Source organism: Panicum virgatum, chromosome 1N, assembly GCF_016808335.1.
Source record: "Panicum virgatum strain AP13 chromosome 1N, P.virgatum_v5, whole genome shotgun sequence".
NCBI classification, from domain to species: domain Eukaryota; kingdom Viridiplantae; phylum Streptophyta; class Magnoliopsida; order Poales; family Poaceae; genus Panicum; species Panicum virgatum.
This window is the reverse complement of record NC_053145.1, coordinates 44,380,055-44,502,694: the sequence shown is the minus strand read 5'-3', so window position 1 is coordinate 44,502,694 and position 122,640 is coordinate 44,380,055. Positions and strand designations below refer to the sequence as shown.

Below are 122,640 nucleotides of genomic sequence, written 5' to 3'. Positions count from 1 at the left end.
GTATGTGTCATTTCTTTGCTCGCAATATATATTTCTTTTTGGCCATCTACCATACTTCAGTATATGATAAACAAGCTGGGAATATTTTGTGATTGTAACTTCTGGAACATTTGTCATCCATAGAACTCAGGTTCTTCATCAGCTATCTGTACAACTCAATTTTTCACATCATTTTTTCATCAAGTCTGCTATCCTTTTTTTTCTCAGAGTTATCTGATTATGCCTCCCAAACACAAACATCCCCAACTGGTTCTATTGCACACAAAATTGTAGTTTTAATTGTTTCTTCATTACATGGAATCACAAGAAATAAAATACAATAATATTCTTCAGACAGTCTTTAATACATATTAACATACTACCATGATACAATAGATAATAATAGAATTTTTTTCTTATTTTTCCACACTCTCTTGCCTCCTCGACTGCTACCCAGCACGAGTAACCACATTTCTTTTGCCTCCTGTACTTTCTAGCACGAGTAATTATGATTATCCATGCTGCCTGCCATCTACACAAAACAAAACATAGCATGTTTTTTAAAAATTAAAATTTATTTTTTCTACTCCACAAAATAAAAAACTGATGGATTATATAGTAATCACCTGTGTTGTTTGTAGTTTGTGTTGGATTGGCTGTTTTTTTGCTGATGCTTTCTTCTTCTCCTGGTACCTTAGTGCATGTTGCTCTATTATGTTCATGAGAACCACAAGTGCTACATGTTATTTTCTTTTTAGTTCGTACAATCTCCCCATATGGAACCAGCCTTCTACTTTTCTGCATGTTTTTTGGTCTGCCTTTTCTAGGTACAACATCTGGATTCTTTAATAAATCTGTGTCTTTGCCCGAGTCTGGGAAATCCTTTTGCTGTACTATAAGTGTTGGCACTTCATAGTCTGCTGTACTTCTAGTTCCATTACAAATCAATGATGTTGATGTGTGCCTGTCAGTTATTTGACGTGGATCTTCATTTTTTGTGTAACTGTCTATCTGACTTGTGAGATTTGTATTCATTTCCTGCCGCGAGTCATTTATGATATTCTCATTTTCTTTTGTGACCGGAATCTTTCTCAATTCAGATTTGATTCTTCGAAGTTCAGCCACCATGTAATTTGTCCTTTCAAGATTCAGGCAACCTTCTGAGGCAACATCAACAAAACATTTTGAAAGTAAGTTATATCTGAGAGTGCAGTTGCTCCCTGTCAGCTCTGTTGGTATAAATGTTGTTGCATTTCTAACTTGTTTCCTCTCAACTGGTCGCCACCTATCTATGAAGTACTTTTCAGGCAATGTGTGCTTGTTCAACTGAATTAGAGTTCTCAGCACGTGGACACACAACAGCCCATCTTTCTGATATCGTGCACAGATACATACATAATTCTCTTGTGCCATATCAACCAGAACCAAGTACTTTCTTGGCCTCACCTCATCCTTTGTGTGTTCCTCAGATTTATATATCACATACACCTTGCCTTTTTCCACCTCATCTGCTACATACCTTCCAGTAGCCTTCACTAATTGTTGGAACCTGTAGAATATTTCTGTATTGTAGAAGTCTCTGGCCTGTTTTTCAAATGTATATGTTGAGTGCAGCAATGCTACTTCTTGTGCCTTGTTCTTGTCTTTTAGGTTTCCTTTTTAATCCATATTTGCTATAATTCTATCATATTCTTTCACAAATAAAATCAAACTACTAGTTGGCCCCACATTCTCTTTGAACCGAGCATTCATACCTTCACTGCGAGATGTTGAACAAATGAATGGGAAGAAGTTGTTCTTGAAGTAAATTGGCACAATTTTTTTCCTATTTTCATACATCACTCTCAAATACTTCAAGTGATGCACCTTGTGCTTATTTAGCATGTATGCCCACAACCTTTCGAATTCTTCTTCCGTCAAACTATTAAATATGATATCGTACAAGTCCCTTGCAAATTCTGGATTCTTTGTTAAAACTGCTCCCATTAGGATTTCTGCCTTAGACATGATATGAAATAAGCAGTTTTTGTGTATTGTATCTGGGAATTCCAATGCAATAGCTGCCCTCATCGCTGCATCTTGATCTGTAATGATAGATTTTGGTGCTTTACCCCCATGCAGGAAAGAAAGGTGCTGAACAACCATCTAAAAGTTGGAATTGTTTCATCGCTCAAGATTGCACCAGCAAGCAAAAGGTTATCTCCATGTCCATTTATACCAACAAACGGTGCAAATTTCAAGTTATATATGTTTGTTTCATATGTTGTATCGAAACTTATGACATCACCATAATGTTCATAGCATATTCTACTTGTTCCATAAGCCCAAAATATATTTCTCACTTTTGAGTCTTCTCCCGTGTCAAATGTGAAAAAGAACATAGGATCTTCCGCTTGTTTCTGCTTCAAAAACTTTACTACCTGTGAGATGTCATTTTCACCACATTCCCTCATCACTCTTGTTCTATAGTTGCTAATATCAGTCTTCACCAAATTTGTGTTTTTCATTCCTCCTCTTAGAAATGATAGGAATGCTAGTATTTTCCTGTTGGGCACGTTAACATCTATGAAAGATCTGATCATAGCTTTCTCTTGCTCTGTGAAGAATCTATGAGATCTCAGCAACTTAGCTAGTGCTGGAGCAAGTAGGTTGTGGTTGTGTTCAAGATTCAGTCTAGTAACTGTCCAAACACCATTCTTCTTTGTTATTGTCATGCCTGCTTGGCAGTTTGTCTTGTCAATTACTTTGCACCGCCTCTTTCTTGCTGCTGGTATAGGTTCAGCTTCATCATTGTTCATGTGAAGTACCTTTCTTTTCTTTATATCACTGCTTATCTGGACACCTGATTCATGTTGGTTTTTCTTTCCAACATCCTCATGACTGAGATTCCCTCTGCGGTTGCACTTGTAAATTCTTCTTGTCACTTCTCCTGTTGCCCCCTTTTCCCTTGAGCTGTATGTACCTGACTTTATTGTTGAAAATCCCACTATCAAGGCATAGTTGTTGTAGAAGGCATGTGCTTCCTCATTAGTTTCAAACTGCATATCAATCCTCGGCACATGGAGACCTTCACCTCCTTCCTGGCTGAGTGATATAGCTGCTGCTTCTACAGTCTCATTGTGTTTAAAAATCTCTATGTCTTCTTCTGTAATGTCATCTTCCATTGCTATTGTGGCTGTTTCAGTATTATGCTCAACATTTGCAATAACAGCATCATTGATTGATATGTATGGTTGCTCATCACCACTAATTTGTTGTGCATTTTCTGTTTCTTCATTTTCTTGCAGATCGCAAGTTGTTGGCCATTAGCACCGCAAGATTCAACTGATGCTTTATCAGCTACACCACCAGCAGCTTTCACTTGATTGATCCCAAGTTGTTCATTCAACATACTGAGGTACTCCAAACCATCATTGCTTGAGTTTATTTCATTGTTAGATGTACCAATCCTCACACCAACATCACAACCTTCTGTATTTGCAGATAAATTGTTTTCCTGATATGCCCCATCATTGCTTGTTGTTGTTGTAGCACCATCACACCTGCTTGTTGTTATATACAAGCCACTCTGCATGAACACAAAAGGTCAGTGATTTTTTCCCTTTTAACTTTCTTTGGCTTTGTTTATTTTTCATACTAATTTTTTTTACCTCAAATGTGTAATCAAATCGAGGATCAAAATCATCTTGTGCTGTTAGAAGATGCGTAAGGGAACCAACAGGAGCCTTCATGATCAACAAGAGAAATATGTAAGTATGCTAGTTTTATATCACAATTTCAGCAAAATAAAAAATATGTGTTTTCCTAACCTCATACAATCCATGTACATCTGCACCACACATAGCATCAGCGTTCTGAGCAAAAGGCACACCCTGTTCTGAACATCCACCATTATGCATAAGCTAAAATAAAACCACAAAAAATTATGTGTTAATAGCTCTATAGTTTTTCATCAATACACTTTTTCTTGTATTTCTTTTACACATGGCAAACCTGTGTGCATTGGATCGAATTCCATCTATCCATATCCATCAAACTCTCATCATAAGCTTCAGCAGTCAATGACTGTGCCCCTTCCCCTAGTGCTACCTATGAACATTTACAAGTTTTCTTTCATTTCTATTTTCCAATCTTTTTTCACACACCACTAAATGTTGACTTTTATAAAATTAGCACTAATGTGTTTTGTAAGGTATTTTGATTTCATACCTGAGGTGAATAGACGTGTTTATAGCTAGGATCATGAAGTTGTACTGTTGCTGCAGGTATAGAAGTCAACCTCTTATCCACACAGGCCATGCTCTTCAGCAATACCTGCAAGTGCATTTTTTCAATCATTTACTGAGGTATACAAACTTCACGCAAAACACTTTCAATTAGACTTGTTTGTTTTTGTTTTTTCATTGTATTTTTATTATAATCAAATGCATACCTCAGGCCCAAATAGATGACATGGTGATTCTTGTGAACTTCTAATCTGTTCCATCATAAGTTCTGTATACCCACTCATCATAACCTTGTTTGAGTTGTCCATAGAGTTGCTTGACATCTCTGTCGCCTTTATCTGCTCAATTTGTTTGAATGCCCCATCACCGGCCTGCATGCAAACAAATTATTTCTTATTCAGTTAGGAACAAAACTTTAACAATACTTACATAACAATTTTGGAATTTTTGCATACGCCTATTTGTCAAGAGTTGTAACAAGCCAGTTTGTCAAGAGTTTTTTCAACTACACTGTGCTTTTGAAACCAAAAGTTTGTTTGTTTCAAGAGTTACCATGTCTACAAGTTTTTTTTTTAGAATCTAGAAATTTGCTTCTCCATGTTTTTTCTTATTTCAGTTAGCATCTAAACTTATGAGCATGTACATAGCAATTCAGTTGTTTTGTTGATATGCCTATTTCTGCAAAATATATCTACTCGTTCTTTGTGTGTCTGGTTAGTCAATTCAGATATTTTTTTGAAATTACACTGTGTTTTAATAAGATGTTTCTTGTTTTCAAGAGCTATCATGTCTACAACTTTTTTCTTAGATCTAAAAAATTCCTTTCTCCATGATTCTGATTGGATCTCCTTTTTCTTGTTCCATGTGCAATCTAGGAATGGATCTGGAAGGCAGAAGCAACAAAAAACAAGTGGATCTTAAGGGAGAACATTTTTTACCTCCATCCCTGCAGCGTGAGGGTTCATGTTGTTGTCTTGTGCCCAGATACGCTCCATCCTTTGCCTTCTTTTGCTTTTAGGGAAGGGATCCTCGTCCTCCATGTCGCACACGTGAGTTTTGGAAGAAAGAGTTTGGGGATGGGAGGAGGGGCGGTGACGAACAGATCTGTTCTCTCTTTCTTGTTTTTTCTTTTTTCCCCTCCTATTTTCTGTTTGTTTTATGTTGGATAACGATCTGACTTGAGACTTATATGGACAGTCATGGGGGGAACAAGCACAGAAGCCCTTTTTTGGGCGGGCTTTCATGAAAATATTTCCTGCCACCCGTCTCCTTTTTCTTGTGTTTTTTCAGGTGTCAATTATGCGCTTTATTTAGCTGGGCCCACAGCCAACATGCAAAAAACACAAGGCCCACAGCCAACAGGCACAAAACGCAAGGCCCACAGCCAATAGATACAAAAAATTCGGCCCACAACCAACAGGTAAAAAAAATTGGGCCCACAGCAAACAGGCACAAAAAGCCTATACTGATAACGGGTACAACGAAACACTTGCGGGCCCGTTTTGCTATCCACAGCCAACAGGCACAAAACACAAGGCCCACAGCCAACAGGCACAAAACACAAGGCCCACAGCCAACACGGTAGGAAAACAAGTGATTAATAGATATTTAAATATCAATCAACTGACAAGGAGACAATCCCAAATGATTAAACTCTGGTTATTATCAAGAGAAAAGTGACCACCCCCCTCACCAAGCTTTTTTTAAAAAAAACTCCAACTCCAAAACCGGATATTATACACCCTCATCTCCTCAAAACCAGGAAAACGATCCCCCTCAACATTGTTGAGCAGTTTTGAGGGTGTTTTTTTTTGCTAACATTGCTTCCCCCACTCTCACTTACATGTGGTCCCCATATGTCATCACCTACCTCTCCTCTCTCTCTTTTTCCACCATGGCCGAGCCGAGCACCTCACCTAGAGAATCTCATGGTGATGTTTATTCGCTCGAATGGCATCAGAACGCACCGATTCGAGCAGCAACACACCAACAACGGCGTTGTCGAGCTCCCTGCAGGGTCTTCTCCAACGCTCGATCTGGGTCATTGTGGGTAGAGTTGTGGCTGGGCTGTTGACTGCGTCGACCTTGATCGGGGCAGTCGGAAGTTGGTGGCATGTAGCGGTCAAAGGGTAGCGCCAGCCTGGTCCCATGGCCGGGCTCATCCGGCGGCGGGCCATCGACGAGGAAGGTCGGAGAAGATGGGTGACGATCAGTAGATGCCCGTGATGGTGACTGACTTGCACTGGCGTGGCTTCATTTCCCTCGTAATTTTACATATAAATATGAAATCAAGAACATTTCATTGACTGATGTACTTCTTGGGCTTCATTTTCCTCGTTACATCGTTGATGAAATACTATGTTTTGTAAATGATGAAGTTCATTACTAAACCAATAACAAATAAAGACTAGTTATATGATTTAGCTGGCAAAATAATCCATAATTTAGCGGCTATAGCGGGATATAGCCGGCTATTAGCAGATTTAGCCATTTAGAGCTAAGAGATGAATATCCTAGTTTTCTACTCTCCCAAAGGCTATAGCAAGCTATAGCAGTGGCTATAGCCGGCTATTTAGAACCTTGAATGCAGGCCTGCTTGCACGCCCTGAGCAGATACTTCACATAAACCTGCAACTCACCTGACGGCATTGTGTCGCTTAGCATTAAACAGGCGCAATGCAGTGCTTCACTGCGCTCATTATCCTCCCATTCAACAGTTTCAGAACTGACTTTTGAGAGTACCTCCACAATTTTATTCAGACAGAGATATTCAACAGGGATGATTTTGCTACAGAAATAAAAAAAAAGTTATCAGTTTAGAGCTATGGAAATAAAAACGACCCAATTACCTCAGGAGCGTTTAAGAATGTAATTTTGTAGGGGTGTAAATCTTACATATCTTTATAGGAACAATCATATGGCAAATTCATCTGATTCATATAAGATGGAATTGGAGAATCTGAGAATGTGAACCACAGCGTTGATGGGCAAAGATCATACGGAGTGAACGCCACAAAGTACATATCAGAATCTCTGAACATAAAAGAGACAGAGCTGCGGCGCCACAGTTTATCCTTCCCAATGACTCTAACAATATGGTACGTGTGCATGTCTTCGCTGAGTTGTGAAGGGGCCTGAACGATTGGTGGCGGTGTCACTGGCTTTCCATACAAACTGGTCGATTGAATATCCCGAAGCCTCTTGTATCTCTTGATGGCCAACCTGTGGAAAGACCTCTCCTGACAGTCTGCTCCAATGGTATAAACAGGTATATCCTGCATGAGATAAACCAAATGGAATTGATTATTTTTTTCTAGCCTGAGGTGGAAATTCATTAACTCGAAGTGCACCTATGATAAACATTGCATCATGATTGTAAATGCATTACAAACGCACCTTAGACAAGGGGCGGATTCAGAATCAACTACCCTATCCTAAACTAATCGGTAACTACGCCATTGCAACACCTCTGCCTATGCCAAGTCTCCCCTTTTGCATGACGCTCTGTCAGCTGAAGGAGAGGCGTGTTTGGCTGCACTAAAGGCAGCTATGGATGTGGGGATTTCTCGGATCATTGACGAATCTGACTCGACAAGCCTCGTTTCTGCTATTCAGACGTCGAGGTTCGATCAAGCTCCAGGTGGAGTATTTTCAGGGAGATTCGTGAGATGCCTGCTTTACATTTTGTTCCTTTGTAAATTATTTATGTTCACGATCGGTGTGCACACGAGCTGGCTCATTCTGGCTTTGCACGGGACCCGGGTCAGCCGACCGTCTGGTCTGACCCCCTCCCAAGCGTTGTAAAAACTTGGTTGGACCGCGATCTCGCTGGTCCAGAGGTGATTGAATAAAGAACGAGCGAGCTTCCCTCAAAAAAAAAAAGTCTCCCCTTTTGCGGTTCAAAAGGCACACAAAACTTAATCGCGTGAAAGCCGAATACGACATTGTCGAGCAATGTCACGCCCTCCGAGCATGCAAGGGGGGGAGGTGGCGCTCCGCAACTCGAATCTCTTGTGATGAGCACGTGCCCTTGCGAAAATCCCACACGCACGAAGTGTCGAAGGCGCAAAGGTCCAAGGGCGATGATCTTTGGGAGCGTCATGTCCTCCAAACACGCAAAAATGGGGGTGGCGCTTCGCAAATCGAATTTTTTGCTCGCTTACAGGGCCAAGACGAGCCCGAATATACGCTTCGCAAACACAAATATTTTCGTTCCAAATAACACAAAGCTTTATTTACATAAGTGATACAAACAAAGTGTCAATTATACAAAGGCTCTTCGCCAAACTTTTTAGTACAAATGAAGGTTCAAATTACACAGAGGCCTTCGCCCTACACGGATGGGCAGCGTGATACTTCGTCCATGTCACACCAGAAATAAAGAAAGTACCCCGATTTATCCACAAAGGTTGGATACCTTCGGTGATCCACGCAGGTTCCAGCGAGGGGCCTGCACAGTCACCGAAGGCGTTAGTTCTTACAAAAATGTATCCCAACACAAAACGTTCAAAAAACCCTCCACCTCTCACACCTCAAATTCGACATCCGCGTCGTCTCCTCTATCGTTCAAGGCTTCGCGGTGGTCTCCTCCAGCGTTCGGGGCTCCGCGGTCGCCATCTTGCCTCTCCTCTTTGCCTGCAGCCGCGTCCCGAAGGTTGCCAGCATCAGCCAGGCGCCCAGGCCAAGGAAGGTGCGCGCCCAAGCTTCAGCCTTGGCTTGTAGCTGCACAGAGCCAAAAAATCAGCAACCGAAGAGGTACAATAAAGCTCAACATCGAGGCTACAACATACCTGATCTCTCAGCCGCTCCGCCTCGGCATGGACGAGGCATCGCCCATTCTCCCGGAAGAATGTCCCTGTAAAGTTCTTCGCGATGTTCTTCGGGAGAGGCGGCAGGGCATCGGGCCGACTTCCTCCGGCGAAGGCCACTTGAATGACACGTCGCGTAGCGACCGAAGTTGTGCCTTCGTGATAGCCGCGTCCGCTCTGGCGCCGGCTGCGAGAAGCTTGCAAACCGCGGCGCTTAGTGACCGGGCGGACACAGCGGCACTGAGATCGCCGATGGCCCAATTGCCGGAATCCGCCATGGCCACACAGGCCTGAAGCCACCAGAAGAGCTCCTAGATGCTGATGTTCTCGGAGTTCGGAGACAGTTCCGGGGCCTCCAGGCCAAGCCTCGCCAGCAGATTGCTAATATCTTCCTGCAGCGGCTCGGCCCCAGCGCGGATGGCTTCGCGATAGGAGGCGATGATGGTCTGGCGCACCGCCTGCCGCCGGGCTTCGCTCTCTTTCGCCTCTTTTTCCTTCACGGCGGCTTGACGGTGGGCTTCGGCCACCTCCACCTTGGCAGCTTCGGCTTCCTGGCGAGTGGTCTTGAGCTGCTCCAGGGTAGCCTCGGCTTCGGCGCGGACGGAGGACAGAGTGTCTTACAGAGCGGTCTTCTCGCGCTCGAGCTGGGCGATCCTCTCTTCCATCCCCACCACCCGCGAAGCTTCGCCCCGCTCTATTGCCATCTGATGGTGGGCGCATCTTGCCGCGACGTAAGACTTCAGAGCGAGGTCCTCGGCGCAGCATAGGGCGTGTCCAGCTCCGGTCCTCATCAGTCTTCGCTCCATCAATGGGACGCAGAAGGATTCTCCCGCCTCGGACAACAACCACTGCTCGCGCTCCCCGCATTCGAAGCGAAGGCTTCCAATGACCTAGCTGCTGCTCACCAGGAAGCTGCTGCTCTCTTCCGAAGAGCTTGAGCTGCTGCTCTCTTCCGAAGAGCTTGAGCTGCTGCTCTCTTCCGAAGAGCTTGAGCTGCTGCAGGCCTGCAGCTAGTTTCGCCATCGGCCCCGACGCCCGTCTGCGCCTCCGCCACAGCGCGTTTAGCCTGGCCACCTTGGCCTCCATCATTCTCCTCCGACGAAGACGAGTCGGCGGAAGGGGACGCGGCCTTCTCCGTCGACGTCGCTGTGTCCTCCGGGGCCTTCACGGCCGGTGCCGCCGAGGCCGCAGATGCATGAGGCTGTTGCCCCACCTCGTCGCTGCTCTCCGGCTCCATTTCACTCCACTCCACCGAGAAGTGCCTTCTCGGTGGCAGGAGCCACAGATAGAGGCACCACCGGAATTGGGGATGCGGCGGCGATTGGTGCGGCAGTGGTGGCCTTCGGAGCGCCAGGCTCGTCGCTGGAGCTCACAGCCTCCTCAAAATCGCCCTTGCTCCGAAGGGGGGATCCGGTGATCATCTTCTCTAGCACGCGGGGGCGCTTCGTTGCACCTGCGCCTCCACCACCGCTGCTCCTCTTTTCCTTCTCTAGGGTGCCGGTGGTACCAGCACCCCGAGGGGCCGCGAAAACCTTGGCCCGGGCCTTTGCCTTCTTCTTTTCCTCGGCTTCAATAAGCCATGCTTCGGCAACACGCCGGGGAGCCTTCATATCGAAAAATGTGAACACCCGGTTGTTCCGGGTGCCGCCCAACTTTGCCACGAGCAGCTAGTGCTCGTTGTTGGCTTCGGCGTCAATGACCTCGTTGGCCAAAATTTCGACCGCTACCGGGTCAGTATCTGCGAATACTAGAGCCAGTCAGTAGAGAGAGAGAGAGAGAGAGAGAGAGAGAGAGAAGAGCGAATACTAGAGCCAGTCAGTAGAGAGAGAGAGAGAGAGAGAGAGAAGAGAGAGAGAGACGAAGATCATACCCTCCTTTTTGATGCCGAAGGAGGTGGTGAAATTGGGCATGGGGACGCCACCCACCCATTTCTCCTTAGCTGCCCACGAGGAGATGGACCACCCTTCGCGGAAAGGGAAGCATCGACACGCCATGAACTCCTCGACAATGTCTCGGGTCCCGAAGACCTTCGATACCTCGCGGAGCATTGCAACGAGGGCTTCGTGCTCTAGTGTCTCGTCAACTTCCACCACAGGCGTCTCCCCGAGGACGACGATCTCCCTCACCACCAGCTGGTGGCTCTTCATCGAGGGGTCGAGGGGGACCTTGTGGTAGAACCAGTGCGAGGCCTAATCCCCCGGCCACTTGTTCCGTTAGGCAATGACGGGGCTGTTAGGCAATGACGGGGCTCAGCGCGGTGGTGCGGAAGGCGAAGGTGTACACGCCAAACTGGGGCTCCGCCTCCGAGCTCCCTCCGTCGTCGGTCCGCACGGTGACCGCCTTCGGCTGGAAGTGGCAGCGGAAGACGCGTGCGAACCCTTCGGCGCTGGGCACCAACCGGCGCGTCTTCGCGAGCCACATGTACAGGTTCAGTCGAAGGAACGATGTCGGCGTCATTTGGTGAAGGAAGACCTTGGGCAGGCGAAAAATCTCTACAACGACGGGTCGAGTGGAAAACGAAGGCCGGCGACGAAGAAGTCGCGGAAGACGACCACTTCATCGTGGTCTGGCCCGCCGGAGGCGCGCAATCGAAGCCCACTTCGAGGACCCCGTGCTTCTCCAGGTCTTGTATCATGGCGCTCGTCACACCGCTCTTCCCGAGAGAACAGGTCGGTGGAGGACGGCTTCGCTCGCGTGGCGCCATGTCTTCGAAAGAAACTGTTGTGGAAGCGCAGTGAAGCTCAAAGCAGAGGCCGAAATGAAACAAAGACTGATGAGGCAAGGGGCTGATGGAGAGGCCGATAGCGATTGAGAGCGTGGGGCTGAAGGGGCCCTCACTCTCGGCTTTTATAGCCCCTCTCGGGCGCACCAATTCGCAGGACACCAACGTGAAAAGACCCATATGCTCCTGACTCGATGTACGGGAGAACAAGGCGCTTCAGGGGCACATCCGTCTTTTCGCTTGGGAGTTGGAACGCTTCGTCCTCGTTAACTCTTTTGACCAAATTTTTCCCTGACAATCAAGGCATTGTTGCTAACAGTGAAGATCGCAAAAAAATTTCCCTTCTCCAGACGCAGGTGTTCTCAGACGGCTGTGTGCGCACGTCAGTATGAAGGGTGGTGCTTCGGGCAGCGTTCCATGCGCCAGAATGTCGAGGCTCCGGATCCTCCGAGGAGCAACCACAATCTCGAGGGGCTACTGTTGGGGGAGCCACCTTCGGACACGACGAAGGCGCGATGCCCGACGACTCACTTCGGAAGGGCAGGTCCGGGAACAGACCAGGAACGACGACTTCAACCGAAGGCATACGCCCGAAGAGTCGGTGCCGAAGACTCCTCCCCGAAGGCTAGGACCAAGACGCGAACCGATGAAGGGAGAGCGTGGGCCCAGGCGAGTGAAGGGCTAGTGCCGAAGGTCTGGCGCCGAAGGCCTGGCGCTGAAGGCCCAAGGACGGAAGCCTCGAGGGTCGGATCCGAAGGCCAGGCTCGAAGAGGAACGACATCGAGATAGCGAAGGGAGTGAGGGCCCGCAGTGGGTCCATCTGCGAGCACCGGCTGTAACCCATTATCATTATAATTTTACTAGTTTGCCCGCAGAATATTCCGAGAATCTATCAGTTGAGGGATATTTCGGGGTTTACAGGCTAACGGGTAGGTGAATCGCCGCCTATAAATACCCCTGTAACAGTCATTGATGAGACATTGAATACCAGTGAGCGGTCATGCTTGTGTGGAATTCCGTGTTCGTTTTCTGCGCCATCTGCGAAGGGGGCTTCGACCTCCAGTTCTCGGGCCTTCCACCAATAGATAACTTTGCTGCGAGCAGCGGGTAAGTAGTTTTACACCTGTCAAGGTTGGATGCGACCAAGCGATGAGAAGAGAGGCACTGAAACCTTGAGGACTTCGACTCGATCTCCGAATGATCGCAGAACCACAAACCGGGACTAATCCACACAAAACGGCGCAGCCAAACTAGCAACCGTAGAGCACGAATTAGGGGACCTCAAAGTGATCTTCCTCACAAGTCCAAGAAGAAGTGCTAAAAAAAGTCCAATAAGAACTCACAAGAACAAAGGAGTGTAAGACATTCAGCAACATGGCTGCAATACCATATCGGTTTATCAAATGATCAAAAGTTGTTTTCTAAGTACACATAGGGGATATTTGTACTAGGAACATCCCTCCTAGATAGTTATGAACTGAAGTCTCCACGTTGAAAGGTGGAAGGCCAACTGATGAAGCATTCACGAGATGGCCTTCAATCCCCTCGCGCGTCTTCTGGGCTTCTGTGCAGTTCTCAGTAAAATGGTTATAACTCTTTATTGGGAAGTCCAAATGACATGAGATTTGATGTGTTGAAAAGTAGACTTAATTATCTTTCCAACCATGTGTAGCTTGCACCATGAAATGTTGTATATTAATACAGGTTTGCATGGGAATTTGGACCAAGCTTGCTCTGCGAGAAGATCCTTGACTTTCTGACCAGTCTTCACTAATGTACTCGGATGTCATTAGTTGATAATCCAAAGTACTTGGTGTGAAGTCATTCGAAAATAAACTTGATAAGCTTTCAATCAAGTGCTCATAAGCTCCTAAAGCTTCAGGAAATCAAGAGATAAAGTACTCGGACTGATCAGCCTTCTAACAGGTTGGCCCGGTAATCCTTCCCATTCACACTAGTGTGGTAGTAACACTGTGTCTTGATTCTTGGACCATGTATCTTCCACTTCTTCATGTGTATGACTAAGAAATATCAATGTAGGATTTTTAGGTAGTATAATATTATGGATGTGTCTCCACATCAGTCGATTGATATTTATACTTTCCGTCAATCACCTTATCCCACTGTTGGCTGACCAGCCAGCTGTCCAGATGAAATTCAAGCCAATGTAGTAATCCTTCCGGCATACGGATCCTCTGCTAAGTGTTTTTGCGTGCCCTGTATACAGCTAACGGGTCCTTTCTTTGCCAGTCGTGGACCCGTTACCATTAGGACTATTTGGGCTGCTATAGATGTGTGGGCCAAACTTTGAGCCTGATAAGAGGAGCAAAGATATCTTATATCTGCTAAACGCTTCAGGTTTTCAAATTTTTATATGGATTTATCACATAAAAATTTTGAACAAAAATATGTCCAGATCACAGTCTACAATTTTTAGACTCATTCCACACATACAACATATAGCACACATTTCACACGACACAGGTAGAAACATTGGTGTCAGCCTTGTGGAGAAAAAAACATGTCGTTCCTTTGTTTTCCTCGAAACTATCTTCATGCTCATCATTATCTTCCTGTACAAAAATCAGATCCGCCTATATGATAGTATTAAGTGATAGTATCAACAACCAACACTCATGTCAATGTCAAAATAATCAATCCCTGTAAAAAAGTGAAGCAGTAGGAAATAATAATAAAAATGTCCAAAACTTTAATATTTGTGCAATATGAAGAACTGAATAGCTATGTGCATCAATTTAACACTAGCACCTCAATTCCACAAATATATCAGATATGATGATTCTAAACACATAGCTTAGAATGTCACCTGAAAAAAACCAATATGACTAAAAAATTACACAATAGCTTGCATTAGTAAACTCTACAGGCAACGGGTCTAGTTTCATTTTGGTATTCCACAAATAAATGGATTCTATAATCTATGTCAACTAAATAAAATATAAGAAAAAACACGATTCAAGCATGCTGAAATTACAGAAGTGCTAACTATATAATTTATTCATGACACATGTAACTTTTTTTCAAATAACTCGATTTTGGCACCTCTGGAATTTAGCTAAGCAGGAAAATGGAATGCTAGGTATAAAGAATGCATATTCATTTAAGGTCAAAAATCAAGTTTGATACCTGAGATATAATACCATAGTAGATATATGCAAAATCAAAAACAAATTAGAAGTGAAAAAACATGAATCCTTACAATGCAAGCTGTGGTTGTAGCAGAGGAAAAAAGTTGATGCCAATAACAAGTTGTGACTCTGCTAACTGAAATCAAAACTATAGAGAGCAAAAATTTGCAAGATCACCAACCTTTGCTGCCTTTCTTATAAAGATGGATGGGTTTATACTTTATAACTATGGGGAGTGCTAGATTAGTGATTGATAATGATAACTAGATGCAATTTCTGGCAGCATCCTTCTAATGAGGCAAAAAATTGTCTGTTGGTACATGATCATAAAATTCTAGATTTGTTAAGAACACAATATCAGTTTACATATGATTAATAATTATATTATAAAAAATTTACAGTACAATTACATTGAAATTGCAGACGTGCTTCAAGTGTAATATTTATGCATATTGCTTGAAAGTTTTTAAAATGCAAACTAAGTTTCTAGCCAAAAAATATGACACAATAATGAACCTTATGATACAAATTATCACTATCAATTTCATTTTTTTCTGAACTGAAAAGAAATAGGATGAATATATGTAAGGATAACAAAATGCAAATACAGATGAGAAAGGTACATTCTAAAAGGAAATACACATGAATTTTATAGAGAAATTAAATATATAATACTGCTAGTTAAAAAACTAGAAATATATTGTTATATTGACATGTTATTAAACTATAGTTTCAAAAATGCATATATCTAGAAAATAAAAAATCCAAAAAAATAGTTAAATTTAAACATGCATGAAAATTATTAATTAAAAGTCAAATTGAAAAATATCTAAAAAACACCTGCAATAGGAAAGTGATAATTAACTAACAAAAATAATTTAATAACATGAAACTGGTAATTAATTTACAAAATTTATAGTTATAGAATCTTTACTTCACTACTAGAAAACTTGTACATGGGGCTTTAGAATCTGTCTAGCTTCTTCATTCCTAAGAATAATCATAAAGCAATCCTACAAAATAAAGGGACCGAATTGAAATATGTAATCGGTCTCCCTCCATCTATCTAATGCAAACACACATCCACAAACATGCATGTGTGCTTGCACACATACAATTTGATGGCACAGACACACAAATTGCTGCGGCATTGGATGGGCACTGCAAGCATCAGTAATGAACTTTTATTAGAATAGCAAAAGATATGAGCTGCTCTCACATCCAAGAGAGCTGAAAACTCATCAGTTCCAGATGATGCTTATTACTGATGAGAATGTTAGATGATTCTATGCTAGACATGATGCTGCGGGTTTCACGCCTGCAAGGCTGCAATGCATTCTAACACACACGCATGAAAAAAAATGACATAGTGTAAAATAAAACACTGTAATTGAATCTAGGACATGGTTGTTAAGGAATTGAGGCAAGGCAAGGCACAGTGACAGACACAAGTTTGTTAATCAGTAAACATGCATCAGTTTAACCATTGCGGCTCTCCGCTAAAAATCTACAACATGCAAACCAAAACACAATCTGTTGCAAAAAATTACTAGTGACCTCATGAATGGCAGTGGACTCAATATACCAACAAACACAACACTAGGCCCATAATCCTCGAATATCAGTCTCACTAAATAAGGTGTTCGAATAAAAGCACCACCACCTTCATTTTTAGTCTTCCTCACTGGTCAAAAACATATTTTCAACTCAAATATAAAGTTTTCATTAAGAACAGGCACAAAATAGTCATCTTGGAACTTTGCAAACATAAAGCCAAACAGTCAGCTAATGTAAGCAGTATGTATGGAATATAATGGTACGTATGCTTTTCAATCAGAGCAATAATCTAAAAGTAACATGACCTTACAAAGTGACATTCGACTACTAATGTGTACAAACAGCACCTATTACATGGTCGGGTAGACAGCTGCCATAAAGTCAATGTGTCGCTAGATCAAGGATGCACAGGATACTATCCATATCATTAATACTATTATAATTTTAATACCTTAAGGGTAAAAGTGAAAACCTGCTACTGTCACAACATTCATATTCATGATTCCAGAAACACATGCTTATTGAGATCACATCATTGCAGCTTGTTTATCACCAGATCATCAGTACAAATATGCATCCATTTTAACATTAGTTTTTAACAACAGTAAACTAATCAGGCAGACAAGAACAAAATGGGAAACTAACATATGTGGATTTCTGAAGCTACCATAGGCTGTGAAACTATGGTTCTATCACCTAATCACACACTCATAACTAGTGGTGTTCGCCAACAACAGTAAAAGTTTTGGATGAGAGAAATGATTGAAAATACATAATTGAATCAGGTCTCAATTCTTAGTTAGAAAATTTAGGGAATTTGAGGCCATAATATTAATAAAGGAATGTAAAACAAGCTCATATGAACATCATGCTTCCAGATCTGAGTCACTGCATGCAAGCATATGGATTGTTGTGCCCCATCCCCCACTAGATGATAAGGATGCGGACCAAATGACCAAAACAATTCATCAAAATGCTGTCTTGTCCCCTGAGAATGAGGAGTGATTGATGGAGCAGAACCCAGCGACAAGATGCCTCTTCCCCAGACACAACAACGAACAGGAAATAAGCTTTGATCCCCCCACCCAATCCCACCGCAGCACAGACCAACCTAATCGAAACCCCACCATGGAAATGGAACCGAAACATCCATCGACCAATTGAAATCGGCTTGGATCCTCCGCGCACAAATCAATGAGAATGGAACAGAAAACACAAATCCTAGAAAAATCACATCTAGTTAGTCAACGGAGACACCGAAATACAAGGTTATTAGCACGATAAAACGTTGAAACGTTGGAGATCAGATTTCGTCTTGTAAACGTTTAAACGAACATTTAAACGTCGTGACAAATAATATAGAAAAATATCAATATAAATAATCAATTCACATAATATACAAAGTTTAATACCAAACAACTAATTAAATACCAAACAACCAATGTAGGTTCACATAATAGTTTCAAAATAACATGTTCACAACCAAAGCAATCAAGCAAACAACAAAATAGAATAGTAGAACGACAAGTCCACAAGCACTCTAATTTCACGAGATAAAACGACCATGCAAGCGTCGTTTAACCGAATTTCACTTGATAAAACGCCAAAACGCCTTAAACGAACGTTTAAACGTCATAAAACGTCGTTTTACGTGATTTTGGCAAAACGTTCAAGCGTTTCAAAATCCTCCAACGTTTAATCGTGTAAACGACGTTTTCACGACGTTTTAATAACCAGGCCAAAATACCTCAAAATCAATGGGCAGCAGGTGCTACCGCAGGTGAGGCCGCAGATACAACAAGGAGGACGCCGATTAGCCGTTGGTGGTTGCCGATCTGAGGAAGAGGATACCGCATCGCAAAATCGCCACCAGCTCCCTAGCCGATGAAAGCGAAGGTGAAAGGGTCGAAATGAGACAAGCGGGTAGGGTCGACAGGGAACTCAGTCTAATCCCTCACAGTCTAGACCCGTTAATACGTAACCGGGGTACAAACAACAGCCAAAAGCGGACCCGAACAGATGATTTACACAGGGTCAATCTCGTTCGTTTATCACCGATCCGACGCCCATGCACGTCAATTGATAGAAAAGCGTATTCTCAATCAGTTGACACGGAGTAAATCTGATAATATTATCATGTATATTGAAGTTAGTTTCAAATAGGAATGAATTCATCTGTTTTTGGAGTAGTTTTGCACGGCTTTGTTCATGCACTTGTTTATTTTTAACTTGAGTAACTATTGGTATGTCCTCATCGGAATGACACCTACTGCTAAATTCAGGAACCGGCAGTGCATTTTACTCCTGAGAGAGGAGAGGAGGGAAACTAAACTAGTTCCATCTTTTTTTTAGTGAGAAAAAATAGTTGGATCTTTTAGTTTACGAGCGAGCAGGTGGGCGCGCGCGCGGCCTGGCTGCCCTGCTTCGCCGGGCCGCGCTACGTGGGGTCCCAACGTTGGTTTGCAGCAGCGAGGAGGAGCCCGGGTTCCGGCAGCCTCGGCACTCGGGACCGGGGCGCTTCCGCCGGCGCAGCGCGCGGCTCTCGGTTGCCGTGGTCCGTGGGCAGCAACGACGACTCCGGTAGGGGCAACCGTCCGTTGTAATCGATCGCATCATCATCATTCATCAGCGTGTGGACATCCGCATGATGACACCATGATCGAGCCATTCGGAGCGCCCTGTCCATGGCGCTGGGTTTGGTGGTGTGCCTGCTGGTGTAGAACCGAGGCGGGCGTGCGTTTGGAGGACGTCCTCTGCCTCTGCTGCGGGCTCGCCTCGCCGTCCATTCTTCCCGGACGCCGAGGGAGATTCCCTTCCCTCCCTCAGAGCATGGCTAGTGGTTTCGGCAGCTGCTGGCGCAACGAGGTGCCATGTCACTTTTAGTCTTTGAGAAAGTTATTTGATATAGTGAATTGGTGTAAAAGTTGGCTACAAGAGTTAATGCTTGTATGTCTTAGTAGCGAATAGGAGAGGAGGAGCCGCTGGCTCAGTGCGCATGCAACAGGCTGGGAGGGAGTTTTTTCTCGGTTCTGCTGCTTCAAGCGAGCGTCTCGCTAGTCGCCCATCCTACTCTCTCTCCAGCTTTCTCTTTCCTCCACCTCAGATTTGGATGACGTGGTCAGTCATTTCGCCGGCTGAGTGTGCTTCACTATACTTGCTCTCACCAGCAGCTGATGAAAAGCTCGTCGGTGGTGGGGGCCCCGCCGCCGTGGGAGGAGGCCGGGAGGGGAGTCGGGGGTGGGAGCGGCGGTGGCAGTGGCAAGCGAACCAACCAACCGACGCGAGTGCGTGCGTGCGCGCCCGTGCCAGCCATTGATGTCGCAATTATCGGGCCCCAAAAGGCACCCCTCCTCGGAACCCACGCGCGCTCTGACCCCGCTCTCTTCTTCCCCCGCCCGCATCGGAATCCCATCCGGATCTGAAACACGGAGCAAAAGGCCTTGAAAGCTCAGACAACGAAACCAAAGCCGCGACCGGAACCCCACGCTGCACTCTGCCCAGCTCAGCTCCACGGCCTCCACCACCTTCTCTTTGTCCGCGTCTGGGACCTGAGCTCGTCACGTGATTAACCTAACCGGCCCCAAAAGGCCCGGGCGATTAGCTGCAAATCCACATGAGGATCTGGCCGCCGATTAGCATAACCATTTGCCCCATCATCATGGTGCCCGAAAAGCGCCCAAGGCCTGCTGCCGCCTGGCTTTGTTCTCTTGTCATCCTCCTGCGGCAGGCTTTGCTTTCCGTCTGCCTAGCTGTTGGCCTCTTGCGCACCGCATGGTGGTGCACTCTTGGGCTTTGAGCTTTGCTGTGGCTTTTTGAGCCTCTGGCACGCTGCAGCTGCCTGCCCGGCACAAACAGTACGTGCACTGCGCGAGCCCCTGCTCCCCACCACCTTGTGCGGCCTCTCGTCGCCTCTGGCCCCCATTTCCTTCTTCTTCAACGACGCCCTCGAGGGCTTTCCCACTCGCTTCGCCGCTGCCCATTCGCGAGCCACCAACCCAAGACTGAGCACCAGCGCCGGCACTGCCACCGCAAACAGAGCCGAGGTAGATAGAGCGGTGGTAGGACACGAGAACGAGAGCTACGCCTGACCCGGGGGAGAAGAGGAGATGGGTGCCCCTGCGACCACGGCGCCGTGCTGCGGCGCCCTGCTGCGACGATCCCGCCCGCTCCTCACGCTGCTGCTCTGCTTCCAGATCCTGCGCACGTCGCAGGCCTTCGAGGTACGTACGCGACCACACCACACGGCACCCGCCCCTTGCTCTTCAGCCAAGTTGCAGCACCTAGCGGCTACAGTAGTCGTCTATGAATACAAGCGGGGCTAACCGTCCGTTGCCTGTAATGTGTTGCTTCAGCTGCGCGGCGGCGGCGGCTACGTGGAGGAGAAGGTCCCGCGGGCCGTCATCGTCCCGGACCCCTCGCCGAAGCTGTCCGGCTTCTCCCCGGCCCCGCTCGCCGCGCCGCCGCCGGTGCTCGGCGGAGGCGGCGACGACACGCGGCCCAGGCTGCCGACGGAGCGCTGGCGCCGGGGCAGTGGGGGGGAGGCCAGGCGTAGCGCCGCACAGCCCCCTGCAGCTTCCTCCCACTCCCACCACCAGGCGCCCGCGCCGTCGGCTGGCCCCGGCCCCGCGCGCGCCCCCGCTCCCGGCCAGCCCGGGGCGCCCGCGCCGGCGCCGGACTCCGCCGCCGGGAGCGGCGGCGGCCCCGCGTCGATCAAGAGCAGCCCCGCCGTGCCGGTCCCGCGCGGCGTGACGGACACCGCCACCATCCTGCCCCTGCCGGCGCCCGGCGAAAAGCGCCAGGTAGTACGTAGTCGCAGCGGCGTATGCATGGCTCCATGATGCGCCACGCGCATTCTCACCTCTTCCTCTTCTGATTCCCACATCTTTGGTGTGCCTTTAGAGTACCTCTTTTTTCTTCTTCTTGCAAACAGTATTTTTTTTAGAAAAAATAAACTCATGCACATTTCCTCCTTTGCATTTTTTATTCTCTTCATCATCTATCTAACTTGTTCTAATCTTGGTGATGGTGTTCTTGGTTGCAGGAAGTGGGAGCTGCCACTTGGGTTGGAGCCAGATTGGTGCCGCCGCTGCTGCTCGGGCTCACGGTCACGATGGCATCTTTTGGGCTTTAAGCTGGGAGTAGATCCGTAGGAGATACATGCGGTTCAAAAGTAGGCCTACTACTAGCACTCACTGTTGCAGAGATAAAGCTTCTTCCTTTCTCTTCTTTCTCTTGCCTCATTGTTGCTTTCTGCGCGCGGCTAATCCACCTCTCCTCTGTAAACAAAGCTCGTCTTCCTTTTTATCTGCCACGCCCTTTCTTGTCATCCTTTTATGCTCGCTGACGTGCACCAAAGCGAAAAGCATTGCGCGGTATATGCAGTGACACTGACCCAGAATGTAGTGGGTTAGTGAAAAAAAAAAGGAAACAAAAGGAACTGGTACGGATCCTTGGTCCAGTGATTGAGCGACGTGTCTGGATGGTAAATTTGTTTTGATCCTTCAGTAATCACCCACCAATCACCAAATGTAAGTATGTAACCGTCCATGGCCATCAACCTTCGGATGAGTGTTGTCGATCCCCACCCCCTCTCTTTTCATTATAACCCTGCCATATCAACAGAATTGCTGATGTGGTATAATATTTAATGCCCATAAAATTTTTCGTAAACCCCCACTCACTACCAGTGTTTTCCTTACCGATCGGTAACCGCCGGTTACCGCCGATTTTTACCGATACCGCTACTAGGCGGCAACCCATACCGGCGGTAAATTTCGAAAAATTTCGCCCGAATTTAAAATTTTCAAAAATATTTGAAATAAAAAAGGAAAAAATATGGTAAGAAAGTAGAGATGACATACATCATTCTAATATAGAACATGTTCAAATATTTGACTGTTTGGGCACTCAAAAAAATAAAAAAACTTTCGGACCGGTAATCCCGAGCGGTATCCTCTAATCCCGAGCGGTATTCGGCGTTTTCCGAGCGGAAATCGGCGCGTTTGGACCGGAAACCATTGCATTGTGAGTATTTCTTGAATTTACATTGATTTTTAGATGTTTGTTGTGTAGCTATATTCAAAAACATGTGTTCATATTAGCTATATGGATCCATTTGTTCATGGTAGTTGGATGTTAATTTGTTCATTTTAGCTATATGTATATGTGTGTGTTCATATTTCAAATATGTACATCTATTTTCATTTGTTCATTTGGACCGGAAACCACTACTATGTATTATATATATTGACGATGATGGTTTGTGAGGACTATGGTTGTGATGATTTGCATGGACTATTGTTGTGATGATCTATATGGACTATGGATGTGAATTTCTATTTTTATGGATATGAACTTCTATTCTATGTATGTGTAAATGTTATATAATTATTTGATATATACCATCAGTAATGATATTTACAAAATTACGGTGAAATGCTGCCAAAATTTTTAATTTTCCAAAGTCATACGGTGTTTACCGGTTAAAAACGACGGTTACCGGTCGGTAAACATCGATTACCGGTCGGTAAACAACGGTTACCGGTTTTTTAATTTGAATTGTCATTTCGAGCGGTTTCTAGCGGTTTTCGGCGATTTACCGCCAGTTTACCGATACCGCTAGTTGGCGAAAATCGCTTTACCGTCGGTAAGGTGAACCCTGCTCACTACTCGTGACAAGTTGAGGACGAACTCACTGCTCGTGACAAGCTGCACAAAGCGCACCGCCAAATTAATCAGCTAAAGTATTGAGCCCGCGTGGGACTCCACGGATCAGGCTAGCAGCCTAGTACGGAGGAACAATTAATTGACACGAGCGCATATGAATGCACTCCTAGCTGGAGTACGTATACAGTATCATCGGGCAACACAAGTGAGACAGGATCAAGGCGCAGGTTATCCTGCACGACTACTGGGTTTCACGGGATGCAGCGTGCGTAGGAATAGTAGTAGCAATTAATGGCTCAACGGATGCAACTTACTACTCACTCCGTTTTTAGTTATTATTTGTTTTAACTTTTAGCTATATAGACTTTGCTATGCTTCTATATAGTAAAAACTATGGACCTAAAAAATCAAAAAACGACTAATATTTTTGCACGGAGAGAGTAGCTACTAATGATGCTATTAGCATAGGGTTAGGGCGTTTCAAGTGCCGTTGGACATTTTAGAGTTTTTTAAACTTTAATAGGTAGATAATATAAGGCTGATTGCAGGTCGGGTCCATCATTAGAACAAGTAATGAAGGAGTCGGATTAACTGGAGCTGGAGAAAAAAAAACTAATTGGACCTCACCAAGGCCAACACTGTTACTTTTCCTCGCTTTGCAGCCCAGCCCAGGGGCTGACAACACAATCGTCGAGAGGGCAAGAAAGCCCTCTCAAAGCGGTGTCCATGTTTGCTGTGCGGCCTCCTCTCTCCTTTTTTTTTTTTTTGAGATCAGGGCCTCCTCTGTCCCGGAACCTCCACAAGACCTCAAAAAGGGAAGGAAGAAAAAAGCGTCGCTTCGCCGTGACGCCGTGGCTCTGCTCCCCGACGACGTCACTGTTCCTCCGGCGCCGGGAACGCAACGCCCCTCCCGCCTAAGAGCAAGTTTTATAAATATAGCCCGTGGCCGGCTGCAAGCGCGCGGGGAGGCGCGCACGAGGCTGCGATTAAATGCTGCAGCAGCACCGTCAGCCAATAGAAGGAAGCCACAGCGCGTCTGCGCGCGTCTCAGCCGGCCGCAGCGGGCGTTTGCCGAACCGCCCGCTCGCAATCTCTCTCCTACTCCACGTCGGATTCAGCCACCTCCACGTCGACCATAATACCTGCTCTAACACCGCTTTCCACCATCCGCCCAGCCCCCGGATGGTACGGATCGCCTCCAACATGTGGCTCGTTGCGGTCGAGAATTCGAGATAGTCCACCTCTGATCTCTTCTACATGTGCCGCCGTCGGTCAGATCAGTTAGCCTTGTCTGGTCGCCGAACGCCGATCAGGCCTGTCCGATCCTGTATGCAGCCTACGCCCTGCGGGGCTTGGCGTCAGATTGGATGTTCTAGATATAGGTTGACGCCTCAGATTCTTTAACTGATGCCTACTCTATGGATTCTCGCCGTGATTATTATCCGTATGGGTCGAATTAATTTCAGTTTCTTCTAGCTCATTGAACGAAAGCAGAACACAAGTTAACAGGATGTACTAATGTTGTGCTCTTGCTTTTGTAGGCATTTGATAGGAATCGGATCCCTACCGAGGCATGGGCGTAGATTGTAGGTGTGGGAAGGGGGTGGTCGGAGCTGGATGCGTGCCCGACGACTCTTGGGCACCGTGGTCGCGCGAGGGGAGGAGGAACGTGGCGCAGGGAAAGGAACAGGGGCGGCTAGGGTTTAGGTCTCCCGGCTCCCTCAAGGAAGCCGAGCAGATTGATTGCTTTTGCATGCCAAACCAAGTATGTTACAATGTTTATAAAGGAATAAAGCAGATAACTGGGCCAAGCCCATCTAATCTCCTGCGCTTAGCCACTAGCGGGCCTCCTCCTAGCATATTGCACGCCGGTCATAACATCTCTCCCCGCCTGCGCAAACAGCTCGTCCTCGAGCTGGAAGTCTGGAAAATGGCTCTGGAACTCATCGAGGGGCTCCCATGTCGCATCTTCATCAGGCAGGCCACGCCACTTGATCAGCACGCGCCAGGCACCCCGACGAAGCTGCACCCGCAAGGCCCGCTCTGGCGCTGGAAGGATGCGCCCATCGAAGACCGGCGGCATGGCGTCCGGCGCGGTAGGCGGGTCACCTCTGTGGCGCTTCAATAGCCCCACATGGAAGACGTCATGGATGTGGGCGCCCTACGGAAGCTGTAGACGGTAGGCGACGCTGCTGATGCGCTCCAACACCTGGAACGGCCCGGCATAACGGGGACCCAGCTTGCGCCGGGCGCTGGGGTCCAGGGACTGCGCTGTTCTGTGTAACAGCCACAGCCAGACCCAATCCCCGACGGTGAACTCCACCTCCTGATGATTGGCGTCGTAGTACCTCTTGGACAGCTGCTGCGCCTGCAGGAGGTGCTGGCGCACCTCGGCGAGTATCTCATCCCTGCTACGGAGGAGAGCGTCCGCAGCCTCGGTCCGGGCCGTCCCTGGCGCGGAAGGCGGTGTGGAAGGTGAAAGCATCTAGGCCCCTAATTCGAGTTTTGGTAATTAATGACAACAGTTTGTGGATTAACGATTTCAGTTGTGATAATGAGTATAGGTTGATCCACGGATGAAAGAGATTTGATTGTGAACGTATGGAGTTTTGGAGATGATGAGCAAAGCTCGGGCTCAAGGCAAAGGTATAAAATAGGGCTTTTGTATTTTACCGGTCACAAGGCGTTTAGTGGATGAAAAAGTGACCGGATTTGTTGGATAGATAGCCGTACTATCAAGAGGGGTTGTGTACTCATGCTTGACGGGTCTTTAGTGCCATTTTGCTCAAAATGTCTAGTTGCATGCATGAGGGCTAACGACGTTTTGAAAAGATTTGAAAAAAGACTAAGTTTGAGAGCTGACTGAGTAACGGCGGACAGTCCGCACCAGAGGGGCGGACAGTCCGCACCCGTTCCAGAGAGCTTGCAGAGTCTCTGGTGGGCTCGCGGACGGTCCGGCCCAGGTGGGCGGACGGTCCGCCACTGTTTTTCAAATGTGTACCAGAAAGGGTGTCTGTCTGGTGTGAGCTTCAAAGTTGAACGGCGGACAGTCCGCCCATGGGGCGCGGACGGTCCGCCGGCTAATCTCAGGTTTGTACCAGAGAGAATGTTTCTCTGGTTTGGGCTCAAAAGTTAAACTGCGGACGGTCCGCTGCTGAGGCGCGGACGGTCCGCAGGCTAATCTCAAAGTTGTTCCAGAGACGATGTTAGTCTCTGGTGGTGTGGAACTCTTAACTGCGGACGGTCCGCCACTGGGGCGCGGACGGTCCGCCAGGGCTTAACGGCTAGTTCAGACATGCATTTATTGCACTCTGACTCACTGGTTTATAACAGCGGACAGTCCGGTTTTTGAAACGCGGACGGTCCGCGACTTCGCAGAAAAGAGTGTAACGGCTAGTTTTTTGAGGGGTGTCTATATATACCCAATGCCCGGCCATTGGGTGACTCTCTTGGCCATTTGGACAGCATTCTTGACACATTAGAGCTAAGGCATCCCTCTCTCACACACACTTGTTTAGATATTGCTTTCTTGAGAGTGTGAGAGCTTCCTAGTGCATTGCATCAAGAGTTTGAGCTTTGTGGCATTAGGGAAACTTCAAGCATGCGTCATCAACTTGTTACTCTTGGGAGTTGCCGCTCCCTAGACGGCTTGGAGAAGAGGATTTCGTGGAGCACCTCCAAGGAGATTGTTGAGGAGCCCCGATTTCGGTTGTGAGAGGTTTTGTGCTCACCTCACCGGAGTGGTGAAGAGCAACTCTAGTGGAATCGAGGTGTGGAGCGGTTTCTTGATTCAAGCCGGCTCAAGATCAAGAGGTTCTTGATAGAGGAGCGGTTGATTCTTGGAATCCACCTCAACGTGGATTAGGGGTGACCGGCAAGTCATCGACACCACGGGATAAACTCTTGTGTCAACCTTGGTTACTTCTCTTGCTCACTTTAATTGTTGTTTTACTTTGAGCAATTTACTTTACTAGAGCTTGATTTGTATCTTGTCACCCTAGGTTGCAAACCCATCTAGAGATAGTAGTAGCATGACATAGGGCTTTCCTTTGTTACTAATTAAATTTCTCTAGTGTTATTGGTTTTATTTTTTAAACCGCCTATTCACCCCCCCCCTCTAGTCGGTGTTCTTGATCCTACAAGTGGTACCAGAGCTAAGTACTCCATTAATTGCGGATTTAACCATCTTGGAGTAGAACAATGACTAGTGATCATGGGATTCATGTTGGGAAGCCATCGTTCTTTGATGGGAACAATTATGATTATTGGAAGACTAGGATGTCGGCTCATCTCAAAGCCATGAGTAGAAAGCTATGGAGAGTAGTAAGTGATGGATATGTCATTTTGGACCCAAAGAGTTTGACACCCCTAGATGAGGAAAATGAGACACTAAATGATCAAGGGGTTAATGTGCTCTTTAGTGCTCTTGATGTGAATGAATTTAATAGAGTCAAGAGCCTCACAAATGCAAATGACATATGGAAGAAGCTCATGGAAATTCATGAGGGCACATCAACCGTGAAGGAGGCCAAGTTGTATTTGCTTAAAGGGAATTTTAGTGAATTCACCATGAAGAAGGATGAGAGTATAGCCGAGATGTTCAACCGGCTAAATGACATTGTGAATGACCTCAAGGGACTTGGATTTGAGGTACCGGATGGGGATTTCAACCATAAATTTCTTAGATGTCTTCCGGAAAGATATGACACAATTGTGACCTTACTTGTAAGGTCAAATGTGAAGACCGCAACTCCCACACAAATATTGGGAGAAATTCTCACCCATGACATGTTCAAGAAATCTCAAGATGAAGCTCATGGTGGAGAAATTGATGTGAAAAAGAAAAGTGTGGCATTCAAAGCTCAAGATAGCAAAAATGAAGAAGAAAGTGGATGCCAAGAAGAAGAATCGGATGAGGAGATGGCTCTCTTTGTCAAGAGATTCAATAGAATGATGAGCAAGAAGAACTTTGGCAAGAGGGGTCAATCATCAAGAAAAAATCCTTTTGTGGACAAGACTTGCTTCAATTGTGGTGAAGTAGGTCATATCATTGTCAATTGTCCAAACAAGAAAAAGGACAAGAAAAATGATGAAAAGAAGAAGAAGTTCATCAAGAAGAAGAAGAATGGCCAAGCTTATTTTGTTGAATGGGATTCCGATGCAAGCTCCGATGATGATGATGATGATGATGACAAGCCATCCAAGGGAGTTGCCGGGATCACCATCAAGGAGGCTCCATCACTCTTCTCTACACCACATTATCTTATGGCAAAGGATGGTGCAAAGGTACAACAAGATGGTGAACTTGATGAACTTTCATATGATGACCAAGGAAAATGCATACATCGGTTGAACCGATGATGCACCGGTCAATTACGTCGGTGTAGTTGTCCAGAGAGTTGGTTTTTCAGTTGATCAGAGGACAACTATATTCACCGGTTGAACCGACGCTACATCGGTTAATTGCCCGTACAAGTAACGGCTAGTTTTTGGGTCGGGCAGATTACATTCACCGGTTGAACCGATGATGGCTATTGGGGAAGCATCGGATTAACCGGCGTTAGGTACTTTTCAGGCAGCTTTTCTCCAACGGCTATATTTGCTTGTGCTGCCTATATATACCCCCATGGCCGGTTGTCACTTATGGTTGAAAGCCTCAAGAGCTGAAGAAAGTGCTACCCAAGCAAAGATCCATCACCAACCATCCTAGAAGTGATTAGTGCTATATCTAGCTTGTGAGAAGCTTTGAGAGAGTGCTTTGTGCACTTGTATAGGCTTAGTTCTTGAGAGAGCTAGCTTAAGAGAAGTCTTGCCGAGGCAAGCAAAGTATTCCCATCGACGACCCTCCGACTTGGTGTGGAGCGGTGCTGACACTTTGTACGGGGGAAGAGGAGACCCCCTCCTTGGTGGAGTAGCTCCGTAGTGGATTTTGGCCGGGTGACCGAGAGAGACGGTGGCGGTGCACAAGACTCGATGTCTTGTGGGCACTCGCATTTGCTTGCCGGTGCGCCTTGGTGGCCTAGTGCAAGACGGTGATCGGAAGAGCCTCGGTGTCCCGTGGACGTAGGCGTTTGAGCCGAACCACGTTACATGACCGTGTCTACTCGGGACTTTGCATCCCTCTTGCCTTTACCTCTTTACTTACCGTATTATGTTTTCGCATTTACTCTATCTTGCATGCCTTTACTTTCCTAGTTAGTTTGATTAGGTTTGGCTAAGTTGCAAGTCTTTTGGGGTAAGTAGAGAGTAGTATAGATAAACTTTAGTCATAACTAGTATGTGTAGAACATGTTAGGTTTATCTTATTTAAGTAGTTTGAGCCTTATGTTAGAAAGCGAATTAGCGACCCTATTCACCCCCTCAATTGGTATCAGAGCTTGGTCTCACACCTCTTACGAGGATTAGCCAATTCCATTGGTAAATTTGTGAGAAAGCTAGTAGGAGACCCGTCGACTTTACCGTCGAGTGAGTATCATGTCCGGGGAAGAGATGAGTACCGATAGGGCTCCGTTTTTCGATGGCACGAGTTTTTCATGATGGAAAGTGCTTATGCAAGCACATCTCTAAGCCCGTGGGCTTGATGTTTGGTGTGTCACCGAATTAGGCAAGAAAAATTAGACTAAGACCGAGAGACAATATGATGACATTGCTAAGTCAATTCTATTGTCCTCTCTATGTGATAGTGTATTTAATCGTGTTTTTGCTAATGAAAATGCTCATAAGCTATGGAAGCAAATTGTCGAGAATCATGAGTGCACAAAGGATGTTGCCAATCAAAAATATCATATTCTCGGCGAGGAGCTTAGTAGCTTTAAGCAGCTTCCCAATGAAAATGCTCATGACATGTACTCACGATTAAATACTCTTGTCAATGAAATTAATGCCTTATGTCTCAATCAACTTAAAGATGAGGAAATTAACAGCAAGATTCTCCGAAGCCTTCGCAAGCCCGACTACGACATCATCAACACACTCTTGCAAAAGGAAGAATTGGTTAAGCTTACACCCAACTAAGTCATCAATCAAATCATTACTCATGAGTATAGTATGGGAATGACAAAGAAGGAGCATGAGTCTGCCTCTTCTTCAAGCCGCAAAAGTCTTGCCGCCAAGCATTCATGCAAATATCAACCAAGGCGACAAAACTCACCAAGCTCAAGTGAAGAAGAAGAAGAGGATGAGAGTGATGATGAATCAAGTTCAAGCGATGAAGAATATCCAAGGGCCGTGCTATACCATCACTGCAAGATTGCCGAGCATGTACATGAGCTCTATGAGCTTGGGTACAAAACTCTCATTAGAGGGAGTGCGGTTGGGATGGAGAAGATGGCGAAGAAAAAGAACAAATCAAGATCTCAAGCTCTCTCCGCCATCTACAAGCCCAAGAAAAGTAGTGAAAGCTCAAGTCACAAGAAAAATTCCAAGAGCTCCACCACCCATCGCACTCGGAGATCATTACCACCTCCCATGTGTCTCATGGTACAAGGTAATAACGATGTAAGTGATGACTCCTCCTCCAATGATGAATCCGATGTTGAAACTGATGAAATTAGTGAGATGATGACACTTCTCCATAATCAACAAGAACATCTCACTAAACAAAATAAAGAAATCAAAACTCTCAAGGCTAAAGAAAAACTTCATGCCTTATTTGTCTCAAGATATGAGAACTTGCTAAACAAATTCAATTTGTTAGACAATGAGAATGAAGAGCTTAAAATGAAATGCAATATTCCTTGTGCTATTCCCATTGTCAAGGTAGATGTGTCTACCTCTTGTGATCTAACCCCTTGCAATGAGGATGTGGTTGTAGAAACATGTGATGATCTCATTGCCAAGGAGAATGATGAGCTCAAGTAAGAGGTAGAAAAGCTATATACGGACTTGAGGTGGCTCAAAGGAAAGTACACTCAAGAGCAAGCCCAACCTTCTCAAGATAACACCTCCGCGGGCGTGACGAAGCTTTAGAAGGGAGAAACCGTGACCTGCATCAAGTGTTGCAAAGAAGGCCACAAGTCCTACCAATACAAGGAGAAAGAGGGCAAAGCAAAGGGCAAAGAAAATGGCAAGCCCAAGAACTTGAACAAGAGCAAGTAGGGACACAAGAAGGCTAAGGAGATCAAGAAAAACACATCTCCAAACTTGAAGGCGTCTTACATGTACACCAAGCCCACCCACAAGAACAAGAAAAAGAGCAACCACTACATACTTGAAAAGAAGAAGAATGGCAAGGTGTTAGCTCATGTCATGGGGGTGGAGAACATATGGATGGAACCGGCCTATTTGGGTGCCCAAGAATATTATTCATACCACGGATGGCTCTCAAAAGGTTTGAATCCCTAAAACTTAGGCGCCAAACAAGCACTACGGGGAATTTGGAGGCTTGGCAAGGTTTGGGATGCATGAGTAGGGATGCATCATGCAAAGTTGAATTAAAACCAAGTTGTAGATTAAAGATTAGTGACCCAAATTCCTCTCCCCTACATATGAGGTAATGAGCAAGGTAAAAGGATGATCTCAATTTCATTTGATATCCTTCATGCATCATTGTAGCTCAATGCATCTCTAGGATTGCATGATCTTATCTTTACTATTGGAATATTTTATTTGATATGCTTTCCTAGAAATTTCACATGGTAGGTCATCCATGCCTTATTCATATCTTGTTGTAACCTACATGAGCTTAATTGATTCTCTCACATGGCATATGTCTTTCATAGCATATCTTGCAATTTGATCTCTCATATTCGTGGTAAAAATGCTTTTGATATCAATTGCTTGCTTATGATGCCTTGATTGGCAAGTTATGAAGTTAAATCCCCATAATGTGAATTACAAGTGCATACATTTGTTTAAAGTGATTCAAATACTAATGCACACATTTAGGGGGAGCTAACTCTATAACTTACGTTCGTGTGACTAATATGTTTTACAAGTGCTATTTGTTGTTGTCACCTAGAGCTATCTCCATGAGTTCAAATTTCTTTTGAATACTACCCCTACAAGTCACAATTGGCATCACAATTAGTGTTAAGATGAGAAGTGCCACAAGCTTTGAAAAAGGGGGAGCTTGTTCAAACAAAGGGAGATATGTTAAATTTAGTGGGTATAACACTCTATCACTAGTAAGTTTCTTTTGCTACTAATGCTCCTTGTTGCTAGTGGTTATGAAGCTTTTAGGTGTTTGATGACAAAGGGGGAGAAATGTACCCTAAAAGCAAGCAAATAGTCTGGAGTAAATGATACCATTAGCAAGGGGGAGAAATGGAAAATGCAATGCAAAAGGATGCATGGTGATAGGGGGAGGTACTTAGTCAATATGGGGAGAAGTGCAATTTGATGATCCCATGGACTAAGGTACAAAAAAATTTTCTTTACTCATATGGTTCAAACCTCACAATTGTCTTACATTGGCCACAAGCCATTGTTTCACAATTGCTATCAAGCCGGAAGTATTTCGTCCTATGGACTAATCAAATGCCGGTAGCTTTTAAAAATAAGTATTGAAATATCATCCGAGCAAGCTAAATAGTTTCTAACTTTTCAAATTGGTATCAATTTCATATTCTTGCAATTCATCTTGCTTGCTTTGGTTGTGTTGTCATCAATCACCAAAAAGGGGGAGATTGTAGCGAAAATGGCCTCTCATGCCATATTTCAATATAATGTTTTGACGATTGATGACACACACAACACTTGGACTAATATATGTGTTAAGATGATCATTATCAGGCTTATAGGTCCAAGGGATGAAAAGATACAAAACCCCGAAGAAATCAGGTCGAAAGGACCAAGACAGAGGTAATTTGCACTCACTGGTTAAACCGGCGTGAGGCAAATTACACTCACCGGTGCAATGGGCTCAGAGAAGACTCAGTTAGCAGAGTGCACCGGATGAACCGACGATGAAAATATTGAATACGTCGGTGCAATGGCAGAAGAAGACCAAGGAAAATGCATACATAGTTGAAGACTTCTCTTAAGCTTAAGGTGGCGTGCGGCGAACGGCAGGCTGAAGAAGGCGATGGGGCCAGCCGCTTGGTGGAGGACAGCACCAAACCCCACACCGGAGGCGTCGCAGTCCACCATGAACAGCTCGTCGAAGTTCGGCATCTGGAGGACGGGCCCGGTGGTGAGTGCGCCCTTGAGCGCCTGGAAAGCCGCATCGGCCTCCTCGTCCCAGGAGAACGCGTCGCGGCGCAGGAGACGCGTCAGGGGCGCCGCGATGACGCCGAACCCCTGGATGAACTTCCTGTAGTAGTCCGCCAAGCCCAGGAAGCCCCGGAGGCCCCGGGCGGAGCGCGGCTGCGGCCACGCGGCGACCGCCGCGACCTTGTCGGCGTCCATGGCGACGCCGTCCCCAGAGATGACGTGGCCCAGATAGGCCACGGATGTCGCCCCGAACGAGCACTTCGAGCGCTTAAGGTGGAGACGATGCGCCCGAAGCTCGTTGAGGACAATGGCGACGTACTGGAGGTGCTCCGCCCACGATGAGCTATAGATGAGTATGTTGTCGAAAAAGACCAGCACAAACCTCCGTAGGTAGGGGCGCATGAAAGTAATCGGGTGCTCTAGCCTAAGAGGGGGAGGGGGTGAATTAGGCACTAATAAAAACTTAGACCTATGGCTCCAACTAGTTTGCACAAAGCTTAAACTAAAACAAGCTATCTAGATGTGCAACTAGGTTGTTCTAGTGTAAAACCCCTATCCCAAAAGAGTTTAGCAACCTATAGCCTTTCCTATCAAGAAACTATTCTATGAAAGTAAAGGCATACAAATTACTAGAATGAAATGCGGAAGCTTAAAGAGCGGGATAGGAGATAGCAAACTCTTGACGCGGGTGTTTATCCCGTGGTTCGGTTAGCCACAAAGGCACACCTACATCCACGTTGTTGTAGCACTCACTAAGAGTATTGCTACTCGGCCACCAAGTCTCTTCCGTGAACACAATCACGGTCACCTTGGCCCCGGGTTCCACTAAGGAGCTTCTCCACAAAGGATGGGGGTCTCCACGTCCCCCGCACAAAGGTGTCGTCGCCGCTCCACACCAAGTCGGAGGGTCGATGACGTTGCCGGCGAGCTCCACGCTCCAAGGTGCCGGCGCACCAAGCTCTTGTTTTGGTTCACTAATGAACCACAGCACAAAGGCTCTAAGCCTTGCAAACTCACTCACTAAGAGCTAATCCTTTACACAACACTCTCAAAGTGTGCTAAGGGCTAAGGATATGATCTTGATGCTTTTGTATGGCTTGGAGATGTTCTTGGGTGTGTGTGGGATGTCCAGCAACTCCAGCAATCTTCAAATGGCCGGGGTGAGGCGTATATATAGGCCACCAAGTCTTGTAGCCGTTGCTCCAACGGTTAGCTGAAAATCTGCGTACCACCGGAAGAACCGATGCCTCTTGGCAGGGTAGCGTCGGTTCATCCGGTCATTCATAACACGAAGTAGCCGTTGGACTCCTGACGACTGACGCAGAGACCACCGGTTGAACCGATGCTTTGCACCGATGCCTCACCGGTTCAACCGGTGCTGAAGGAATCTTCTCCTGGACGCTGACGTCATTACACCGGTGGTATGCACCGATGCCCCATCGGTTGAACCGGTGCTGAAGACACTTCTCCTGGGCACTGACATCGCCTCTGGTACAAAGGACGGCCAATGCACCGATGCCCCATTTTGACCCGTCGGTTCAACCGGTGCCTGTAGGCTGACTTGGCTTCGATTTCCTCCTGCACCAAACATCGTAGCGTCGGTTCTTCCGACAAGCGTCGGATGCACCGGTGCCCCTGGCGTCGGTTCTTCCGGTGCTCCTGATCCGAAGAGCTTTCAGGGCGCTGCCCTGAGACCCGCGAGGGGCGGCTCCCCCTCGACCCCCGTCCGCTAACCGGGTAGCGGAACCCCCGTAGGGGCTGCCCTTCGGGCCTTGCTACGCCTATTTTCTCTTTCTCTTTGTCATCACTTGAACCTAAAAGTCTGAGAATGATCATCTTAACAATCATATTAGTCCAAGTGTTGTGTTGTCATTCGATCACCAAAATCACTCGAAATGGCATAAATGGTGCCATGTTCGTTACAGCGCAGTACGTTGTTTATTAGCGCCTGGAATGTCGCCGGGGCGTTGCAGAGTCCGAATTGCATCACCAGGAGCTCGTAATGGCCATGGTGAGTTCGGAACGCCGTCTTGGTGATGTCGTCGGGGTGCATCCGCACCTGGTGGTAGCCCGAATGCAGATCGAGCTTGGTGAAGAAGCGAGCCCCAAAGAGCTCGTCGAGGAGCTCGAGTACCACCGGTATGGGGAACTTGTCCTTGGACGTCTTGGCGTTGAGGGCGCGGTAGTCGATGGAGAAACGTCAAATGTTGTCCGGCTTAGAGCATCTCCAAGAGTTCCTAATTTTTTCTCCCCAAAACTTGTTATTTGCCAACTCCCCAAATAGATATGGAGAGATAAAAAAACTCCATCTCCAAGAGTTCCCTATTTTTACTCATAAAAAAATGAAAAGTTAACCCACAAGAATAATTTCGGTTCCTTCTGCCCGCCATCGCTTGCAGCCTGCCGCGCCGCCCTTCTGCCATCACCGCCCTCCTATCGTCCGCTGCTAAACAAACACAACTGGTATATAAAATTGAAGCTGCTAAACCGGAGCGGAGTCTAATGGTGATCCTGAAATTCTGATCAAGAGAGGGCACCTGCGCACCATGCTGCACTTGTAGTACCCCTGTACATTCAAATCCAACAACGATTCATCAGCAGACTGATTCATTCATTCGGCTCTGGGTTGGGATGTCTGACACCTTCGGGCTGATCGCCGGCACGCGGATCGTTCGTTTCAAATGGTTCCGGTTCGATTCGTCGCTTACAATTGATTGATTCGGCAGCAAGCGCCAGCATCAAGGATGGATTCCAAGTTACCTGCGCTTGGAGCAGTGGCATCGGCTGCCGGTGGCTCGTACTTGCCATCAGGGATGTTCTCCTCTACGACGATGGTGCGACGGAGGGCAGGGAGAAGAAGCGCGAAGAAAAATCGGCAGCAAGGAGACCGATCGGGAGTCACGGAATCGTGCGTATATTTACGCACAAAGATAGGCAATATGCCAATTGTTAGTAGATGGAGAATTAGGATAGGAAATTATTGGAGAGTGTTATTTTTGCTTTTTTCTAAAAACACAAGGATAGGGAAGAGAGATAGGGATCTCTTGGAGATGCTCTTACGGACAAGGAGCACGGGCGCTGAGAACGGCGAGGTACTAGGTCGGATGATGCCCTGGGCGAGCATGGCCTTGACCTGCTACTCCAGCTCGTCCTTCTGCAGCTGCGAGTAGCGGTACAGTCACACGGCGACGGGAGCGGTGTCCAGCAGGAGGTGACTACGGTGGTCGTACGGCCGCACCGGAGGAAGGCCCTGCGGCTCCTCGAAGATGGCGCGGTGCTGCTGCAGGAGGCGGTCCAGCTGGGGCTGCTGGGCATCCGCGGTGGCCACCAGCGCATGCTGCTGAGGCGCGACCGAGGAGGGGGCGCCCACACCCTGCCAGCAGACGCGGCGACCGTCGTGCCAGAAAGCCATCGTCATGGCGTCGAAGTCCCAGAGGATGGCCCCCAATGTGCGGAGGTAGTCGACACCGAGGATGCAGTCGAAGCAGCCCAAGTTGAGGCCGACGCACGTGATGGAGAACGCCTCACCCGCGCAAGGTAGGCAATCTCCGTTGGCGACAGTGACGCAGAGGTGCTCCCCTCCAGATGGCTGAAGCCCCAGGCGGCGCATGATGTCGCCCTGGAGGAAGTTGTGGGTGGAGCCGGTATCGAGTAGCGCCAGGAGACGCTCTCCCTGGATCACCACCGGAAGGAGCATGGTGTTGTCTGTAAGGATGCCTGCAAGTGCATGGAGGGAGACAACGAATGCGTTAGCTGGTTTTGGCTCCTGTGCGGCCTCCACCTCCGGAGCCGCAGCTGCGGCCGCTGTGTCGGCCGCCGACTCGTCCTCGACGATGTAGTCCCCGGACTACAAGTAGAAGAGCTGCTAGCACACATGCCCGGGAACATAGGGCTTGTCGCAGTTGAAGCATAGCCCCTGGCGGTGGCGCTCCAGCTGCTCGGCCGGCAGGAGACGGCGAAAGGGGCGGTTCGCCGCCAGGGCCGGGTTGGGCGCGGCCGGGGCTCCACCCGGCGGACGCGCCGACAGTGGCGCTGGGCGCTGCGGAGGTCGAGCGGCTCGGGGCGGTGGCGTCAGCTGCATGGCGATCGCTCGACGCTCGAACGCCCGGGCATAGTACTTGGCCGTCTGCAGGTCCTGTGGGTCGCGCAGCTCCACGTCCACCCGAATGTGATCCGGGAGGCCACCAACGAAGAGTTCGGCGCGCTAGCGCGAAGACAAGATCTGGACGTGGCATGCCACCGCCTGGAACCGGTCAGCGAAGTCCAGGACCGTCAAGATGAACGGTAGACGACCCAACTCGACCAGTCTGCTGCCGCGGATCGGGGGCCCGAAGCGTAGACGGCAGAGGTCCTTGAAGCGTTCCCACGATGGCATGCCCTCGTCCTGCTCGAGGGCGTAGTACCACATCTGGGCCGCTCCCCGAAGATGGTAGGAAGCGAGCCAGGTGCGGTCGGAGGCGAGCGTGCGCTGACCCCAGAAGAGCTGTTTGCACTGATTCAACCAGTTCAGGGGATCAGCCGTGCCATCGTATGTGGAGAACTCCAGCTTGTAGAACTGAGGGGGCGGCTCTTGGGATAGCGAGGGAAAGGTCGCGCCCTCGTGGTTCGGCGGCGACGTCGTGGCGGGGAATGGCGGGAACAGGCTGGAGCCCGGAATGAGTGTGTCGTCCATCCCATCGTAGAGGACACCCAAGGCCGGAACGCCGCCGTGCGCCATGTGCGGCCCAGTGGCCGGGGTCAGTTGCAGGTATGGCTGCGGGCTAGGCGCCGTGTAGATGGGCGCTGTTGTCCCGGTGAGCCAAGCCGGCAGCGGCGAGGGCGACGGCGGAAAACAGATCTGCTGGATGGGGACACCTTGGGACGGCGGCGGCACAGTGGACGTGGGTGCGGCACCGTCCCGTTGAAGGGCATCCCGTACTGGTATGTCGTCGTGGCCGCGGTCGACGGTGGGGGCGGTGGGGGCGGTTGTGGAGGCGGCACCGGCGGCAGCTGCGGCTGCGGCGCATAGGATCCCGCGAGGAAACACTGGATGCCCGCCACGGCCTGCCCTAGGTCCACGATCGTCGTGGTCATTTGCTCTGGAGTGAAGACAATTGGGGCGGCCGGCGATGGAGCCGTCAGTACCCCGGAGGCCCCTTGCGCACGAGACAGCAGCGCGCCCGTCGAGGGAGGTGGTGGGGCGCCGGTCGTCTGGGGAAGCGTCGCGGCCGGCGATGGTGGCGGCGGTTGGGTGGTGGGCGGAGAAGAGGAAGACATGATCGAACCAGAGATCCCTGATACCAGATTGATAGGAATCAGATCCCTACCGAGGTGTGGGCGTAGATTGTAGGCGTGGGAAGGGGGTGGTCGGAGCTGGATGCGCGCCCGACGGCTCTTGGGCGCCGTGGTCGCGCGAGGGGAGGAGGAACGTGGCGCAAGGAAAGGAACAGGGGCGGCTAGGGTTTAGGTCTCCCGGCTCCCTCAAGGAAGGCGAGCAGATTGATTGCTCTTGCTTGCCAAACCAAGTACTTTACAATGTTTATAAAGGAATAAAGCAGATAACTGGGCCGAGCCCATCTAATCTCCTGCGCCTAGCCACTAGCGGGCCTCCTCCTAGCATATTGCACGCCTGTCATAACAGCATTGTTTCTCATTTCTTTCAGTCTTCTTAACATCAAAGATCGGTAATATGTAAAACACACAAACAAAACTATGGAGCTGAAATTTGCATTTTGGTTAAATCTGATAGAATTTTCTTCATATACAGGGCATCAGTGATGTGATGCCATTCACATATCATCTTAATATTGTGTAAACTTGTATAACTGAAGTTGAGTCTTCTCCTATGCTTTTAGCAAGTTTTTCCTTATTATCCTTTCATGGCATTTATTCTATCTCTCAAGCTCCTATCAGAACCTTTTTTTGTTTACTAATTTATGTTCAGCCTCATGATGTTGATGCTCTAGCTGTACCAACCATGTGAATCATTGCACAGATGACTAGCACATCCAATTATGCATTGTGTGCTCCAAACAAGTTATTCTTTGAACCGATGTTAAAAAAGATTCTTGAATCTAATTTTTCTTTTGATGGTAGAGCAGAATGAAGCTTTGAAGCATGTTGGGTGACAGAAATTGTTCTAGCTATCAATTACTGTCCACAGACCACAGGTAAACAACATAAGAGATTAGTATGGCAATTGGTCATTTGTATTCCAGTTTTTATGCTGTAACAGGGCCACCTGCCGCTCTCTCTTTTTTTTTCAGGATATGTACAACTTCCTGATGGATTCTGTGGAGGATCTTGGTGAGTAAATCACATACTCATGAGAGACAGAGCCCTAGGGACGCTGGCCCTCTTGTTCTTGCCAGGGATAAGCTTGTGGATGGATCTGGTGAACCTTCTTTCGTCCTAAACTGCGATATCATTTTGAATACCCTTTTGCCTAGCTTTTATGATTTCACAGTTGCGGTGGTGCTGAGGCTACAAGTATGGCCACGAATAGCTGCCTTTGCGGTCTCCATTGTCGCGGAACCATTTTTCTAGGAACTGACTTTTCTGTCAATGTGTACTGGATGGAAGTACCATCCAGGCATGGTGTTGTGATAACAGAGGAGGTAACAGGAAGGGTTCAACGTTTTGTGGAGGATTTGGGTTCTTCAGTAAACCACGCGCCTGTAATTAGCATTCTGGTTGTTCGAAGTTTCCTAGCTAGAGTCTAATCTAGAGCTTTGTAGGTGCTAATTGCGACCGTTTAAACGGCTTTTGCTCTATGAACTCTATTATTCTTCTTCTTAATGAAAAAAAAAGATACACATCTCTATTGCGTAGCCTTGAAATAAAATTCCTGAGCTCTCCAGTTTGTGTGTATACTCGCTTTGATTGCAAATGCAAGTTGTTTGAATCATTTATAGTAAGGACAGCTTGATACTCCTAGAAAAATCTGCTTAAACCGTAACATAATCCAGCGATGCACAACCTGGTCCACAACAACTGTCCTCCCAAGTCCCAGCACTCCAGATCAGCTTGCCAGCACAAGCTATCAGTCTCACCACGCCATTAAAGCGTACCTCACCAATAAAAAAAGAAAGAAAGAATCGCAAGACAATGTCCTTGTTTTCAGGCAGATGCATCATCAGCTACCTTGCCTTCCTCGGCACTCGGGGCGGCGGCGGCGGCAGCAGGAACAACAACTTGGACCGAGTCAGGATCGACACGCTTCTCTTCTTCCACCACCGCCTGCACGTCGCCATGCGGATCGTCCTGCTCGGTTGCGGCTGAGGCCTGGACTGGTGCTTGCCCTCCCATCGCTGCTGCTCCGGCGTCGCCGGCGGCACCTGTTGCTGGCTCCACAGCCACGACCTTCTCTGCTGCCTCCTGATCAGCCTCTCCATCACCCGTCGCTGCTCCGGCGTCGCCGGCAGCACCTGTTGCTGGCTCCACAGCCACGGCCTTCTCTGCTGCCTCCTGATCAGCCTCTCCATCACCCGTCGCTGCTCCGGCGTCGCCGGCAGCACCTGTTGCTGGCTCCACAGCCACGGCCTTCTCTGCTGCCTCCTGATCAGCCTCTCCATCACCCGTCGCTGCTCCGGCGTCGCCGGCAGCACCTGTTGCTGGCTCCACAGCAACGACCTTCTCTGCCGCCTCTTGATCAGCCTCTCTATCAATAGTCTCTGCATCCTGAGGAATCAGGCAGCAAGTGCAGCGATTGGTTACTCATGTTAGTCGCTTGCATCATCATTTGTTATGTTGTTTTTTTTTTGTCATTTGAAAGAAGCATAGACAGCTGAAGCTTGGTAGGACTCTAGTTATCTAGTACCGAAGCAGTAGTGAAGGAAACGAAGCAGCTGCTCACTCACCTGTTTGAGAAGGTCGCTGAGGGACCTCCGGCGGCCGGCGTCAGCCGTGTCGGCCGCCGGGACCACCCCGTCGGCGCCCTTGGCCTTCTCCTCGCTCGCCACCGGTGCCGCCGCGGCGTCCTCCGCCACCAGCGGCGCCTCGCCCTTGACCTTGAGGTCACCCGGCTTCGTGGCGCACGCTCCCATGGCCAGCCGGAGGAGAGGAGGCTCGTCCCAACAGGAGAGACGGGAGGGCAAGGGAAGAAGAGACTGGGACTGGGAGGAGAAACCGCAATGCGGCCAATATGTAGCGAGTGGGCAATGTGGCCTTGCCGCCGGCCTCGGCATCATCAGCGCTGAGAAACTGCAAAAGCGTGCGAGGCTTTAGGCCCCATCAGGGCCAGGGCCCCTCCGGCAAGCGCCCTGGGGCGCAGGACTCGGCCGGCCCGGGCAGCTCGCGTTTCCATCGCTGTACCTGCACAACACAGCATGCTTCCCCATTGCACATATGGTAGTTACACCTAAAATTCCAAAACTTTACAAGATTCTCCATCATATCGAATATTTGAACGCATGCATAAAATATTAAATGTAGCTAAACAAAATAATTAATTATACAGTTTGTCTGTAATTTGCGAGACAATTCTTTTGAATCTAGTTAATTCATGATCGGATAATAATTACTAAATACAAACGAAAATACTACCGTACTTTACATCCAAAAATTTACACAACTAAACAAAGCCATGAAATTCTAGCACTGCCATGTTGGTTGCAGATTGTTGTAGAATCAAGTTGGTGAAACAAACTGCTACTGGAGCAGGAGACTGACTGATGCTCTGTCATACAGCTGCTGGCCCGTGCTGGGCATCTGCAGGACGACAGCGCCCAGAATTTCCTGACTCCACACCACACTGTATTTCTTGGATTCCATTATGCAGAAGCCTTCAGTTCTCACTCCATTCGCGCGCCAGGGGCCCTCTTCCGGCATGACCACGGTACCACGCACAAGTGGGTTTTCCTTTGCTGTTCTAGTATTTCCGGATGCAATAGTAGTTTCTGTAACAGGAATTCTGGATCAGAAATCTTCCAGTCTGTCTCCTTCAAAAAACAAGCAGCTCTTTTCAGGAAAATGCATAACTTGAATCTCAATGTGGTAGCAGACACTTGACAACACTGCTTTCAGAGACATTTCGCCAGCAACAGCAAGAACTGAAAACCAATGTAATCGCACCATCTCCACTGCATACCGATTCAGAGGCACCACAGGCCATTTCAGGTCAAAGCCTCAAAAGCAGTTGGACCTTGTTTATCAAAAAATAAAAAAAGACAGTTTGATCGCAAATGCATCAGGTGCAGAGCCTTAACCCTTTTCAGCAAAACCAGGCGCTCTTGTCTGCCACATCAGGAAGTAGTAGGATCCGATTATTGCACGCAAAAAAGGTAATAGCATCACAACCAAAAAATTACTCGCAATATCAAACACACAGCATTGAACATAGCTCGGAGTTTAGAATGCATGGCTGGAGTTCTAGCCCACCAACTGCCAAACCAAATGCATAACCTGCATGTCTTTTTCAATTATACTAGCTCATGGAAATGAGCTGGTACTACTTACTCCTGTGTTAATCCAGAAAGGCTAGTGATGTGATACAATCAGCACGGCACCACCTTAGACATCTGTGAAAAATAGTTTCTCAAACTGTGCAGTTAACAATACCTTAGATCAAGTCAACCTGGAAACCACGGTGATGATATCAAACACTCCAGTTATATCAATGTAACAAGTATTAGCCAGGACAGACCTTGCTGTTGCAGAGATGTCAAAGGACAATAACAGTAGCAAACGGAAGAAGAAATACACTTAATATACAACTCAATATAGCATCCTACAAATACACAACTGAGATGGCAATCAAAGTAATGCTATAGCATTATCCTATTCAAGCGTCAAACTGGAACCCACTGTATACAATTGCCCCGAAAGTGGCAGTGGGACCTCAAAAGAAGCAATTATATACTCTTCATCTCTTTTCAACAAAACTGGGCATTCTGTCCAGGAACTACCGTCACCTAACAACATACAAAGTGGACACTGCATGCATCAACGAAGCATCAGAATATAAACAGAGGTATGAACATGAGTATAAAATCTTTCGAATGTTCAACAGCCGTAGGCTTGTAGCCCACCAATTGCCCAAACAAATACAGAACATGCTTCAAAATGGTAGCTTGTAGAGATGAATAGCTCCTAGTACCCTAGTATTACTCCTGTTACTAGTCCTCCGATGGTCAATACAAAATACAATGCCTCAGGCCAGCTGAGCTATACAAAAACATCAGTGAAAAACCACAGGATTTCTGAAACTTAACAGTGAGCTTCCTAACCGACCTGGAAAACATGGAAGATACAAACCCTAGGTTGACATCAGTATAACAATGACATTAAAAAAAATGCACTGAGACAATGCCCCCATTCCCTCAACATCATATACGGATATCCCACGGGAGTATGCACCAGGACAGATAATAGAATAATTGGAGAAATGTCAAAATAAAGACACAGCAAACAGAACAGAAAATACACAGATCAATCAACACATAACACATCCAATTGCAGAGAGGCGGATAACATGAGTAACAATAACACTAAATACCACATTCAGGCGGATAACATAAGTAACGATAACAGTAAATACCACATTCAGGTGTCAAACTGTACTTACTGTAAGACTAACACTGGAAGAGTCATTAACTTAACCGATATGCAGTTAGCTAAGATGAAAAATTATGTAATACATCCTAATATCTAAGCTACTGCGATAAACAAAAGGATTACCAGCAACTCTAGAGTTTCTAGTTCTACCATTTCCACCATGTAATCAGTAAATCCTCTTTGGTTTGATGCCCATCTCAATTTCCTTAAGCTTCAGCTCCAGCTCCAGCCTCTCATTTTCCAGCTCCATCCTTTCATTCTCCAGCTTCATCTTCTCCAGCTCCCTGTCCTTCTCCTTGCAGGACCTCAGCCACTTCAAACGGCTCTGCTCGAGTTTCAGCATCTCCTCTTTTATCTTCAGGCGTTGTGTCTCAATTTGAACTGCATTCATACCACTAGGATTCTTCTCTGCAGCAGAACCACCACCAGTTCCCTCAGAAAACATTCGATTCATGTCAATGGCAGCAACTTCTGACAGATGAGACCCACAATGTCCCCCCTCATGGTCATGCTTCATCTTCTTGCTGCCATGAACTCTGTGATGACGATGATCTTCAGCACTGAACTCCAGATCATCATTGAACCCATCATCCTCGTCATCTTCATCAGAAAGAAACATCTGATCATCCTCATCATCATATCCAAACGAGCACTTCTTTCCCTGTTCACCCGGGCTCCTAAGCGCCATACGCAGCGACCTCTGAAGGGCCGGATCATCTAGCAGGCAGTGCCGGTTATGGTTGTGGTAGGAGCACATCTCCTCGTAGTGCAGATGCTTTGAGCTCAGGTGCTTCTTGGCCTCCTCCTTGAGCTTTGCAGATAGGCTCACCTGTTCAAGGAGCGCCGGTTTCTCAACAATCTGACAAGCCGTACCCCGGCCAAGGATCTCGGTGAGCCTCTTGTACCTCTTGTTGAGGTCGTTGAACTTATCCTCGCACTGCTGCGGTGACACGGAGAAGCTCCTCTCGGTCATGACCGAGGAAACGAGCCTCCACTTGCCCTTCCTCTTGAGCATGGCGTGCCTCTTCCTCCCGCTGCTGGTGCCGTGGTCCGCGTCGATGTCCTCGTCGATGTAGGCCACGGCCGACACGAGCAGCTTGACCATCTCGCTGGTCCACTTGACCCGGTGCCACTGCGAGGCCGGGGCCGCAGCCTTGCCGCGGCCATGGTGGCCGTCGTCGGCGTCCTCCTCGGAGCTCAGCGAGGGCTTCACCGCACCCCCGAACCCCTGCATCTGGTTCGCGGCGGGGGCAGCGAACGCGCCCTGGTGAACCTGAACCACCTGGGGCTGGTCGGCGAAGTGGAACGGCTGCCCCAGATCGAAGGGGGCCCCGCCCGGGATCAGAGCTCGCGGCGGCAGATTCCCCTCCATCTCCGACGAGAGAACACCCGCTCCCTCCGGCGGCCGGCCTGAGCACAGAGCTCCCCCGATTCCAACCAAAGACCAAGAAGGCCTTTGGGATATTCAGCAGAAAGGCCTGTGCTGCTGGCTCCAAAACCTCACCAAACTTGTGAGAAGATGGCTGCTAGCCGGCGAAAAGCCGCCGCCTTTTCTTGGGCGGTGGAGAGTTTGCTGCGGGATTTGTGGGGCGGGGAGGCGGAAATAGCCAAAGCTTGCAGCTGGGGTCTGCAAAGCGCGGGCGGCTGCTGCCGCTACAACAATCTTTGGCACGGCAGTTATGGCAACGCAAGAACCGAAGCAAGCAAGAAAGGGGAATCCTAGGCACACGAGAAATCCCCCATCCTCGAAAACGAAATCCTCGAGACCAAGGAAGGAGGCGACGAGCTAGGATTGGGGAAGAACCGTACCGAGGCGGCGGCGAGGGCTTCCCCAACAATCGCGGCAGTGGAAAAGAATGCGAACTCGAGGCCGGGGAGGAAGAGCAAATCGGGTGAGGAATCGCAGCAGCTAACCTGGGCGGAAACAAAAGGGGGGCCTCAGGCGCATCTAGCAATGAGTCAGCTTTCCAGGATTTCTTTTGCCCATTCTTCCTCCTCCGCTCGGCCCGGTTGGTGGCAACTGGCAGCAGAGCGGATACAGTCAGGCGGGAGGAACAGACAAGGGGTCGGAGCTCCCAGACAAGGTTGGCGCAGGAAGGCGATGGAGGATGATACTCAGGAGAAGGGGAAGGCGTAAAATTGACACGCTGCTAGGCTTCCAAGAACGCTTGCAAATAAGTGTAAACAACTGCAAAGAAGGGAGTAAACAACGAGAGGAAAGCTGGCAAGTTGGGCGCCGGGGATGATTCGGTGCGGAGCATTTGGCCTCGCCGGGGGAGTGTGTGCGGCACGCACGCAAGAACACGTAGGCAGCGCTTTCGTGCCGGGTCCGGCTATAAAATGAGAGATGAGTGCTTAAGAAAACGGCTGGTGGGGCCCTTTAATCAGAGGGAGCTGCTTGCCCAACTAAGGCCATGTTTAGTTTCAAAAAAATTCAAGATTCTCCGTCACATTGAATTTTTGGACACATACATGAAGTATTAAATATAGTTTAAAAAAATAACCAATTACACAGTTTAGCTGTAAATGATGAGATGAATCTATTGAGCCTAATTAGTTCATAATTGGACACTAATTACCAAATAAAAACGAAAATACTACAGTAGCCGAACTAAAAAAATTTGCGAAATAAACACGCCATAACAATCATTGATGGCCCGAGCAGCAGTAATTACTGCATATGTGGCTAAAACATTTGAATATTTTTTAATCATGATATAGGGTCCAAACTGTATCCTGATTGTTGCTCCTTGTATCTGTCACAATGGATCCTTGGCACTTAAGATTTCCAAGTCATAGATATCTGGCTGAAGCTGTACCTTAATAGGTATGTGTGTTTACCTATAATAATAGATTCAGATCATGTTTGGATCATATAGTCTCATGACAAATTTAGTCCCTTTTTTGTTTAGAATCAGGGACTAAAAGGAGTAAAAGGTTATTAAATTAATGGTACAAAAGACCATGTTACCATAACAGGAGCAAGTGCGAGTGGAAATGGTGGGGCAGGAGACAAAAAAGTAGATCTTCTGTAGGTTTTTAGTCCCAATAAGCACCTCGAAGAGGCACTTCTGGATCTTAACCCCAATTTGCACTTTTAGTCCCTCTTATTTGGATTCTTAGAAAATAAAGTGCAGGTACTTGTGCATAAGTCTCATGAACCAAACAGAACCTCAAAGTACTCGCATTACATAGGTTATGTTTAGTTTCCAAAATATTTTCTACGATACCCATCACATCAAATCTTTGGACATGTACATGGAGCATTAAATGCAGTTGAAAAATAACTAATTACACAATTTTACCATTTTATACTAGATGAATCTTTTGAGCCTAATTAGTCCATGATTGGACATTAATTGTTAAATAACAACGAAATGTGCTACAATACCAAAATTCAAACTTTTTCGCGAACTAAACACAGCCATAGATTTCAAGTGTTCGCCTGTTCCATGTCATAAGATGATGTAGGCCATGTTTAGTTCTCAAAAAAAATTGCACAGTACCCGTCATATTGAATCTTCGAACACATGCATGGAGCATTAAATGCAATTGAAAAATAACTAATTACACAGTCTAACTGATTAGCACGAGCTGAATCTTTTAAGCCTAATTAGTTCATAATTGGACATTATTTGTCAAGTAACAATGAAATATGCTACAGTACCAAAACCTAAACTTTTTCACCAACTAAACACACTGGTAGTAGCTCAGTTGTTGTATCAGTATCATGACAATGAGTTCAAAGCATTTATACTTTCTAGTGCTAGATTTGAAGCCCTAGCTATATGTTGTGTTGTACTTATAAGGGCATCTCTAGTTTATATGACTTGATTGACCTTAAGCTGGGATCCACACCAAGATAAAGTCGACCTGCACTATGTATAAGGGCAGCAACCGACATAGTCGCACTGCCGGCGTGCGTGTGCGTGGGTGCATCGGACTCCGATCTACAGTGTTGGTGTCTGGTCGTCTGGACAAGGAGAACACTGGCGCCGCGCTCGGGCGAAAGCAGATGAAAACGAAACGCTAAACTCTGAGTCGCGACCGCGGCGTAAAAGGGCGGAAGTCTGGAAAATCTATTGGGTGTGTGCCTGGCTGCCTGGTTGTATACTACAAATTGGACCAAATACTACTGCCTACTGTGTATTTAGATCTTGGCCCCCCTACCTGTCATGCCTGCGTTAAGCTAGGCTTCACCGTAAATAAAATAAATGCAACTTGCAAAGCTTCACCGTGCACGTTAGGAGCAATAGAAACGTGAGCAGCAAACTAGTACATTTTTATAGATTGTTTATTCGTTAGAGTCGGGCAATAAGCTTAGGACCTGGCCATATGCTTCTTCTTTTTTTTTTTGCTTAGGACCGATGTTGTAATGTTTGAGGGCGACCTCAAAAAAGCCAGATCATCCTTAAGGTCGGTAAAATCCACATACTACGGATGTCCTGATAATATATGTAAATTATTTTGAAATGGAGTTGGTGCATATTTCTTCTCTTTATATGACAATCATAAAAAATCCTTACATGTTGGTTGACGATTGTTGTATTACCATGGGATTCATCGAACCTTGCTGCTGCTTTTAATCGCGGAGATTAGGATGTGGTGGGTCGTTTTCGGCCACTGACGTCACGGGATTAGCAGTAGAACGATTGTTACCCACCTGCCTGCCTGCCTGCTTGCCATTTCTAAGCCTACAAGTAGGCTTTTTATATATAATTGTTGGGGATCGCTACCTGGGGGTTACCGGCAGAACAGTGGTTGTTACTAACCTCCTTCTATAACCTTCGGCCCATTCGTCGGCTTTGCTGTCTCGCAGGTCGGAGGTTTTCCCACAGAGCTCCACTCCCGCAAAGGTCCAATAATAACGAACCTTCGGAGGTGAACGAAGATCCCCTCGCTGCCTACGACTGAATGCCAAGAACTCCAAGGGCCTTCGATCTCGGATCGAAGGGGTGCAGCCCAGAGGACGGAGCGCCCCCGGGTCATCAGGAACTTTCGAAGGTGCGCTGAGGATCACGACTCGAGCGGGTTTACGTGTCGTAAATGGCACTTCGACTGGGGTACAAGCGCAAAGACCAAACAAGACCTCTGAAAGTGCTGACATAGGGTGAATTGGCGTGGACAAAGACGTAATTGTATCAAGGGCCATCGAGTAAAGACTAGTTAGGGGCTCCGATATTGCAGATATAAGGTAAAAATGCATGGGCAAGAATGTAAATGTACCTTGGGACCTGGGAGTATAAATACCCCTAGCTTTCTCCACTGTAATAACTTTTTGATCATTGGAAAAAACTCACTCTGAGTAATTATCCGTAGGTCTTGGAGTGCTCAGTTCTTTCTTGTATGTTTGGAGTCCTAGCAACCCTCGGGTGTGAAGGTCCCAATAATAATATGTAAGTAGAATACATGTACTCCCTCCGTAATGATATTAGAAGTCATTTAGAATAGCATTTAGCATACCAAAGAGTGATTAATTAGGAGTATATAGTGTCTCGACCGTTTATAGGTGAATTCTCGTCCAGGGGTTATAGTGTTAATTTATATTTCTAATACAAACAACATAATGGATGACGGTGGCTGATCAAGAGAATTTCGTGGGCTCGTCGCAAGCCGCAAGTGGGGTGCTGTCATGCTCCTTGTCCATACGCGCAGGACCCTTTCTTCTTGGGGCAATTCAGAGATGATTGAAGAAGCCCCGGTTTGTCACTCAAATGTCAGGGTGCATTGAACGCTAAAAATTAATCCTGGGATTATATTCCTTGTCCGGCGTTACTCCTCAAAATAAATTGTATGAATGCTTTGGATCCATTGTCGTAGGTACAAGACACAAACAACTAAAATAACTTGTGACCGATGTCATAGGTGAAAGTAGGTAAAGTAACGACTATAAAACTTAGGCTATATTTCTAAGATCAACCTCAAATTTTTTGGATCTCTTATCATAGATACAACAATGTTATAATTAAGATACATTTTAGAGCATCTCCAGCAGTTTTCCAATAAACATCTCCCAATAAAATAGTATTGGGATGTCCCGTTCCAATGCCACTTTTATAAATTATTGGAGAGATACAGTTCCCTAATAACCTTATCTCAATACAACTAACATATTGGGAGAGCCAAAAGTCTCTCTCTATTGAAGGGGAGTTGGGGTGAAATATTGGGACATCCAATTAGGGAAGGAGAGATTTCGGGAATTGCTGGAGTATATCTTCTCCCCAATATTATCAGTTTATTAGAGAAAGAGAGACGGTTGGAGATGCTCTTAAAATTGATATTCAACTAGAAAATGACATGATAATTCGGAGCATTATACCACATGCAGCAACTATGAGCCTGATTTGTTGAATGCTAAAATATGGACATACTAAAACGTAGGCATGCTAAATTTTTTTTACCAAAATTTACTAGCAAGTTTAGAATAGCACTAGGTTACGTGGGCTACCTTCTGGATTCCAACCAAATGAGTGTCAAAATTTATGAACTTGCCTACATTTTGACATGCCTAGAAGCCAACCAAGCAGACTCTAAGTTGGACATGATATCCAAGACTAGAAAATTATACATGCAACAATAAAGATCCAGCTTAGGCTACCTATTGTCCTAGGTACAACACACGCAGTAATTAAAATACAGTTTGAGCATGTAGATGATGCTAGAAAATTTTGTAAATGCTTTTAGTCTATTGTTGTAGGTAAAATGTATCTAGCAACAAATTGACTTGCGGCTCCTAAGAAATGACGCTAAGATATACTCCCTCCGTCTTGGAATGTAAGGTACTTTAGTTTGGCCTAAGTCAACTATTTTAAGTTTGACCGTGTTTATAGAAAAGAGTAATGATATTTTGAATATCAATTGAGAATAGTTAAATCCATCATGGAATGAATTTTCATAATTTACTTATTTGATGATGCTAATATTCTTCTCTATAAATTTAGTCAAATTTAGACTATTTTGACTTAGGATAAAGTAAAATGTCTTACATTTCAGGACCGAGAGAGTAGTATCAAACTTTTATTTACCTAGAATGGAAACTTTAGAGGAAATGTTACTATTTTTATTATATTGTAGAGTACACTAGAAGTAGGAGAAAGGACCACTAGACAGGGTTTTACTTCTGCAGCCCATCAAAATTTGACAGGGTTTTACTTCTGCAGCCCATCAGACCACTAGGAGAAAAAGGACTTTCTTTGTACCGAATGAACATACCAGAGCTGGACTGCTGGAGAGGAGAGACCTGACGCCAAAAGATTTCATCAGTCCACGGGACCAATAGTCCCATCTGTCGAAAATTCAATTCATGGGCAGCTCCAACTCCAATGGCAGGGCTCTCTGAGCCGACGATTTCTTCCTTGCTACAGTACGAAGCAGTAGCAGGAGAAAATGCAGACACGCCAGCGTCAATTGTTAGTCTGTCCACCGTCAGACCAACCTCTCCTCCGTCGGAAAAATATATACGGGCACGTGCGTTCAGAGGACCTGTATCACCTGACGGTGAAATATATGCTTTGGGTTGGAAAACATGGCCATCAATTTAGTTGCTGTGAACGAGTACTGGAGCCATCGATGACCGGAGGAGAAGGAAGGCCGTGCTGGTAGTCGCCACTGATGCAATGCGATTCGTGTTGCCAACGACGGGATTTCTCGGTGCATCGTCCTGAAAATCCTGCGATGACCTGAGCAATGCCATGGCGAGGATGATCCGAGCCGATTGAGAAGTTGAGATGAGGATAATGGGCCCGGCCCAGCATAACGGGCCACAAATTACCTGGCCTTTTCGGCCCACCGCACGTCTCGCTTATTTCTCTCTCCTCTCGCCGGCGAGGCGAAGGAACCCAACCCAGCCAGCCATTCTCGCCGCCGGGACCCGTAAGCCGGTGCGTGCGGCGACCGGAGAGCGCGGGCTGCCCTAAGCCACACCGCGGTTCTAGGACTTCTCCATTCCCAGTGCCCTCGCGCCGCATCGCCCCCTGTGCGCCCGCCCGTCCGCAGCCTCCGGCGATGGGCTCGCCCCCTAGGGGACCCCCGCCGGCTGCTCCGGCGCCGCCGCCGCCGGCCCCAGCAGGTATCTCTCTTGTTTCCCTCTTCCCGTCCAACGTCGACGGCCTTTCTACTGACTTGTTGATGCTTTCAGCGCTAGAATAGTGTGCCTGGGCTTGCGAATTCGATTCTCCTCTTGTAGCTGTGTGGGTTCCGTTTCGTCACCTAGAAATGGAGCAAGTTCACTAGTCGATGCGCGCGCAAACACTAACACTCCCTAATAACTCGTCATTCCCTAACAAGTAACGCTTTCTACCGGTCAAATTCAGGTCTTGAACTAACTGTAGTTCCAATATGAACTAACTGTAACTAAGGTACGAACAGAAATGCAGGTGTTAAGATGCTATAAAAATGCTTGACTTTTTTACCACATAAGCACTCACTATCCTGACGCACAAATTTAAAGACACCGGAATTGACATGTTAGAGCCCTCTAAAACACTTGGAGTGAGATTTATTAGCTTTTCTTTTTATATATTCGTTTGTTTTGAGGAAACTATGCTCTTTTTTTTTTTTGCGAGGGATGCTCATTTCATTTCAAATATATAGTAAGGCAGATTCTTCATTTTTGGGATCCCTTCATTTTTTCTGTACAGGGAGGCCTTTCAAGTCCATTTCCAATGGGACAATTGAACTATGAGAAAATGCAGCCAGGCTTGAGCCCTAGCTTCACACACTGATTGCCTTTCAGGAACTAGGTCTTGACACATATCACGCTTCCGGTACATCAAGCTAAAGCTAACATAATCAGCAGGTACTCCCTCCGTCTCAAAAAGAATGCAACTCTTGCTTTTTGAGAAATCAAACAATTTCAGGTTTGACCGAATTTATATAAAATAGTATTACTATTTATATTACAAACTAAATATTATTAGACTAATCATATATTTTCATACTAAATATATTTGGATACATAAATATTAATAACTTTTTATACAAATTTGGTCAAAATTAATATTATTTGACTCCTCGAGAAATGAGATTTACATTCTTTTTGGGATGAAGGGAGTATATGATGTGCAGTTGTTTATTTCCTTGCCTTTTTCTGTTTGAGTCAACTATGCTTTCATCACTATTGGCCTCCGTAACATCTTTCTTGGTCAAGCAGTAGTTAACAGGAGACAAAATTACTTGTTGCCTTGTTGGTTTACTCTGTTTGTTTTCCATATTAATATTTTTGCTTGTAGTTGCAGTAAATACCTGTTATGAACTTATGATGGAATCGACTCACCGCCTCTTCAGGATAATATTGGCTATCTATCAGTCAGTGACTTTTAGGCACTAACGTAAACATGCATTTGCCTTTCAATTTGTGAAGCAAGTCATGACTCACGCAGCTTGCAGAAATGGAGTCTGATATCTGGCTGGTTTCTGAAATTCAGACAGATTATGTGCATCAATCAGCAATTGGCATCTTAAATTCGGATGTAATCTGAGTAGCGATTTCAGACTACTTGCAACAGACGCTTACATGGGTGCATTCACATATGTATGCAAGGCATGGAGGAGCATACATCTTTGTAACAAACTGCGATCACTCTGTACAATTCTTAGGAGGAGCAAAGGGGTAGAATATGTAGCATGCCATTGTAGCCTTGTAGGTAGTAGACTGACCATGTATTTGAAGTTTTTTTTTGCTAGATTACTAGATTAGTGTATAGTCTTAGCTGCTCCTAGTTATGGATGTCACAAACCTAACTGTATAAATGTTTTACGTTGCCTTGTTCTGATCCTATCCTTTGATGAGGAGATTCATGTTCTATACTTGTGATGCTGCCAGCTTTGTATATGTGCACATGTTGATTTACAGTTATTTTGCACAGGACTACAATTCTGAATAAATCAGTTGTATATGCAGAAACTCGCGAAATGATGGTTTCTTCCGGTCATTGGTTGCCAGAATGGCCATTTCTTTTGTTGAGATTTGAAAACAGTGCAGATGAAATATAACTTGAGAAAACTGCTGTCTTCTAAATCCGAAACATACAGCACAGCATGAGTACAATATAAAAATTGTAATGCCTGAAAAAACAAATCAGGATGCTGACATAAATAAAATTAGTAATACCTCAATAAAAGAATCCAAGATGGTGACAATGAATCTGGAACGTCTGGAACCATGTAAAACCAAAATCTACCCAAAACTTCAGGATCACAATGCACATCGAAGAAATCACTTAGAGCTGGTGAACAGTGTAACAGCGAACATGCTGATGAGATTAGATTGATACAAGGTCAGCTGATGTAATCTGAGGAACTCATTTCCATTATCTAAAAAAAATGGCCTGGAAATCCTAAAATGGTGTCTTACAGATATTGGTTACCTGAAATTTAAACTGGGCGAACTTCTGCTTGCTGAGTTCGTGACATACCACACAAATTCACAATGACGTCGACCTAGATGTCCTAGCACAAAAGTACAGAAGAGAAATCCAAAAGGAAAGCAATCACAATTCTAACTACAGCACAGAAGCCGAGTGGCCAGAATCAAAATTTACAATAGTACAATACTGATGGGAGGGGAGAAAATTTCAGCTGAGACTTGAGAAGCACAATTCATTTCCCTTAGATTAAGGTAACAGACCACCATTACAGCAGCTGCATCAGTGCAAGATAATAAACAAGCAGGTCACCCAGCGACCGAACACAGCTCCTGGCACTACGAACACAACCACAACGACGATACTAGTACTACTAACATGCCATCAGAAGGAACCCAAGAGAAGCACAGATCCTACAAGCAGACAGCACGAGAAGAAGGGATCGACAAGGGCGAGGAAGGCAGTGGGCCCGCTCAGGCCCTCTCGCCCCTGATGCGGCGCGCGAGCTGGATGTCCTTGGGCATGATGGTGACGCGCTTGGCGTGGATGGCGCAGAGGTTGGTGTCCTCGAAGAGCCCGACGAGGTAGGCCTCGGCGGCCTCCTGCAGCGCGGCGACGGCGGAGGACTGGAAGCGGAGGTCGGTCTTGAAGTCCTGCGCGATCTCCCGGACGAGGCGCTGGAAGGGGAGCTTGCGGATGAGCAGCTCCGTGCTCTTCTGGTACTTGCGGATCTCGCGGAGCGCGACGGTGCCGGGGCGGAAGCGGTGGGGCTTCTTCACGCCGCCCGTCGCCGGGGCCGACTTGCGCGCCGCCTTGGTCGCCAGCTGCTTCCTCGGGGCCTTGCCGCCCGTCGACTTGCGCGCCGTCTGCTTCGTGCGGGCCATCGGGGAGCTCGGCGGGTGCGGAGGACGGCGAGCCGGCGGCGAGGGAGAAAGGGCGCGGGATTTGGGGGAGGATTTTATTTGCTTGGAGAATTTGGGAGTGAGGTGAGGCGATGGGGCGGGGCGGGTACTTGTAGGTGGGGAGTGGAGGAGGAAGCGGCAGCCGGGAATTTTTCGGGGGGAGGGGCGCGTGGACGGGGAGGCGTCGGATGGGGATGGACGGCGCGGATGAGGCCGATGCGGGGTGGCGATCCGCGTGATGGGTGGAGGTGGGCTCCTATTGGCTGGCGTCGGGTCGCGGAGGATCTACGGGCCCACAGGTCGGTGTGTCAAGGTGGTTCTCGGTTTCGTTCGCGACCACGCCAGCTTGGCGGCTTTGGTGGTGAAAATGAAACGGCGGGAGTGGGTTTGCGTCAATGGAAAAACTTTCTTGTTTCGGCGATGGATTATGATTTCGATTTTCGAAAATGTTCGTGACGGCGCGCGCAGCGTATGGGTCTGCGAATTGATCCAAACTTACGCAAGTACCAAATTTTTTTGGTTGACACAAAATTTAGTTTTGAATGTCAGTTTTTTTAGGGAGTTTTGAATGTTAGTTAGGGAAGACTTAATAATGCGTACACTCTAGAGTAACTAAGAATATCTCCAAAAAAACTGTAAAAACTTTTGGATAGGCAATTTTTTACAAAAATTCTAAAAACTTGCATCCAACAATCTAGTTATACTTCCCCGCTCGATATCCGGCTTGGAAAAATGATGCCCTGACTCGGCATCTTTCGTGATCCAGCTAGGCTCACTATCACCCCCCTCCCTATTCCCGCTGGTCCCCTCCTGCGGGTCCGGTGGAAGGTGTGGATCCGGCAAAGGGCGGCGCGGGCTCCACGATGGAGGGCCGTCGAGGAGGCATGCTCTGCTCCGATGCCGACCCAGAGAACGACGACGACCACGATGCGCCGCTCTGATCCGGTGAAGGGTGGCGCGGGCTCCGCGGCGGAGGGCGACACCGAGCTTCCTCACCATGGATGGGACCTACTGCTGCTCGCCATGGATGGAAGTATGAGGAGGGGAGTAGATGATTGGGACCCATGCGTCAATGAATTGGAGAGAGGTGAGTTGGATATGAAAATGGAGATTTAGCTAGTCTATTGGAGAAAGCAAAGATATAGAGAAGATATCATAGATAAATGACTAGCTAAATAAGAATTTAACTAAAGCCTCGTGAAGATGCTCTTGTACTCCCTGCGTCTCATTTTTTTAATAGAAAATACATCCTAGAAAATTGAGTTTTTTTAGAGGAACCGGGAATATCATTCCCATTAAAGCTGATAGTTTACAACCCCACTTACAAAGACAACTCTGAAAGAAACTGAAATTACATCTAGGTCTTTGTAAGAATCCCCAATCTTCCTCGTCGCCAAGGATCGGAGCCATCCATAAAGCCGACCACCACTTCAATGAAGGAAAAGAAGTTTGAAAGGCACCGTGAGCAACACATCAGAGAACCAATGCGCCTTGAAGATGATGAACGAACAGGCTAGAGGAGATGGCTGTCGGCCATCACATTGCCGAAAACAGGGGGTCTGGCGCCTTAGTCGACGACCCCGGCTCGCTGGACAACAGGAACCCCGAAGAGGATGTAAACCACCAGAGGAGGTGAGACAAACAACCAACCCGATTTCGCAGATTGGTAAGATAACATACCCCTTCAAGACCGCAGAAAACGGATCCTCCCCGGACGTCCCGTCACTGGAGACGAAGCTGAAGTCGGCGCTGTCGGTGCGGAAGAGGTGCACGAACATAAACTCTGAACCAACGACCTTGATTCGGAGTAGTCAAACCCTAACCTAGGCTAATAGAGGTAGGAATGTGCGTCAGCCATCGATTCCACAGCTTTCCTTCACCTCCAACGCTGCTGGAGCGGTCATCGGAGCCAAATAGAAGCCGACTAAATCGATGCCGGGAATTGAATCACCGCTGGTTCGCCTTGATCTATTGTAGATGGGGAACGAGAGACGTCTGGAAGAAGGCTCCTCTTGTTTTAGATTTGTTTTTTTGATCTTCTATAGATGGGGAACAAGAGACGTCTGGAAGAAGACTCGTTTTGTTTAGACTTATTTTTTTGAGATTACATAGTACAACTCAGATACTTATAACGCACGCTCACTCACTTTTATAAACACACGTACGCAAACCCTACTCCTATGAGCATCTTTGAAGACTGAGCCGGCAAATCCTCGAGTTTGACAAAAGCCACACCAGCCTCGCTATTGACGGGAACGTCGCCTACCACTGAAAGCACAACGCTGTTAAATTCTAGAATATTCGCTCACATTCGAACTTAGGACCTGAGATGCTACCGAGGCTTATGTAACCACTAGGCTACAGGCCTTTTGCTCTTGCTTTGGACTAAATGACAGTATTAGAAAGAAATGAGTAGTGATGGGCATATGAGTCAGCACCAGGGTTTACGTTACCGATCGGTTCGGCCAAACCGGCGGGTTCTTGTACCAGTATACCGGACCGGTTTGGCCGGTAACCGGTCCAAACCGGTCGAAGTCAAATTTTAATTTAAAATTCTCTGTGCAAACGGTTCGTACCGATATACCGGCCGGTTTGACCGGTTTACCAGTCGGTTTGACTGGTAACCGGTCAAATTTAATTTTTTTTTCTTTTTTGGTTTAAATTCAAATGCCCGCAAAGTATACTAAATAAATATTTGTGTAACATGTTTTAGCCTAAATAAACCCTCCAACCCTCTTTTATACTATTTTTACATTGTATTTGTATACTTTTGTATGCACATTTTTTTGTTTAACTTCAAATCCCCGCAAACTATACTAAATGAACGAATTTTTGAGAAAATTTGACACCATTAGATTCGTTGCATCTTGAAATATTTTTAGAAAATTTTTTTGATTTTTTTTTATTTTTTTAAATTCAATTTTGAATTTTGAATTTGGGTCGGTTTGGAACCGGCCCAAACCGGTCAAACCGGACCGGTTCCACCGGTTTGGTGAACCCTGGTCAGCACAGACGGTCGGCCCAATCTCACAACACTGCGGCCCAGACCAACAGACGGTATCTTCGCCAACCCACCCGTAGGTCCGGAAGCTTCTTCTTCCCCTCCTCCCTTCGCTCGTCACATCTCCCCATTCTCGCCGCCCCGCTCCGTGCTCGCCGTTCTCCCCTCGCTCCGGTGAGTCGCCCAGATCCGTCTCCATCTCGTGCTCCGTACCATACATCTGTTTCTTTTTCTTCCCTTGGGTCTAATCGCCGCTGTCCTCTGCAGTTGGATTCCTCTGCTCGCCGAAGCTCCGAGTTCGCCCCCCCCTCCCCCCCCAATGTGAGTAATCCGATCCATCCCCATCCAGGCTCCGTTAGTTGCGCCCTCCTCGCGCTGATCCGTATCCAAGCGTCACGCGCGGATCGACCGGGTTCTCTTTGCCCGTGTTCGGATCCGGCGTGCCTCTAGTGATTCGTGGACGCTTGTTAGGAAATTGTTGGATGCAATGTAATGGATTTGATAGACGGGCATCACGCCCTGTTGCCTATCCGTGCAGTGCGGTGAATCTTGTTACTTTTCCTATGTGTGATTCCTGGTTTTTGTGTCTGCTCAATTGTTAATTCCAGTACTGATGGCAGTGCCATGTTTGCTTTCATGGTAGACTCTAGGCAGGAGGTTTGGCAGCGTAGCACCTAATCAGGACTAGGCAGTGATTGGGCGTTCAGCAGAATTTTGTTGGTTATCTCAGTAGACAGGGTAGGGAGCTAGCTTGTACTTATTCCGGTTTCCTAGCACTTGCCTTTGATCGTTATATTCAGTTATTCACCAACCTGGCATTGGTAAACTTGAAGTTTTTTTTGTACATGCTAAAACTTACCTGGATGCTTCCTCAGATCTATATTCATTCAGCACAGTATTTATGCTAGACTAGCTCGTCGATGCTCAGTTAGTTATGATTTACATGAACATCTACTGCCAAGCTTGGCAATGGGATGAGGTGTGGAATATTTTCTGCTTCCACAAGTTTGCAGTTAGCATGTCACTGGAAACCAAAATGCTACATCAGCTCTGTGGTTTGATGTTTGTAGTTTAGTGTATTCATGTGAGTGTTCTTGAAATGCTTGGTGTAACAAAATGTTCCTGAAAACTTCCTTAGAAAATACAAACTGCTTACATTGTTTTATTAGTAATGATATATGTTTGTGCTAGCTTGTAGTTGCCTGTTTTACTGGATTTGTTTGAGTTATATTATGGTAGATATTCAAATTGATTTCTTGTTTTAATCCCTGGTTCTTGCTTTGTGTTACAGGGCGGATGAGGAGGTATCTGATCCAAAGGCGCTCCTAGAGGAACGCTCAAAGGCTAAGTGTGTGTCACAGTGGTACGAATATCAGGTAATATGCTGCTTTATCAGCTCTTGATCCTTCAGTTCGCAGTGACTGCTGCCTATATGCAGTCAAATACGATGAATTTATTTACACGAATGATTTTGTCCAATGAGTTTACTAGAAAAATGTGGAGGGGACCTTCTTGTTCTATTGAAGAGCGTTTTTGGACTTTTTTGTTCAATTCTTGATTGTTTAAGTCAGATAGGCTGCTCATTGTATATACATTTTAGGCTACTCTATGTTTTGCTTTAACCTTATCTATAAAGAAAATCTGCTTATCTTTTATTTGTGTACAATTTCGGGCTATCTCTCGGCTCTTCAGAGGAGAACCTTCCATTATTTGTTTAGCAACTATAATATATTGCTGGGACTGGGAAACTAGTAACATATAACGAAAAAGGAAATTTTATTGCTTTAAGCCACATTTACACTCCAATTGTTTTAGCTGTAACCTTATTTACATGGAGTAAATAACAAGAAGTTTAGGAAATGGACACAGCCTCCTATAGACACCTATGATCATTAAACGTTAATGAAGAATATTTGTTGATGAATCTACTAGTACCATTCTCAGATGACATAGGTTTGGCTGAGCATTTTGCAATATCATCTAAGTTGGAACAATGGTAGTGCAGCAGCCACCTTGTTGTCCTGTGTTTATGTTGTAACTTCACAATTCTAGAACTTAAGGATTGGCTGTCTAGTTTTGTCAGTTCTATAGAAGCATTTCAAGATCTCCATGTCTTATTGGTTACTATAGATTGTGTTATCTTTTGCTGAGTACCTGTTGTTCCTCTAACGCTGGAACTAGAGCTAATGCAAGTTATGTTGTGCACAGAAATGTGTCAAGAGAATTGAAAATGACGAGACTGGGCATAAGCACTGTACTGGCCAGTACTTTGATTACTGGAAATGTGTTGACAAGAATGTGAGTACTTGCTTTTGTGCAATCATATTTATTCATCTTGTTGATGTGGTACTTCAATTACTGGAAAACACTAGCTTACTTGCTATGATTGTTTCTACTATGCAGGTTGCTGAGAAACTCTTTGATCTGCTAAAATGACAAGGAAAATGTCCTCTTTCAGTTTTCTACTCAAAATTGGTAATAATTGTATCGCCTGTGCACCATATAGACTATTCAGGTGCTTAATATTTGTCGGAGAAGTTTTGCCTCTTGGGTAACACAACAAATTTTCCACTGCCAGTTTACGTTTCATTTCTGTCAGTAGTATTGAACTTTACAGCAGGTTTCCACCTGCATAAAGCATTGTTGGATAAAGAGATTCAATGGGTTATTCCAAGAATGTGGCTGAGCATTAAATGCTCTTATTTACCTTTATTGCTTTTATGGTGCATTTTTACGAGCATATAGCCAGTCATTTGGGTCCATCTAACTTGTATATGAAGACTGAATAACCAATCTACACTCAACTAGATTTGCCAAGAGCAGAATGTTGCAAGTACTGCACTGCAATTTTGATATGGATGAAACGAAACATGGTAATGAGTCTCTGGCATAACATAGTACTAGTTATTGTTCTGAATTGCTACCTTTGGGTGCTGTTATGAGCTACTTGTGGTTGATGTTACAGCTATACATCCTTGCATCTTTTTTGTTTGTTGTTCCCGTCAGTATATGTGTACTGGCTATGCCGCTATGGTATGGGGTTCCCTGGTGCTTTTGGTGGGGTGTTAAATCTGATGGAATATCTTCTTTTTGCCAAGTGGTTTGGTTAACTTAATGGTTGCCCGGTGTTTGTCGTGTACTCACGTATTCTGTTTGCCATGGTTGGTGTTGTGCCATAGTGACAACTGACAAGAGGTCACTTGTTATGACCGAAATCTCTATCAGCCATTTCTTCAAAAAAAAGAAAGAGAGGATATCTATCATCCGATGTGGAATGTTAAATCAGTTATCTCCTGTGCCTGCCACGATTTTGTTGCATTGCAACTTTCTTTATGTCTGGATTAAATAGATTGGATGTTCTAACATCCCATGCTTTGGATGATGGTTATCAATGTCTCCTTACCTGGCATAGCAAAATCTGCTAAAGGATGTTTCAGATTTGTGCGTGACACACTATCTATTCTGTGCACCTTAACAATCCCGTGTTGGAATTAAACTTTGTTTGAGGGTATGAGTAGGATTGTGTCCAGCAAACACCTGCATTCGTTTTATGTTTTCTAGGGTAGCTAATCCATTTCATTAGACCACCTAGGCTCCTTGCTACAAAAGCTACAAAATGAATTCATTTGTGAAATACATCCCTTGAATGTTTGGAGAAGATTGCTCGCCGGAAACGATAAGTACAAAGAGGAAAAGGCGATTGAGGCATGTATTCGGGCTGCTGAGAGTCCATTCCATCCAGGTGGACTGCTGTGTCATCCTCCAAAACTGAGGTTACAGCACTCGGGCCAAAGGGCGGATGTTCACATATTCACATGGCTTACCCAGAGACGTCCTTCTCTTCCAAAAAGCCGCCCCTGTTTGATGTATCTCTGAGCACTAACATAGCAGCAGTGATCTTATCTTCGTTTCTGCTAGTTGCAGCCTGATTGATTTGTTTATCCAGTGGCAAACCTATACTGCCTCCCTCCCATGATTAGTTCTCCATTAACTCGTTCTACAATGCCACTTATGGACTAGGTTACTGGGCCGACAGTGCACTCTTGTTGCATGGTACTTGGAAGAGCCGAAGAAAGGTAGCATGCGCTATCGTTATCAGCACTCGACGCAGAAAGCATCATGCACCAGTATGCTATTTCAGTGTGCCCTGCTGCTGGTTTGATCTTCCCGCGAGCACAGCAGCAGCCGTGCCATTTTTTTTATTAATTTTGATAGCAAACTGTACTTTGCTTAACTGCTCTCTCCGTTTCAAATTGTAGAACTTTTTTTTGCAAATATAGATACATAATTTTTTTGCTATGCATCTAGACACATTGTTTATCTAGATGTATAGCAGCAGTTGTGTATTTGGATTTGCTAAAATGATCTACATTTTGAAACGGAGTGGGTAACAAATTTAGGAATGGGATGTGTTTGGAACACAAACTTTTCACTGGGAAACCGGCATGACTTCGAAGAAAAAGCTTGATGAGCTGACCAGATAGTGGATTTCGCATCTTGACCACGCGACGATCTTTTTTCCCCCTTCTATTTCCGTTCGCTTTCCAACTGTTTCTCATTGTATTATTGGGTGTTAAATTGGACCTAGGCCTATGCCTAAAGTAAGAAGTACTCCATTTGCTGCCTCCCGTGGTGCTTCAATTATGCTGCTAGAATAAGATTCTGTTACCAGCATGATCCGCCTCGTCATAATGAGGAGCCCGGTGGTGGGGACAAAAGACAAAACTGTGATGCCGCAACTCAGAGAAACCAGTCGGCCGATGAGTTGAACACGGCAATTGTTCCGTCTAGCACTATGCCAGTCTCGTTTCCAGTAATTTGAAGCCGTTAAATGTAGCCTTTATCAAAGTTATTTTGTATAAGAGCCGTTCACCATAGCAGCCTAGTAGATACTCTTTTCGTCCTCAAAAGAATGCAACTCTCGCGTCCTAAGAATTAAAATAATTTCAAATTTAATCAAATTTATATAAAAATTACTAATATTTATGTCTCCAAATAGATTTGGTATGAAAATATACTCCGTAATTTGTATAATGATACTTATCGTTTATTATAAATGTTAGTGCTATTTTGTACAAATTTAGTTAAATTTGAAACTGGTTGACTCCAAGCGAAAATTACATTTTTTTTGGATGGAGTATGTAGTTGGACACGGCATCCTGCATCTTGTTTATACAAGGGATTAAACACCGCACAAACGTAGAATGAAGTGATCAGTATATCCATGTATTGCTTGCATATACTCTACTCTACAAACCAAAGGCTACGCGACCATTTCGTATCCTAAAAATCGTACGGCGTGACGAAACCTTCCGGCCGGAGCGGCACGAGGAACGCCCGCACCGGCGGCTCGGCGTCGGCGTCGGCGTCAGCGCAGCCGGAGCCCTTGGGCGGCGCGGCGAACAGCGACTGCCGGCACGTCGGGCGCGTGGACCGCGCCAGCAGCCACCGGTCGACGCAGCGGACGTGGAAGCCGTGGTTGCACTTGGGCAGCACGCGGACGCGCTCCCCGGGCTCCAGCTCGCCCAGGCAGATGGCGCACACGGGCCCGCCGCCGCCCGCCGCCTGCTGCCGCCGCGCGCCGCCGCCGGGCGCCGACGACATCCGGGTCGAGCACCGGAGCGCGCACCGCACGATGGAGTTGAGCCCCAGCGCGCAGATGAGCGCGCACAGGAGCACGGCCAGGATCATGACCACGTTCGCGTCGAAGCTGTTGCCGGCGCTCCCGGCGACGTCGGCCGCCGGAGGAGCTTCCTGCCCGGCCACCACCTGGTTCGCGGCAGCATTCTCCCCGTAGCTGCGCAGCAGCAACGCCCTCCTCGAGAGCACGTACCCTTCTTGCATGCTTGCTTCACCTCCACTCGTGATACTCTCTCTGACGCCAACTCTTCCTTCCCAGGTGAATTCGATCCGTTTCTCCTGTCTACAAAGGCACTTCTGTAACTCTGAACTCTGCAAGAATGTAAGAGTAAGTTTCTGCCGTGCTGAACTAGAAGCCGTATTTATAGGCAGCAAGATTGCAGGCAGCAGTAAGATTTGGTGTGAAGCTGCATAGTTTTCCTTTTTTCTTTGCCATGAGTGTCACCATCACCTTACACATGAGGCAGGGAGCCAATGGAAAGGCCGCAAGGTTATCGAGCACTAGGAAGTGAGCTGGGTGTGAGTGTGTTAACAGTGGTGGCTTTCTGGGGATCAGAGGGGCACTAGCTGGTATAGCACCAGATCTTGTCTGCCTGATCATGGGTGTAAAGCAGGATAAAGAGGCTTAGCACACATGCAGCAAAGAGATGGGATTAGAAAAGGAAAGGGAGATCAGGGTACTGAATTATTTGTGTAGTGTTCCACTCGTTTGCAGGCCATGTGGCATGTGGGGGAGGCTGTACCTTTGACCTTTGCTACTGCCCACCATATTGTGTGGTTCATGGACTCTGGTCAAACTCTGGTTCAGGCATCTGAACTCATGGACATGGTCAACATACAAGAGTTGTAACATCTTTCAAGGTTAGAGTTGTTGTAACATCTCATTAGATTATTGGGAGAGGAGAGTCATCAAATATGCAAGATTTTTCACATGAATTCTCTTATGTGTTGTGTGTTCTTCCTGCTAAATTGACTAAACCAATTGGAGAAGGTATTTGGTAAATGCACGCCATTCTGTATTTCTGTGACACTAGTGCCTTATTGTACCGGTTATAGGTAACATCCTTCCACTTGATAAAAAGAAGGGCCCGGGTGAGATATAATGGTCCAAGAAAGTTGAACCTGACCAGTCCAAGAATTGACAGTTGACAGTAACACACACCTACCTTGTGGTAAATTATATCCTCAGGAGCAATCATGAGGCTGTAAAATAATGAGACATGAAGCATGTGAAGCATAACGTTGAAGCTGATGAATCAACTGGTAACCACTCACGAAACACATTGCATATATCGTTTGGCTACTTCCGATCCCATCCACTTTGAACGAACCAGAAGCGACCGGCCAGTTTATCAGAGCTTGCAACTCCTAAACCCTGACGCTTCTCGACCTTTGCTTTTAAGAATGGTGCCAGGTTAGCCCCAACGATGACCTTATTGAGACTTTGCTCGACTCGGTCAATGATCCGGAGCAGTGTCTCAAGACAGTAGCAACTGAAATAGCAGTTGCATTTCCTGAAAAGTGAAAAAAATAGCTCAGATGAAAAACAGAGGAGAAAAAAGAGTTATCTAGTAGCCTTGCAGGTTAGTAGTCTCTCAAGCTTATGATGTCCAGTCGTGCTAAAATGCAGCTTCAGAGTTATTCTTTTGGCTTTCGTTTCTCATGAAATAATCATTTTCATATGTGACTATATCCACTATCAAGGAAGCTAGAGAATGTTTGTCAGAAGCACATTGTAGATCTACGTGTATGTCATGACCAGAATGTAAAAGGGCAAAGCAGAATCCAGAGACTGATGAACAGAGTACGGATAACTGAAGGAAGGAAAGCGATAGGGGAATTCACATCATCACATGAGAAATGGCAACGCGACATCCATTCCGGGACTTCACTGGCACACACCTCATCAGCTAGGTGCCTAGGTCTAGGCGAAACTGGAATTGAGGAAAAGGATTGGCCATGCCTCAACAGGATCTGCATAGAGCCTGGCTTTATCAGGTTTTTGCAGAAGCTCATGAGGCACTGATGCAATGCAACAATGTCTTGTACAGTTGTAGAAGCACTCTAGGAAAACACATCTTCAATGACGAGGAAAACAAAATTTAGGATTTCATTTGCTTTTGATGGTAATTAGTCTTTTTGAAGCTAACGATTTCCAGTTTTTATGAGTGACTCAAAATAAAGATGCAGTGATTCATTTGCCACATCTTGATAGCCATACTTCTTTTTTTTTCCACTTTCCAAAAGGTAGGACAGGATAAAGAGATAGGTACGCTGAAACCAATACGGCAATGGCCTCGTGGCGGGAAGCTGTTTAATTAACCTCCCCGCCGACCTGAATCCAAGTCTTATGTTATGATAGGCTCATGTGGCATCTTCTATTTTTCTAATTACTCCCTCCGTTCTAAATTATAAGTCACGTTAGCTCTATTCTAAAGTTCAAGTTATCTCATATTGACCATGTTTATAGAAAAAAAACACCACCATCTACAATATCAAATTATTTTCATTAAATCCACTGTGAAATATGTATTGGTACTGTATTTTTTTGGTATGAAATATTTCTCTACAAAACTTTGTTAAAATTAGAAAAATTTGACTTATACAAAACAAAAATGGAACTATGATTCGGAATAAAGGGAGAACAAAACTTCTAACACGTTCTTAAAAAAAAACAGATAAGCATGCCGAAGTAGCTTAGCAGTAGCAGATGCAAGACACCCAATTCATCCCCATCCATCTAATCCTTTACATATCCCAACAGAAAACTGATGCATCAGTTGTGGCAAATCTATGTCACATATACACTTAAAAAGATTATCCTTCCAGTATTCTGGCATGGCCAACAATGAGGAGCAAATGGACAAGAAATGGTAAGCGCACTCAGTGGTTGAGAGGGTCCACATGCTCAAAACTTGATCTGAAAGGTAGAGAGAAACCCAATACACGAACCAAATAACGACAGTAATCAAAGCATAAATGTAACCAAAATATTGAAGTTATGGCATTAACCTTTCCTTGATATCTCATTCCATACTCTACAGAATATTGCCTGTTGGTGATCCTTTTCCTGGTTACTGGAAAAAAAACTGGCATAATGTTCAGATTTCACAACACCTCCTCTCTCTTTTTCCTACTCTAGAACGTGCTAATCTTTCATATGAATTTTAAACCAACGTGGAGTAAACAAAGAACACACAAGGCTTATCCACTTGCCGATGCATATCCAAAAACCACCTGCTTTTGTTGAGCTTTCAAGATTGGGTCCCGACAGTGAAGAATATGATGTCTGGTGCAACTGAGCTTCCAGTCTTATCAGATAGAAAGTAAGATCACCCTTTTTTTGCTATAGTGGCAGATGAGGATCTCAATCTGGATACATTATGTTTAGTCAACCATGACTTAGACAAGTGAGGGTTACCATGACTTAGACAAGTGAGGGTTGGCATTAAATACCCACACATTTAGGCATGCTTATCCCATTTGACATTCAGAATTTGCTGCCAAAAGGAAGTCAGAAGGGCCAAAATTGCTGCACATTGGAAGTTCTACAGTTTCTCTCCTTTCTCTAACTCCAGTTTTTTTTCAAAAGAAATGCCATTCCCATTTTGTTTACCCAAGATTTTATGTACGTTTGTGAAAAGGGAAAAAACAAAATGGCTTTGTTTTCAGTACCTGCTACCTGGTCCAATGGATAGAAACTGAGTGCTGCCCCATTTGCCCCTTGTTCTACATTCTACAGAAGCATAGCAGAGAAATGTAAAATCCATTGAATTGTCTGATCAGAGAACAGATGAGGCAAGGATGATGCAACTGCCACCTACCAATTTAATTGAAGGAATTTTATTATCATGACAACAAATAAGCTACTTCCATCCATCAATTTAATAGAAGGAATTTATTCATGACAACAAATAAGCTACACAGCAGACCACATTATCACATACAGAAACGCATGGATACAGTACAAGTATACAACATAACACATTAGAGAGGACTAACTCAACTCACGAATGAACGCCCCCCCCCCCCCCCCCCCCTGTTGCTAAAAGGCTCACAGCCTCAAACTACTTGTGAAGGCCACAGAGGCAGTTCTCCTCGCCCAAGTCTCTGGCAATGCAGGGGGGTTTACTTATTCCATCCTTGTACCAGGTCGCCCGCTTCTCCACTAGTTCATTCAGGAAATAGTCTAACTTGTCAATGTTGACACTGGGCATTACCACAACATGGGCTATATTCCCCTCGCAGGCAAGCTGCCACCTTCGGACAAACTCCTCATCCTTTGGCCTTTCAAACACAACTGTGCTGCTGAGCTCATTAAGCATCGCTCCGATTCCTGCTTCCTTGAGGCGATCTTTGAGGTAGTGTGCGTTTCTCAAGCATTTCTGGACTTCCTTCTGAAAGCCTCTATAGCCCTTCCTGTTGAGGGTGTACCAGAGGAAGATAGGAGCATGCCCGTTCCTGCTTCCCATGATCGTCGCATCCCTTGATGCCAGATACTCCACATTGCTAGAAAGGGCGTTAATGTGTTTCAATCTTGTTATCTGGACACCACATGGCATGGGGCATCCAACAAACTTGTGCCCAGAGACACTAACACTCCCAATAGGCTTTTTAAATGTCACTTTAGGTGCCTAGTGAAGATACATATACACATATCAGGAGAATGTGCAATCAAGGTAGATGTGCAACTGACACAGCTTAAGGAAACAGGAATGCATGGAAAATCTAAAAATCACCTTCTTAACAAAGGGTATCATCAATCCAAAAAGGGCACCATCACAATGAATATAAAACCGGTCCTTAAAACCGCTTTCCTCGAGAGTTTTGATAACCAAGTCTAGATCATCGACTGCACCCTTAACAGTTGTTCCTGCACAGCAATTTTGTTTAAAAGCAGAACACATGTAAAGCCAAGGCATTACTAGTCTGTGAGTTTAAAACTTACCAATGTTAACATTAATGATGGCAGGCTTGTCTCGGTTCTGCAATATCTTTCTCTGAAAATCGGCACAATCTATTTCCCCAGACATAAGGGTGTCAACTTTGACACAATCCATCCTGTACATTCTGGCAGCTTTGAATACTGAATAATGAGACTCACGAGAGGCATACAAGATTCCATCAGGGAACACTTCCCTCCTATAAACAGTTGATAAAGAATATTAGGTGCAAAGTGACATTTCACATAAGCAATGCTAATTGCGGATCAAGGATGTCTGCAAGTATTACCCAACAAGAATCCCATGCAGATTTCCTTCTGTACCACAGTTAGTAATGTATCCCCAGTATTCATCCTTTTCTAAATCCCAGAGGCGAGCGAACCAATCCAGCACTCCAACCTCAAACTGCCTGGAATGGACACCATAGTTGCTCTCAATGAAGGGGTCTCCGAGGTTGTTAATGGAGAAGTGCTGCAGCTGCCCCAATGCACCGTAATCGAAGTCCAGATTGTATGGGTAGCCTTCCAGAAAATAAAACAGGATGTGAGATAACCAAATTAATTCCTGTCTGTTTTTAGTTGTATTACAAAGGCATCTGTATAACTGCTGTCTGTCCTGCTGAACTCCAGAGTTCAGATTTATGCTTAGGCTGCCTTTAGTACAAATTATTCCTTGGTTGTAGAAGAGTGCGGCACAAACACAGTAGTGCCTCACAGGGACCAAATATTCTAACATAAAAGTAGAACTTCCAAGCTTTTTCATTACAATTCAAGACTTGCACTGTATCACAATTTGAAGATTATTAAGAGTTTAAGTATGAATTTGAAAAAGTAGAGCAAATGAAACTCGAGGAGCATCTTCTTTGCACAAAGGAAGTTCCCTTTAATAGTTCGGCAACAAAAGGAATCTCAGCAGCCCGTGTGCTCATGGATCAATGCTTACGCAGATACCATCAAGTCCATTATAGAAGTAAATGTTGGAATCTTTTAATAGAAGCAGAGAGCCTTTCCTTAGTTGCAGCAGAACACATGTAGTGTGGATGGAGACAAATTTGCGGTGATTCAGTTCACATCTATAAGATCTATTATGTTTATTAGACGATGTATTAAAGTTGACGAGAACAAAATATTGAAGTATGCCAAATTTTGTCACCAAAGAGAATCTGCGCTTGAGTGTCTTTGCTCAAGTAGATGCATACAGGTGAATCTGTATTTCACAACCACCCCAATGCACCAGCAGCCAGTCAGCCACCAGATGTGTGAAACAAGAGCCGGACATCAAAGCCTGACACTTCATTTTAATTTCAGGAAGACAGTAAATTTTAATACAGTATCTCGAGGTGGATTGCTAGTTTGATACCCATATATCCCGCTCCAGTACTATTATCGCACGCTGTAAAAATAACAGTGATCTGATCTAAAATTGTGGATTCGCACCGGAAATGCCATAGGCACACGAAAAAGATTCCATGCGTAAAAAACGCCAAAACGATTGAAGCACCTTCCCCGCGGGTGCAGTGAGTCAGTGAGTGTACTTTTCAACGGCATTTTGGCTCGGTCGCGTAACAAAAATACCGGAGCATAAGACGACACTAAGAAAGGCAATGACACGGGCGGCCGCCCCACCAAACCGTCCGGCGCACACGCGTGTCACGACCGACGAGATCAGGCCAGAGCCGAACCAGATCGAGGCGGCGCGCAAGAGGACGAAAGCGAGGAATCGACGGAGCCGGGGCGTGGAGGGCGGCGCGACGTACCGAGGTGGTGCTTGGTGCGCTCGACGAGCGAGCGGCGGTAGAGCGCGAGGACGCTGGCCATGGTGGCCTCCCGCTCGCCGGTCTCCTCGTCGTCCGCGTCGGGCTCCTTGACCGCGAAGCAGGAGGTGTGCACGTTCCTCCCCATCACGATCTCCCTCCTCCCGTTCGAGGCCGCCTCCCCCTCAGCCGCGGCCGCCGCCGCCATCACGTCCGCCGGCGGGTCCATCTCCATCGGGAGCGGCTCCGCCGCCGCCTTCCCGTTCCCGTTCATCGAGGCGCCCAGATCCGCCAGCCCGTTGCCCACGCTCCCAACCATCCTCGTCGCCGCGGGAAATCTGGCGAAGGCGCTGCGCAGATTTGGGGGCGAAGCCGGCAGGGGACGGGCAGCGGGAGAGACAAGAGGAGGGGCGAGGAAGGCTTTGCGGGCCCGAATTTATAGGCGGGCGGCGAGAAACCGGTCGCCGCCCGAATCGGAATCGCGAGTCGTCTCGCGAGCGGTGTGCCAGGGCAGGTCGGACGCGGGAGGGGCGCCGCGGGTAGATACTCCCTCCGTAAAAAAAAATGTAAATCTCGTTTTCTGAAAAATCAAACACATTTAATTTTAACTAAATTTATATGAAAAATTATTAACATTTGTGTCTCCGATTTGATGTAGTATAGAAATATATTACATGATTAATCTAAAAAAATTTATGTTGTAATATATATATATATTAGTACTATTTTGTATAAATTCGGTTAAAGTTGAAATTGATTGACTCCTCGGAAAATGAGATTTACATTCTTTTCGAGACGGAGGGAGTATTTCGTAGTGTTAGTGTCGACCCACTGGTCTGTGGGGCCGGATACATGTGGGTCCGATTTGACAGTGGAATGGGCGTCGAGGGGTGGCGTCAAGAGTCGGTGTGCGTGTAAAGATGGCAGCGGATCGGGTTCGGGGCGGATATCCGCGGGTTTCGGGTTTGCGGGTTTCGGGTTCGGGTTCTATTTTTCACCCGCGGATTTGCGGTTTCGGGTACCCGAAACATTTCGGGTTTGGGGCGGATTCCATATTTAACCCGCGGAGCTCCATTGGGGCCCCAAAACTTGGCCCAGTAAAAACCCATCTAGCAACCCTAGCTATATAAACCCAAAATCTCATCCTTCCTCACCCACCCCACCCGCCCGCCCGCCGCCGGGGCGTCGCCCCGCGCCCCAGCACCACGCCAGTCGCCGGGGTGCCCACCCGGCCGGGCTCCGCACCGGCGCCTCGCACGGCTGAGGCGCCAGCCCGGCTGAGCCCCGCGCCAGCGCTGCGCACGGCGGAGCCGCGGAGGCGCCCGCCCGGCCGCACCCCGCGCCCGCGCTGCGCACGGCGGAGTCGCCCCTCCCGGCCTAGCCCAGTGCCGGCGCCCCGCACGTTGGAGGAGCCCGCCCGGCCGCGCCCCACGCCGGCGCCCCGCAGGACAGGCACCCCCCCTCCCCGCCCCCGCCCCGCCGCCGGCGCCGCGCACTGCGGAGGCGCCCCCCGGCCACGCCTCGCCGCCGGCGCCGCGCACTGCAGAGGCGCCCCCCGGCCGCGCCCCGCACCGGCTCCCCCGACCTCGCCGCTCATCGATGATCGACATCGGCGCCTCACCAGACCCCGCATGACCTTGCTATTCTTGGTTGCTGTAATGTTTTTGCTTGTTTGTAAAAAAGATTCGGGTTTCGGATTATCCGTCGGGTTTCGGATATCCGCGGGTTTCGGTTTTGGGTATGAATTCTGACCCGAATTGGATTTCGGGGCGGGTTCGGGTTTCAAGTTCGGGTTTCGGTTTTGGGTGCCCAGATACTCCATCCGAACCGAACCCGACCCGTTGCCATCCTTATGTGCGTGTGGAGTATGGATGCTGACAGGACTGTTCCCAAAAAAAAATGCTGACAGGACTGACGTGGCAGCCGTCCCCCAATCGGCTGTGGTAATGGACCCACATACAACTGAGAGTCTGAGACTCGATTTTTTAGCATGGCTGTTGGAACCAATTTTTTTTAAAAAAAGAGAGACAAAAATAGGTGTCTGTTTCAAAATTGATTGAAGTAGACATGAAAAATTGCCTCGTGGGAGAAGGGTAGTATTTTTAAATTGGCTTTTAAAATGATCACTGACATCTAGCTTTTCTTGGGAGGCAAAAAATGAAGAGCGGTTATATGGAAATGGATGATGTTGCAGGGGTCTCTTTCAGGGTATGGACTTAATGGTTGGTTTTGTAGCGTTGCTACTTTTACCTCTCGATCCACCCCCTCCAATGGAAGCTAAAAATATTTTTCCTTGTGCGGCAAATGTGAGATCAGAATCCCTCTTTTTTTAATATATTCCTGCTTTTAATATTTTTCTATTCAAATATGTGAATAGAATGGATAAATCAAAGGAAATCGATTGTACTCATGAGGGCTTCAACAAAAGCAGCGTCACGAATTTACGGTATTCATGTGCACATTTTTCTTTTGCAATAAGTGACTGGTTCTAGGATGAGTTACATTTAGGGGAAAAAAGTGGAGAAAGCTAGAACAAACAACTTGCATTTGCAATAGAAGATACTTCTGCTCTGTTCCAAATTGTATGACATTTTGACAAATCTATATACATAGTTATTGCTATGCTCCTAGATACACCGCAAAATTTATGTATTTAGATTTACCAAAAATGATCAACAATTTGAGTATGAACTAGTAAAGAAGGTTCTCTATGCAATTTTCTTAGGTATTGCATAGAGTCACTTTGATCGCCATAGAAAACTGTCACCATCGGTAAAGATCCAGCTGGATTTTCTTATTAGCACTTGGGCGGGTGACTCCTCCTCTCCTAATAATCTTTTAAATCGCTTGAGGAGATGACTCGATCACACGTGAGACGATCTAGTGTGATCTCGAGGCAAGGTCGTGGCCATGTACGCAATTTGATAGTAGTAAATTATACTGAGCAAGTAGCAGTAGTAAATCTCGTCACGAATCGCTGCCATGTTATCGTGTAGTACGTCGTGCTGTATGAGTGGCCAATTTGTGCTAAGCAACAGCAAGCAGCACAACACTAGAGAAAAGGTTTGTCGGCTCGAAAAATCCACGCCCCTGGCCCGTCACGTGCCGTCGAGGCCTCGTGGGGCCGGCCACGTTCTCCCGTTTTCCCGCGGGCGCGCGCATCGTCTCTCACGGCTCTGGCTAGGTGGCCCCGCGCGCTGGTGCGGGCCCGCGGAAAGGCGAAATATCGAGATTCCGAATCCGGGCCGTGAGCCCGTGACAGCGGCCGCCGGACACGGTGGTGGCCGCACGGGAATCTCTCCCGGGCCCGCGACGTGACGTCACGGATCGCCTTTAGAGGCCAACCAAGCCTCTCGCCCCACCCACGTGGCGCCGGTGCTGGGTAGGTGAATAGATGGGCGATCTTTTCGCGCCACACGACGGGCGGCCGGCCGCCCGTCGCTCGCCGGTGTTGGCCTTTCCCGCGCGCCAACGGCTACTACTCGCTTCTTCCGAAAACTTTTTTTTTTGAAAGTAGACGAGAGGATTCGAGAGAGAGCGCCACCACGAATCACTTTCTTCCGGAAACTTTTTATCGTGGTTGGGAGCTCGGACGCGGCGAAGAGAGGTGAAGCGCGTGCCGTGAAGTGAAGGCATGGAGAGGGATGAGATGATTGGGTATCTCGTGAGCGGGCCCACTGGGCAGCAGCACCTCTACCCGAGATCCGAGTGGGCAGATCCGGGATCGGATGCGCATGCGCCCGGTGGTGAAGAGGGTTCACGGCAACGGCAGTGAGTTCAGTTCTGCTGGGGGCTGGAACCTGGAATGATTGGGGGGCGCGATCGGATGTGGATGTGGACTGCGGTGGTTGTCCCGCGGAAGCGGAACGGCGGGCACCGCCACGTTGTTCTCGGCTCTCCGCCCCCGGACGAGACGTTGCCTTCGGATGGTACACCACCAACAGCAACGTGTAACTCCTCCGTCCTTCTCCTTGCTCGCGACAACAAGCTCCTGCGGGGCTACGGTTTGCCTTTCCGCTAACGACGGTGGTCTGCAGTAAAATGGGCACACATGCGTGATGCATGCATGCCCCTGTACTAGACCACCGTGTGGCGACAATGGGCCGCAACTTGGACAAAAAGGAGAAGTGCTTAGTAAATTGGCCACAATGCCCCTCGACTACTACTTGTGGCCCATTTTACTGGACTACTACTAGTGCAGCAGCCCCCGCCCTTGTGGCCTAGGAGTCTGTCCACGAACAGCCAGTTCGTTACCTGTTGGGCCGCGGGTACACCAGACTGTGGGCCGAGCAATCTGGCACTGCCAAACCATGACTCGGCCCATGTTGGAAGTACATGTCGACGGGCCGGCCGCTGACTCGGCGGTATCTTCTTGTATCTGACGACCTGTCCCTCTCACGTGGAGCGCGCGACCCCGCGCGGCCTGACGCAGCCTACTACGGTCTCTTGTCGGAAAAAAATGGGCTGTCGTGACCCATCTATTTTTATATTGTTTGAGGTTAAAAAAATAAAGTTTATTAGACGACCGGTCACGCTCGCGCGCCCCCACCGCCCAGCAACCAGCCCACGGGGCCATCTCTTTTTCTCTCTAAAAAATATTTTACCTCGCTCATATGAGCTCCATTTTGAGAACCGATTGCACCATAGTGTTCTACTCGATGAGCCGAACAAAACTATATCCCACATACATATGTTTTGACGACGTTTTGCAACAGTGTCAAATTGCTATATGCTATAACATAAGTTGCACAGTATTGCATACATAAGTTGTCACACTTGTAATATACAAGTTGTCATAAAAAATAGCATTTCATTTATATGAGTTTGTCAAAAAACAGAGTGTCCGCCAACAACTCATGTGACAACCTATGTGTAGAACATCCTTCTATATTGTGTGGTAAATTATGTGTTATATGTGTACCAACTTATGTTTATGACACCCTTATGGGTTTGTGGCAATTTATGTGTTATATGTGTGGCAACTTATATGTAAGATACCTCATGTTTTCTGATAACTTCTATATTACAAGTGTAGCAAATTAGTATAAATTTTTTTTACAACTCATGTGCATGACACTTTTTCTTATCTTTGTGACAACTTCTGAACATAACTAAGTATGATTTCATGGTAATTTTTTTTTTGACAACTTACACAAAAAAATGCTATTTTTTGTTGCAACTCTTACTTTACAAGTGTGGTAAGTTATGTGTAGACATCTTGACAATTTATGTGCTAGCATATAGCAATTTAGAAAGAGTGAAAAACATCATCAAATTATATGCAAGTGGGATCTAGTTTTGTTCCCCTCGTCGCATAGAATGCAATGGTGCAAACGGTTTCAAAAACGAAGATCGTATGATGGAGATAAATCATTTTTTTCTTAAAAAATACTTGGGCCCACTTTTTTTGGACAACACACCACCGCTGCTCTCCTGACAGCGATGGGTCGCGCGCTCCCACCCAGCCCGACCCGTCGCGCATTATCTTCGTCCTATCTTCTTGGCTTGTTCTCGGGCATTGACTAGTGGACAGGACTGTACTCCAGAAAGAAAATTTTTAATTTGCTGAGAAATTTAGAGCCTGTTTAGTTACCAAAAAATTTCACCTCATCTTTGGACACATGCATGGAGTATTAAATATAGTTAAAAAATAAAACTAATTGCACAGTTTGGATGTACACGACGGGGCGAATTTTTTGAGCATAATTAGTGCATGATTAGCCATAAGTGCTATAATAACCCACATGTGCTAATGATGCGGTCAAAGATCTCAAAAGATTCGTCTCGCGGTTTCCAGATGAGTTTTGAAATTAGTTTTTTAATTAGTGTCCGAAAAAACCTCCCGACATCTGATCAAACAGTCGACCTACAAAAATTTTCATTTTGGGAACTAAACGGCCCTTAGCCAACACGAGCTACTGTAGCTAGCTAGCTAAAAAGTCGGTTCTTATTTTTTTCTCTCTTATAAAAAAAAGTCACTCCTATTCCAACCTGGGAACGAGCCTCCAGCAGTTAAATCCAGATTCCAGAACTCTCCAGCGACGGGAACCAGTGGATTCCGACGCGGAAACAAAGATATCCTTCACTTGCACACACGAAGGTGCTAAGCACGGACGTCAAAGCATAGTCACAGAAATCGGAGTCGAACGTTCCTCGACTCGGAAACAACGATCCCGTTCCGGAAACATAGGGTCATTTTCGTTCCCGTCTTATAAAAACCTCTCGTAAGGATGTTTCTCGACCCCGTCCCTCGACCCCATCGACCCCGAATCTTTTTAACTATGCGTCAAAGTGCTTCAGAATTCAGGGCCTCCTTCGTGCACCTCGTCGCTCTTCAGGGCACTGCTCACCCGTTCGTCACTCCCGCCGCCCGGGGGGTAGCGCACCTGCCACCATGGAATTGGAAAGGGGAAAAAAAATCAAAGTATGCTGACTTGAAACACGAAGATCTATCCCTTCCGATATAAACAGTGTTCCGGCCGGGTAGAGCGAATTCGCTGCACCCGCGCTCGATGCCTCGATCGATGATGCTATTAATTTTCGGGCCGTAATCTAGCTAGCCTCACCTCCCCATCAAACTGTTGCAGCGCTGTGAAACAAGCCATCTCTACCGAACAAACTTTTTTTTTTGAGCTAAAAGCAGGAGAGATCATAAGGAGTACTTGCACGTCCTTCTTCGATCAGGGTCTCTAAATAAAATCCCTCTAAATGAAGCTCCTACTCTAAATTTAGAGGGCAAAGCTCCCTACCAGAACTCCTATCCTATAGAGGTCTCTAAATTCATCCCCACATACCCTAGGCCTGGAGTTTGCTCTGGGTTGCCATCCCTTCGTTTATTCCCGCTTCCCGCGAGAGGGGATTTTTTAGTGCGTCTTTTTTTCCTGCGCTCCTTTTCTTCTACAGTACATTATTTTCCAATCCGCCGTCGTGCCTATTCTACACCCGTCGTCCTCCCCAAGCGTCGCCAAGCCTCCACCACCGAATCCACCTTACCAGCCGCCCCCTCCCTTGGCCCTTGCAGCTCCCGTCGCAGGCCAAGCAAAGTAATATAAAGGATATACATGGAGAATAGATTGAAATACAAGAGAAAAAGAAATACGGGCTTCTGCTGGAGTTTGGTGCAAAAGAATAGAGCTCCTAAAAGTAGAGCAAGCCCCTACTTCCTGTACAGGAGCTTCTATTAAGAGCTATTGGTAGAGTTGCTCTTAGTGTCATGCTCGTGTCAGCACTACGTGTCGAGGTTCTGGCCCATGCACTACATTATGATCGTGCTGTGCAGACACTGACACTATGCCTCCCGTGTCAAGTCGTGTTCGTGTCGTGTTTTTAGTGTTGACACTGACACTGACACTTGCCGACACTGACACTGATACATTGCCTATTTGGTCATCTATACTCTGCGGCAGTACGCGTGAGAGACCAGTAACTAGCGAAGCACGAATTAAATTTAAGGTGTGGTGGGTAACAAGTTTAAGCACGAATTAATATCCAGTAGATCCTAACAAAACAAGATGGATAAATATATATGCGCAGTGTATTTGTGAGATTAAAAAAAACAAGCCATACCTTGAATAATGAAGGTTCTCTGATCCGCCACTGTGCGCGTGCAGGGGCAGGCCCATTGAATTCAAGGGTATTCAGTTGAATACCCATTATTTTTGATCAAAAAATTTGTATATATAATGCATTCTACGTATATGATTCAGAAAAACGAAAATGACAAAACAAAACATACTCCTAGAGTCACAGTCCCTCTTTTGACCCATGAAACCTCGGCAGCTCAGCTCCCCTCCCCCACTGCCGGACCACACGGCCCAAAATTTATCATCACGGGCCTCCCAGCATCCGATGGGGCATGCGGCGATGGCCCCTCCCTGCCGATTCCCCCCGCCGCCTACCGTAACCTGCCCGTCCTACCATCCTCGTCTCCCTCACCGGCCGCCTGCGCTCGTTGCCCCGGAACCCGTGGCCCACGCGCGGAGGCCGGTGCCGCGCTCCGGCGCTCGCGACTCGCGCAGGGCTGCAAGGGCTAGCCGGGCAAGCTCCGACCACCTGCCGCGTGGCGCCCCCATGCCGTGCAGGCGCGCAGCCGCATAGGCCACAGGGGTGACGCCGCCACGCTGCGCAGTCTGCAGGGTTGTCCAAGGTCGAACGCGCACTAAGCAAGGAGACAGTCCCCAGCTAGCCGCACATGCTCTGCTCAGCTCCTCGCACAGAACATGCTTGAGCTTGATAGAAACAAACAATGATCCTAGGGGCTGCGATCATAGTTATTAGGACTGGACCGGGCATCGAACGGGTGATGCCATCGATTTGCTAGTTCATTGGTCCAACCGTTAAGAACCGGTTGAACCACTGGTTTGATAGTATTGGACCGATGAATTGAACCGCTCAGAAATACTTCAAACCGGTGCAATAAATTAATATTGTCGTGGCGTTGCAAACCACAGCCGGGTGGGGGAAGGCACCCGCCCTAGCCCAGAGGGTGTGTACTCGGGGGTTAGCTAGTCCTAGTTCGATCTCACTCAAGAACACGATGAACACAGCAAGATTTAGAGTGGTTCGGGCCGCCGGAGCGTAATACCCTACGTCCACTGTGTGTTGTATTGCCTTCCCTCGAGAGAGAGAGTTCACGTGAGCTTGTGTGTGTCTGGAGATGATCCTGTGCACAGCGAGCGCCTCCCTTTTATATCTCAAGGGGGGCGCGTATACAGCTGTTGGGTCCCCGACAGGTGGGTCCAATGATGTAGTATAAAATGACGTACTATCCATACATTATGGCGTTGCAGGCAATGGAGATCTCTCTCCTGGATTCCTTTGCCTGCTCCTGGAGCCCTTCGTTCATCATGTCCTGGCGCTGTCTTGTCGGGACGATGCCAGATGTAGCTAGTGGCGTCGCCTGCCACGTAGCTTAAGCGGGCTGTGTAGCTTGCGGCGTAGGCGGCATGATGGAAAAGTGCCGTGCCGTCGTATCCATTTAATGCTGCAGACGGGCTCTGCGCGGGTGCGGCACAGGCGGCTGCACTGTGCACCTTGTTAATACGCGGTGACAGCGAGGCCTGACAAAGGCTGTCTCGCGTACCGCGGCGGCAGAGCACGCCTTGTCCATCTGCATTAAATGCAGTGGGCACGCGAGTCTTCCAGCGGAAGGTTCGCGCTCGAGCCCGGGCCTCCGGGCCACGTGGCAGTTCCGGACCCCTCCCGAGCAGCTAGCTGAGCCGAGAGCTCACGGGGGTCCGGATAGGCACGTGGAGGTCCCGGACGCATCTGCGGGAGTCCGGATGGCACGTGGAGATCCCGGACCCACCTGCGGGGGTCCGGGTCCACGGCCACAGGTACTGAGCATTTCCACCTCTGGGACACGTGGTGACACCGGACCCGTCCCCGAGCGGGAAGCGGGTCCGGGACCGTTGGTCCGGTGAGATGGAGTCGGGCCTTAGGGGTCCGGCTTCTCAGCTCCTTAGGGTGTAGTTACGGATAACTACGCGAGTCTTGGCACAGTAGGAGTGGGTACCCCAGCTGCAGAGTACCGACAAATATATAACATATAATTAACAATATATATAACTGATCAGATGATAAAAAACACAATTATATAACCAGCTTCTCACTAATATTGGTGCTCTAGTTTTGATTACGAGATATGCAAAAAACAATGAATATGCAAAAAACAATGTGTATGGAAACATATTATATATTATATGAGCACTTGCAAATTGGTGCAAAAATGAGTAGAGTATAATAATCTTGAATGTTAGAATGGAGTCGCCACTGTAAAGAGCTTGTTTAAATAATCAAAATAGATATATTATTTATCTCATTTAAGATTCATTTGAAAAGTTACTAAATTATGAAATTTAAAAGTCAATCGACCCTTGAGCAGGACACCACGTGCAAGTTCGAAATCCAAAGCAGGAGGCCAGCAACCCAGCAGGCCCACAGGTGGCAGCCATGCACTCCACCTGTGATGGCCCAGGTTTTTAAATAGCCAATTTAGGGTAATTAGCACCAAATCATGCATCATTAAATAGGAAAACCTTGAATTAATGCTTGTGTATGCATGAATGTCTATATGTATGTGTGTTTATGTGTATATGAATTTTTGCACATAAAATGACAGGTCAAATGAACCATAGTATTCGATGTTTTAAACAATCTTTCAAATTTTAAACAAATGTGTTTTGAAAATAATTTCTAAAATATAGTTCAAATGAATTTTTGTCCAAAACCAAAGTTGTAGGTTTTCAAAAGACAAACAACTTTTGTGTTCAAAGTTTTTCGAGTCGCCACACAAAAATGGGAGAAAAATTTGAATTTCGAAGCGTATAGGACCTTTTCCCATGTACTCAAGTTTTAAATTTTATTTTTCAAACGAATCCTCAAATGAACTTTTGCCTAAAACAAAAGTTGTAGATCTCGAAATTTTGAGAAAGTTTGGTATTCAAAAGTTTTTCATTTGGGGCCATGTAGAAGGAGAAAAAAAATGAATTTACAAACTGCACTTTGGAACTTCGAGTTATTTACGAGTTTGCCCTCACTCCATCTTCCTCTCTGTTTCTCGCCGTGAAGATGCCGTTCGCCGCCGGCGCGGCCACTGGCCTCCGACACGTCGCGCCCCCGGCCGAAACCGCCTTCCCCGTCCCCAGTTTTGCCCCCACACCGGCATCCCTGGCGCCTTCCACGCTCGCCACGCGCCCCCGTCGTCCTTCCGCTCGACACGCCGTGGACGCCGTCGCCATTCTCGACGTCAGTGCTACACGCGTCGCTGCGCTGTTCAACCACCATCGCCGCTTAAGCCGTCCGTCAAGGCCGGGTTCATTTTCGCCTCTCCACTCTCACCTCACCCCGAGCCAAGCTCTGCTCGCACGCCGAGCTCGCCGGCCCTCCACCGCCCCGCCACGCCCATGGCCACACCTTCCTCCTTCCCCATCCTCCCTTAGGCCACGCCGCAAACCTCGTGCCGAGCCTCCACCCCTCATCCTCTGCTCCCTGCTGCAGAGCCAAGGGCCTAGCCCTCCCCTGCCGCCGCCGCGGTCTAGCGCCGCCGCCGCCATGCTCCTGCGGAACCCCCTCCTCCACCTCTTACCGACATCCACCAACCGCCTAGCGAGTGTCTCCACCTCCCACCGGTGCTCCTCGACCCTCTCATCTCTGCCCAGGGCCGCTGGAGGGCCGCCCCCGCCGTGCGCCACCCCCGCCGGAGCCCCTGCTCCGTAGCACCGCCCCTCCACCACGCCCTGGCCCAAATTAGTTCCCTAGCTACGCCTTCCACCTCCTACTGAACCTCCCGGACCCTCCCACCGCCGCCGCAAGCCATCGGAGCGCCGCCGCCGCGGAGCTCCACCACCGCCGGCTGCCCTGCTCCGTCGAACCGCCGCCTCCGAGCACTTCCCCGAGCCCCGAGACCACCCATAGGTGCGCCTCGACGCCCTCTCCCTTTTCCCCCACATCTCCCTTGCCGCCGGCGAGCAAACACGCCGGAATCCGGCCGCCCGACGCTCCTGTGCTCTGCAAGTCCGGCCAGGGACTTCCCTGCAAGGAAAACAAAACTTCCAGGGGCTAGTTTGCAAATTATACATGAACTCATGCTGTGATCTTTGAAAATACCTATAAATTCGTAGAAAAATCAGAAAAATACAAATACAAATGTTTTGGAATCCTTGCAGCAATACCTACAACTTTTGTTACATACACTTTTGCATTTGACCAATAGTTTTATCTCTATATTAAATATTAGTTTTATCCATATTTGTATGTATCTCAAGTTCCATGTACTGCATGGCCACCATTTTTGGGCAGTGGTGTACTTGAAGATAGAGTAGCTCTGTGTAAAAGTTTCATGACCATAGGAAAATTTTAGCTATAGTTTTTAATAGACCTTGCTTTATGCCATAGATAAATGAATCTAAATTCTTATGGCTGTTATGCTTTGTTTTAGAGGCTGAAACTTTTACAGTGATGTTAGAATGCTTCTTAAATGTTGTATAAAAAGATTGGAACTTTTTACTTGAGTGGAACCTGCTCAAGTATTTATGCCATGAATAAGTGTGCTAAATTGAGAAAAATAGCTCCTCTGCATAGAAAAATCTAATATTTTTACTAGAGGCATTAGTTGAGTGTATGATCCTTCTGGTAAAATTTGAGACTCTGGAACTGCTATAAATGTCTGTAGGTTTTAAATTTCATTAATGCAGCTATGACTTGTTCTATTTCTCATACCTCGTGTACTATTTCTTTAAATATGAAAATAGTTGCAATTATTATAGTAGATCGTTCATTAAGTTTTCTACCTTGTGTAAGCATTTCATTATCAGAGGATGTATGTAATTATGTTTATGTTGTACCTTGGTTGAACAATAATTGATAGAATACTAGTGTTGCATGACTTAGCAAGATTTTGAAAACCACCCGTTCCTCTTGCGAACTAAATTGTGTTAAATTACTACTCTATAAATGACTGCCCAGGAAATGTTAATTAAGAAGTATCATGTCCAAACTCACTTAGGTGGAATGCAACTTTATCGTGAAGGAAAACTAATAACACCTAAATCACTAAGCCACTCAGAACTTTGCATTCATACATATGCATTGCTGCATTTCATTTAGGTACGATAGATGAACCACGTGAAGGATGTGACGTTGGAGCCGAGCCAAAAGACGGTGAATGGTGGATACATCTAGAAGATGGATGGATGGATCCCGATGTGCATGACCGAAGGAAGATGTTCGCCGAGCAGTTGTTCTCTAACTAACACTGACCTAGTGTTATTCCCAGGCAAGCCCCGGAGCATGTCCTATCTATTTTAAATTTATGCAACTTATTATTGTTTCTATCTACTTGTGCATTTAAGTTACAGGAGTTGATTGGAACCTTAGTTGCATGATCCTAGGTACCTATGCTTGAACACTAGTATTTGTAGGTCGCTAGTTGGCTATGCTAATGGTTCGGTAGAAGTCGAGTGATTTCCTGTCACTCGCGAGAATTATAGGAATTGAATGTTTACTACATTCTGCAACTATAAGGCATACGGGCGGGGCTGTGGTACTTGTGATACCCTGTCTGTTTAGTGAAAATGGATAAGGCCGCAGTGTGTGGTAGTGGTGGTTAAGCTTTTGAACGTATTAACCACATGCCGAAAAATATGGTAATCGGTAAGCTTAAGTACCTAATTGGCCCGGCGAGTGGACTTTACTTTCACCCTCTTTGAATGTTGTTCTCATGCGGCCACATGCGGGTGCAAGAAGGCTCACGACCCGGCGTCGTACCGTGGCGTGGATTCTTGTAGTCGAAGTGGGTGACCCTGATCCACAACCCGGAAAGAAAGGGGAAAAGTCGTGTGGGTGACTTGGTTCCCATACGTGTGTGTTAGGTCTGCCTGGCCAGGTTAACAAATTCGATTCGAATCGTCCGCTTCTCACGGTTTGGGACTGTTTAACCCTTCTACCACATAGAGTAAGAAGTGGAAGATGATGATGATAATGAATTTGGTTGGTTGGATGATGAAAGATAATTGTTTCCCACCATGTATGCTATTGGATAGATGCTCACCTAGAATGGTTAATTGAACTAGAATTTGGAAGCTAAAACCTGAAATTAAGGATATACTCTTTACTGATTTTCGGCAAACCAAACCCCTCCAGCCAAAAGCCTTGCAAGTCTAGATAAATGGCTAAGTATACCCTTAGTCGGGTAAGCCTTGCTGAGTATTAGTATACTCAGCCTTGCTTGTGGCTTTGTTTTTCAGGTGGTGCATCGGATGTTACGGATGACGTCATGTACGTGCTTCATCATGACGTCTGGTTTCGACGCTAGACTATCGTTCGTTTTTCGTCAAACTTGAACTCTGTTGTACTTTTATAAATTCAAACTCGGTTTGTAATAATATTTCAGTTTCATACTTTGTATTGTAAAATTTGCGGAATGTTGCATTCTCTGGACTGTTTTGTCGATCCTGTTTCAAGTGGTTTAATCGGGATTTTACCGGCAGCACTGCCGGATTATTCCGTTTTAAGTGCGTGTTAACCCTAGTTACCGTTTCGGTGATGGTTAGCGCACTTAAGCCGGATTAATTTGGGCGGGACTGCCACACCACCTCTCCAAACGGCACGCTGCAGGCTGCAGCAACCTCCGCGCATGCCATCTGCATGGACCGGAACGGTTCACAAGGAACCGGGCGCTTCACCGGTTTCACAAAAAACCGGCTGGTTCAACCGGTTTTTAACGGTTCAATTGCACAAGCCGTCTTTTAGATGAACCAAACCAGTATACTCTTTGGTTCGGTCTTTTATAGGTCAGACCGCCGGTCCGATCCGGTCCGGTCCGATCCAATTCTAATAACTAGGGCTGCGCTACGCATAACATAGAGCATAACATAGAACGCACACCGGCGGCGGCGGGGGCGGCTTGTGGCCGCGGCCACAGCTGCGCATGGCGCTGCGTCGCCACCGGTATAGTCAGTTCCAAATCTCTATAGTCTCTCGTCTCTCGTCTCTCTGCTTCTCCAACTCTCCCAACCTCTCCTTTCCATGTTATAGCAAAAGTGCAAAATATGTCAACTTGTGATTGTTGATTAATGATTCGTTAATTGCTAGCCATGCATGTGACAATGCGGCAGTCGTATTCTGGATGTCTAGAAAAAAAATTCATATGAAATTTTGAATACCCACGCTTCGAATCCTAGGCCCGCCCCTGCGCGCGTGAGACCTAACCCTCGACATTCAATGCACGCATAGAGCTCAAATTTGTCGTACTAAGTTCTGTTCCGGACGCAGGCACTCTCCCTCTTTAGTTTGACCTGCCAACCTTAATCTGCTGAGGTAAGAGCAAGTCTAATAATACAGCCAACAAGCTGTCTGTAAGACTCCATGCAGCCTTCTCTCAGCCCACCTGTATAATAGTTAACTCTTCACAATTAATGTATGATATACTTGTCTCTCTCATAGATTTTTTTTGTTCTTGTGCCCAAACCGGTTATAAGCTTACAGCCCGTTTCTCCTCTCTCTCTCTTCTCTTCTCTACTCCATTTCATCATTTAGTCGGTTTACAGCCAACTACAATACTTGCTCTTATGTCAATTTGGCAAAGGCGCGTGCGTTCAAGCCGCCATATTCATTGCATGATTGGGGCCACCGCACACGCGTGGAAGACGGAGGCCCATCAGCGCTCCAGCCCCAGCCCTACAGCGTGCGTTGCTGCTTGCCGGCCGGAGAGCAGGGCAGGACCAGGACGCCGCCGCCGGTTCGGTCCGATCCGGTCGGCGGCGAACAGAACAACAGTGCCCAGTGCAGCAAGTTGCGTAGGGATCGGCGACAGTCAAACAAATGCACCTCCAATAATAATTTTCTTGTAATGGAAACAAAAGCACCTCCAATAGTTTTCCATTACAGTCAAACATTGCACAAAAGCTGAACATAATCTAGATGGTTGTGTGGCATGTAAGTTAAAGTTACCATTGAAAATAAAGATCTTCTTGTGGTATTTAAAAAGGGGATCATCCTAACAAAAGATAAACTTGTCAAAAGAAATTGGAGAGGGTATTCTAAATGTTGTTTTTAAACTCTATTGAGACGACACAACATTTATTTTTTGACTGTCATATGGCAAGGTTCATTTGGAATACGGTCCATATCTCTTTCGGTATTTAACCACTCGCAAGTATTTCCTCTATGTTGGGTTTGGCTTAGAGATTTTTCTAAGAAGATTGGAAATCAGATTCTTTTGGGGGTATCGGCTCTTTGTTGGGCTACTTGGTTGAGTAGAAATGATGTCGTTTTTCAAAGGACCGCTCCTAACTCTTATTTGCAGATAAGTTTCAGAGGGACAAATTGGGCAAAGTGCTGGTTACAGTTGTCTAAAGAGGAAAAGAAGGTGTCTTTGAAGAGGAGAAGCTGCATTTTGGAGAATACTATCATGGAGTTTTACAGCAAGTGTGGTTGGAACTTTCAGAAACAGTATTGGTGCCTCAAGTGTTTCAGTTCCTTAGATCCTTTTTAGTTCCTTTTTTTCTTACGTTGAACTCGGGTGGATGTCGTTGTTCAACGTATGCTGACAGCTTAATGCTATGTTTGTGGTCTTCATTTGTAAGACTTTAGCTATAGACGTTCACTCATAGATGTTCGAGACCAGAACAATTCCTTAATATTAAAAAAACAAAAGCACCCCATTGGTAAATGGTAATGGTACCGTGCCACCCCCACCACCTCGCCACCCATCCTCTCGCCTTCCCCTAGCATCGTATCATATCGCCGCCGCGCCCCTGCCTGGGTCAAGTCGTCCCGAAGCGAAGCCGTATCTCCATCTCCTGGCACCGCCCATAAACAATGGGCTACTCAATCACCTCAGAGATTACCACTGTGCCCCAACGGCACGGCGCGCGTGGAGCACCAACCTTTGACCATGCAATTCGGAACAAGGAAGCACCTTTGTTCCTAGAAAGAAAGAAAAAATTGAAGGTGAAGAGGCACTGCAGAAGAAGTTTTCCCTTGGGTGTTGAGATGAACAGTTTGCAATTGGGGAAAGTGAAAGGGAAAGTGTGGGAGGAGAAGGCGCGCCGCACGCGTGATCTATCCGGCCGCGCGATCGAGTTGGGCGACCTGCCACGCTTGGTCCCCCGCTTTCCTCTCTCTCAACACTTTCGTCTAGGTGCTCGGCAGCTGGATCATCGCCCTCTTTTTACCAGACGGACGGAGCATTCAGACTCATCCATGCTGGCTTGCTAATGCTAATGGTAGCAGCATTTAGTGGTGCGCTCGAGGCGGTGCGCTTTTAGGTCCACGTTCAGTAGGGCTGCCGGCCCGCCACCAAATTGGCTAGGCTAGGGCTAGTAGCAGCGTAGACGTTGAAAAGGATGCTCCGATCTCTGAACACAGCTTTCCTGCCTCGCCATTTCTGTACCTGTAGCATAGCATCCATGGCGAGGTTGACCTGCCCTCGAGGTGGGGTTCGTCGAGCACTGATGATTGGGAGTTGGGACCGGCGATCATTAGGACTCGGATACGATGCTCGTGCTCCCCTCCCGGCAGATCTCGTAATTAAGTGCCATGCTGGAGATCATATTCTTTCTTATCCTAACCACTGGGTAGTGAACATGCCTCAAGAACCACGCACCGTGTGCAATGTCTTTGTCTCCCCATTGTTTGACTGATACTACTAGCAAGGAGTTGTTGCTTTCAGACGATGGCTATGCGATGCGACGGACGTGATGCATGCAGTGGCATAAACTAGCTACTGCTCCAGAATCATGGGTTCCTTGCCGACCCGGTGATCATGCGGATTTTGTTTGACCGTATGAGAAGAGCAACCATGTGATTTGGCCAACAACAAACACCGAGAATTGGGTTGAATCGAACCGTGGAGATGAATTTTTCTCATCCTTGAATTTCCTTTTTTTTTTCTACCAAAATGATCTACCCATGTACAGATTTGTCTTCCTCCCCGGGAACCAATAATTTCTTTTCTCCTATCAACTTCCACCCAACCAAGAATGCGAATCGGGAAAAAAAGAGAGAAAACAGAGGAATTTCCCCTGTTCCATCCGCCCACCACCCATGGCAATTGGCATGCATCACCCGCTTGGCGTGGTCGCCGGTCAGAACGGCATGATGTGGCTGGTCTTGGAGTCGTACCCGCCGAGGCAGCTCTTGCCGTTCACCTTGAAGATCTTGAGCAGCTCCGACGCCATCTGCCGCGCCGCCGCCGAGCACCCGCTCTGCATCAGCAGCAGCAGCCGCGCCAGCCCGCCCTCGCACGCCGCTGCCGCCGCCACCGCCCGCCGGTCCCGGTACCGGTGGCACACCGCCCACAGCACCGACACGGCCGCCTCCGCGCCGCCCATCCCGCCCTTCATCATCCGCGACACCACCGCCGGGACGGCCGTCTCCGCGGACTCGCAGATCGCGGCGCGGCCCTCGGCGCACCCCACCGCGGCCTCCAGCACGCGCAGCGCCTGGGCCGGGCACCCGGCGTCGGCGGTCAGCACGCGCACGGCCGCGGGCACGGCGCCCAGCCGGACCATCTCCGCGCGGGCGCGCCGCGTCGCCGCGATGGCCGCCAGGCACGACAGCCCCGCCGCCACGGCGCTCCGGTCCAGGCCGCCCTTCTCGTCCGCGGGGCCGATCAGGCGGACCAGCTCCGCGACCAGCGGCTCGGACTCGGCCACCGCCGCGCGCGCGCCCGGCGCCGCCGCATTGCGGAGCAGCGACTCCACCAGCCGCGCCGCGTCGACGCGGGCCTCCAGCGCGCTCCCGCACCGCAGCACGCGCGCCAGGGACGCCGCCGTGGACGCCGCGTCGGCCGCGAGCGCTGCGGCCACGCGCCGCTTGTTCTCCTCCTCGATGCAGTCGGACGCCGCGATCGCGGCCAGGACGCGCACGGCGGCCTCCGCTGCCTCGAGGCCCTCCTCCTTCTCCGCCCGCCGGAGGACGGACGCCACGGTCTCCGCGGCGCCGGCCGCCCTCGCGAACGCGTTCTTGTCGAACTCGTCCACGTCGTCGTCGTTTAGGAAAGCCGCGAGCTTCCGGAGCGGGGGGCAGGGGTCGGCGCCGGGCGCGGCGACCCGGCGAAGGAGCTCGGCCGCGGCGGCGGCCGGCGTGGGCCCGACGGCGGACGGCGCGGGGGGCGACGACGATGAGGAGGGAGAGGCGGGCGCGGCAGTGGACGCCCAGAGAGCGATGAGGCGGCGCAGGGTGAGGTTGGGAACGAGGTCGGTGGAAGGGAGTGGGAGCATGGTGGCCGGGCATGTGGTGTTCCCGGAGTCGAGCCAGCGCTGGATGGAGGCGCGCTCGTAGGTGACGCCGGTGCAGAGGCTCACCGGCGACCGCATGACGTCCAGTGAGATGGGGCACCGGAAGAGGTTGGGCACCTTCACCTCCAGGCCCTGGTACTCGGCCGACAGCCGCCCGCTCATCTCCCGCCTTCCCATGGACCAATCGATGTTCTTTGATCTGATCGGCTTCCTTGCCTTGGTGCTGGTCCGCGACGGCGTTGGCGGCAGAGAGAAGTGGGGGCGAGGGAATGGAGAAGAAAGGGAAAGCGTTGAGGAAATCAGGGGAGAGGGTGGAGTGTGGTATTATAAGCAGCGGTGGTCTTTTCGTTTTACACCCTGGATTATTGTTCTGTTCGAAAAATGGCCCCGGATTGGGCCGGGCCTTCCTCTCTTGTTCGCTACCCGTTTGCGTATTTGAAAGTCACCAAAATAAATTGAGCTGGAAATGACTTGTACAGTTCAGTTCATCAGTGTTGAAAAAAATCCATCTTCTAGACGAATACGTTGACTTAGTGTACTGTAAAGGCATAAAATGTTTTTTTGAAAAAATAAATGCGCAAAATCAGTGGCAAAGCGTCAACATATTTCAAGATGGGGCCAATCAGCACTAGTTATATGCAAAAGGGAAAGTCCGCTTTACACCCTCGAATTATCACAAAAATCCGATTTTCAACTTTTAACTACAAAACCAGATAATAAAGACCATCCAGCTGTTGAAACCGGGCAAATTTGGTCCTTTAGGTGGTTTTAAAGATAGTTTCAATTTTGTGAGAATTAAGAATATTCAAATTTAAACTAAAAATTTATAAGTAATTCATTATAGATTAAAAAGTACAAAATGGGTATAATTTTTTTTCTAAAAATGTAACCTATCTATTGATATGATACTTTTCAGTTTTCAGATCCAATTTGTTATTTTCATAATATTTAGTTGCTTGTAATTATGTCTATTGTTTTTAAATAACTGAGATTCAAATAGAGTAACAATAAATAAGTTATATTTTTAGAAAAAAGGTACTAGTTTCATATTTTTCTGATTCAAAATGAATTAGTTTGGATTTTTAAAGATAATTAGAATTTTTTATTATTTTTTTAAAAAGTACAAACTACCTTGAAAATCACCCCAAGAGCTAAATTTGCCTAGTTTCAACAGTTGGATGGCATATATTATCCGGTTTCGTAGTTGAAAGTTGAAAATCGGACTTCTGCAATAGTTCGAGGGCGTAATTTGGACTTCTCCCTATGCAAAATGTTCTAAATTGCAAAAGAAACAGGACAATTGAGTAAGGAATGTGAGCTAACCAGAAGGTTTTGTTTAATAAAGATGCAAGTAATTACTAGTAGTATTATATATTCACAGGAATGACGGGCAACACCCAACATGGCCTTCATGAGGCTTCGCCTGTGCGTAAAATGTATTTTTCAATTTTTAATTACAACCATTCACTTTTGCTCAGAAACCTAGCAAACGAAGACATGTTAGGGACATCAAAAAAACATCACATCGAATGTTTGGACATATGCATGAACTATAAATAAAATCTATTTAATTTTTTTGTATGGATGAGTTGTAAATCGCGAAACGAATCTAATGAGCCTACTTAATCCATAATTTGCAACAGTGATGCTACAGTAATCATCTATTAATTATAAATTAATCATGGATTAATTAGTCTCATTAGATTCGTCTCGTGATTTTTTTTAAATGGACTTTATTTAATACTCCAAATTAGCAAGATTCTCTTTCAAATTTTTTTGCCAAAATGATCTAAACACACCTTTAGTATTCCACGTGGCAACAATTAACAGAACATTCTGTACCTACCCTTTCTTCAGTTCATACAAGGCACTAGCATCAAAGCACATTATAGAAACTATTTCCATACTTTGAACAAAACGTGCCACACGCATAGGAAGTCACGCAACAAGTTTGAACGAGCACACCACGCCGAGCCAGTGTCAAATGCCAGACTACACGACATTGCTGGAACGACAGGGACCGGGGACACCAGCTATAAAATGGAGGATCATCCAACCTGAAGATAACTGGAAACATAGGCAGACGTGCAAATGCTGGGTCTCCGAGGGGTGCGAAACCGAGTGAGGGAAAAGGAAACAGAAAGAGGAAGGAGGAGAGAAACTGGGCGTGGGATTGCGGAAAGCTGGCGTGGAAAGGGGTTGGGAGAGTCAAAGGAGGCCAATTGAGATGACGTATGGACCGGGCTCCAGGTCGCTTTCGCTCGATGCTATTGCTGCCCTCTCTCTCTCTCTCTCTCTCTCTAAACTTTTGGTCGCCCCCTCCAAAGTTCAAACATGTTCTTCCTCTTTCCAGTTGTTTTTGTTGCCAATTGGCAAGGTGCACGAGTTCTTCGCTCTTTATTCTTTTCCAGCATTGGAGACTTGGTGTAGATTAAAACGACCAGTTTCGGTGTCCCAGTCAACAATTCGTAAAAAAAAACAAGAAACAATTCGTATCGTAGCACTGCATTGTTGTTGGGTTTCAGCTTTCTAACGTGTAGTCAAGATCGGCATGCATTAGTTATTTGGGAAACATGATGGCACAATCGTGAAGGTAGGCAACCGCTGAGTGGGATTGTGGGAAGTTATCCGTTCGATGAGCAGAAGTATCTCACCTGTTGGAACGCAGAATGCTGGCCTGCACTTTCACCTTCGTTGCAAATCCTTTTTAAATGATCTCAGAAAAGGATTTAAATTCGTAGTATGCTATGATTCCTTCTATTTATCTGGATAAAGAAATCAGCGTGATTGGTTCCATCCCACCGTTTGCCACGACACAAGTGTGGCAGGCATGCAAAAAGTTGGACAGCGCTGGTTGGTGATACAGATTTGGCAGTCACCCAAACTTCAAAGCAAAACTTAGGCCTTTCCAAAAAAATTTCTACAGTATCCATCACATCGAAACTTTGAACACATACATGAAACATTAAATGCAGTTAAAAAAATAATTAATTACACAGTTCAACTGTAAATGACGAAACAATTTTTTTAAGTCTAATTAGTTTCTGATTGGACATTATTTGTCAAATAACAACGAAAATACTACAATATCCAAACTCAAAAATTTTCGCGAACTAAACAAAGGTAAGGACCTTGTCCACCTCACCCTAAGGATGGCAATGGGTCGGGTTTGGGTCGTGTGTAGCGTCTTGGCACCTAAAACTGAAACTCGAACTTAAAACCCGAACCCGACCCGAAGACCGATTCGGGTCAAAATTCATCCCCTTAATCGAAATCCGCGGATACCCGAAATCCGCTTTGTATGGCAACATAGTATGAGAAATAAGTACTTCTTATAAGCACATACAAGATATATGTAATACTTACATGCATAAACAAGAGGTAGTAAATAGTAAATAATTTTCTAAATCAACTTAGAATAAATTTAGTAGTCTAAGTAAACAAACTTATTGCTAAGTATACTATAAAATATGATTTTTGCACCAAATGGTTATCCATTGGATATCCACGGGTGAAAACCAAATTCGAAACTGAAGCCAATAAGTTTCGGGGCCCTGAACCCGAAAACCGTGGGTGAAAAGTTATCCGCAAACCTGCTAGACCCGAAACCGAACCATTGCCATCCCTACTTCACACTCCCTCTTTTATTATTCTTTCTCTCTATTTTCATCTTTTTTCTCCTTGATTCATATAAAAAATTTGCTTGGAGAGGGCTCAGAGGGATCCATGGGCATTAGGCGGGTAGGAGAACTGGAGCCCCTAAGGCCCTAACCCCCCCCCCCACCCCACACCCACCCACACGCACAATCTGCCCCCAAAATGGTTTGGCGTGGCAGGTGACGGCCGGCAACCAAATACCCCCGTAGTGCAGTACCTCGAAAATACTTCAGGGTGTGTTTAGATCACTTTACATTTCGTGTTTTTGCGTTTTCGGAAAGGAATCTTCAATATTTGAAATATTAAATGTAGACTAATCACAAAACTAATTACAGATCTCGTCTGTAAACTACGAGACGAATCTAATGAGTCTAATCAATCCATCATTAGAGCATGTTTACTGTAGTATTACTGTAGCAATTTAGTGTCTAATCACGTCCTAATTAAGCTTATTAGATTCGTCTCGCGATTTATAGTCCATTTGTATAATGCGATTTATTTTTCGACTACATTTAGTACACCATGCAAGCGATTTATAAAAAAAATTGTGTTTTGCATTTACACCATCTAAACACGGTCTCAGTGGTATTCTCATTGTTCACACAAGTCATACATACGGACCACCCAGAAGGTGAGGTGGAAGAATTCTCAGTGTTCTAGAGCTAGCAGACAGCACATGCCACGGTAATACGGTATGACGGCTGCGCAAGAGGTCAACCTCGGAAGCCAGTCGGCACGCCCAGCGCGGCAGCGGCCACTCGGCGGCGCCCACGCCGGCGTGGTGACCACGCTCGCGGCCCGCGGCCCAGCTGGAGGAAGACGCCAAGCGCGGCGGGTATTCTCGTTGCCCGGCTGGCCGGCCGGCGGCTTGGCCGCACGCGCGCCACGCGGCACCGGCCGTTTACCCGATCGCACAGAGAAGCCAGCTAGGCTCGCTGCCTGCCCGTGACTCCGTGGCCGCGCGGACCTCCGACGACTATTCTCGATGCCCGCCGGCGGACGGCGACGCCGCGCGCTGACTCCTATATATATATATCCAACCCGTCGCCACCGGCCGACGGCGAGGAGACCGCGGCTTGTTGGAAATTTGTGATCTCATGATAACAATCTAGATTTGTATGGCAAATAATTTCTATAAATTAGATATAACATACCAAATAAGTCATGTACCGTGATTGACAGGTACACCTAACGTTTCTATCTATAAATCGGTCCCGGTTCCACAGTGCTGTATATAAATATGAGGTAGAAGGGAACCCTCTCTAACCCTAATTCCAGTCTAATCGCGAGATTAGCAAAACACCAATCAATTAGGGCACTGGAGGGGCTGGAAGCGCGACTTCCTCATCTACTTCGTGGCAGGCCCCGACGGGAGTTGCTGCTCGTCATCGACATCAAAATCTTCATCAACAAGAGATCTAAATCTCTCTGATCGGTGAGGATTAAAGTCTACTTCATCTACAATAGTCCTAATACTACAACTACAGAGGCGCTAGTCCGTTTAATCTAAGTTTTCCACATTAATTTTAATTAGTGATCATGATTAGACTAAGCTAAGATTCTGTTCATGGATAATTAAATCTAACAATTGGTATCAGAGCCTTCTTAGATCTATCATGATCCTAATCCAGAACTGGTTAAGTACTTAAGTTTAATGCCTCTGTAATTTGATTAGTTTTGGTTAAGCATGTGCACAAATCAGATTCGCTTCATGATAGTGTGCTTGTGTGGTGCAAGACTAGTTCACGTGCCACTAAACTCAAATGGATATGTTTGTTACATGCGTGTTTTCTTTTCATAAGTTATTACTGCTAAAACAAATCATGCTCAAGCCTGTTAGATGCAATTAGTTCCTGCAGAAAGGTTTTACATATTAATCATGTGTGATTAGATCTAGATTATGGTTAATTATGTTTCTGATCACGAAATTAGATCTAATCTAATTCGTTTTGAATCAAATTTAAGTTGAATCTTGATTTTGTTATGGCTAAGTGTCTCGGATTGGATGCAAATCATCATGATTAATGCTAATTCATGTTTAGACCGAGACACTTTACTGCTAATTGATGATTTAAGTTAAGTAATTAAGCAATTAGGGTTTGGTTCTGAGTTTTCCCTAAAATTAAGCCCACTGTTCATGTTATTTTCCGCAAATTAGATCCAAAATTATGAGATTAAATGCATCAGTAAGCATTTGAGAAGGAGGGGAAAGCGAAATTTCAGTTCGCATTAAGAAAATCTCCAAATCTTATGATGAACCCTAACCCTAACCCTAGGTCGAGCATCAGTTGCATACCTTGCAATCTTCGACGGGATCCTATGCGCATCAGGAGCGCACGACCCGGCGGAAAACACCAAGGTGGAGCCCCTCGACGGCCGTACGCGCGATTAGGGCCGCACGCACCGCCAGTGAGAGGGCCCACCACAGAGCTTGGCGCGGGCGGTGCTCATCCTCTTAAGTACGGTGCCTTGGCCAGGGCCCGACCGCCCGCGGCGGCGCATCAGGACGCGCGCGCGAGGCTCGGGTCCCCACATTGTGGCGCGAGCCCAAGCCATCAGCAGGCGGTCGGCGACTGCGACCGCAGGCCAGTGCCCTTGCGCACGTGGCCGGCGCGTTGCTGGCTCTAGCACTGCGCTGGCTCAGGCGCATGACGCACACGGAAGTGGCCGGGCCACGACAGCTGCGCACGCCATCAGGAGGTGAGCCAGGCCGGCGGGCTCACAAAGAGGCCGCGCACGAGGACGGACCTGAGCGGCGGCCGCGGCCCTCACCGCAGGCGGCCTAGGCACGCGCAGCTCGCGCGCATCACGCGGCGGCGGGCTCGCGCGGCTGGCGGCCGGCGCACCTGAGCTGCGACACAGAGGTGTCGGGCCTGAGGTGGCTGCTGGACGCACGTGTGGCCCTGACGCGCGGCACACCCGCGCAGGCGGCTAGCGGCCTCCCGCGGCTCCCGTGACAGCTATGTCGGCGCATGAGGAGGCAGCTGTGCCCAAGGGCATGAGTAGCGTCGGCTCGGGCTGAGAAGCAGGAAAGCGAGCGAGGCTGGATTAGGTTTTCAGACCGAGCTCAATTTTATACGGCACCATATAAGTTTTGGACCGCCGGATCGAAACGAACGGCCAGGATTGCTCCACATTAGGGTTTGTGCGCAGATGTGCCAAATGGGCCGAGAATGCATTTTGGGCTGCGCATTGAGGGGGAATTTTGGGACCGGTTTACGAGTTTTAGCCCAGTTTATGTTTAAAGTCTTTTCCTTTACTGATTTAATGTTTTAAGCTTAATTTAATTGCTTTTTATGTTTAAGGCTTTATGTAATTACTGTTGGACTTATGATTACCAGCATTATGTTTATTTAATGCCCATGAGTAATTATTTCATATTTGAGATATCTATTGTTTATAATTTCGCAAATAAGTTTATTGCTTAATTTATTTATGATAGATATTTCTCATTATGAATAGTGATACTTTCCATAATTTTGATGTTATAAGTTTAATTTAAGAATAATTATGGGAAATCATCATTGATAATGAGTTTATTTTGGGCTATTAATGAGTCTTGTTTTTTCAGCACAATTAATTCATAATGTTAGATGTGCTTGGTAAATGAGAAAGAATCTAAAAATTAATGAGCCTTATCTTTTGTAAGTGCAATAAAGTTTAAATTTTTAGTGCAATTAAGTTTAATAATATTTTATGCACTGATTATATAATGTAAAGTTTAAGGTTTTATAAGGCTTATATTTACAGTGAGATTTAATCTCTTCATGATTTATGTGTTATTTTCACTATTTAAATTTGAGTTTAAAATTCCAGAATAAGTGTATTTGACTTAATGTTTCCATCATGCTTTATTGATGAACATTGCATTAGCTCGCATTGTTTAAGCTGAAAAATTATATGTTTTCCACCATGTACAATTAAAATGCTCTCTAATCAAATGGAACCATCGAGAAGTTTGATTAGAGTACACTTGTAATTAATTCTGACCATCATTGTTTTAATTATGAGTTAATGATAAGTTTCGTTTGTTTTCTCCATCGGTGATGCAAATTGAAACTTATGGCATGATTTTAATCAGACCATCGTAGGGTTAATCTTGTGCCTTTATGTGCATCTTGTTGTATAAGATTATTGAGACTTTAATTTATGATTTTTTAGTAGATTATAAGGATTTACTAAGTACCATTGAGCCCTTTAATGGCACCAATTTTCCTTAGTGGAATAAAGAGGTGTGTGCCGTTCTTAAAGTTCTGGACTTTGATTACACACTTTATGAGGATAAATCTGTTACTCCTTCTATGAGTACTGGAATCGTAATGAGAAATTAAGGGAGTACAACTCCAAGTTGGAGAAATGGCAAAAAAAATATCCAATGAATTTGCACAATTAGTTATAAAACATTTGATCTCAGATGCTATAAGGGGAACATTTATTTATATGAAGGATGATAGGGAACTAAGTGTGAAGGAGTTTATGAACTCCATTGAGGAAAGTTTTAAAGTTAATCAACTTCCTCATAAATAAGCTGTCTACCTCACATTATGATGGGCACAATGGACTAAGTATACACATTAAGAGCATGTACAATATGGCTGCTGAGTTGAAAGCATTTGGCAGGTTCATCTCTGATGATCTGCTATTGCAATATCTTATGACTTCTCTACTAGAGAATTATAATAAGCGTGCTCAAAATGTGGATACTCCAGTAAGATATAAGCTATGTGAGTCACTTCATCAAGTGCAAAAGAAGGGTAATAAAGTTGTCTCATAAGCTCTTTTAAGTTAAAGTTTCCCCTAAATTGTGGTGGATTGAGTAAGATGCATTTCCAGCAGGTCATTAAGTCTGACCCATAAGATCAGGGGAGTTCAAGGGGAGCAAAGTCTAATGATGATGATGAAGACGAAGATGTTAAATGCTTCGCATTAGTCTTATATATTTAGCCATATTTGTTTTCAGTAATAAGTGATTCTGAACATTTTGCTAAGTTTTGAGATAATAAGTACGTCATCATTATTGATTTTCCTATCTTGTCAAGGAATTATTTTATATATTTCTTGCATATTGTGTAATGATTCAATTAGTTGTTGATGAGACCTTGTCAAAATTGTGATATTATTAGTTAAAGATCACATTTCAAAGGGGAGAATTGGAATGTCTCATCAAGTATAAGAGATACTCCAGTAATTAATGTCTCATAAGAATTTGAGATACTCCAGTCATTAGATGTAAGACAATAAAAGAGCTATAACTTATCACCATATTTTATTTGCCCATTGATATTCAAAAGGCTAAATTAGAAAATCGGCTCATATAAAGGGTGAATATGATGGAGAACACTCTAAAAATCATTGTGACCGGAGAACTACTCCATAATTGCCAATCATCTCAAATAAAGTTAAGTGTGACTTTATTTATTATTTCTGACCATCGCTGTGTGGTAAATATTTGACCATAAGCTTTGCTGCTCTTGTTCATTTCTAGCCATCGCTGGTGTGGGCTTGATCAGTAAAGAAAGTTGATCAATGGTATCACTATTATGCTATGATAACGATTGAGAATTTAAGTCATAAGTCATGAAGAGCCACCATTTATGGATATCCTAATAAGTCCGAGGGGTACCATTCCTATCGCTATAGTTGTCTCAACTATTGTGTTCCTAAAGGAATGCAAAGATTAGTTGTTTCAATTGTTGTGTTCTTAAAAAAATGCAAAGATTAGTGGGAGTCAGTGGGAGCTCGCAAAGGAGGAAGAGATGATTTAAAGAGATGTGGGCTTAGTTTCCGCATCGATGATTCAAGTAAGAGATTCTCGAAATGTTTAATTCATGCCATCAGTTAAGTAAACCTCCATCTTAAGCTACCATATATTTTGTTGAGAATTCTCATAAGTTGATTAATCCCAACATGAAGATGTGGTAATAGTTGATGTTGTCATAAAAGAAAGAACCTTATTCGTTTTGAAGGTTACTATAAAGGAGGCCATAAATTGAATCTCTTGTCATGATTCCGAAAGAGAATTAAAATACTAAGCTTATAGCTTTCCATGATTAAATGTTTATGGATAAAGGTATGTACTGAGATTAAGGTGGAAAAATTACTATCCTAATACTTAAGTAGATGATGCTCTACTAAGTAAAGTGGCGATTAGAATATGCTACTAATGTTGAGAGCTTTTCTATCATCATTAAATTAAATTTAAAGTAATTTTGGTGGTGAAAGCCTCTTATGTTTTGGGCATCAATATACACCAAGATTGGACCAAAAAATTGTTAGGATCATCACTTGAGATATAAGTTGTATAAAGTGATACAATAAGAATAAATATTAAGATACGTTGTTCTATTTGCATAATAAAGCAAATTATTTCTACTATTCTAAGAATAAAGGTAAGATAAAGTAAAGAAAGACGTTCCTTATGCTTCAGCTATCTGAAGCTCATGCATGAGTGTTTAAGTGATTGACTTTGCATTTGTGAGCCGGAAAATATTGTGTCTTTAATATTATCCAAGGAAGGTCCACTGGATAAGGTGTAAGACACTAAAAATGACATGTTTATGGATTATGAATTATTTAGTTAAGAATTCTGTATGAGTATATGGATGTAAAAGTGCACATTAGATTATATCCTCCACTCTTGCGGAAAAGAGCAATCTTATTGAGAGCTCTAAGCAAACTTGACATAATGAAAGCTGAGATTGCATAAAGCATGTTTTAACTTATGAAAAATTAAGAATTATATTCCGGTATGAAGTTTAAGGACAACAAATTTATACTGCTATGATTGCGGTATTTATTCGAGTAACAACATAATTATTGATGATGTCAAGACTACTGATGATTAAGTATTATATTGTGAAAGAAAGATCCCAGGATCAAGTTATTAAAGTTGAAGAAGTAAGTTTGAGTTAATGCTAGCAAATCTTATTAAAGACTTGTCACTCATCCCATTTAAATTTTCGCAAAATTAAGTATGGGATTTGTGAGCGATCTTGGACCTGATTCTGGGTACATTATCAATCCAATTAAGTAATAAGCGTTCTATCGAGGTATTGCAGTGAACTGTGGGTAATGGGGTCCCGGTAGTGAATTAAATAGTACTGACGACGCATTGGTCCGGTCTTACTATTGTACTGAGTGTGAACATAAGTTTAAAGCGAACCTAAATTGTTAACCGTTCGATCAAGTGGGAGAATGTTGGAAATTTGTGATCTCAGGATAATAACCTAGATCTGCATGGCAAATAATTTCCATAAATTAGATATAACATACCAAATAAGTCATGTACCGTGATTGGTAGGTACACCTAACGTTTCTATCTATAAGTCGGCCCCGGTCCCACAATGCTGTATATAAATATGAGGTAGAGGGGAACCCTCTCTAATCCTAATTCCAGTCTAATCGCGAGATTAGTAAAACACCAATCAATTAGGGCATTGGAGGGGCTGGAAGCGCGGCTTCCTCATCTACTTCGTGGCAGGCCCCGACGGGAGTTGCTGCTCGTCATCGACATCAAGATCTTCATCAACAAGAGATCTAAATCTCTCTGATTGGTAAGGATTAAAGTCTACTTCATCTACAATAGCCCTAATACTACAACTATAGAGGCGCTGGTCAGTTTAATCTAAGTTATCCGTCTTAATTTTAATTAGTGATTATGATTAGACTAAATTAAGATTCTGTTCATGGATAATTAAATCTAACACGGCTCTGCCACGAGAGACACGAGTGGCCGCGCGCGCGCGGCCGGCGCGGAGCCATCCGGCGCCGCGCTAGGCAACGAAGCCTTACAGCTGGCGCTTGGGTGACGCTGCCTGCGGCGGCGCCACGCGTGCATGTTGCCACCGATGTCGATCGTCCCGTCCGCGCGCGAGGCGAGGCGAGGCGACGGATTCTGGAAACGAAGGTTCTAGACGGCGAGGGACGCCGACGTCGCCTGGTCTGCTTGGCCCGGAGCGCGTGCGGGTTGCTGCAACTTGAGCTCACATCACATGCGGACCCTTCCGTAACACGTTGGACAGTCGTATGAACGCACGTTCATGGTAGCCAGGGATCGGACCGGATCCTCAGTCAGTTACCAGGAAACAGAATCAATAAGCATAATACAGATATGAAATGATCTTAATTAATGCGCGCGCGTCAGCTTGGACCGTAATCATTTGGGTTAGTTCTGGCATTGACCTACGCTAGCTACATATCTCGGTGATCTTCTGATCAAGAAGAAAAATAAGAAGAGCGGATTCGTGATAATTATTGTACACGTGATCGGGTCGGTCAGCCTGTGCGCTGATCTGCCGTTTGGCCGCCGGTTTGTTCGGTCCAACTAATCTTCATCTGCTAGGGGTGGTAATGGGCCATGGTCCTAGTGGCCTCTTCACAGTCCAACAAAATTTTTAAATTTTTTTAATTAAAAATTATATAAGATTAGAGTCCGATCCTTTTAGGACCCAGCCCTTAGAATTTCTAGTTCAAAATATTGACTCTTTACCACCCCTATCCTCTGGTCTTGCAAACCGCCCCGTTTAAATCAGGCGCCTCACGCAGCGGTGCGCAACACTATAAATCCTGGCCTGGGACGCCCTGCGACGGAATGAATAATTGTAGTTTCAGAAATTGAAAAGGTTGTAACAAATGTTATAATGGCATAGATTTAATGATTAACCCTAAGCACGGTTTGGACGGTGTTCTTTTTAGCAGCATCAAAGGTTATTACATGCATTCGCCTTGAAAATATTTGGACCAGCTCATTTCCGGCCCCCTAGAACGAAATAAAAATAATTGGAAACATGGTAACATATGCCTTCCGGATTAAATCTATTGTGCATTTGAACTAGCGAAGTCAGTCAACGAGGTCAATGTTAACCTAAACGTCAAACAGTGAACGATCGGTCACCTATTGTATAGTAAAAAGTCGGTATGCACGGCCATTTAAATGGTTTTGCACGACTTTATATAGTTAATCAGCCTACATGACTATCCATTGAGTAGTATTTATGGCTATGTAAACGGCCTGAACGCCTGTTGCCTTGCCTGGTGGTGCTTGTGGTGAAGCGGCCAGACAATCGTGGACAAAGGATCGCCTCCGCCTTGCCTTGGCCTGCTGATCTTTCGCCGCAAGCAGCCAGCCAAAGCGGGCATACAGCTCCTCCGACTCCTCCACGGACGCGTATTCGAGAGGCCCCGGACGGACTCTGTATCTGGTACGAGGCGCCGACGGCGGCGCTCAGCTCCGATCCATCACCGACAGCGACGGCCGCGGCCGGCTCCGCCAACGTGTGGAGACGCGCGCGCGAGGAAGCTCCCGGCGGCGCTACGCAACAAAACTCACAGCTAGGCCTCGGGTTAAGGAGCCTTCTGCGACCGACGCGCGGCTCGCTGCTCTTGTCCGTGCGCGCGAGACGACGGGTTCTAGACGTGCATCAGTGAGCAGCCAGCAGGGACGACGCCGACGGGAGGCGCGTCGCCGTGGTCTGCTTGAGCCTGGAGCGCGTGCGGTAGGCGCGGCTCCCTCTGCTCCGTCGCCGACCTTCCTTTCTCGATCACCGCGGATTTCTTCATTCGCCGTTCCCTTTTATCGTGGCTAGCTAGCTATCATATTTCATATATATGTGGATCGTTTCATCAATGGGGATGGCGGAAAGGTATATCCTCGTGGTCACATTATATCTGCCATACAATCCACAAACCATCGTCCTTCACACTTGCTAAACTATCAGAAAATCACTGGAAAACGCTCAATAGGTGTCATTTTTTCAAGCAAAAAAAAAAAAAAATCCGCTGCTTCTACCACAATCATGCATGTCGATTGTTTGGTTTGACCTGACCTACGTACGGAGTAGCTTAATTTCTTTCACGAAAATGGGAGAAAAGGAGTGGATAGCGTGATATATGAACTCGATCTGCAGCTGCAAGTGCACTTTTGGTTGAGGTCACGATGACGTCCCTACGAATCCTGATTGAGGATCTGTTTATTAGTTCCTCCCCAATTTTTTTTTTAAAATCGAATATTACCATTTAGTAGTATTAAATAAAATCTGTTTATAAAACTTTTTGCATATATGAGTTGTAAATCACGAGATGAATATAACGAGGTATATTAATATATAATTAGCGGATGGTTACTGTAGCATCACTGTTGGAAATCATGAATTAATTAGCCTAATTAAATTCGTCTCGCGATTTACAACTTATCTGTGTAAAAGTTTTGTACACAGATTTTTATTTAATATTTCTAAATAGCAAGATTCTTTTTAATGTGACAGGGTGTAAAATTTTTAAGGAGTAATCTAAACATATCAGCTGCTTTCGTCGTCTTCTTCCAAACTTGTTTTAACTTCTCTATTACAGTTGTATTTTGCCGGCAATTGGCGAGGTGCAAAAAAAAAGTCCCCTGCTCGTCGTCCTTTCTATTAGCATCCATGGCAGAGCCGTTTCAGCGTCCCAGTTCGAGAATTTTATTTGCACCCTCATCTTAAATGTCTCCACTCTCTCATACTCCCTCCGTTCTAAATTATAGGTCGTTTTACTTTTTCAACTCCAATTTGACCACTCGTCTTATTCAAAAATTTGTGCAAAACATCACTTCTTTTGTTGTGGCTTGCTTTATTAATACAAATTCTTGAAGAATGGTTTAAATTTGACTATGTTTGCATAATTTTTTTGAATAAGACAAGTGGTTAAACTTGGTATCAAAAACGTTAAACGATCTATAATTTATAACGGAGGGAGTAGTCAAGATAGGCAAGTATAAGGGTCCCGTTCGGATCACTGCTAGCACACCAAGCACAAAAGAGAATCTTCAATCCATGATGTACTAAACGAAGCTTATTTGCAAAACCTTTCACGAATGGGTGTAACTTTGCGCGACGAATCTAATGACGGTAAATAATCGATGATTGGCTACAGTGATGCTACAATAACCAACCTCTACTCGTGCGGTCAAAGGCCTCAATAGATTCGTCTCGCGAAGTAGCGCAGAGGTTGTGGAGTTAGTTTTGCAAACTGTCTTTATTTAGTATCTCTAATTATTGGTCAAAGTTTGTGCTACTTGTGCTACGGACCAAACTGTGGCATCCCGAAAAATCTACCAAAATAAAACACGCGCTAAAAATAATTTTCAAAACTTTTTCATCGTCGAGCTCAATTATCCCTAAACCCTAATTCCTTCCCAGAAATTTTCGCCGTCCCGACACCCGATTTCAATCATCGTTCCATCTCCCTTTTCTCCTCGCTCCGTGTGCATCGCTGTCCGACCGGACGTCGCAGCGTGCGTGGCCGACCGGCCCCGCGGTCGCCGCCGCGAATATCGCCGGCGCGCGCACGCTCGCTCTCTCTTTTTTTTTCTTTTTCTTTTTCTTTTTCCTTTTTCCATTTTCCTTCTTTTTCTTTTTCCCTCCCTCTCCTCCCTTCCCTCTCTCCTTTCCCCCGCACGCTGCAGAGCAGCTCACCGCGCCGACCCTCCCCACGCGCTGCACGCACGCGCGCCCCTGCTCCCGGCCACCCCCACGCGCTCCGCGTGCCGCGACGCCTGCCGCGCCGCTCGCCGCTGCTGCCAGTCCCGCCTTGGCGCGCGAGCTCGCAATAGCAGAGCGCGCACAGTGCCCCGCCATCGCCGCCGGCCGCACGCGCGCGCACTGCCCCCTGCCCACGCGTGCGCACGCGCACCACGCGGCCGCGCCGCTCGCCGTGCCGCCCGTCGTCTAGTACTGCCACCGTCTTCCTGTGCCCCGCCTCGCCGCCGAGCCGCACTGCTCGCGCACAGCGGCCGTCCCTCCCCCACGTGTGGCTGCCCGAGCCGTCTTGTCATCCTGTGCCGGCCTCGCCGCCCGCGCGCCGCTCCGCGACGCTCGCAAGCGGCCAAACGCCATTAAAGGCGCCCCGCGAAGCTCGCCGGCCGACCACCTCCGCGGCCACCGCCCCACCGCTCTCCCCACCGCTTTACTCGGCCTATAAAGAGACCCCGCGCCGCTCCCCAGCTCCACAACCACCTCCACCGCCGCGTGCCCTCCTCCTCTGCGCAGCAGCGCCGCCGCCGCGAGCCTGCTCTGCCCGCCGCGCCTGCTTCCTGTGGCCGGCCTGCCCCGCTGCCTCCCTGCTCTAGCCAAGGGCCGAGGTAGGTGCCCTGGCCCTCCCTCTCCCTTTTCCCCATGGGCACTCGCCCCCCTGCTCGCGCTGCCCATGGCCGCCGCCCGCCCGCCACGGCCATGGCCGTCACACCCCTCCTTGCGGGCCCCCTCCTCTGAAATTGGGGAGGGGAATCGACTCCTCGCGCCGTCCTGCCCCTTCTTCCCCTCTCCCCGACCGCCACCGAGGCCCAGGAAGCCGGCCACAGGGCCGCCGGCGCCCCGTTCCCCCCCTCCTCTGTTCCTGCCGAGAGGAAGAAGAAAGGGGGCGTTTTTGCCCTTAGCCCCCTGCTCTTCTTCCTTTTCTATTAAGAGCCCTCTCTCACTCTAGTTCTTTTTCAAAGAAAGCCCCTCCTTTATTTCTTTTCAAGAATAGGCCCCCACTGAATAGAAAATATTTACAAGTAGATCCTTGCACTTTTCAAAAGCAACCCTGACATTTTCCAATATTATAATCAAGTCCCTTCATTCTCAAAACTAATTACAAACAAACTGAAAGAGCATCTAGGCCCCTAGTGGGTTTTGGTGTATTGATTGACAACACGATTAAAGAACTAACTTGTTGGCATGAGATTATGAGCAGGTATTTAATTTGTGGAATGATATAGCTCATGTATTGCAAGCAAATGTGTATGTCCCATTGGCAATCATTATATGTGACAAGCTAGAATGATAAAGAAAAATGGAAGAGCAAGGTATTCATGTTTGATATGAAAGGCTCTAATATATTGTTGAAGTTTTGTTAGTTAATATGGGACTCAAAGCGGCAAGCAAAGTTGTAAAAGAAAATTGAGAGCAAGGTACTCATGATTGACATGAAGGCTCCAATATCAATTAAAGGCTTGTTCGACTTTTGATGGAATTCATATGACAAGTAAAGGTTATGAGAATGAGACATAATATGTTGTTGCATAGTCTCAAATTAGAAAGACTTGTCATATGCGATGAATAATTATTGTCAAGGGAAGCAAGCAAGAGAAAAGTAAATGAGTCATGAGTTGATGTGCATATGTCGTCTCAAATTGGAAAGCTTGCATATGAAAATTGAATGGTCAATTTATTTTGGTAAAGAAGATTTCATGCATGACACAAATCAATGTGAAGTTCAAAATGAACGGCTAGGATGAAGGTAGAGAGGACCGAAAGGCGTGTTTCAAGAGGCTACGCAAGCGTTGGCTTGGGGGGAGCAAGGAAACCGATACGGGTCAAAATACCGGAGATCTTAGAGTCATGGAGAGCTCTATGTTGAAGAGTGTCATTATTTGGTAAATGGTTGTGACTTGTGAATCAAAGATGGATTTCATTCTTATATGAAGAAAGATTCAAAGTCACTAACTCAAGCAGGCATGCTCACTGAACTTGAAGATGTTGTCAACCTCAAGATATTGTTTGAAGAAGGTCGGCTTGATTAAAACATGAAAGCTCAAGTGTTGTGTGTATGTCATTTTTTGTGAACTTGAGTATAGGATGCCGTACTATTAAGGAGGATGCAACATCAGTGGTTTGACATTACCAAAAGTGCTCATAGCCATCCCATGTGAGAAAAATCAGAGAGAAACACTTGGGAGCAGAAAACCTACTGTGACCGGTCTGACCGGTCTGGTCCAACGGCTAGTTTATTTGAACTGACCGGTCTGACCGGTCTAGGGGACCGGTCTGACCGGTCTGACTCTGACAGAGAAACGACTAGTTTTTGAGAGAGGGGTATTTATACCACACACCCTCACCCATTCGGGGGTGCTGATGCCATTACATTCCAGAGCCATCTCTGAGCCGTGAGAGCACTTGAAAAGTCATCCCCAACCTCTCTTTGTGAGATTTGAGTGATTAAAGTTGAATCCTTTGAGTTGGGTTGAGTGAAACTCTTGCTAAGAGAGCATTTGAGCAGTGAGAGCATAAGCCTTAGCTTGAGCACTTGCGGTTGCGTCGCCAACTCGATTGAAGCATTTGTTACTCTTGGAGGTGAAGCCTCCTAGACGGCTAGGCGTCGCCGGCTAGCTCCCAAGCTTGTGGTGAGCAGCGGCAAGTTTGTTGCAGCAGCAAGGGTGTGCCACGAGGGCACATGGTCAAATAGTGGAAAGGAGGAGATAGCTTGACCTTGTGGTCGCGATAAGCTTCCTCAACGGAGACTAGGATTCACACGTGGTGAACGTGGTGAATCCGAACTTCGGTGAAACAAATCTCTGTGTCTCCTTGCATTATCTTTAGTTAGTTTGCCTCACACTTTGTACTCTAGCTTTATTTGTGCTTCCGCTTCGATCTACTTGATTTTGTTGTTTCTGTGTGTGCAGGGTTAAGAAATATATTTGTAAGCACCTAAAGAAGCATCACACCAAATTGCATTTGTGCTAGAGCTCGTAAAGGGGAGGATTAACACTTTTGTTCAGGTTCTGCGTAGTACCGGTCTGACCGGTCTGCTCAACCGGTCTGAGTGTTTGAATCCTGTTTCTAAGCCTAGTACCGGTTTGACCGGTCTCCCATACCGGTCTGACCGGTTGGTTGCTGACAATTGTGTTAAGTGCTTTAATCTACAGGATTAATATTAAACACCTATTCACCCCCCTCTAGGCGACATCATACGATTAAGGTCCTTTCACAAACCCCTAAACCCCAGTTTAACCCCGAACCCCCCTTAACTCGTCATTTCATGCGCAAAAAATCCTCCAATCACCCCGAAACTTTACCACGCCATTCCTAATACAGTTTTGGCCGTGCCATTAGAAAACCGCCCAAAAATATTACACCTATCTCTATATCTTAATTATTGCCGATTCGAGCTCAGCGATAAAACCTTTATTTCTTGTTCTTGATTGTGTGCTTGCTTGTGTGCGTCGTAGATCATGGTGTGAACGACAGAGAACCCCTCGACGAGCAGTACTGCGAGCAAGCGAATGAGGACTAGTTTCGCGACCCCGAACCCGAAGGACAGTACCTCGATCAGGACTTCCCGGAAGGCTTTGAAGACGGCAAGTTCAATCTCATCCTTTGATGCATATTTTGTCCCAGTTTTATAAACACAACCTATTGGCCTGTTTTGCAAAACTGCATATGTTTTGACTGCCGAAAACATAGCTGGATAGCCACCCCTTGATTTGCTATAACCATTCCTTGACCACCTAGATTAATGTCTGAATGTGATTCGTTTGGACGTTAATCGCTGCTAGAATGCTTAGGACTTTAAACACAGTACCACTTGTTTTATAAAAAGAAAATGTGTGAGTGCGTGTGGGAAGGGAAAATGTGAAATTTCGAAAGATGAGTTTAGACGGGATGGATGGCACTTCTGTGTGATTTGCCAAATGGTGTGCTCGTACCTGTGTGATGGAGCAAGGAAGGGAGATATCCATCTTGTCACAATTAAGGATCGAGTTGGTGTGTCATCTTGCCTAACTCCACTATCGTGCAAACCACTCGACCGTTGTATGGGCAACGGCTTAGGATAAACCCCACTAGTTAGTCTGATAGCCATCAGGAGAGCTGAGAGCAACGGTTGACCAAGGAGAAGGGATAAGCTCTGTGTGACTGATGCCCTAGTTAAACCTCGGTGATAGGTCGACGACCCCTTAGTGGATCCCGCGGTGGCTAGTCAGGTCTAGCTAAGGTGGGTAATGGCTTTGTTGGGATCTGCACCGACACTAAGGTGATCGTGTTGTGGTACCCTGCTTGTGGGTAAAGTTGCACACCTCTGCAGAGTTAAAATCTATTCGAATAGTCATGCCCATGGTACTGGGCGAGTTACGGTTTGGTCACACAACTAGTGTTTCTTCTGGGAATGGATGGGTTGGCGTGAGTTGTTTTGGAAAAAGTGTCCGGCAGTTGTGCCGTGTGCTACGGCGGATAAGGAGTCTGGTAGCAAATTTGAACTTGAATCCTGTGTGGATCAACCCTACGTGTTACTCAGTGCAAGATAATGGCTTTTGAAAACCCCTTTCTTTCAAATGAACCCATGTATAAAAATTAGCTTTCCGCAAATCAAACCCTAGCCTTATCCTTGGTTTTCCTTGTGCATTATATTCTGTTTATACCCCCCTATGTGGGTGTGGTTGGACTTACTAAGTACGTTTGTACTCACCCAATTCTTAATTTTTACAGATGAAGATCCAGACTTCGTTCCTGAAGACGTTGAGTAGGGGTTCCGTCCTACACCCAACTTTGCCTGTGGATAGGGTCACCCGCAGGAAGCTCCGTATGACGCAAGACTCTGATGATCTCTTCGTAGTTAATGTCGTTGTGTGGGTTTTAGTTGTTATCCTCGCGATAGTGGCGCTTCACTGCCCATTACCGTGTAGAGTTGTACGGTGATGTACCATCTGATGTAATAAATGTGTTATCAGCCTCCTGGGACTGATATTTGTATCACATTTAAGTCTTTTCTTATGAGAGGACGCTTCAGGTGGTATCAGAGCTATAGGTTGGCCGTAGGATGTGACCATGGGATCGAGACCCCTTTTTCGAGCCTTCCCACATTAGGACTTTCCTTGCTTAATCCTTTTTCCACTCGTACACTCACCATTGACTCTTGCCCTGTTCCAGATGGCTGACAATGGATGGAGTGGCGGAATCTGCCACGCAGAGCCCGGCCTTCCTAAGTTATTGCTACTCAGCCTGGAACGCGTCGGAGTTGTGGACCCACCAGAGTACGTCTACCGGGAGTACGACTCTAGGGGCACTCTTCGGTGCGACATGATGATCTTTGTGGGAAAAAGCACCCGCTACCCTGACGTGGACCCCTGGTTCATCTCCACCACTAGCTTTTGCTTCCCAGAGACTTACCGAAAGGCCGCCCAAAAAGCCCTACGACACCTGCGTGTGGTCTACAAGCATCATCTTCAGCGGACTCCCATGGGATATTTCCCGCCTACTGGAGGAAGAGGACTCTCATGGATTGCCCGAATAAGAGGACTTGTGAGAGAAGAAGAAGACCTAGAAGATACGGTCTCCCACCTATCCATCTACCTCACCGGCCTGGATGAACTCTACCGTGAACAGGCGGCACAACTGAAGCACCAAATCCGCAGGGCAAAAAAGGCAATCCAAGAAATGGAGGAACAACAGACAAGAGTCGTACGAGCCGAGTATTCCCTAGCCACTCTCCAAGCTCAATGGCAAGAACACGAGGCTCACAGAGGAGTAGGTGGGTGGATAGAAGAAGAATCCGAAGAAACCCATTGGGATAGGGGTACTCAGACCGAAGATGATGTGATGGAGCAGTGTCTTCCACCAAAGAAGCGCCCTATCCAGATCGAGGAAGAGTTCCCATGATAGGAGGAGCACTCCAAGCTAGAACCCTATCCTAATAATCGTGTATCCATGTACCCCACCATGTGGTAATAATAAGTACCATCTATCCCCTTTGTACCCAAATATTTGTGCAAGCTTGTTCACTCTATCTTTATTTTCAGATGGCTGAGGAAGGATGGACCTAGGGCAATTGCCAAGCTGCAACTGGCTTCCCCAGCCTTTTGATCAACGCCCTGGAAAGCCTTGACGTTACGGAATGCCCAAGGTACTACAACAGAGAGTACGAACACCATGGTACCCTCCGCTGCAGGGTGATCCTGGTCATCGCCAGAAGTGATCGCTACCCCGACATCCAGCCATGGCGAGTGACCGCCACAGGATTTAGGCACCAAGACACCTATCTCTTGGCTGTCAGGAAGGCACTCCGTTATCTATGCCGGATTTTTGAAGGACACATAGCCCACACACCAATGAGGTTCTTCCCTCCGGCCATCAAAAGCCCAGTTTGGGAAGCTCGTATGAGAAGCCTGGAACAGCGCCGCCATGAAGAAGATCCTCTGTCCCAAGTGGCTACCTACCTAGCCTCTTTAGATAAGCTCTTTAACGAGCAAGCCAACATCCTGAGGGAGCAGACCCATCGAGCCGAGCAAGCAGAGCTCGCGGTAAGACTGCAACAGATCCGGGCAGCCCAAGCCGAGGCAAGAGCCGCAGCCGCGGTCAGCAGCGAAGCGGTTGCCCAGGAGAGCCTCAGGCAAGCACGAGACCGGCGTATGCAAGAATGGACTAGAAGTGGAACGCCAGTCCCGGCAATTGGGGAAGACCATGTTCTACTCGGGATGCCCGTCATTGGATGGGGACCACTCTTGAGAACCCCACAAGCTCTACCCGAGAACCCTGAAGGGCCTACTGCCGCCGTTGAAGGAGAAGCTGCTGCATAACCCCTGGAAAATGGAAATCTAGAGGACAACGAGCGAGGACTGCTCACACACTCCGCCCCAGAAGAAGGCTCGCCCCACGAGTAGCTTGTCCCGAAGCCACCCCAGCCCCTTTGGCTTAAGTTGTACCCTTAAGTGTGATCCTGTACCCGGACATGTTGTACGCGTTTTAGTCTTGTCCCCGTGTTGTACCCTCAATTGCAGTAATAAATTCGTTTGTGCTTGTTGTTTGCTATGTTTGTGTGCTTGTTGTTAGTTTGTGTGCTTTCTGGCAGAAGTTAGATTCTGCCTTTTCAAAAATACGAATTAAACATCTTAAACATCACTTAATCCGAATCTCAATCTCACAAAGACTCTACCCAATCTACAGATGACTTCCCGAAGCGGTACGAGGGCCTCCCGCAACTGGACCCCTGTAGCCGCTGGCGCGGGAGGACAGCCTAATGGTCAGAACCCTCTTCAGGAAGAACAGGAAGTGAGCCAGAACGGAGGAGAAAATCAGGGAGAAGTGCCACTGCCGCCACCACCACCCCTCGGGGACCTGGCATAGATAATGCATAACCAGACCCTCATACTGGAAACACTGGCCAATGCCCTCGCTAACAAGCGGCCTCGATAGCAGACCATGAACGACAAGCTGGCAGCTTTTCTAAGGACCAAGCCACCCACCTTTGCCGGATCCAGCTACCCCTTGGATGCAGACGACTGGCTGCATGTGATCCAGAGGAAGCTCGAGCCGTTCGAATGCCAAGATCAAGACAAAGTTCTTCTGGCAGCCCACCAACTCACCGGGACTGCCTTAGCCTGGTGGGAGAATTACTGCGCCGCGGCTGAAGATGCCTCCACCATCACTTGGAAAGAATTTGTGAAGGAGTTCCGCAGCTATCATATCCCCTCGGCCACCATGAAGCGTAAGGTGGATGAGTTCCGCGCACTGCAGCAAGGGAGCATGTCAGTAGAAGAGTACACCCACCAGTTCATGGAGCTGGCACGATATGCACCAGAGGAAGTGGACGATGATGAAAATAAGCAGGGCATGTTCAAAAAGGGATTGAACCCAGAACTCCGGACCTTGCTTACCCCTCAGATCTACCCGGACTTCAACACCCTGATGAACAAGACCAATCTCACAGAAAGGGCCAAAGCTGAAGAAAGGAAGGATAACAAGCGCAAGTTTCTGGAAAGCAAGGCCCGCCAGCAAGACCGCTTTCAAAAACCAAGAAGCTTCAGCTACACTGCACCAAGATCTCAGGCCCCAATGCAGTATAGGACCCAGTCTCTGGTGACAGGCCAACAGGCCCCTAACACACAGTTCAGGAGCCAGAACACCATGAAGGCCCCGCAGAGCAATGCAAGCCTGGTCACCACCAACAACAGCAATGCTAGGGCTTGTTTCAACTGCCGTGAGACGGGGCTTTTCATTGCTAACTACCCATATGCCAGCAACAAGCCGGTAGCCTCAGCCTTCTCCAACTCTATGAATGGACCAAGGCTAGTTCTGTTAGGTGCCAACCGAGTGCCCATCCGCAACAACAACAACAATCAACAGATGAGGCAGCCCCAGCAGTCATTTGGACGAGCCCGCATCAACCACATCAACGCGCAGGAGGCTCAGGGAGCTCAGGACGTAGTGCTCGGTGAGTACCTAGTCAGCTCAGCTCTTGCAACAGTACTATTTGATTCTGGAGCATCACACTCGTTCATATCCTCAAGTTTTGTGGAAAAGCACAATATACCTACAGTACTACTAAAAATACCCCTATTAACCCGGACGCCTGGAGGTGGCATCAAGTGTCAACTAGGTTGTCTACGGGTAAGGATCAATTTAAGTGGGGTGGAACTTCTAGCAGACCTAATAGTACTTAAGTCTAAGGGAATTGATGTGATCCTTGGAATGGACTGGTTAAGCCGACATAATGGTCTCATAGGTTGTACTGACAAGGTAGTACACCTAACGAACACAGAAGGAGTACAAGTGACCTGCCATACCCGGGGAAGTGGATCTGACCCAATGGTGTTTAGCATGGAAGCCAAGTCCTTGGAAGAAGTCCCGGTAGTAAACGAATACCTAGATGTTTTCCCTGAAGAACTTCCCGGAATACCACCAGATAGGGATATAGAATTTTTCATCGACCTTATCCCTGGAACCTCTCCTATAGCAAAGAGACCCTATAGGATGGCAGCCTCTGAATTGACGGAATTAAAGAAGCAACTGGAAGAACTACAACGAATTGGCTTCATCAGACCAAGCTCGTCGCCTTGGGGAGCCCCAGTCCTATTTGTCAAGAAGAAGGATGTGAGTATGAGGTTGTGTGTAGACTACCGTGCGCTGAATGAGGTTACCATCAAGAACAAGTACCCCCTCCTCAGGATTGATGACCTTTTTGATCAGCTAAAAGGAGCCAAATACTTCTCCAAGATTGATCTGAGGTCAGGATATTTTCAGCCCAAGATTAGAGAAAGCGACATCCCAAAGACAACTTTTTTCACCCGTTACGGGCAGTTTGAGTTCACCGTGATGTCTTTTGGTCTAACTAATGCACCCTCTTATTTTATGAACCTCATGAACAAGGTGTTTATGGACGAGTTAGATGTGTTTGTCGTAGTCTTTATCGACGACATACTTATTTACTCCAAGAGTGTCCAGGAACACGAGCAACATCTACGGGTAGTATTGGAAAAGCTGAGAGTACATAAGCTATATGTCAAATTCAGCAAGTGTGAATTCTGGCTTGAGAAAGTAGCTTTTCTGGGTCATATTCTGACCGCAGAAGGAGTAGCAATGGACCCTGAGAAGGTCGAAGCAGTCTCCAACTGGCGGCAACCGACCAATGTTAGTTAAATCAGAAGCTTTCTTGGATTAGCTGGGTATTATCGGAGGTTCATTGAAGGATTTTCCAAGATAGCCCGGCCCATGACAGAGCTGCTCAAGAAGGATAAGAAATTCATCTGGACAGAGTCATGTGAAAGAAGTTTTCAAGAATTGAAGAAAAGGTTGACAACCGCACCAGTACTAACCCTATCGGATATTCATCGGAATTTTGTCATTTATTGTGACGCATCCCGACAAGGATTGGGTTGTGTACTCATGCAAGACGGGAAGGTAGTAGCCTATGCTTCCCGATAGCTCAGGCCTCATGAGCAGAATTAACCAACCCATGATCTGGAGTTTGCAGCCGTAGTGCATGCCCTCAAGATTTGGAGGCATTATCTAATTGGAAATAAGTGCGAGATCTATACCGACCATAAGAGTTTGAAGTATATTTTCACCCAGCCAGATTTGAACTTAAGGCAAAGAAGGTGGTTAGAACTGGTTAAAGATTATAATGTGGAAATCCATTACCACCCTGGTAAAGCTAATGTGGTAGCTGATGTCTTAAGCCGGAAATCATATGGACCCAAGGATGCCCATCTGCAGGAAGAAATGGTACGATTGAATGTGCACATTTTCCCCCGAGGTTCCATTCGCAAGATGAGCATTCAACCTACTCTGGAGGATAAAATCAGAAAGGCCCAAAGTTCGGACAAGGACTTGATGGAAATCCGAATGCAGACTGGAGAAAATAAGGCACCAGATTTTAGAGTGGATATTGAGGGAACTTTATGGTATAAAAATAGAATTTGTGTGCCCCGGGCAGGAGACTTCCGGCAAATAATCATGGACGAAGCCCATAACTCGGCCTACTCCATCCACCCAGGATCCACCAAGATGTATATGGATTTAAAACAAAAATATTGGTGGAAGGGAATGAAGGCGGATATTGCACGGTTTGTCGCTCATTGTGATACTTGCCAAAGGATCAAGGCCGAACATCAGAAGCCAGCAGGATTGTTGCAACCCCTGCCCATCCCGGTTTGGAAATGGGATGAGATAGGAATGGACTTCGTAGTGGGTTTGCCCAGAACACAGAAGGGACATGACTCGATATGGTTAATAGTGGACCAACTCACTAAAGCGACTCATTTCATACCTGTACGGACCAATTACGGTGGAGAAAAGCTAGCCAAGCTTTTTGTGGAAAACATAGTAAAGTTGTATGGTGTGCCTCGCAGATTTGTTTCAGATAGAGGGACCCAATTCACCTCTAGGTTCTGGAAAAATTTGCATAAAGTCATGGGCACCAAATTGGATTTCAGCTCCGCCTATCACCCACAAACGGATGGCCAAACAGAAAGGGTGAATCAGATTATGGAGGATATGTTGAGAGCTTTTGTCCTTACCTATGGCAAGGATTGGGAGCAGAGTTTGCCCTATGCGGAATTTTCATATAACAACGGTTATCAAGCAAGCCTGGGAATGTCACCATTCGAAGCTCTTTATGGGAGAAAATGCAGAACTCCCCTGATGTGGTCAGAAGTTGGAGAACGTGCCCTAGTCAGACCCGCACTCATAAAGGAAGCAGAAGAAAGAGTGGCCGAGATTAGAGAAAAGTTGAAGGCCGCCCAGTCTCGACAGAAGAGCTACGCAGACAAGAAGAGACGAGAAATAAGCTTCAACCCGGGAGAGTTCGTCTACCTTAAGGTTTCACCTATTCGGGGAACTCGAAGATTTCAGGTACAAGGAAAGTTGGCCCCTCGGTACATTGGACCGTACCAAGTTCTGAAGAAAGTCGGAGCCACAGCATACCATCTGGAGCTACCAGAAGAGATGTCAGATATACACCCAGTGTTTCATGTCTCACAGCTAAGAAGGTGTTTGAGGGTACCCGAGACAGAACACGTGCCAGTAGAAGCGATAGATCTGCAGCCAGGCCTGCGATAACAGGAAATACCGGTCAAGATCCTGGACACTGTCACTAGGAGGACAAGAAACTCCGAAGTACGGATTTGCAGAGTTTAGTGGACCAGACACGGAATAGAAGAAGCTACATGGGAGCGTGAAGATGCTCTGAAGGAGTTTCCCCACCTCTTTAGAAGCCAGCCGAATCTCGAGGACGAGATTCATTTTAAGTGGGGTAGGTTTGTGACATCCCGAAAAATCTACCAAAATAAAACATGCGCTAAAAATAATTTTCAAAACTTTTTCATCGTCGAGCTCAATTATCCCTAAACCCTAATTCCTTCCCAGAAATTTTCGCCGTCCCGACACTCGATTTCAATCATCGTTCCATCTCCCTTTTCTCCTCGTTCTGCGTGCGTTGCCGTCCGACCGGACGTCGCAACGCGCGTGGCCGACCGGCCCCGCGGTCGCCGCCGCAAATATCGCCAGCACGCGCTCGCTCTCTCTCTCTCTTTCTTTCTCTCTCTTTTTGTTTTTCTTTTTCCTTTTTCCATTTTCCTTCTTTTTTCCCTCCTTCTCCTCCCTTCCTTCCCTCTCTCCTTTCCCCCGCATGCTGCAGAGCAGCTCGCCGCCGTGCCGACCCTCCTCACGCGCTGCACGCACGCGCGCCCCTTCTCCCGGCCGGCCCCATGCGCTCCGCGTGCCGTGACGCCCGCCGCGCCGCTCGCCGCTGCCGCCAGTACCGCCTTGGCGCGCGAGCTCGCGATAGCAGAGCGCGCACAGCGCTTCGCCATCGCCGCCGGCCGCACGCGCGCGCACTGCCCCTGCCCACGTGTGCGCACGCGCACCACGCGGCCGCGCCGCTCGCCACGCCGTCTTGTCGTCCTCGCAGCGGCCGAACGCCATTAAAGGCACCCCGCGAAGCTCACCGGCCGACCACCTCCATGGCCACTGCCCCACCGCTCTCCCCACCGCCTTACTCGGCCTATAAAGAGACCCCCGCGCCGCTCCCCAGCTCCACAACCACCTCCACCGCCGCGCGCCCTCCTCCTCTGCGCAGCAGTGCCGCCGCCGCGAGCCTGCTCCGCCCACCGCGCCTGCTTCCCGTGGTCGGCCTGCCCCGCCGCCTCCCTGCTCGAGCCAAGGGCCGAGGTAGGTGCCATGGCCCCCCCTCTCCCTTTTCCCCATAGGAACTCGCCATTGGCCGCCCCTGCTCGCGCTGCCCATGGCCGCCGCCCGCCCTCCACGGCCATGGCCGTCGCACCCCTCCCTGCGGGCCCCATCCTCTAAAATTGGGGAGGGGAATCGACTCCTCGCGCCATCCTGCCCCTTCTTCCCCTCTCCCCGACCGCCGCCGAGGCCCAGGACGCCGGCCACAGGGCCGCCGGCGCCCCGTTTCCCCCTCCTCTGTTCCTGCCGAGAGGAAGAAGAAAGGGGGCGTTTTTGCCCTTAGCCCCTGCTCTTCTTCCTTTTCTATTAAGAGCCCTCTCTCTCTAGTTCTTTTTCAAAGAAAGCCCCTCCTTTATTTCTTTTCAAGAATAGGTCCCCCACTGAATAGAAAATATTTACAAGTAGATCCTTGCACTTTTCAAAAGCAACCCTGACATTTTCCAATATTATAATCAAGTCCCTTCATTCTCAAAACTAATTACAAAGAAACTCCTAAACCCCGGTTTAACCCCGAACCCCCCTTAACTCGTCATTTCATGCGCAAAAAATCCTCCAATCACCCCGAAACTTTACCACGCCATTGCTAATACAGTTTTGGCCGTGCCATTAGAAAACCGCCCAAAAATATTACTCCTATCTCTATATCTTAATTGTTGCCGATTCGAGCTCAGCGATAATACCTTTATTTCTTGTTCTTGATTGTGTGCTTGCTTGTGTGCGCCGTAGATCACGGTGTGAATGAGGGAGAACCCGTCGACGAGTAGTACTGCGAGCAAGCGAATGAGGACTAGTTCCGCGACCCCGAACCCGAAGGACAGTACCTCGATCAGGACTTCCCGGAAGGCTTTGAAGACGGCAAGTTCAATCTCATCCTTTGATGCATATTTTGTCCCAGTTTTATAAACACAACCTATTGGCCTGTTTTGCAAAACTGCATATGTTTTGACTGCCGAAAACATGGTTGGATAGCCACGCCTTGATTTGCTATAACCATTCCTTGACCACCTAGATTAATGTCTGAATGTGATTCGTTTGGACGTTAATCGCTGCTAGAATGCTTAGGACTTTAAACACAGTACCACTTGTTTTATAAAAAGAAAACGTGTGAGTGCGTGTGGGAAGGGAAAATGTGGAATTTTCGAAAGATGAGTTTAGATAGGATGGATGGCACTTCTGTGTGATTGGCCAAATGGTGTGCTCGTACCTGTGTGATGGAGCAAGGAATGGAGATATCCATCTTGTCACAATGAAGGACCGAGTTGGTGTATCATCTTGCCTAACTCCACTATCGTGCAAACCACTCGACCGTTGTATGGGCAACGGCTTAGCATAAACCCCACTAGTTAGTCTGATAGCCATCAGGAGAGCTGAGAGCAACGGGTGACCAAGGAGAAGGGATAAGCTCTGTGTGACTGATGCCCCAGTTAAACCTCGGGGATAGGTCGACGACCCCTTGGTGGATCCCGCGGTGGCTAGTCAGGTCTAGCTAAGGTGGGTAATGGCTTTGTTGGGATCTGCACCAACACTAAGGTGATCGTGTTGTGGTACCCCGCTTGTGGGTAAAGTTGCACACCTCTGCAGAGTTAAAATCTATTCGAATAGCCGTGCCCACAGTACTGGGTGAGTTACGATTTGGTCACACAACTAGTGTTTCTTCTGGGAATGGATGGGTTGGCGTGAGTTGTTTTGGAAAGAGTGTCCGGCAGTTGTGCCGTGTGCTACGGCGGATAAGGAGTCCGGTAGCAAATTTGAAACTTGAATCCTGTGTGGATCAACTCTACGTGTTACTCAGTGCAAGATAATGGCTTTTGAAAACCCCTTTCTTTCAAATGAACCCATGCATAAAAGTTAGATTTCCGCAAATCAAACCCTAGCCTTATCCTTGGTTTTCCCTGTGCATTATATTCTGTTTATACCCCCTCCGTGGGTGTGGTTGGACTTGCTGAGTACGTTTGTACTCACCCCATTCTTAATTTTTACAGAGAAAGATCCAGACTTCGTTCCCGAAGACGTTGAGTAGGGATTCCGTCCTACACCCAACCTTGCCTGTGGATAGGGTCACCCGCAGGAAGCTCCGTATGGCGCAAGACTCTGATGACCTCTTCGTAGTTAATGTCGTTGTGTTGGTTTTAGTTGTTATTCTCGCGATAGTGGCGCTTCACTCCCCATTACCGCTTAGAGTTGTATTCTGATGTAATAAATATGTTATCAGCCTCCTGTCACTGATATTTATATCACATTTAAGTCTTCTCTTATGAGAGGACGCTTCACAAACCAAAAAAGACCCTAAATAAACAATCATTGCTTTCGGCTTATTCCAGCTTATTTCAAAATAAACAACTGTCAATTTGGGCTAAATAATTTAGAGTTTAGGGTGCTGGGAGCATGATGTCAATTTGTGGAGGACTGGAGGTAAGCAACTTTCACGTGACAAGTTCTAAATAAACAATTATTGCTTTCGGCTTATTTCAATTTATTTTAAATTATTTTCTCTCGTATAATACTATCGAATCAGCTAAAATTAGCCAGTTTTTTACCGGCTACTATTGAATCGGTCGAGCAGGACAAATGCGTGCTGCATAAGAAAACCAGACATACGGGAGATTCGAGTTCCCTAGAAAGAGAGTGCCTCGGGGTCTGCAGCATGCACCTGCCCCAGCCCATGCCGCAGCCCAGCCAGAGTGCTGGACGTGCCGAAGCGGGGGCGCTCTACTTGTTCTGAGTCGGACGGCCGGAGCCCAAGCACTGCAACCGCGGCATGTACGATACGACTCGCTCGCCCTGGCTCCTCTGACCTCTCCGCGCGCCCGCGTCGACCGCGCAGCAAGCAGCCAAGAAACAACCCGTCCGTGCGAGTAGAGCTTCGCCACGTGTGCGCGTCTCTGCCCGCCGCGTTGCCGGTCGGATCGACACTTCGCACCCGGTAGAATCGTCCGTGCCGGGCCGGACGGCGCCGCGCTCCGGTCCACCGGCTGACAGCGACGACGACCGCGGCGAGCGAGCCCGCGCCGACGTGCGGACTGCGCGCGCGCGCGCGCGTGCAGGGAACCACAGGCGACCTCCGATTTTCGGAACAAGGTTCTAGACACCGGCGAGCGCGTGGTGGACAGTGGACTGGTGGACTGGTGGTGCTGGCGCTCTGATCGATCTTCTCCTCGCGAAGGTTCTAGAGACGAGCGAGGACGCGGACGAGAGGCGTCGACGTCGTCAGGGCCGTAGCTCGAATGGTGATGCGGCTCCCCCTCTTCCGAAAATTTCTCTTTTCCTCATCGCTTCGCTGTTAAATGGACAATAGCGACATTGCAGTTTGCACGCCTTATCAACATGGGCAGTAACTGGACCGTGGGGTCTACGCCACGTACGTTATGGGCCGCGATTGGGGTTAGCTACAGCTTCTGGGCCGCAATAGGCAAGTCAAACATGAACGAACACAATCTGACCCAAACACTGCAGCTTTCATATTTAAGATAGTAGAGGTTCCTTTTACAAAAAAAAAAGATAGTACAGGTAATTTCTGGTATACATATATATATACTACAATAAGCGCAAATAACCATCTAAATTTTATAATACAGATTAATTGAACCTTGTTGGAGTTGATCTCAAGGCCCGATCCAAAGATCATGCCGAACCCCTTGATGCGCCCTGATCGAGGGCGCCCAGTCCATTATGACAGGTGGGCCCCGTTGCCAGCGCTATAAAAAAACAGGAGGGGGCCGGGGCACGGTACCCTAAGTTCACTGCCGCCACTTCCCCCTCCGACATCCCGATCCGATCTCGGGAGCGCTTGGCCGACGGGAAGCTCCGCCGGTGCTGCTACGTCAACCACGGCGACTCGATCTGCAGTCCCCGCCGCCGGACAGTGCCGGTGGAGGCCCGAGGGCTACCGCTTCCCATGCCGACCTTCTCCACCGCCGGACGCCCTCTTCGCCGACCCAGAGTTCGCCGCTGCCGTCGGAGTCATGTCGACCCCGAGCGCCAGCGCCTCCGTCCCGCCGCCTGCCGCCGCCGGATCTGGTCCACCTCTCTCTCTCTTGTATTAGCTGTAGACAAGAACTTCCGATCTACTTGTGTATTCATGTTAAGAACATGTTCCCGCACCCAATCTGTGTGCATAGAGCACGATCCTGTGTGAATCCAAGAACTTCAGAAACTAACAATTGTATCTATCGCCGATCTAGTGCCTAGATCGAGTGTTTTCGAGAAGAAAGCATCTAGAAGGAGATGAATTCATTTCGAATCAAGAAAACCCGACAAGAATCTCGACCAGAAACCCTAACCCTAGACAAGAACTCCGGGAAAAAGGGGGTACTCACCCTTCCTGGCCAAGAACCACCGCGCACAGGAATCCGACTGCCGGTCACCGTCGTGCGGCCCGCACGCGGGACCTGGCCCGACCAGAACAGAGGCGCCGCTCGCGGCCACCTCAACGGTCGCGCGCTCGCGCGCGCCGGCGAGCGAGCCACGGCAGCGCCGCCTTCATCCCCGGCAACGATCGCCGTCGGGCCGCCGGTGTCCGTCGCCCGCCATTCGAATCAGCGGCTGCCGCTCCGAGAAAGAAAGGAGGGGGGAGTAAGAAGTGATCTAGGGTTTGGAGGGGGCGCCGACCTGATGGGGGTTTTGTTCACCCGAGAACCAAGGCCGACCGTCAGATTCAATCCGACGGCCAAGATTCGTCAGGCCGGCACTCGGGCCGGTTTCGGCCCAAGAGGGCGAGAACGGCGTGCTGCGCCGGGCCGAATCGGCGGCCCGGCCGTTGGCTGCTGGACCAAGGGCCCAGGCGCGGGGGGCACCTATGCAGGCCGTGGGCCGATTTTGGCCACGGGCCAAATAGAAACCTTCAGAACTTTTTCTTTTTTCTTTATTCAGAACTGTATTTTGAGTTTGAATTTGATAGAAATCCCTAGAATTTAAATTTGCACCAAAGTGTAAATTATTTAGAATCAAGAACACAGAATTTTGCTTATGAATATTTAGAATTTTCACGTGTTTCTGCTGCGAAGAATTATTATTGTTGTTTCTCCATGTTAATTTGAACCAACAAGATAATTGACATAGAGAAATATAGAATTTATTCTTGAACTCAGAATTTTTTTGTAAATTATGATGTTGTAATATCTGACCAAAGTTGATATTGCAATATATTTTCTAGAAATTACCTTGTGCATTTTCTCTATCTCTGCCCAAAGGTGATTTAGATTCAATGCACAAAATATTGTATGTTTGAATTTTGACAAAAGTTAAATTTAAACATGCAATTATTGTTATCGAGAATTTGTCCTCATTTTTCTGAATTTTACTTTCAGGCTCCAATACTACGTCATATGTGAATGAAATTCCAAAACTACATGACCAGAATTATGGGAAATAGCACCAGAAGCTAGAAATTGCTTTGGCAATGGCTGAGATAGATTTGGCTGTCACAGTGCTAGCACCTAAAGAACCAGAAAAGCCCGTGCGGGCCCAGAATGAAGCCGACGATGCATGGGCCATTCGTGAGAAGAACCATGATCATGCTATGATCCAATATGATATTGACAAGACACGTTGGAACAATGCCAACTGCAAGTGCCTGATGATCATAAAGGGGTCCATTTCAGACAATATAAAAGAAGCAATTCCAGAATGTACCACTGCTGCTGAGTATCTAGAAAGGG

At 47.0% G+C, this 122,640-nt stretch overlaps 9 protein-coding genes and 4 long non-coding RNA genes across 15 annotated transcripts; 4 read left to right on the top strand and 9 right to left on the bottom strand.

Annotated features, from left to right (window-relative positions):
- Positions 1-8,881: 8,881 nt before the first annotated feature.
- On the bottom strand, positions 8,882-11,297 carry LOC120656009. The gene is made up of 3 exons (XR_005667792.1): positions 10,884-11,297; positions 8,996-10,751; positions 8,882-8,927 (listed from the first exon to the last, which is right to left on the bottom strand). It is a non-coding gene; the product is annotated as an uncharacterized LOC120656009 (long non-coding RNA).
- Positions 11,298-15,732: 4,435 nt separating this feature from the next.
- On the bottom strand, positions 15,733-18,366 carry LOC120656008. The gene is made up of 2 exons (XR_005667791.1): positions 18,189-18,366; positions 15,733-16,045 (listed from the first exon to the last, which is right to left on the bottom strand). It is a non-coding gene; the product is annotated as an uncharacterized LOC120656008 (long non-coding RNA).
- Positions 18,367-20,269: 1,903 nt separating this feature from the next.
- Positions 20,270-21,899, top strand: LOC120656007 (skin secretory protein xP2-like). The gene is made up of 3 exons (XM_039933997.1): positions 20,270-20,661; positions 20,794-21,240; positions 21,483-21,899. The coding sequence occupies exons 1-3, from the start codon at positions 20,548-20,550 to the stop codon at positions 21,570-21,572; spliced, it is 651 nt and encodes a 216-aa protein (XP_039789931.1). The 5' UTR covers positions 20,270-20,547; the 3' UTR covers positions 21,573-21,899.
- A 16,596-nt stretch (positions 21,900-38,495) lies between these two features.
- LOC120656006 lies at positions 38,496-39,674 on the top strand. Its single transcript, XR_005667790.1, has 2 exons — positions 38,496-39,408; positions 39,505-39,674. It is a non-coding gene; the product is annotated as an uncharacterized LOC120656006 (long non-coding RNA).
- Positions 39,675-40,115: 441 nt separating this feature from the next.
- On the bottom strand, positions 40,116-41,418 carry LOC120656005 (circumsporozoite protein-like). Of its 2 annotated transcripts, XM_039933996.1 has the most exons (3): positions 41,098-41,418; positions 40,691-40,918; positions 40,116-40,600 (listed from the first exon to the last, which is right to left on the bottom strand). In XM_039933996.1, the coding sequence occupies exons 1-3, from the start codon at positions 41,281-41,283 to the stop codon at positions 40,358-40,360; spliced, it is 657 nt and encodes a 218-aa protein (XP_039789930.1). In that variant the 5' UTR covers positions 41,284-41,418; the 3' UTR covers positions 40,116-40,357. The 2 variants fall into 2 exon arrangements, with proteins under 2 accessions (XP_039789930.1, XP_039789929.1); XM_039933995.1 differs by having other exon boundaries at positions 40,116-40,918; positions 41,098-41,414.
- A 2,240-nt stretch (positions 41,419-43,658) lies between these two features.
- Positions 43,659-46,097, bottom strand: LOC120656004. Its single transcript, XM_039933994.1, has one exon. The coding sequence runs from the start codon at positions 45,162-45,164 to the stop codon at positions 43,959-43,961; it is 1,206 nt and encodes a 401-aa protein (XP_039789928.1). The 5' UTR covers positions 45,165-46,097; the 3' UTR covers positions 43,659-43,958.
- Positions 46,098-51,630: 5,533 nt separating this feature from the next.
- On the top strand, positions 51,631-53,599 carry LOC120656003. The gene is made up of 2 exons (XR_005667789.1): positions 51,631-51,860; positions 52,432-53,599. It is a non-coding gene; the product is annotated as an uncharacterized LOC120656003 (long non-coding RNA).
- Positions 53,600-54,371: 772 nt separating this feature from the next.
- Positions 54,372-55,147, bottom strand: LOC120656002 (histone H3.2). Its single transcript, XM_039933992.1, has one exon. The coding sequence runs from the start codon at positions 55,038-55,040 to the stop codon at positions 54,630-54,632; it is 411 nt and encodes a 136-aa protein (XP_039789926.1). The 5' UTR covers positions 55,041-55,147; the 3' UTR covers positions 54,372-54,629.
- An 838-nt stretch (positions 55,148-55,985) lies between these two features.
- On the top strand, positions 55,986-60,771 carry LOC120653555. Its single transcript, XM_039931274.1, has 5 exons — positions 55,986-56,145; positions 58,071-58,233; positions 59,351-59,435; positions 60,268-60,357; positions 60,463-60,771. The coding sequence occupies exons 1-5, from the start codon at positions 55,986-55,988 to the stop codon at positions 60,493-60,495; spliced, it is 531 nt and encodes a 176-aa protein (XP_039787208.1). The 3' UTR covers positions 60,496-60,771.
- A 2,372-nt stretch (positions 60,772-63,143) lies between these two features.
- On the bottom strand, positions 63,144-67,432 carry LOC120656001 (RING-H2 finger protein ATL78-like). 2 transcript variants are annotated; one of them, XM_039933991.1, is made up of 4 exons: positions 67,375-67,432; positions 66,712-66,776; positions 64,866-65,213; positions 63,144-64,011 (listed from the first exon to the last, which is right to left on the bottom strand). In XM_039933991.1, the coding sequence occupies exons 3-4, from the start codon at positions 64,935-64,937 to the stop codon at positions 63,343-63,345; spliced, it is 741 nt and encodes a 246-aa protein (XP_039789925.1). In that variant the 5' UTR covers positions 64,938-65,213; positions 66,712-66,776; positions 67,375-67,432; the 3' UTR covers positions 63,144-63,342. The 2 variants fall into 2 exon arrangements, with proteins under 2 accessions (XP_039789925.1, XP_039789924.1); XM_039933990.1 differs by lacking the exons at positions 64,866-65,213; positions 66,712-66,776; positions 67,375-67,432 and adding an exon at positions 64,151-64,859.
- A 113-nt stretch (positions 67,433-67,545) lies between these two features.
- LOC120655999 (serine decarboxylase 1) lies at positions 67,546-70,807 on the bottom strand. Its single transcript, XM_039933989.1, has 5 exons — positions 70,399-70,807; positions 68,932-69,163; positions 68,648-68,841; positions 68,439-68,572; positions 67,546-68,333 (listed from the first exon to the last, which is right to left on the bottom strand). The coding sequence occupies exons 1-5, from the start codon at positions 70,712-70,714 to the stop codon at positions 67,767-67,769; spliced, it is 1,443 nt and encodes a 480-aa protein (XP_039789923.1). The 5' UTR covers positions 70,715-70,807; the 3' UTR covers positions 67,546-67,766.
- Positions 70,808-71,545: 738 nt separating this feature from the next.
- LOC120653554 (spidroin-1-like) lies at positions 71,546-71,992 on the bottom strand. Its single transcript, XM_039931273.1, has one exon. It carries the CDS (start codon positions 71,990-71,992, stop codon positions 71,546-71,548), a length of 447 nt encoding a protein of 148 aa, XP_039787207.1.
- Positions 71,993-87,728: 15,736 nt separating this feature from the next.
- Positions 87,729-89,565, bottom strand: LOC120655998 (U-box domain-containing protein 27-like). Its single transcript, XM_039933988.1, has one exon. The coding sequence runs from the start codon at positions 89,313-89,315 to the stop codon at positions 87,984-87,986; it is 1,332 nt and encodes a 443-aa protein (XP_039789922.1). The 5' UTR covers positions 89,316-89,565; the 3' UTR covers positions 87,729-87,983.
- Positions 89,566-122,640: the final 33,075 nt, after the last annotated feature.

Excerpts from the sequence above, each read along its gene's own strand:
- LOC120656004 (XM_039933994.1), bottom strand. The coding sequence starts at position 45,164 with ATGGAGGGGAATCTGCCGCCGCGAGCTCTGATCCCGGGCGGGGCCCCC.
- LOC120656007 (XM_039933997.1), top strand. The coding sequence starts at position 20,548 with ATGGGTGCCCCTGCGACCACGGCGCCGTGCTGCGGCGCCCTGCTGCGA. Across the intron at positions 20,662-20,793 it reads GCACGTCGCAGGCCTTCGAG|CTGCGCGGCGGCGGCGGCTA; the intron begins GTACGTACGCGA and ends GTGTTGCTTCAG. Across the intron at positions 21,241-21,482 it reads CGCCCGGCGAAAAGCGCCAG|GAAGTGGGAGCTGCCACTTG; the intron begins GTAGTACGTAGT and ends TCTTGGTTGCAG.
- LOC120653555 (XM_039931274.1), top strand. The coding sequence starts at position 55,986 with ATGCGCCGCTCTGATCCGGTGAAGGGTGGCGCGGGCTCCGCGGCGGAG. Across the intron at positions 56,146-58,070 it reads CGTCAATGAATTGGAGAGAG|ACGGTCGGCCCAATCTCACA; the intron begins GTGAGTTGGATA and ends TGGTCAGCACAG. Across the intron at positions 59,436-60,267 it reads CACAGTGGTACGAATATCAG|AAATGTGTCAAGAGAATTGA; the intron begins GTAATATGCTGC and ends TGTTGTGCACAG.
- LOC120656001 (XM_039933990.1), bottom strand. The coding sequence starts at position 64,300 with ATGATCAGGCAGACAAGATCTGGTGCTATACCAGCTAGTGCCCCTCTG. Across the intron at positions 64,012-64,150 it reads CTCCCTGCCTCATGTGTAAG|AGTTCAGAGTTACAGAAGTG; the intron begins GTGATGGTGACA and ends ACATTCTTGCAG.
- LOC120655998 (XM_039933988.1), bottom strand. The coding sequence starts at position 89,315 with ATGGGAAGGCGGGAGATGAGCGGGCGGCTGTCGGCCGAGTACCAGGGC.
- LOC120656002 (XM_039933992.1), bottom strand. The coding sequence starts at position 55,040 with ATGGCCCGCACGAAGCAGACGGCGCGCAAGTCGACGGGCGGCAAGGCC.
- LOC120655999 (XM_039933989.1), bottom strand. The coding sequence starts at position 70,714 with ATGGTTGGGAGCGTGGGCAACGGGCTGGCGGATCTGGGCGCCTCGATG. Across the intron at positions 68,573-68,647 it reads CATCATTAATGTTAACATTG|GAACAACTGTTAAGGGTGCA; the intron begins GTAAGTTTTAAA and ends ATTGCTGTGCAG. Across the intron at positions 68,334-68,438 it reads TGATACCCTTTGTTAAGAAG|GCACCTAAAGTGACATTTAA; the intron begins GTGATTTTTAGA and ends TATCTTCACTAG.
- LOC120653554 (XM_039931273.1), bottom strand. The coding sequence starts at position 71,992 with ATGAGCGGCGAGGTCGGGGGAGCCGGTGCGGGGCGCGGCCGGGGGGCG.
- LOC120656005 (XM_039933995.1), bottom strand. The coding sequence starts at position 41,283 with ATGGGAGCGTGCGCCACGAAGCCGGGTGACCTCAAGGTCAAGGGCGAG. Across the intron at positions 40,919-41,097 it reads TCAGCGACCTTCTCAAACAG|GATGCAGAGACTATTGATAG; the intron begins GTGAGTGAGCAG and ends CTGATTCCTCAG.